At 45.0% G+C, this 130920-nt stretch overlaps 3 protein-coding genes and 1 pseudogene across 6 annotated transcripts; 1 reads left to right on the forward strand and 3 right to left on the reverse strand.

Annotated features, from left to right (window-relative positions):
• Positions 1 to 57246: 57246 nt before the first annotated feature.
• On the forward strand, positions 57247 to 63733 carry LOC136456252 (uncharacterized; annotated as a pseudogene).
• An 8000-nt stretch (positions 63734 to 71733) lies between these two features.
• On the reverse strand, positions 71734 to 81970 carry LOC136456253 (S-type anion channel SLAH2-like). 4 transcript variants are annotated; one of them, XM_066456052.1, is made up of 4 exons: positions 81747 to 81970; positions 73231 to 74045; positions 72388 to 73155; positions 71734 to 72287 (listed from the first exon to the last, which is right to left on the reverse strand). In XM_066456052.1, the coding sequence occupies exons 2-4, from the start codon at positions 74023 to 74025 to the stop codon at positions 71865 to 71867; spliced, it is 1986 nt and encodes a 661-aa protein (XP_066312149.1). In that variant the 5' UTR covers positions 74026 to 74045; positions 81747 to 81970; the 3' UTR covers positions 71734 to 71864. The 4 variants fall into 4 exon arrangements, with proteins under 4 accessions (XP_066312149.1, XP_066312150.1, XP_066312148.1 ...); XM_066456053.1 differs by lacking the exon at positions 81747 to 81970 and adding an exon at positions 74286 to 74708; XM_066456051.1 differs by lacking the exon at positions 81747 to 81970 and adding an exon at positions 74167 to 74708.
• A 20005-nt stretch (positions 81971 to 101975) lies between these two features.
• LOC136460778 (uncharacterized) lies at positions 101976 to 111190 on the reverse strand. The gene is made up of 2 exons (XM_066460353.1): positions 111098 to 111190; positions 101976 to 102539 (listed from the first exon to the last, which is right to left on the reverse strand). The coding sequence occupies exons 1-2, from the start codon at positions 111188 to 111190 to the stop codon at positions 101976 to 101978; spliced, it is 657 nt and encodes a 218-aa protein (XP_066316450.1).
• Positions 111191 to 111355: 165 nt separating this feature from the next.
• On the reverse strand, positions 111356 to 112066 carry LOC136460779 (uncharacterized). The gene has a single exon (XM_066460354.1). The coding sequence runs from the start codon at positions 112064 to 112066 to the stop codon at positions 111356 to 111358; it is 711 nt and encodes a 236-aa protein (XP_066316451.1).
• Between the last annotated feature and the right edge of the window lie 18854 nt (positions 112067 to 130920).

Genomic DNA, 130920 nt, shown 5'->3' on the forward strand with positions numbered 1-130920 from the left:
TTGGTCTGGAAGGTAAAATTACTGATTGGGTCAAGAGACAGCAAGTTTGACAAGTGGTCACCTAATTGGGAAGGACCTTATCGGATTAAACGGTGTGCGCTTGGCAATGCTTATATTTTTCAAACACTAGGAGGAGAAGAGGAGTTTGACAGAGCAATCAATGGAAAATACCTAAAGAAATATTACCCTAGCGTTTGGGTTAATACTTAATAGCCGATTTGTTTAATCATTGGCTCTAATAGCTGATACCAAAAGTGTATCACCTCTAGTTCAAAAATAGACCCAAAGAGGTAAAAGCCGATACGATATGTATCGCCTAATGGAACAAAAACAAACACAGACAAATTCATACATGGAACATGAGTACAAGGCAAAAGAGAAGCCATTTAGAACGAAGAGATTATTTGCTAGCTTCTTCTATTGCAAGCTAAAGGACAGGGAACACTTTGTTCACTATGTCTTCAGCCTAGGAAGCAAGGGCTACAGAGTTGGCGGTGTTGAAGAAATCCTTGACTAGGTGCTCATGGTCCTCAGGGTGTTCGGTAGCTGGGAAACCATGGGAAAGAAGTCTGTGGTTTCCCTGATGAGCATTTGATGGAGTAAATAAGGGAAAGGTGTCCATACATTTTAACCCTTGCAAACACTAGAACAGCTCTACGATCATGGTGAGAAAACTCAGGCGATGTCATAAGAATTCTTGTAACCGCAGCAGCTGATTCTCTTGCTCGACAAGGCGCTAAAATGAGCGACATAATCACCCTATGCACAAGAATTCTTATAACCGCTCAGGACCCTCATAGCAAAGAATTAGACCATGGAGGGTCTAGCAGAGCCAAGGGCACTTGAGAAAGCGAGCAGAAGAGAAACATAACTAAGTTGTTGGGTTGCTCTCGCTAGAATCGGCCAGATATTTATGGTCAATCTGGAAGAATGAATCCAAGCGCCCATGAAGCAATAATGCTCTCATGAAACATTTGAGGTATGGGCTCATGAGCAGGCAAGGACATTGATGAAGATGAATGATAGTTGGCTCCAGATCAAGATTCTCTACCTATGACTATGGACCCATCGGAGGAACATACATGGTAATTTTGGAATAAAATTATTTTTATCCCAAAATTGGGGGGGCATGTGTTTACACCAAAATTTGAGAAGAAGAATATGAGAACTTGAAACTTTCAAGATTGAGTCATCAAGAAACCGATTGCATAAGGACTGATATCAGCTGATATAGGTGCGGCACTAGGATCGGCTCTCTTCGGATGATGTTAGCGGCGAAGGCGACACAGAGAGAGGGTGAGAGTGAGTGAGCACGGCGGTATTGCCTCTCTTATATCCCCTTTCTAGCCCAACCAGCCGGGCTGAATGCCAGCGTGCTGCCGCCAGACGGCAGCCATGACACGCGCTGCCCCGGCGTCGATTCAGTGCTGACGAAGCTGACTAATAGTGCAAGTTCATGAACTGAAGTTGGGGCCTTCCAATCCATGACTTCTTATATCTCTCATGGGCTTACCTATCTTGGAGAAATGTAGAATGAAACGACGATAGTAACCTGCTATCCCTAGAAAACTTCAAACTTCATGAACCGAAGTCGGGGCCTTCCAATCCAATGACTTCTTGTACTTTGGACGGGTCTATAGAAATTCCATCTTTAGATAACATGTGACCCAAGAAATGTACTTTGCTCAACCAGAATTCACACTTGCTGAATTTGACATATAACTTATGCTCCCTCAATCTATACAAAACAACTCTAAGATGTTCTGCATGGTCTGCCTCATTCTTTGAGTAAACCAAGATATCATTGATAAACACAACCATGAACTTATCAAGCTCAGGCATGAATACCGAATTCATCAAATACATGAAGTAGGTAGGAGCATTTGTCAGTCCAAAAGACATGACTAAATACTCATACAAGCCGTACCTAGTGGATAAAGCTATTTTAGGTATATCCTCTATCCTAATCTTAATCTGATGATAGCCTAACCTCAAGTCAATCTTAGAGAATACCTTTGCTTTTGCCAACTGATCGAACAAGATATCGATATGAGGCAAAGGATACTTGTTCTTAATGGTTACAACATTAAGCGGCCTATAATCCACACACATCCTCAGGGATTTGTCCTTCTTCTTTACAAATAAAGCTTGACATCCCCATGGAGATGAACTAGGTTGAATGAGACATTTGTCCAACAGTTCTTGTAACTGAATTTTAAGTTTAGCTAACTCATTTAGTGGCATTCTATAGGGTCTTCTTGAGATAGGTGTCGTACCTGGCACTAACTCAATCTTAAATTCCACATCCCTATCAGGCAGGTAAACCTGACAACTCATCTAGAAATACATTAGGAAACTCACAAACCACTGGAATATCACAAAGGGTAGTGGCTTGGATAGCACAAGACAAGTTTTGGAGATCAAAACTTTGGGGAAATGGTACTAGAAAAACATTACCCCCTTTGGTTCTCTCAACATAATTGTCCTAGTGCTAGTGTGAATGAGAACCCCATGATCGCTCATCCATTTCATGCCTAAGATTACATCTATGGCGAATCTAGGCAATACTATCAGATCCACTGTTTACTCCCTCTCTTGTATAGAGATGAGTACATCCCTGACTATCTAATTTGTAGAGATAGTAGCCCTAGCCAAACTTATACTATAGCCACCCTTGTTTACCTTAGTTATTTTCTGATCATACTTAGATGCAAATGGTTGGCTCATAAATGAATGAGAAGCTCCTGAATCAAACAAAACATTGGCGGGATTTACCTGTTTCTCCCATAAGAACTTCTTCAATGACTGTGTAATGCACGTATCCAGGTCGTGCTTTAGGATTTGCCTATTTCTTATTACCCTAGTTTTGATTGTTGTTCTTCTTGGGATGGGGACACTCCTTGGCCTAATGGCCCAATTGATTACAGTTGAAGCATGGCAGATTGCTCCTTAGTCCAGCTGAGCTTCCTTGTCCTCTATTTCCCTTGGGTAGGGCAATGGTGAACACCCTAAAAAATGTTTTCTAGGGGCGGTTGGCTTGAGCTTTTGGTAGAGGGGGCCTAAACTTAGGCACTGGTGGGCAAAACTGTGGCCTAGCCACCACTGGAGCTCTAGATTGGGAAGATCCTGAGGCGCCTGCCTTAGCTGCTCTTTTGTGGCCCTTCACTGCTATGGGCAAATTGTTCTGGTTCTCCTAGGTCAAGGCATCGCTGATGAACTCATTGTATGTGGTGCACCTCGAGTTGGCCATAGTCTTCATTAGCTTAGTTCCAAGGCCTCTCTTGAAGCTTTCTATCTTTTTGTCGGTGTAGAAAGTGACCAACACATAAATATTTATAGTTTTGTCATACGTTGTGATCGGATGTGGCGTAGTACTCAATGACACAGGGTTTATACTGGTTCAGGCAACGTGCCATACGTCTAGTTTGAATCGGTCGGTGACTTTATTTCTGAGCCCAGGTGCTCGAAGTTTGCTGTGGGGTTACAAATGGAAGGGAGTAAGATGGGGGGGTGCAAGAGGTCTGGTCGGACCCTAGTCTAAAGGGACGAGAGTGACAGGAGCTCTGCTATATGCTAAGTGTTTGAACGTCTGTTGTTCATTGGAATCCTTGGTCATTCATATCATTGGAGCATGTTTCAGTCGTTGTCTGATTGATCCCCCTATTGGGAGAGAGCTCATCCCCTTTTATAGATGAAGGGGATGGCTTTACAAGAGAGAGTGTGTGAGAGGAAGAGAGTGTGTGTGTGTGTGTTTCCTAGTCTTGTTGTCCACGCCATCTGATGAGGACATCACTCCTTTGGATATACCATCTGATCCTCCAACTATAATGCAAGGTCCAATGACCCGGGCTCGAATGCGTCAACTCAATTTACAGGTGAGCTCGTTCTTAAGCGATCCTTTTCATACTTTTGAGAATAGATTACTACCTAATGATGTTATCTTGCTTAGGAACAATGGAGAGGGTCAAGAGGGACTAAGAGGATGTGGAGGAGGTGATGATGACCAGCAAGGACGTCCAACACAAGCCGGAGGCCCAGTCCAACACGAATTCGAGTCTGCCTCGGCCTCCAGGACCAGTCTACCTTAAACTGGTCGTCCAGGATGCATCCGGACTCCGTTTTCGATGATCCACATATGGATGGAAAGCTAATTTGATAAGGAAGCCAATCCAAGTGGTTTCACGTCAAAAGCTGTTCGGAATCAACAGGAATCGTCGAAACAAATCAGCATCTAGAATCTACAAGGGGGCTACGACACCGTCTTTTGGTCCGTTGGACCGTGTATCGAGTTTGGGCCCATTAGGGGCGCGTCCAGGGGTCTTGCACGACCCTAGAGTCTTTATAAACAGCCACCGCCCCTCCATTAGGGTTTGGGTTTTGCTTAGATTATTATGTCAAGAATAGTTTCGCCGTTCATCGGTTTGTGAGACCCCAACTCGTGAGATTAATCATACATCCGCAATTTGGTTGCGATCGTTCTTGTTCTTGCTTGTGTTCTTCATTGCACAGGCAGGGATTAGCCTTCTTGGCGAGGTCAACCTAGTCTGAGACTCGGTTGATAACCAGAGGAGCTATGGTGCTAAGATTGCAGGGTTCGATCTTTCGATCTGAAGCCGGATCGGTGTGTCATTCTCCGCCACAACGATAGTTACCATCACCTGACAGAAGATCGGGATCCCTGTCTACATTAAGTGGTAATCAGAGCTAAGGTATACCGTCAGGTTCACTTTTATTCCCTAGTTTGAGTGTTTCGTATTCGTCCCATAGTCCAGTGCCATACTCGTTTTTCCTATCCTAGAACCTTCCGCGCCATAGCCTTTGCATATTTCAGTTTCAGAGTTTGTCGTGTTGAGTTTGTGTCCTGGTCGAGGTCTTGTTGCTGGTTAGGTCATGTTAGAGTCCAGTTTGTGTGTTTTCCCCCATCGTTTCCATCAAATCTTGGCTGTTGTGACCAATTTTGCACATATTGTTCCCGTTTTGTCCTCTAATTCAGAGCCAATTCTTAAAACTGGTCTAGATTTCGCATATGAACTCCATTTTCGACGTTCCATATATGCAAATCAATCAGAAAAAAATTTTGGATCCATCCATCCCCAGCTTTGTCGAGGTTCGGAATTTTTAGATTGGCCAAAAAGTGGTCACAAGATCCTCATTTCGTGGTCACAAGGTTTTTGTCAATTTTCATCCAGTTTTCTGAAAATTCCACAGGCCACGTCTTACACTTGTTTGAGCTCATATTTTCTGTGGTTACTGCTTTTGTGCTCCTAAGTAACGGAAAAATATCAAAAAAAATAAAATAAAAAAGTCGAAATTTCCCAAAAAAACAATGACAGCCCAAAAAATAAAAAAAAAGAGAGGGACAAAAGAGGAACAATATCTAGAGGAGCACATAGAGAAGCCCAAAGTGAGTTGTGTTTGCGTGTGCTGTCTGGTTCCTTGTTTGTGTTGCTATTTCCATCCACCATACTTGTTTTTCTCATACCTATCACCTTGCTATCCACCATACTTTTGTCACAACCTGGTACTTGCAACACTTTAGACCAGCAACGAGAACAAGTACTTTGGACTATAATTCAGCATTACTTTCTGTTATTGACTTGTGTGCCAGATATACATATTACTCTTTGTTTGCCTTCCAAGCTCCACAAATTCTTCAGATCAGTACAGACAAGGGGCCTTGCAATCTCGGTACCACTACCTCACAGGTATCGTGAACCAGCCGCCGGTTGTACCGCCCACTGCTTGCGTTGGTAAGAACTTGGTAAGAGCTTAGTAAGACGCTTCCACTTGCTGTGAAAAGTGACACCACTCCAACCACGTAGTCATTTGGTAGGGATAACTTTCACCTGTTTGTTTCTATTTTTGTGTTTTCAATGGTAGGAGGTGAACAGACTGGAGATAACAATCCTAAGGGTTTCAATGAGTGTGTCGCCAAGAGCAACTACAAGCTGTTGTAGAGGATGCCCAAAAAAGGATGAATGAGGCCGTCAGGAAGGCCGTCACTGACGCACTCATTGAACTCAACATTGGCAATAGCATGGAGAGATTGGACAAGCGAATTTCTACGCTAACCGACAAGGTTACTGAGTTGGAAACCTTTGTGGCGGGCAACAACGATGTTTCCGGCAGCAACACTGATGGTCAAGACATGGTACATGATGCCGCTGGAAACATAGGTCGAGCAGCTATCCGACAAGAGAGATTACGGCAATGTCTTCGCCGCAACACGACAGGTATGGGTGGTGTCCACCACCACCACCGTCAAGGTAATAATCACCGTGTGCCCGATGATCCTTATGCTAAGATTAAGTTCACAATACCATCTTTTTCGAGTCATTATGATGCTGAGGGATATCTTGATTGGGAGATGACGGTAGAACAAAAGTTTAGTGCCCACCTTGTACCTAAACAGCATAGAGTTAGACAAGCTACTAGTGAGTTTAAGGATTTTGCCATTATTTGGTGGAATGGGCTAGCTGCACAGGATGCTTTACCTGGTACATGGGAAGAACTTAAGGTAGCTATGCATGATCGTTTTGTTCCTCCTTCTTATCATAGAGACTTGCGTAAGAAATTGATGCGTTTAGAACAAGGAGATAAATCTGTACAGGATTACTATGGTGAGCTCCAAAAGGGATTGATGTGCTGTAGTGTTGTAGAGGGAAACGAAGATGCCATTTGTCATTTTTATTCTAGTTTGAGGCGTGACATTCAGGACATTGTTGATTATAAAGAATTTAACACTGTCAACCAGTTGTTTCAGTTTGCTATGCTTGCAGAAAAGGAATTGCAGGGGCACGAACAGCATGGCAAGAGCAAGGTCAGCACCAGCACATACACGCCACGCTCAGCACCATCTTTGGGGCTGACCAAGCCAACCACTTTTCGGGCACCTCCACCAGCGAGCAAGCGACCAACAGCCTCTAGAGTTTCCGCTACACCTAAGACACCTCCCGCACGACCTTCAGATTCAGGTAAAAATTCTTTGCAGGTGCCTACCAAGAGTTCCTCATCCATTGCATCGACAGGACGCACTTTGGATATTCAGTGCCACCGCTGCCATGGCATTGGCCATGTGCAGAAGGACTGCCCAAGTCAGCGGGCATATATTGCTACAGAAGATGGTTACATCAGCACCTCTGACATTAAGGATGAAGAAGACCAAGATGCAGATGAGGAGGACGGCAAAGTCCTTGGTGATGAGGCCACGACATCCTATAGGAGCATTATTGTACAGCGGGTGCTCAGCTCACAAGTCCAGCAACCTGAGAAGCTACAACGCCATAACTTGTTCCAGATTTTCTTCGTCATCAGCGACCGTCGAGCACGTGTCATTATTGATGGAGGTAGCTGCAACAATTTGGTGAGTTCTGATTTGGTCAAGAAGCTTAGCATGACCACACGCCCACACCCACGTCCATATCATATTCAGTGGCTAAATGATTCTGATAAAGCAAAGGTAACACAAACTTGCAGAGTTTCATTTTCTATTGGTTCATATGTTGATTCTATTGATTGTGATGTGGTACCTATGCAAGCTTGTTCACTTTTATTGGGTCATCCTTGGGAACATGATAATGATGCTACACACCATGGTAGAAGTAATAAATACACTTTTGTGCATAAAGGAAAGAAAATTACTTTGGTACCTTTGACTCCTGCTCAAATTGTACAAGCTGATAGAGAACGCGCTGCTAGTTTGAATGATGTTCAATCTGAAAATCAGCAAGTTGCTAATTCTATTTTCCCACCTAAAAAGGATAAGTCTACATCTATTTCTAAGGCTGAGGGGATTAAATTGAAGGGTGGTGTTATGCTTGCAACAAAATGTGACTTTGCTGAAATTTCTGATGATGATATTTACTATGCTTTGGTATGCAAACGAGCTATGTTTTCACTTGATGATATTGTTAGCTCGGTACCTCCTACTTCACTAACCTTTTGCAGGAGTATGAGCACATTTTTCCAGCTGAGATACCCCCGAGGCTGCCACCTATGAGAGGGATAGAGCATCAAATCGATTTGATTCCGGGAGCGACCTTGCCCAACCGAGCTGCATATCGAACCAATCCTGAGGAGACTAAGGAAATTCAGCGACAAGTCCAAGAGCTTTTGGGCCGCGGGTATGTATGTGAAAGCCTTAGTCCTTGTGCCATTCCTGTACTTTTGGTTCCTAAGAAATATGGAAGTTGGCGTATGTGTGTTGATTGTAGAGCCATCAATAATATTACTATTCGGTATTGTCATCCTATTCCTAGGCTAGATGACATGCTTGATGAGTTGTGTGGTTCTATAATTTTCACTAAGATTGACTTGCGAAGTGGCTACCACCAGATTAGAATGAAACTTAGAGATGAATGGAAAACTGCATTTAAAACCAAATTCGGGTTGTATGAGTGGTTAGTTATGCCTTTTGGTCTGACAAATGCACCTAGCACTTTCATGCGCTTAATGAATGAGGTTTTAAGAGTTTTTATTGGTCATTTTGTGGTAGTTTACTTTGATGATATATTGATTTACAGCAAGTCTTTTGATGAACATATGGATCACTTACGTGCTGTTTTTAATGCCTTACGTGATGCACGTTTATTTGGTAACCTTGAGAAGTGCATCTTTTGCACGGATCAAGTTTCTTTTCTTGGCTATGTTGTAACTCCACAGGGAATTGAGGTGGATGAGATGAAAATTGAAGCCATAAAGAGCTGGCCGGTTCCCCAAACTATCACATAGGTGAAGAGTTTTCTTGGTCTTGCAGGATTCTACCGCCGCTTCGTCAAAGATTTCAGCACCATTGCTGCCCCATTGCATGAGTTGACGAAGAAAGGAGTGGTGTTTCATTGGGGAGAGGCACATGAGGAGTCCTTTGACACTTTGAAGGACAAGCTTACACATGCACCATTGCTGCAACTTCCAAATTTTGGTAAGACTTTTGAGCTAGAATGTGATGCTAGTGGAGTTGGCATTGGTGGTGTTTTGATGCAAGATAGTAAACCTGTTGCTTACTTTAGTGAAAAATTACATGGTCCTATTCTTAATTATTCCACTTATGATAAAGAATTGTATGCACTTGTCCGTTCTTTAGAGACGTGGCATCATTATTTGTGGCCTAAAGAATTTGTTATTCATTCTGATCATGAATCGCTTAAGTATCTTAGCTCTCAAAATAATCTGAATCGTAGGCATGCTAAATGGGTTGAATTTATTGAGTCTTTTCCTTACATTATTAAACATAAGAAAGGGAAGGATAATGTGATTGCTGATGCTTTGTCTAGAAGATATACATTGCTGTCTCAACTTGATTGCCGGATTTTTGGTCTTCAATCCATTAAAGAACAATATGCGCTTGATTCTGATTTTAAGGATGTGTTGCTTAATTATAGAGAGAGATGCACATGGAATAAGTTTATGATCAGCTGATGGGTTTTTGTTTAGAGCTAACTGCCTATGCATTCCAGTTGGTTCCGTTCGTCTTTTGTTGTTGCAGGAGGCACATAGAGGCAGATTGATGGGACATTTTGGTGCCAAGAAGACTGAGGAGGTGCTGTCCACACACTTCTTTTGGCCTAGGATGAGGCATGATGTGGAGCGGTACATGGCTCGGTGTGCCACATATCAAAAAGCTAAGTCGCGATAGAACCCACATGGTTTGTATATGCCTCTTCCTGTTCCTTCTACTACTTGGGCAGATATATCTATGGATTTTGTGTTGGGATTGCCAAGGACTAAGAGGGGGAGGGATAGTATTTTTATGGTGGTTGATCAGTTTTTCTAAGATGGCACATTTTATTCCTTGTCATAAGAGCGACTGATGCTGTTCATATTGCTGACCTTTTCTTTCAAGAAATTGTTCGCTTGCATGGTATGCCTTCTACTATTGTTTTAGATCATGATGCAAAATTCTTGAGTCATTTTTGGCGCACGTTGTGGAATAAATTGGGGACCAAGCTGCTGTTTTCTACAACATGTCATCCCCAAACTAATGGGTAAACTGAGGTTGTGAATCGAACATTGTCCACCATGTTGAGAGCCATTTTGAAGCACAATTTGAAGATGTGGGAAGAGTGTTTGCCGCATGTGGAGTTTGCATATAACAGGGCGGAGCATTCCACCACTAAGGTAAGTCCTTTTCAGGTAGTGTATGGTTTTAACCCCCGTGCTCCTATTGATCTTTTGCCTTTACCAACCACTGAGAGAATACATAGTGATGCTAGAGAGCGTGCTGATTTTATTCGTAAGTTGCATGAAACAACTAAAGCAAATATTGAAAGCATGAATGAAAAGTATAAAATTGCTGGTAGTAAAGGTAGAAAAGAGATTAAACTTGAACCGGATGATTTGGTTTGGTTACATTTAAGAAAAGATAGATTTCCTGAGCTACGTAAGTCTAAATTAATGCCAAGAGCAGCTGGTCCTTATAAGATTATTGAGAAAATAAATGATAATGCATACAAACTTGAGTTGCCACCCGAGTTCGGGGTTAGTCCCACATTTAACATTGCAGATTTGAAACCTTATTTGGGAGAAGAAGATGAGCTTGAGTCGAGGACGACTCCAATTCAAGAGGGGGAGGATGATGAGGACATCACTCCTTTGGATATACCAGCTGATCCTCCAACCGTCATGCAAGGTCCAATGACCCGGGCTCGAATGCGTCAACTCAATTTACAGGTGAGCTCGTTCTTAAGCGATCCTTTTCATACTTTTGAGAATAGATTACTACCTAATGATGTTATCTTGCTTAGGAACATTGGAGAGGGTCAAGAGGGACTACGAGGACATGGAGGAGGTGATGATGACCAGCAAGGATGCCCAACACAAGCCGGAGGCCCAGTCCAACACGAATTCGAGTTTGCCTCGGCCTCCAAGACCAGTCTTCCTTAAACTGGTCGTCCAGGACGCATCCGGACTCCGTTTTCGATGATCCACATATGGATGGAAAGCTAATTTGATAAGGAAGCCAATCCAAGTGGTTCCACATCAAAATCTGTTCGGAATCAACGGGAATCGTCAAAACAAGTTAGCATCCAGAATCTGCTAGGGTGCTACGACACCATCTTTTGGTCCGTTGGACCGTGTATCGAGTTTGGGCCCATTAGGGGTGCATCCAGGGGTCTTGCACGACCCTAGAGTCTTCATAAACAGCTGCCGCCCCTCCATTAGGGTTTGGGTTTTGCTTAGATTATTCTGTCAAGAACAGTTTCACCGTTCATCAGTTTGTGAGACCCCAACTCGTGAGATTAATCATACATCCGCAATTTGGTTGCGATCTTTTTTGTTCTTGCTTGTGTTCTTCGTTGCATAGGTAGGGATTAGCCTTCTTGGTGAGGTCAACCTGGTTCGAGACTTGGTTGATAACCAGAGGAGCTGTGGTGCTAAGATTGCAGGGTTTGATCTTTCGATCTGAAGCCGGATCGGTGTGTCATTCTCCGCCACAATGATAGTTACCATCACCTGACGGAAGATCGGGATCCCTGTCTACATTACCAGTTGGGTATAGGATGGTCATCGGCGCCTACAATACTATTTATGTCAGTTGCATGTGCGGGCATTGTCATATTTGCCTGATATGGTGGAGGACGGTTCCCACAACACTGTAGGGCGAAGGACGGTGCCCACAACACTGTTCGAGTCCTGCCATGCCTGGAAGGTTTGCAAAGCACCCTTCTGGCATGGTCTGATAGTACCATCCTATAGGTGCACAGGGTACAATCCCTGATATTGCGGTTGACTAGAGTGCCCTACCTTACTTGCTCTGTTCGTTTCCTGGGTCTTCACTGAGCGGGCGTCCCCAATCGATCATTCCCTAGTCGGCTCTGGCCTTTTGGTTAGAGAAGAGCGGTAAGCAAAGGTTTGGTGTACTCCCGGTTAGAGAAGCGAGTTGGAGTCAAAGGTGGGTGTCGTCCTTTTTTGGCCAAGCCTTCCGATCAGATAGGCGAGCCAGAGTCAGAAGCGAGCGCCGGAGTCAGAGGTGAGCTGGCCAGGCCTTTCGGTCGGAGAGATGGGCTAGAGTTGGAAACGCACGCCATTCCCCCTTTGGCCAGGCCTTCTAGTCAGAGTGGCAGGCTGGAGTCGGAAGCGAGTGAGCCAGGATCACCCTTCGAGCCTTTTATTAGGTTTTCAGGCCGGCCCAGGAGTTGCGCATCATTCGCAACATCATCTGCTAGGCTGAGCCTTTGCTGGGAAGCAGGTCCATGAGGGATCTCGAGTTTATGAACCTGATAGGAGCCCTCGAGCCCTCGGGTGATTCAGGTAGAATCATCTGGGGGATTTTTTGTCTTAAGGGTAGGTATGCATGAGTGCACCCATAGGTGTAGCCCCTAAGCCCCTAGGTGATTTGGGTAGAATCATCTAAGGGGTTTTTTCGTCTTGGCAGCGAGGGAATTCTTTGCTTTGACAATGGGTGCACGTGAGCGCACCTATAGGTGTAGCCCCGAAGCCCTTGGGCGATTTGAGCAGAATCATCTAGGGGTTTTTTCATGTTGCTAGCGGGGGATTTTTTTTGTTTTGATAGTGGGTGCCCACGAAAGCACCCATGGGTGTAGCCCCCAAGCCCTAGGGTGATTCGGGTAGAATTGTCTGGGAGGGTTTTGTCAGCGGGCATGTGTGTGTGCATCTTGGTGGGCGTAGCCTCCTCTTCCTAGTTTCTAAACCATTGTTTCCGGGAGCGTGGTCCTAGGGTGTTGGGTGCGCCAAGGGGCATCTCGGCACTAGGCGTAACAAGGGATTGGACAAGCTAGGGTTGCGAATCTAGGCGCTAGGCATAACAATGGATCGGGCGAGTCAGAGTCACGGATCTAGGCGCTGGGCGCAATGAGGGATCGGGTGAGCTAGGAGTCACGGATCCAGGCATTAGGGTGCAACGAGGGATTAGGCAAGCTAGAGTGGTGGATCCGGACATTGGGTGCATCGAGGAATCGGGTAAGTCAGAGTCACGGATCTAGGTGCCCGGTGCAATGAGGGATCGGGCGAGCTAGAGTCATGGATCTAGCACTAGGCGCGATGAGGGATCGAGCGAGTTAGAGTTGTAGATCCAGGCATCGGTCGCACCGAGGGATTGGGTGAGTTGGAGTCACGGATCCAGGCACAGCCAAGGTCGTGTTGAGGCGTTTGGGCATCCCAAGCCCCTAAGCCCTATTAGGCTCGGTAGTGGTTGGTTGAGTTTCATGCGTTACCCTGTCCACGGTTTCCACAACCGGAGGGGCTAAGCTAACATCGCTTGCCTCGATGGCTCGAGTGACACGCTCAGTGAGCTCGCTAACGGGCATGTTCGAGTGAAATCTAGGTCCATCATTCATGTCGAGGTCAGCATAGCTATCATGTGGCATTCCACTTCTCCTTAACTCACATCCTGGTAGATGCCTTGGTCATTTCGGAGACCGACTCAGGTGGCCCGCTAGCCTCCCCTCGATGGAGATTTTGTGGGCATGGCTCGAGGTTAGGATCGAACGAGAAGGTCAAGATGACCTTATCTACTTTGGAGCAGAGTGGGCGAGGGCCACTTGAGGGCTCATCTGCATTTTCTCCCCTAGCTCTGTTTGATGCGAGGCAGGCCTCGAGCCCTTCGTGGGCCATCCTTCGAACCTCGGTCGGCCGTTGCTCATGTTTGAATGAGGCAACTGCCGCTTCATGACTGCAACACGGAGCATTGTGATGCATTTAACTACATATGCGATGCTTTGGATGTATGGGATGAATGAATGTGTGCATGGATGAATGTGTGAATACATGTATGAATGATAGCAGATGAATGGATGAATCATATAAAAAATAGTGGGGTTTGCTAATGTTACCTTGATGACTCGAGTGACCGGGTTTAAGGAGCTTTTATCAGGATATATCCGACTGGGATCCATGCTCATCGTTCATGATGAAGTTAGCATGGCCCACATGGGGCATCCCTCTGCTCTTTACCTATCTCTTAGCATTTGCCTGAGCCGTCCGATCGACTTAGGAAGCCCGTTGGTCTCTCCTAGGCAGAGATCCCATAGTTGGGCCTTCCCAATTCCTGCCTAGGAAGGTGGAGGGCCACCTATGCATAGTTGCACCTTGTTTGTCATGCCCAGCATGCGGTAGTGGTGGGCCATACCCAGGCCATGTCTTGTTTGACCAAGCATCGTTTCATCGGGCAGGGTGTGCCCCATCGGTCAGGGCGCATCCCATTGTTTCCCATCCGTATTGAATGGGGGAAGGGAGAGGGTTTTTCACTCCAACCCCTCACCTTTCCCTAACTATTGTGCCTCCTCCTAAAATAGGGGAAGGGAGAAGGCTTTCGTCCCATCCCTTTGCTTATTCCCCAACTGCCGCCTCTCCTCCTTGCTTCTCGCTGAGAGCGTTCACATCGCGGTGTTTTTTAAGAAAAAGGGGGGCGAGGGAGAGGAGAGACTCATAGATCCATCATGAATCCATAGTGCAATGTTGAGCTAGAGGTCATCTTGCTTGAGTGAGTTGGTGTTGGCCGCCTTCACCATTAAGGAGATGCTGCCGCTGAAGGAGGTGGCACATTGGAGGGCTCCTGCGGGGGAGGATTTCCCAGTGCCCTCGGGCTGACAAGGTCGTATCCTTCCTCGCCTTCCATGAGTGTGGGTTAGGATACCCTATGCACTGGTTCCCACGTGGGCTCCTCAATGAGTGGGGTCTGGAGCTGTAGTACCTCAATCCGACTAGGGTGCTGCACATCGCCAGATTCATCATGGTGTGCGAGGCTTTCCTCAGGATGGAGCCGCATGTGGACCTCTTTCGGTGAATGTTCACTAGGTGAGCTTTGTCAGAGGGGAAGCTGGCCCAGACCATGCCGGTTGGTGGCTTCACCCTATAGAAGAAGCTGAGCATGTTGGGCTCGTACCCAGCATACACCCCTGTGACTCCAATCGGGGGTGGCATGGGGAATGGTTCTATATCAGGAACCTAGCAGAGGCGCCATCCCCGCCTTTCACTGGTAGGAGGCTAGAGAGGCAAGAGAGCTAGTCATGGGGCCCCGCTAGCCAGTAGATCAAGAAGCTAGAGATCATTAGAGCAGAGCTCCAGAAGCTGATGCGGCAAGGCCTTGATGGGGTGCGAGTGTTCCATACCATCTTCCGATGTCGGATCACCCCACTGGTAGAAAGGGCACGGTTGATGTGGATGTACACTGGCCCAATGGACCCTGACCACATGTCACCAGAGGAGTTGGCGATGGATGAGGTCTAGAGTCAACTTGATCAGGTGTTGCGGCTGAGGGCAAAAGAGACCCTTGATGGAAAGCCCGGACCTCTTCACACCATGAAGGTGTCCAAACTGGTATGCTCCCCTCTCCTTACTCCATGTTCTTTCCCTTTTGCTCTCTGGTATTTTGACTTTGAGTCATCCATTTCATTGGGATTCGATGCTTATAAGTCCCGACTGCATCTTCCGAAGGGGCTAGAGGGCATAGCTCAGTAAGCCACCTTAAAAGAGGCGGTGGTTGAGAAGAAGAAGAAGAGTGCTGAGGAGGCTCGGTGGAAACATGGGAAGGAGATGGAGATCGCTCAGCATGTGCGGGCTGGGGAGAACTAGAGCGATGTTGAGTCAGAGCTTGAGTCGGAGGATCCCACGGAGATGGGTGATGATGTGATCCCCTTTGAGGATGAGGGAGCCCAGGAAGTTGTCATGATCTTGGTGGAGCATCGTGAGCCTATGGCTATGCCCCCTACGGTGGGTGGGAGGTAGAGAGGCATGGCTGATGTTCCTACACCGAGGAAGCAAGCCGCGAGCTCAGATGCCGTTGGCAAGCCGGAGGCGAAGCAAACGTGGTCGCCGCACCAATTAGAGGCATCGCTGGCCTCATCCCCACCTGCTCTAGGCACATGACCCGCAATGGGGGGATGTCCCGCTAGCTGCTCTGGGCGGCACGCCTCAAGCCAGTGGTTGTGGTGACACGCTGGTTGTTTAGGAGCCGGCTGAAATGAATCCCCCCTCGATTAAGGTGAGGGGGCATGGCTCGTGACCTGCGAGCGGCCCTCGTCTAGTGGGCCCATTGCCAGCGGGTTGGGCCTTTAGAGTCCTGCCACTGGCATCCTGGTATGGTTTCTCTGTTTCTTTTTTGATCTCATAGTTGGAGTTTTTAGGAGTGTGACTAACCTGTATTTTTTTTATAGTGGCTAGGTACTGCTGGGATTGAGCATCGCCCTGCCTCTCATGTGGGAGGAGTGGAGTCCCACTTTGCAGCGTGCCATGATGAGTGGTGGTGAGGGGAGGGTGGCGGTGATGCGTCCTTCCCCTCTAGGGGTGGCACCTTCCTGGCTGGTCGCTAGTATGGCAGTAGCAGCGGCGAAGGTGATGGTGGCGATCCCGATCGTGATGGCGGAGGCTAGGTCAGAGGTGATGGTCACTGATCCCTCCTGCACCGGCTATGGTAGAAGAGGGGAGGGAGACTGGGCTCTCCGACCTTGCCGGTTGGAGGGTCGCATAGCTTGCCCTCCTGGTCGGAGCTGGAGGTGTCCGGGGGGAGACATGGCCAAGTCAGAGGCAGAACATCCGCTGGCGGGCCATGACATTGAGAAAGTGGAGGTCCCCTCTAATGGTGAAGTAGGTGACAAGGTGAAACCATCAGCCATTTAGCCGTCGAAGGAGCTGGCGGTCGTTTGGTTAGTGGCTGGGCCTTCCAGTGGGCCAGAGGCGGCCACTGACCTAGTGTGGCCCTGCCCCTGATGACCCATAGAAGGTTCAATTCATCCTTCATGATGAGCAGGAGGACCAACTCTAGGACATTCTTGGGGGGAGAGGACTCACCATGGAGTCCGATCTCACCCAAACTAGGGTGAAACTTGAGGAGGCCCTAGAGCAGGTTAAGTCCATCCAGTAGGCGGTTACCGTCAACTTGCCCCGTGTTGTAGAGGTAGGTTTTCTATGCTCATCCTTGTCTCCTTTGTCCTCATTGATTATCTCAGCGTGTTTGCATCTTATTTTGCTGGGTCAGGAGGAGATGTCGAGCCGCAAGTCTCGTTTCCTCCAGATGGAGCACGCCCTAGAGGTCATGGTGTCATGGTGGGTCACCAAGCTCAAGCACAAGCTGGAGTCCACTCGTTGTGACTCTCAAGGTCGGGTGGCTAAGGCAATGGACGCGCGGGTGGCAGAGCCACTCATGGCAGAGCAGGCGACCACCGCTGAGTGGGGGCTCGAGGCGGCGAAGGACCACTAGGAGGAGGCAGAGGCGGCTCTTCAGAAGTCCTTAGTGGATATCAAGGTGGCACTCCAAAGTACCCTAGAGACCCTAGAGGCGGAGTGGAAGGCCCAGTTGGAGGTTGACTAGGAAGTGCTCGTGCTCTAGGGCTAGGTGCTTGGGATGGAGGAGGCGAATGCTCGGCTACGTGAGCAGGTGACTCGGTAGGAGGAAGGGCTCTCCATCCTAGAGAACACCCACCTCGGTACATACCTTTTCTACTTTTGGTTGATGTCTTGGTTTTTCCTTTAACTTGCTTTTAAGCTCATCATCCTTCTTCTAGAACTAGGCGGAAAGGTTGGGTCACTAGAGCAGGACCTAGAGACGGCCAGGGCAATGATTGGCTGGAATGTGGAGGCGCTAGTCAAGTCCCTCGAAGAGCGACATGCTCTTGAGGGAGAGCTCGACCAGCTTTGCAACATCGCCTAGGTCATCCTCTCGGAGGTCTATGGGTCAGCATCGAGCACTAGCATGCCCGATGTCTAATTGGCGGAGGTCTTGGACAAAGTGTAGGCACTCATCATCGATGCGATGTTCTACATAACGTTAGGGGTGCTGACATTGGTGGCGATGCACCACCCAGAGCTAGACTTTGCCACCATCTGTAGTGGGTATGCCGATGGCTGGAGCCCGAAGGCCATCCATGCCCTCAGGGAGAGCTTGCTGCCACACGCACAGGTGGTGGCCGAGCAAGTCTCCATGCAGTGGGTGATGGATGTCCATCGAGCAAATGTGGCCGAAGGCATGCATCAAGAGGACATTGCCCACACTGTGGATGGCGTGGAGCCTGGGTCAGAGGCAAACATCGACCTACCTCCGTCTGAGCCAAGTGTCGTCCAGCCAGAGAGCGAGCAGCCCCTACCTTCACCGGTCGTGCCGTCAACCGATGCCACCAGGCAGCCATAGTAGGATTTAGAGTAAAAGTAGTTTAGCACATGTAAAAGTTAAGTTTGTGGGGGGAGCCCCGTGTAAACGTTTTTGTGTATACAATCTGTTTTGTTTTTGTGATGGAATTACTTCGTTTGGGGAAGCTTGTCCCATTCGTTCCTTATTTTTTCCTTAGGATAATTTTGTTTTTTTATTCTTTCTTTTTTATGCCTACCCATTCATCCTGTAGGCTGCAACCTTAAGAGCTCAGGCGTGGCCCATGAGGCTTAGCTGCTCATAACCATAGGTAGAGGCAGGGTGCGATCGATCAGAATATTGAAAGCAAAGTTATGCAAGGTAATTAAAGGAACGGACTACCCTTTCAGTTCGGATAGAAAGGTATTTACCATATGATTGTAAACAAAAAGAGAGAGGTGGTACTGCACCTCCATGGAGCCCCTAAGTGACCCAGGCCAAAAGTGTTCGGGCTAGGGTGCTCTATAGGTGCGAATGTTGAAAGAAAAAAATGGTAAGACCAAATTTAGGGGAAGAAACAGCGTAACTATTTGATGTTCCAAGTGTTGGTGAGAATGTCGCCGTTGTCGTCCTTCAGTTGGTAGGCATTCGGTCATATCACTTTGGGCACCGTGTAGGGTCGCTTCCCACTGCCTTGGTTTCCTCAAGTGGGCAGAAGGCAGTCGAAGAGGTTGGCTTGTTGCAGTCAGGGACTGCTAGGGTCGATGACTCCCTGAGCCACTAGGAGCTTGGACGAGTTGATGACCGTAGTGGTGAGCTCAAAATGCTGCATGATCGCACTTGAAGGCCTGCGAGAAGGTGCTACCCAAAGTGATGATGCCACTCGGTCCTGGCATCTCTAACTTCACGTAGGTGTAGCTAGGGACCACCATGAACCTGGCGTAGCATGGCCGCCCCAAGATGGCGTGGTAAGACCCCAGGAAGTCCACCACCTCAAAGGTAATCACATCTGAGCGGAAGTTGGCTCGATTGCCAAACGTGATGGGTAGGTCAATCTACTCGAGCGGGTATGCCTATGCTCCTGAGATCACGCCATGGAAGGGAGAGCTCGCTGGTCGGAGCTCCGATCGGGGGATGCACATGGCGTCGAGGGTGTCGATGTAGAGGATGTTGAGGCCACTACCTACATCCATTAGCACCTTGGTGAGGCCCTTCTTGCGAATGATGGGGTCAACGATGAGTGGGTAGCATCCCAGTCTAGCGATGTGGGATGGATGGTCCCTCTGATCAAAAGTGATCGGAGATTCCGACCAGAGAAGGAAGGAGGGGACAGCTGTTTTGGTGACGCATGCCTCTTGGTAGCACACTTTGTGCTAGCATTTGGAGTAGATGGCATCGGCTCCCTCAAAGATCATGATGCATGTGTCGGGGTTAGAGAAGCTATCCTCATCCTTGCCCACCGTGCCTCCTTTCTTGGCTGCTACCTCCTTGTCCTTTCCTTCTTTTAGCCCACCAGCCTGTCGTAGGAAATGCTTGAGGAGCTCATAGTCCTTGTAGAGGTGCTTGACGGAGTAAGCATGGTTGGTGCATGGGCTATCCATGAGCTTGTTGAAGTGATCAGGCAGGCCCTACTAGGGCTGCTTGCTCACGCGATCAGCTATGGTGACCAACGCGGAGTTGGCCATCCGACGCTGATCCTTCTTGTTCTTCTTGCCCCTCTACATGGAAGGGCCCTTATCTTGGTCCTCACGCTTGGCCATGCCCATGTCCTAGCCTCGCCCATGTCCTGGCCTCCATTAAAGACTACCCCAACCACCTCCTCACTAGAGGCGTGGTTTGTGGTGACATTGAGTAGGTCACAGGTGGTATGGGGCTTTAGGCAGACAAGCTTGTGGATCAGGGACTCATAGGTTGTCCTAGAGAGGAATGCGCTGATGACGTCAGCGTCGACGACATCAGGTAGGGAGTTGCACTGCTTGGAGAACCTGTGGATGTAATCCCGCAAGGACTTATTGGGCTCTTGCTGGTAGCTCTTGAAGTCCTAGGGGTTTCTAGGGCAAACATACATCCCGTGGAAGTTCCCGATGAAGACCCTCTTGAGGTCCACCCAACCACGGATGCTGTTGTGCGAGAGGAATTTGAGCCATGCTCGAACATATTCCCCTATGTAGATGGGGAGGTACTGAATGATGAAGTGGTCATCATCCACTCCTTCGGCTCGGTAGGTGAGCCGAAAGTCTTCGAGCCATATACCAGGGTTCGTCTCCCCAATATACTTGGTGATGTTGGTAGGCGGTCGGAACTGCTATGGGAATGGTGCTCTCTAGATGCGCTGGCCAAAGGCCCATGGTCCTAGGCCATTTGGGCTAGGACTCCGGTCGTTGGGTCAGTGACCAATCCTAGGGTGTGTTTCTCTGGTCCCATCAATGGTCCGACCAGAGCTCATGTCATCCACTCTCACCACCGCCTGATGGACGTTGTCATCATGTCGGGCACAATGCTGGTTGTTGATGATGCTGCGAGCATCTTGGTTTGGACCAAAACATTCACGCATAGGCGGCTAGTGTGGAGAGAGCGCCGGGTTAGGCTATGGTGCAGCTGTGCCCTCCTATTCTACACCTGTGGCTGTAGTGGTGAGCGGATGGAGCGATGCGTCTGGTGCGTCCCTACCCCCTCGTGGGGAGAGAGGCTATGATACGGAGCTCTCTGCCTACTAAATGGCAGCGGTCTCCACCAGTGCTCGGAGGTTTCGGTGGACCGCCCATTCCTGTGGGTCAATGGGCTCAGAAGCCCACACAGAAGCATCACCGCCACGGCGATGTTCTGAGCAGCCCGAGCGAACTGTGGGGGATCATTCCCCCATCGATGATGTTGCGCTGAACCTACCGGGCACTGCTCGCTAGGTCCTGAGCATAGGATGTAGTGTGCTGTGCTGAGCACTCTGGTATGGGTGGTAGTTGGTTTTGCCACCTTTGTCATAGCACCTCGCCGTGCTCTTGCACACATGCGAGGGCCTCCGCGTGAGGGTCTAGAGGGGTGTGAGTCTATAGAGACTCTGCTACTATTGGCGGCTGTCCTAGAGCATCCGCCATAGCACACTCCTAGGACAGAGGGTGGCTAGGTGCCACCACGTTGCTGATGCTGGAGCCATCGCTCTCAACATCATCATATATGAGGTCATGAAAAGAGGTGGGAGTGTAGCTCGCCATCCCCATGAATTTGGATGTGAGAGGGCGTGACGCCAGCATCCTTCGGAGCCCCTGGGTGTACACGTCCATAGGGGACGCGAGGCCATAGGGGAACCGGTCACATGGCGGTCGTGGCAGGGACAATGGGTCCCCTTCGGAGAATTGGTAGAAAATAGTAAAAAGCGAGTAAAGAATAGTACGTACATTACTCACAGTGGTGCTTGAGCAGAGCGTATGCTCAGAATAAAGCATAGGTGCCTCGCCATTGAAGTCATTGGGTGTCCTAGAGCTGATGGAGGACGTGCCTCCTTCGACGGGTGCCAGAACAACTGCCTCCTTGTGGAGGTGTAGTACGCCGAGTCGGTCAGCGACAAAGTCCAGGCTTCCAAAGAGGAAGGCCTGGGTCAGCTCGAAGATGGGTGGAGCCCACATCCCAATAGGTGGGAGTGTGGGAAATTCTAGTGAGCCAAAGCGAGTCATATCGCTTGAGCCTGCCATGGCGAAGATGGTGGAAAGGTGGGCCATCCGATGACCAAAAACGTGAACATACGGCGTCTTCCCCATGGACGATGCCAACTATAGGTGCAGAAAGTGACTGGTTGTAGTTTGTCATACATTTTGATTGGATGTGGCCTAGCACTCAATGACATAGGGTTTATACTAGTTCAGGCAACGTGCCCTACATCCAGTTTTAGTTGGTCGGTGATTTTATTCCTGAGCCCAGGTGCTCGAAGTTTGCTGTGGGGTTACAAACGGAAGGGAATAAGATGGGGGTGCAAGAGATCCAGTCAGACCTTGGTCTAAAGGGCTGAGAGTGATAGGAGCTCTGCTATGTGCTAAGTGTTGAAACATTTGTTGTTCATTGGAATCCTTGGTCGTTCGGATCATTGGAGCGTGTTTCAGTCGTCGTCTAATTGATCCCCCTGTTGGGAGAGAGTGCATCCCCTTTTATAGATGAAGAGGATGGCTTTACAAGAGAGAGTGTGTGAGAGGAAGAGAGTGTGAGTGTGTCTTTCCAAGTCTTGTTGTCTACGCCATCGGGTACAAGACGGTCATCGGCACCTACAATATTGTTTATGTCATACACATGTGCGGGCATTGTCATATTTGCTTGATATCATGGAGGACGGTGCCCACAACACTATAGGGCGAAGGACGATGCCCATAACACTATTCGAGTCCTACCATGCCTAGAAGGTTTGTGAAGCACCCTTCTGGCTTGGTGTCTTGGAAATCCTTAAAAGAGCTATATTGATTTGGCTCAGGCCCTTGATGTTGTTGATGGGTGTGAGCAGTGTTCTACGCAATGAGTCATAGTGTATTCTCCATTGCTCTCTGATTACCTAGGAATTGTGCAAAGAATTCATTCATAGACAATGACAATGGTTGTGTTAAGTCATCATCATTGCCACCTTGGTTGGTGCCTGCTCTAGCATGAGTGCGAGTCATCTACAAAGTTGCAACAATAAGTGATTATTGGATAATGTTAGCACTACATCACCAATTTGATCACTTATTGTGCTCATAGCATGTTAACATGCATGTCATAATCGACCAGTAAAACAAAACTAGAATTTCATTAAAGTTCAACCCATAGTGAAACAACATGCAAAGTGTCAATATTACACTAAAGTCAAATCATGAATACCGAACTTCAAGCTACAAGTCCATTACATGAATAACAGGGATACATCTAGTGCTTTAACTAGTCACTAGGAGACTCTAATCTTCTACATGTTCGCTGTCGAGGTCGGAGATAGCCTCGTCCTCATCCTCTAGCTCTACTTCTTCTTCCTCCCAACTATCATCTTCGACCATCATTTCAGGATCTTCTTCTTCCTCATCATGGATTGGGTGTAGTTGGTTGTTTAGAAAATGCACCTCATGCTGAAGATCAACTACCATGTTCTGGGTCTGTGCAAGTTGCTGGCGCAAGTCCCTCTTGACATGGTCTTGCTATATGCTCAAGGCTTGCATCCTATCTCATTCTACTTCTGCCATAGCTACATGGTTATTTGCTAGGATCCACTGGTGCGTAGCTGTGAGTGCCTCGGCATGGGTGACCTCTAGCTACTCCTGCAGTCCTGCTAGCACTACCTAATCATCTGCTCTTGCCTCTTGGGCAGTAGCTCTCTGTTGATCAACTTGCTCCATTTGGGTGTGGAGATTTCCCAAAGCTACATAAGCTTGATCAGTTTCCCATCGAACCCCACTTGTTGCCTTTTTATGCTTGTGCACACACTTCTTTAGCTTATGCCATGTAGCTTTGGCTCTCATGAGCTTATCCACGCAAGTGGTATAGAACTCCTGCTAGAAGTCCCTGGTGTCCTGATGAGTATAGAACATCTTCATCACTGCAAACATTGCACTCATAGCGGGACTCGAACTTCTGCTCGCTCATCCCGGTCTTGGATCAACGCATTGCTGTTGCGCTATGCCTATATAGCTATGGATGGATCCACCTGAGGAAAAATGCTAGCGGCACTCTTGGTAAGCTCATCCCCATGCTGCTGACATATCTGACTCAGCACCTCAAAAGCCCTACTTGGCCAGCTTCCCAAGGAGTTCTTCCTTTAGATTCTGCCCTCCATTCCTGCCAGAAGGGTGCTTGGTTACAAGCTGGTATGGTCAGTTGTACTTCAAACCATGGTTGTTCCTCTAGGTATACTTCATTCCAGTAATAGAGGGGCGGTTCGTAATACCCCGCATAATGCAAGACTCTCCAAAGTAGGGCAGGGGTACCAAACATCAATAGGAAATTCTCACTTCCAACCGGTGCTGCCATCTGTACCAATAGTGTGGGGGTATGGCCCCTGGTACCCACAAGACAAGACATGGGCCGCACCATTAGAGGTGGCCCAACCTAGAAGATCAAGGCATGCGGCGCACCCACTGGTCGACGTGCATCGCAAGGCTATAATAAGATAATACCAAATAGGATATTTTCCTTATAACCCTACCCCTCTAGAGTATATAAGGAGAGGCAGGGGTCCCCTAGATGATATATCGAATCTGATACACAATCAATACAATACACCAAATACATAGGCCACAGGGTATTACGTCAATTAGATGGTCCAAACCTATCTAGATCACTATCTCTACGCCTTGTGTCACCATCCAGTTGCTGATTACGCGCACCTCCACTGATCAATCTATCTTCGTGGGATACCCCTCGGAGGACTACCGAGCATCTTTTGTTGATAGTTGGCGCGCTAGGTAAGGGTGTGCGCTTGATCCCATGGCGAGCCAGATGGCAGACCTTGATTCCACCATACGGTGGCAACATGGTGATAGAATCAATCTACTATGACTCCACTCTCCCGCTAGAGCCACTAAGCAAGCCACCTAGACTACTCGCTTCGACCACATGCCGCGTCGCAATGATGATCGCCACGAAAAACAGTGCCATAACGATAGTCTGAAAAGCATGAGGGCAGAGCAATTTCATCAACGCCGACCAGATAACGCCATACGCCACCAACTATATGTTCTGTCTAAAGCTAAGTCACACTTTAATATTCTTCTAAATATTCTCCAATCTTCATATATCGCCATGTTGTTCCTCCGAGCTGTTTTCTCCATGTATACCATCTTAAAGATGACATACAGCTAAGTCTAAGGCAAATCCCTGAACAGTCATGTTCACGCTTGGATGTTCCTAGAGACGGCCATGTCTCTAGCTTCTCCCTACACATGCACGAGCGTTTGCCCTCTGCATTACGGGTGGTCGGTAGCAGCTCCTTGGCGACGCTTTATTCTTCCTACACGCACACGGGCCCCCGCACTCTGCGTTATGGTTAACAGGCTAGTTAGGGCTAGAGACTCAGCTACACACTAACTGGTCAGATGATTTATATTAAATATAAACACATCTTCAGAATAACACTAAGTGTTCACACCAACTGATCGCTGAGCTGCATATGCTATTTCGTCACCATTGTTGATTCTTCTCAAGAGTTCATATATTTTATTTTACATCATGTACTACCCATTCTACATATTTGTATTGTAGGATCATCGTTCAGGTGGTTGGACCACCTGGTGCTCGGACTTCTCCGTCGATCAACTGGTCAGATCGCTAGGTTTATGGACTTCATCGTCGACCAGTTGATTGAACTATTCGCCACTCATTTCTACTCAATGCTCACTTTGCCGCCGACTAGTTGGTTGGACTGCTCATCGTATGGGCTTCATCGCCAGCGACACCGGGGACTCCTTAGTGCTCGGATTCAAAGTGCATGCGTCGCCAGCTATGCTGGGGGCTCCTCGATGCTTCAATTCAATGTGCATGCATCGCTAGGTATGCCGGGGACTCCTCGTTGCTCGGATTCTACATGCACGCATCGCTAGCTACGTCGAGGACTCCTTAGTGCTTGGATTCAATGTGCATGTGTCACTAGCTATGCCGGAGACTCCTCGGTGCTCGGATTCTTCAAGCAAGCGTTGCTAGCTATGCTAGGGACTCCTCGGTGCTTGGATTCTTCGTGCAAGAGTCGCCAGCTATGCTGGGAACTCCCTTGGTGGTCGGATCTTGCTATGTCTCATCGGTGTGCTATCAAGTTGCTCCATGCTATTTGGATCAGGGTGCTAATCTTAGGCAACACATCTAGGGTCTTGATACACACATGTCAGATGACGTCGGCAAGCTTTCAGGCTTCTTTTCTTTGACCCTGCTACAAGATTCATTCTTCATCTTCTAGCAGGCTCAGGGACTAAGTGGCTACACTTCACCTAGCGGTGAATGTAGTGCTTACTTCTTTATTTACCCTTCTTATTGACAGAGTCTAAGTGGCTACACTTCTCCTAAGTGGAAGAATTTTCAAATTTTATCTTGAGCCCCTTACATCCTTTTAGCAAGCCTTACTTGGCTAAGTCTGACGTCTCCTAACAAGTTAAACTGGTCGGCAGTGACTTTCACCACCTAGGTCACCAGTTAAACTGGTTGACTTTAATTTTCACCGCTCAGGTCACCAGTTAAACTAGTCGATTTCGACTTTCACTACTTGGATCACTAGTTAAACTGGTTAGCTTCACGTCAAATTGCTCGAACTTGTTCAAGATAGCGTTGCTTAAAGGATACGGGACGCTCGGGGACTAGCTGTGGGGGTATGGCCCTCGGTACCCATAAGATAAGACATGGGCTGCACCATCAGAGGTGGCATAGACCACAAGATCAAGGCATGCGGTGCACGCCACTGGTCGACGTGCATCACAAGGCTACAATAAGATAATACCAAATAGGATATTTTTCTTGTAAACCTACCCCTCCAGAGTATACAAGGAGAGGTAGGGGTCCCCTAGATGATATATCGAATCTGATACACAATCAATACAATACACCAAAGACACAGGCCATAGGATATTATGTCGATCATACAGCCTAAACCTGTCTAGATCACTGTCTCTGCGCCTTGTGTCACCATCCAGTTTTTGATTACGTGCACCTCCACCGATCAATCTATCTTCGTGGAATACCCCTCGGAGGACTGCTGAGCATCTTTTGTCGACAAACAGCATGGTGCAACTCACGTGAGATAATGTCATAATGGATAAGAGTTACATAACTGAGTAAGAGACTTATAAGGGGAGGAACAATGCAAGTATGTAATAATGATTTATCAAGATGCATATACGTTCCGTACGTCCTCACAAACTTAGGAAAAATTTAAACTCCTAACAGCATACACGGTTGCATACATATGTTCTCTCATATATAACGTAGCTAGTCGAGCTACACATTTCGCTGTTAGTGTACCTGCACAATAATTTCATTTTAGCCCAACCCCACAATTATATATGCAGAATGTAAATATGTGCTCTAGGTTGCAATCTAAATACTTCCATATATATGTACCATATATATACTTCCGTATCAAAGCTACCCGACATTAAATACATCCTATATATACATATAAATATGCATATATAGTCATACCAAAGCTAACCCACAATTAAATACTTCCGTATATATATGAGGCATATATACACTTCAGTATCAAAGCTAACTCTCCCCATTAGACTGCACGCTCACATCTTGTGGTCATGCCACTGTGATGATGAGTGGCATCTTACCTTGGGTGATGCATACATTACCACTCAAGGGAATGACATCCATACAATCGCACGTTGTATGGATGACAAAATTGAAAACCCCAAGTTAGTACTTAATTAGCCACCTAAAGTCTTTAACTGGGCATAAAGGAAAGTGATCACTGGCACACTTTAGATTAAAACATTAGGTTTAAACACCTATATACATATCTATATGTTGCTAAAAATTGGTTGTTGAAAAACAAAAACCTTTGTTTTAAATACACATGTGGCAATTAATGTTGAATCTTGCTCTGATGCCAGCTGTAGCAGAATCGACCAATTTATAAGAGCACAAGTACAATGGCAGCCCGCAAGCGGTCGCACTGTCATACTTGAGCCCATATAAATCGGTAGTCCATTGAGTACCACCAAGGGTCTCGATTAACCATCAACATAGAACCAAGATCGTACGTGATTCAACATACAAGTCACACGTTATATAAAGTTCACAAATACAGTTCATCCATCAGAGTACGAATTTAGGTTATTACAAACCAAGTTTAAGTAAAATAGTAGCAGAAGCAAATTAAAAGTTTAAAATCAATATCTACAACATTGTTTAAATATAGTGCCAGCCCACGATCACACTTCCACAAAAGCATATAATTAGGATTAATAAGAGATGCCTACCCAGGGCTCACTCCTCGTCCACGGTGGGACAGAAGCAGTTCTTGTAATAGCCATGATAAACTATACCATCTGCAACAATGGGAATAAAATCCTGAGTAAGAGAAGGTACTCAGCTAGACTTACCCATCATAAACCAAAAACAAAGTGACTCCAAGGATTATGCAAGGCTTTATAAGTGGAGCTAGCTTGACAACATTTTTACATAAAAAACTCACCAATTCAAGTGTACAGTTACAATTCGGACATCAAGTTAATTATAGTTATTCATCTCTAGATTAACAACTAGCCTATGCCAAACAAGTGGTATATCCTATAGTAGCATACAGTAGTAACCATAGCCGGTATAATAATTCCATGTTCATCATAACCATCATTTCATAATACAGTTACTACAATGTTGTGGCTAGCCAAGTTTCTCACTGTTCGGGAGAGACGGCGATTCGAATCGATTTCAACCAACTAGGAATTTATTCCTAACACAAACCCAAGCAGACCAGATCAACGGTCACCTTTTGTACAACTCTGGTCCATATTTCACGGGTTCGCCCAATGCCGCACAATCAGGGATAACTAGCTCCCTGCACATTCTTACTACCATATAGAGTGTGCACTTTTATAGAATGGGGCTCAGCCTGAGTTGAGCTACTTGGCTTCGTGGTAGGAATGAGTTATCCGGCAGCTAAGTGAGAGGCATGTGTTCAATCTTGTCAGAAGTGCCAACAACAGTACGGTCCTTAATCGACACAGACGGAATCACATGAGTTAACCTACACATAGACTCTGCCTGGCCTCCATTTACATTACCCCATGGTTCTTTTCTACGATAGCAAATATAGTCAACCATGCTTCGGTATCCACCTATACCTCGCAGGTGATAGGAAATCACCCGACTTCTACTGGTCTAAGCATGGCTAAGCATATATTCGATCCTGGACCTACACAGGGTTAAAGGTATATGTAACTAGATAAGGTAGTTCTATGCATAAAGTGTTTCCAATCAACTCTTATATCCTAATGCATCAAACATAGAGGACTCAAGTGATATTTTGTAAAATATGAGAGACTTAGAATGCTCTGGGGCTTGTCTTTGAGGAAAGAGGTTGGCCAGTGATCTAGACACTTAGGGAGGTCCTCGAGAGTTTGCTCCTCTTCTCCTAGAGCTACATCCTGAGGCGTATCCTGCTGATCCTCCTCTTCTTCTTCGTTGAACTCCAAAAGAGTTATCCCTTCGGACGATCCTATATGCATGAGTATGAAATAAGATATCACGAATGCATATATAATGACATGTATAATATGATATGATGTGATGATTGCATCTGCATAAGTGTTTTCAACAGTATTGCATTAAGATGATAACAAGTTATACTTTCTTTTACTGAGTAGGTGCATTTCTCTCCTCTAGTAACTAAAACAAACACTTATGTGAATCATTCTCTGGACTATGAGACATCAGTCATTTGTTTTTACCACAACTAGAGTTGTACACATCAAAATACTATGGTTGTGGACATTATGGAAAGCTTATGAAATTGCCTACAACTTTCTTTTAATCATCTCAAAGTGATTCATTAGTTATCTAGGTCAAACAATTTAATTATTCAGATCTGTTCAGAGAACAAGCATTTCTGACAGCAGAATTCTAACAGCTATAATTCTTAAATCATAAGGCCTATGACTATAAAAATTTAACACATGGTAGATAAGTAAGTTATCTATAACTTTATTATTAACCATCTTTATAGAAAAGATAATTATCATCATAAAATCATCACCACAACCGAAACTATATATGCAGCCATCTAGTTGAATTATAAGGCCATAATTAATTAGTTACATACAACCAATTACTTCTAAGCGTAACTAAGAACATCAATATATCATATGCATCTCAAGCACCACAGAAAACATCATCGTTAAACATAACTAATTTATTTATATTTATTTACTAATTTCCTTAGATAATAAGGTGATTTAAACGATAAATATTTCTAGTGCTTAATAAATTCTAAAAAAAATTACAATAGTCTACAAATGGCCTTAATAGTATATTGTAAAAATTTCATGTCATTTGGATAAGTATAGCTACCTTTACAAAACAACAAGTTACATAGGCTTATTTTAGGAAAAAATAGTTTTGCATAGTAAAAAGTGTCAAACAATAGATTTAAAAATTTTCTTACTTTCCTCCTATCATAAGAATACTGTATAAAAATTTGTATAATCATATGTTTTGTATTTTTACTCTAATTAATTTCACTAGAAACTAGCTATTCATTGGGATTAAATATAAAGACCATATTACAATTATGCTTACTATAGGTTTAATATTTTTTTCTAGCTAGAGCATGTCAATAGAAGACCAGCAAAATTGGAATCATAATTTTATCACCTTTCTAGCTCAAGTTATGCATTTTACAAGATAGAAACTATTTTAAAAGCACTTATATTGCTCAATTTAATTCTCTAAGAAAAATATCCTAAATAGTAGATTTTGTATTTTTATCAAATAGTACACTTTAATATGAAACCAACAAAATTTGGTTCACCCCATTTGGAAACTCCTAGCTCTAGATATGAATTTTTGAAGTTTGTATTCAAATCTGTGAAAATAAATCTAGAAAACAATTCAAAAACCGATTGACAGCTGGGGCCTGCATGTCAGCGACACAGAATGGAGGCGTGGCTTGACCGGTGAGAACTCGCCGACAGTGAGGTCACCGACAACGAGGTCGGCACCAACATGTTCCCCATCTCATCCCGCACCTACTAGTACCCTCGATTCGCTCAGAGGATCAACGGAGCTAGCTCACCGATGAGCATGGCGGCTCGGCGGTGGCACACGGTGGTGCTCCGGCCATCCCCAGCGATGGCATGGCTAGGCGAGCATGGCTACGGTATCTACAGACCTTAGCGAAGCTCCACGGTGTGGATTAGGTTAGGGTGGAGCGGCAGCGAAGCTTGGCCGTGTGCAGGGTAGCACGACGGCGCAAGCACAATGGTGGCACGACGGTGTTCTGCTCCGATGAGGCTGGCATTGGCCTGAGGATCTTGCCTCGAGATAGACCTAGCTCTAACCTAACTCTAACGTCTTGAAGCGCACAATGAAGAGAACCGGGCATGCACAGCCACGGCGGCAGGAATGGCGATGGCGCTCTCAGCACATGGCGGTGCGGCCCGCATTTTGGCACCGGTGACACTGTAGTGGCTCAATGAACTTTGGCTATAGCTTCTAGGACCTATGATGATGATGTAGCAAGAGAGGGAGAGATGGGAGGAGCGGTGGATAGGACTAGCCACGGCGAGCGTAGACCTCGACAACACTCTGTGGCCATGGCGGCGATGGCGACACGTAATGTGGCCTTACCCTTGCTCTAATGGTGGTGCTAGAGGGTCGACAAGGTGGAGGAGGTGGTGGCGGAGCTGTGAGTGAGATGGATTGGACGGTGGTGCAGTGGCAACTACGTGCGAGCTCAGCGAAGGTGCGGTGGCAATGGCAGCGCTGTGTTTTAGCTCGGGCGCGGTGAAGGCGAGGTAGAGAGAGGGCGAGAGAGCAAGAGTGAGTGAGCGTGGTGGTTTCGCCTCTCTTATCTCCCCTTGCTAGCCTGACCAGCTAGGCCGACGCCAGCGTGTTCCCACCATGCGGCGGCCATGGCCTATGGCCGGTCAGCCACGACACGCGCTGCCCCGGCACCGATTCAGTGCCGGTGAAGCCGACCGACAGTGCAAGTTTAGGTACATGTAACTCCTAATCCATGGCGATTTAGCAAAAACTTCCTTAATAACAACTATAGATCTACGTGAGATCTCCAACTTTGCTTTAGGAATCATCATCTAATTCTCACTGGTTTACAAACTACATTGCTCTAAAGTGAGGTACTTTGAAACTAAAAATAGTTTCAACACTTGTGAGCTCTATTTGACCTTGTTAGAAACTGTATTAGCTCATGACCTTTAAATAAAGTTTGTTACCCATGACAAGGACTACACCTTTTATTTATGTCACATAGCCATGCACACAATCTAAGTTATTGTTCAACTTTGGTCAAACTCGTATCATGAAAATGGCATTTCAAATGAAACCAACACTTAGAAGCAAAATTGGCCCATGTCATGAATACAAACATTGTTCCATTTACCATCCTAGATGTGTCTAAGGTGTTTTCATGACCTTACAACCATCTCATACATTGGTCATACATGATTGCAAGCATAAATGTATATAAAAATCAACATTTCATGTGATAATGTATAAGAATGGGATGAAATTTCATATGCTCATGTTCATGAATGCTTAGATGATGCTTGTGCTCATGAAATGCAAGTGCCAAATGCAAATCTTAACACTGGGGTGTTATAGTGATATTGCGATGGAAGCACATGTTGCAAGCGTATGTTTCAAGTGTTTCAGATGTTTCAGAGGTGTGTTGCGAGTGTTTCACATCAATGTTGTAAAAGTAGATCAGGATGTTACACATGTTGCAATGGCTATATATGTATGTTTCAAGTATAGATTTGAAATATTTTATCTATTTCAGACGTATGTTGCAAGTGTTTAATCTGGATGTTGAAAAAGTAGATCTGGATGTTGCAAATACATATATACAAGTGTTTCAAATGTTTTCATACGTATGTTGCAAGTGGTTTCATCTAAATGTTTGCAATGGCTACACACGTGGTTTTCAAGTTTTCTCTGGTATTTCGCAAGTGTTTCAGACGCATGTTGCAAGTGTTTTAACTGTTTCGGACATATGTTGCAAATGTAGATCTGGTGTTGCACATGTTGTAGTGAGACCCATCTGCTGGGCATGCCTGCATTCGCGTGGGTGTGGAGGGAGCGCAAGAGGGATACCAAGCGAGCGCAGATCGAGATGAAGCAACGCGGGATACAGAGCGGCATGTGCCCCCACGTGAAGCAACATAGGCGTACGGTGTGGGCGTACGGACGCTAGCCCCCATCCGGATCTCCGGGCACTGGCCTCGGGAGTTATTTACTATTATGATATCGTACGAAAACATTTGATTAGTTATACGATACATACACCCATACATGTGCATGCCTCACTGTGAATGGGTTCGTTACATCGTATACCACTAAAAATGTCGCATACAACTAAAAAATGGAATTAAATCTTAGAATAATTTTAGGAAAAATTCAAAGATCCGCGACAATTCGAGGATTTAAATCCAAGTCGACAGGTTTCACCATGATAAACTCAACCAGCTGAATTACCTCTTTGCGTGCGGTCAACACATTTAAGATCTTATCATTAATGTCCTTTTGAATAAACTAGGGTTGTTTGGTTACAAACCATAATTTGCCATGACTAACCTTAGGTAAGTGTGGCAAGTCATAAAAAGCGTGATTGGAAAATTTTGATCCATATTTTGTCACGTCTAAGGAAATCTTGTGTTACTTTTGTTTTATTCTATGACATGTGGAGCTTAGGAGAATCTTGTCTAAGTTTATTTACCAACAAAACAATTGTCAACACTTGGTCAAACTTACCTATGCTAAAGTGTGGTTAGCAACCAAACACCTCGCCAATGTTTGAATATAGTAATATAAGATTTGACATATTTTAAAAGGAGCAAACTTACAACAACTTGACAGATGGGTGTAAATCGGTCCAATAATTTGTCGACTGCTCAAACAAGTGCAACAACTTAGCAAATTGACGCATTTCAACGTGGCAAAATATGTAGTACTCACTGGTTATTAGATGATAGGATTAAGAATGATCCAACCAGCATGAGCATCCCAAATCAAACCAAAAACATACCAGATAGTCAGGGTGGATGTTCGGTTCTCGGTTCGGTTTCGGTTCGGTTCCCTCAGTTATTGATGAAATTCGGTTCTTAGAAAATAGGAACCGATCGGTTCCAAAAAAATTTAGGAACCGAGCATTTCGGTTCTTGGTTATTTCGATTCGGTTCCGGTTCTAACCGAAATTTTTCAGCAAAGGTTAATACAAAAAAAAATATGCAGGTTTTAAAGAAAATTTAGGCAACACTACCTCTAATTTTGATAATAATAATTGATAAGGGACCAATAGCAATATAGTAACACAAATACATAGCAATTCATTATGAGATATCACACAAAATCAAACATAGTCTTGCAAAATACAAGTAAGTGAAGTATAATTTATGAATTTAAGTTCGTTCGGTTAATTTGGTTATCCGAGAGTAGGAACCGAAAATTTTTCGGTTATTTCAGTTCCTCCAAATTTGGAACCGAATAAGGAACCGATTTTTTCGGTTCCAGTTCTTTCGGTTCGGTTTCTCGGTTTCAGTTAATTATGCCCACCCTGACCAGATAGGTTGCATGTTACTGGAGATGATCCCATTTATATTGACAACATAATAATACTATATATTGTTCAAACATCAACGATATTCATATGAACACTATTATCATAATGGTGCACAACGGCATATTATATCTGCAAATAAAGGATTAATAGTGTAATTAATGTTGGCTCATGCTATTGCCGAAAACGTAGAGGGATTAGTACATGGATCCCAATATCCCATCTACCTCTCATTTGCGAGTGACTAGGTTGATTAGTACATGGTCCCTGCCTGGATCAGCAGTGCCCACTTTCTACGGGCATCTTTAACTAATCATCAAAGCTTAGGCGCCTTTAATCTGCAAAATGCGTAATGTGATCACATATGTGGCCACATGCGTAATTTAATCTGCAAAATGCATGCATATCGTATCCTGCCATGGGTCGATCCATAGCGATCGGAAGAGCCACCGTAGGGCCGGGCGAGGTTGGTGATCGATATGATGATGTTAGCTAGAAGCCTCTTTTCGATCGAGCTGCTGGTAATGCGAATGTTCGGTACCATGCATAAGCGGGTGACCATTGACGCATGCATGCATATACTACTATGTCTGTACCGAACGTTCTGACCGGCCTATCTGATACGGTACCTGACCTTATCAGGTAAGTAGCTGGATGCATCTAGCGCTTTTCAGCCTGATCCCGGCCGGCCTGAATCTGGTGCACTACGGAGACGACACGGATATGCCGTTCTGCGTTTTGGCCTACCACGCTGCATGACGCCGGCCGGGAAAGTACGTGCACGTGTAGGCGCGTCCTTGGCCGCATGCATGAAACGTTTTCCATGGACCAATGTGTAGTTCTATATATTTGAGTTATATATATACTAGTAGGAGTACACACATTACAGCATGTACTACGCGCGCTTTGTTGGCAAAAAAAAGTGCACGCGACGGATGGCTTTATATATTGTACTTTTATGTAGGTAACACAAGCTAACGCAGGCGATCGCGGACCGGCCAATGGCCGGTTGTGTAGCGCGATCCACGTTATTGCAGATTAATAATTAATCGTGTCAGTTTGATCTCTACCATGGCCAATTGGACCTCTTGACCGCGTCCTGATCAGGGACGCTTAACCGACCACTGGTCGGCGGGCCCCTGTCGCACAGCGCTATAAGAGAGAGGTAGGGGCCGGGGCGATAGACACGAGGCTCGACGTCGTCACTAGACCCTACCGAAGAACCCTAGAAGCCCCACCGATCGCGGGCACACTGCAAGTGATGGGAAGCTCTGCCGGACTCGCCGCCGTCCTCTGGACACTACCGGACCGCACTCCGTTCTTCCTCCTCTGCCTCCTCTGTCAACCCCGAAGGTATGGATCTCTCTCTCTACTCTGTCTCCCTCTCCCGAGTCATGTTTCTAGATCGATTTGAACCAAATAGAGATGAATCCACTCACTAATCAACACCTAGATGATCATAAGGATCCATCAATGGTATCAGAGACAAGTTCTAGTGTGTAGATCGAGTGTGGGGTAGAAGATTGAACAGAAATTGAAGAGACAAATAAGTAGAGGGTTTGATCCGGTTCGGATCGAAAACCTAACCCAAGTCGGGGTGAAGAAAAGGAGAAAGAAGGATCGAAAACGAACCCTAACCCTAGCCCGCGAAGATCTAGTCAGGGAAGAAAAGCAATAGCAGTGGGTTTTGACCAAACCCTAACCGGCCAAACCCGAACCCTAACCCTAAGACCAAACCCTAGCAGAGAGGAAAGAAGGGGCAGGAGCCTACCTGGGTTTTCCTCGCCGCTGTCACCACCGCCGTCGCGCAGGAAGATGATCGCACTGTCACCTCGCCGGAGCACGAGAATAGAGACGAGCTCCATGGCTCAGACTCAAAGCACCGCCGCAAGGCCGCTCGACGGTGGCACACTCACCCTCTAGCGAACGCGCGCGCTGGTGACAGGGCCTGCGGCGATGCCGTCACCCTCCTCTGATGAACTCAGGCGGCCACCACTACTCTCTGCTCTCCATCGCGGGGTTGAAAGAGGAAGGGGAGGGAGACAGAATGACCTTGGGTTCGGGGGAGACGACGCCGTCGACGGGTTTTGTTCATCCAAAACGCGTGGACAGCCGTCGATCACCATCCAACGGCACAGAGCAACATGGCCAAGATAGAGCCCAGGCAGGAGCGCGCAGCAGGTGGCTTTGCCGGCCCAGGCCCAGGTTGCGGCCTGGGAGGCGCCGCGGGCGCGCGCGCAGTTGGGCCAGGCCGTATCGTCTGGAAGCACCAAATGAATAGTAAACACAAAAATTTGTTTTTATTATTTTTAGAAGTAGTTTTGATGAATTTTATCAAGTTTTTGAATCTCTATCAAAATTTAAACCAACGGGATAATTTTTTCAGAGAGTAGATGAGTAAAGTAAAATGCTTGTGAAAAATAGATAAAGATTTTTTTTATGTTTCCGCTGCAAAGTTTAATGTTTATAATCTTCTAATTAAATTCGAACTAATGGGAGAATTTAATTTGAAAAACAGTTATATTTAGTAAATTATGATTATGTTGATTCTCTAATTAAATTGGAACCAATGGAAAAACTTAACTAGAGGAGTAGTCTATTTTTGTTTATGTAAGATTATGTTATTGTCATTTTCTGACCAACGTTAATGATGACAATATTATAACGAATTTAAGTTTACAGTTTAAATCTCTGATAAATTTTACACCAACATGGTCAATATTTCAGAGATTAGATAAGGACCAAGAAATGTTCTTGAACTAAATGAATGTATTTCATTATCAAGTTTCCGCTAAAATGATGTTGATTATCTTCTAATTAAATTCGAACCAACCCGAGAATTTAATTTTGAAGAGTAGTTATATGGATTCCAAGTTAATTTATTAGTTTTGTGCATTAATTCTATTTTCTGTCCAACGGTGATGTGGAATTGATGCAGAAGCATATTGTATGCTTTATTTTTTAACCGACGAGATCACTCGGCTGTATGTCAACGGGCTGCAATGCTGGGTATGTGAATAAAAAGGCTTGAGTCAAGCCAGTTCAAGATAGTTTTTATTTGTTAGTTTATTAATTTTCTAATTAAATTAGAACCAACAGAAAGATTTAATTGAAAAATAAAGTATAAGTGAATGTTTTTATGATAAGAGTTATAATAAGTAACATGCATGTCTAATTTGACCAACATTGGATTAAGCATGCATGTTTGTATATAGATTTATCCCGCATGGGGAGAAGTTTTGGTATAGTACTTATGCTGGTTAATGCTGCATGGCAGGAGAAGTTTTGTGACGATTCACATGTTTTGTATCTCGTATAGCGAGAGAATTTTGGGTAGCTCTTATGTTGTCCTAGTATTGACCGTGGCACAATAGAAATGCATTGTCATGGTCAATACTAACCAAAGGATAAGAAAAAATATAAGCGTGACTTGCAAATATACTGCTAATGAAAGACCTCGTTCAGTTCTTGAAGTGAAATAAGGAAAGTGTACTCCTAAATGGATCAAGAAATAACTTTGTTTACATGACATAATCATGTGAATAAAGTAAGTTATAAGTGTCTCCACACTCATTGGTTTTCTGACTAGTTCTCAAAATTATGGCAGTAAAGTTTATGCCATATTTCGAGGGGGAGAATATTAAGATCAATTAAGAAAAATACTCTTCATTAAGAGTGAGATAAAGATCGATTAAGAAAAATACTCTTCATTAAGACTGAAATAAAGATCAATTAAGAAAGATAATATTCATTAAGAGTGAGATAAAGATTAATTAAAATAAAACCGTTAGGGGAGTACAACGTCACAACAATGATACCTTTAGTAGAGAAATAGCTAAATTCCTGAACCTTTTAAAGTTCTGACAGGAAGATAGCGTAGTCAGCCTCAAAGATGTTAAGGTGGTGCTTCAAGCACCATATGAGGTTTTAACAGATTAAACCCAAAATAAAATATTTAAAGATACACTATCTTTAGAAAAGATGGGAAGATCTGGGGGAGCATGGTATGTAGAGACCTAAGACTTGAAGAGAAGCGGGACTGCGTGCCCACTTCAGTGATTCAAAACAACGAATTTCTCAATACCTGCTAATGTTGTATGACTTATACAACACCTGTTGTTGGCTCTTCGAAGAAGATGAATAATATAAACAAGGATCTTTTAATATAAGAGCCTGTAGAATCAATTGTCTCTTGGCAATGAAGAGCAACAATAGCTCCATATGAAAGTGGCAGTAGATGAGGCCTAAGAAGGTTTCATAGAATTAGTAAACCCATTTTTCTAATAACTATGAAGTCTATGTTAGTAAAGAAATACAAATGGAGGGTAATCCCACCTTATTTGAAGAAGCCATAAAAAGCGTTTACTTGTTTAAATGGCAAGAAGCTATGGAAGCTAAAGTGAATTCGATGAATACCAACGATGTTGGGACTTAGAAGTAATTTCTAATGGAGCCAAAATAGTAGGTTGTTAATGAGTCTACAAGGAAAAATATGACTTCAAAGGAAATATAGAAAGATATAAAGCATGACTTATAGCAAAAGGCTTCACGCAAAGAGAATGAATAGAGTACGATGAGAGTTTTCTCTTTAGACTCATGCAAGGATTCTTTAGAATCAAAATGGTGTTATTGGCACATTATGATTTAGAGTTATATCAGATGGATGTAAAGACGGTATTCCTCAATGGGGATTTGTATGAAAGTATTTACATGGCACAACCCAAAGGTTTTGTGGTGGAAGAAAAAGAACTTATGGGATGTCACCTGTAGAAATTCATTTATGGGTTAAAACAAGTCTCTAGACAGTAGTATTTTAAGTTGATGGAACGATAAGAAAGTTTAGGTTTAAAGAAAATAAAAAGGACAATAGTGTTTATGCGAAGTTCAAGAATGGAAAATTCTTTTTCCACATCTTGTGTATAGATGACATCCTACTCACTAGTAGTAATGTTAATCTGCCATTGGAGAAGAAGTCTTTGTCATCAAGCTTTAATGTGAATATCTTGGTGAAGCCTCATTAGTTCTAGAAATTGAAATTCATCGAGATAGATGAAAAGGGGTATTAGGACAATCGCAAAGGCATACTTAGAAAAGATTCTAAAAAAGTAAAGTATGCATGCGAGTAAACCTACGCCTGCTCCTATAGTCAAGGATAATAGATTTGAGAACTTTCTGTGTTTTAGGAACTAATATGAGATCGATCAAATAAATATGGTTTCATATGCTTCAGTTGTTGGAAGCTTAATGAATGTACAAGTAAGAACTTACCTTAACGTAGCTTACGTGTCCGGAATATTTTGGCAGAAGTCCAATCCAGATATAGATCACTGGAATAGAGTTAAGAATGTTTTGTAATTTTTGCAAAGTATCATAGGCCTCATGCTGAATAAGAAAGAACAAGTACTCTCAAATAGTTGTGGGTACAAATGTTAAGTTTTGGCGAGATGTGTAGTGAAATTCATAGTAGTTGCTAACACTCGCAGTTGGAGTATTATTGTGGAAAAGCTTAAAAAAACAATTGTGGTGTCATCAGTGATGCACACCATAGTATAGCTTGACATGAGACTTAAGGAACAGACAAAAGAGGTTAAGAGAATTTGTACCTGAATTTAACAATAGTAAACAATAAAAATAACCATTTGAAGTAAGTTAACTCCTAAGATAACAGGTCAAGTGTGCTGCTAAACACATTGACACTAAGTTATATGTTGTAAAGGAGAAAATCCTGAATCATTTTGAAAGCATTGAGCACATAAGTACCGAGTAAGTACTTACGGATCCGCTTACCAAAGGCTTATCACCCAGTGCGTTCAAAGAATACACAGTCGACATGGGTTTACGCGAAAGCCTATGATTTTTGGATACTAAGGGCCTAGTTGAGTATCTGTTTCAAAACAGAGACATGCATTGTAGCTATTAAATCTAATGACAACTGACCGTGACGATGAGGCGGGCTCTATGCACTGATCTGTGATAAAATAAGAACAAGATAAAGTAAGTAAGTTAAATTTAAGTCATAAGATGAGATCACGGGGGGAAATGTTAGTTCGATCTCTACCAATTGGCCCAACAGCCAGTTGGACTCCTTGACCGCATCCTGATCGGGGACACATAACCGACCATTGGTCGGCAGGCCCCTGTCGCACAACGCTATAAGAGAGAGGTAGGGGCCGGGGCGCTAGACACGAGGTTCGACGCCGTCACTAGACCCTACCGAAGAACCCTAGAAGCCCCTCCGATCGCGGACGCGCTACAACTGACGGGAAGCTCCGCCGGGCTCACTGCCGTCCTCTAGACACTACCGGACCGTACTCCGTTCTTCCTCCTCTACCTCCTCTGTCAGCCCCAAAGGTATGGATCTCTCTCTACTCTGTCTCCCTCTCCGTGAGTCTATCTTCGAGTCTATCTTCCTCTCTCAAATCATGTTTGTAGATCGATTTAAATCAAATAGAGATGAATCCACCCACTGAAAACACCTAGATGATCCTAAGCATCCATCAGATCGATCTGGCCCGTGCGTGCCGACAGTGAAGCAGGCCAAGTATACTCCAGAGTTGAAGACCGATGTCAGGCACAATTGCAGCATGTTCGCTTGCTCGTAAACGATCGTAAATTTCTAGTCGGGAACAGTGTTTTTCTCCCACACTAAACCAGCCAGCAGTAAATAATCCACGATATGATACGGCCTCCCGAACAGGCTGGCCTCTGCACAGCACGAGGCAGCGCGCCCGGCCCGGCGGCGCCGACGCCGCGAGCCCGCGTGCATCTGCGGGCACAAGGCAGCTCTCGATCACGTCGCACTACGTACGCTTAGCTTCTTCCCACTCGGCGAGCGCGTCGGATTCTTGGCGCGTTGCTCGATCATGTTGCCCTCATATCGATCGTGCGATGCCCGGCGATACGAAAAGTGCATGCGCTCCCTTCCCTTGCACGGCGGAAAAGAAGTGACCTTTTCTCGATGGCAAGCACACTGTCACTGATGATGAGACGCGCAACCACACAGGTCGATCGGGTCGACACGCGCTATCGACCATACTTGGCAAAACGTGTACGAATTGAAAGCGATGGACGGAGTCCTCACAGCACCACCGCGGTTTATAGTACAAAGTACCGGTACGAACTAATAAGAGTTCTAGAGCAAGAGCAGCCACGGTCATGCCAGTAGTCCCTCTATCCGATCGAGCTACTGTCCCACTCAACTCAATCAATGGATACCGTTGGTCCGGCCCTGATCTTTGCCCGTCTGCTTGACTCGTAAGCCATAGTTGAAAGCATTGTTGACTGATTTATTATGAAAGAAAAATAATATTTGTTGATCGAAAAAACATAACTCTAAGAAAGTAGACTTATAAGTCAAACAAACAGAGCTCTTGCCGGTGCAGTCCTCGAGGCCTGCAGAGGCCCGCCCGGCGCGATCCTCCTCCTCCCCTGTTTCATGCCGTACTCGTCGACAGAAGAATAAGCCAGTTCATCGCTATCAAACGAGGTTTTGATAGATGGGCGCGCGGACGGTCATGCATGCATCAGTGATCCGTCAGATAGGAACGCAGTACAACAAGTTCGTCTTCGTACGGGCGACATGCATGGGACATTGGGACGTCGACGACCGATGCGCGCTGATATATGCCAGCCCCAGCGCCGATGGAAAAAAAAAATGGTACATGCGACGGTGCCGCACCATGCCGGTCGTGCGACACCATCGAATGACCGCAACATGACCGGCTGACTCTACCCTCGCACGTTCCCACAACTGCAACAACCAGGGTTCACTCTCGAATTTTTTACAATTTAGCCCTTTTTTTTTAAAGTTTCTCACAAATAGACTTCTAACCGAAAGAATTCAGAAAATAGACCCTTAGCTCGGCGCCATTGACCAGAGTCTATGGCGCCGAGCTCCTAGACACGGTGGATGCCCTGGCAGAGAGCTCGGCGCCGTAGATCTAGCTCGGCGGCAACGTGAATGGCGCTGAGCCTTTAATACTTATTGGGTCCACGCCTTTCCTCTCTTCTTCTCCCGCTCTCGCCCTAGGATACCCGAGCCGCGCCGCGCCGCCGCCCTCGCCCGCGCCGTGCCGCACCACCGCGCCCGCGCCGAGCCTGAGTGAAGAACACATCGTCATCCTCCACTGCCTGTAAGCCCGCCTCTACTAGAGCGATGAGCCCGCTCAGTCTGCCAATGTCGTTCTCAGCCTCTTTCGCCTGTATGTCCGTCTCTGCTAGAGCGATGAGCTCGCTTAGTCTGTCAGTGTCGTCCTCAGCCTCTCGCGTCTGCATGTCCACCTCTGCTAGAGCAATGAGCTCACTCAGTCTGCTAGTGTCATCCTCATCCCCCTCATCAGACAACACAATCGATGATTGAACGGTGCGACCAGCTCGCGATCTATGCTCATCTAACTTCTTCTCCTCATACCTTGCACGAGCCACCTCTGCGGCATGTTCCTCGCTGCAACCAATCCCTTCATGTATAAAATACAATCAGTTAGCAACGCGATTATATTACATTTAAAATCAGACAATGAAAAAAGGCTTTCAAGTACTCACTAGCACATAATGTAGCAACATGCTCGTTCAAAACCTGCATCTGTACTCTTGTCTCCTCCCTTACCTCATTCATTGTCCTCTCCTCCTCTAACGTCATCTGTCTCTCCAATCCTCATTTGTTAAGCCCAACATTGATCGGGTTGCAAATACCGCGCTGTCTAGCAAACTCACGCATCTTTTCTTTGTGATGTTTAACGAATAGGTTGACGTAGTCAGGTCCATATCCACTCTTCCGTGCAATTAGTTGCATCTTCTTCAGTTCATCCAAGAACTTAGCTTGACTATCATAACATTCCCACCTGATTTTTCTAGTGCTCTGTTCAAAAGAAATATTATATCATATATGTCTTAGCAAAAGAAACAAAATACGATTCCATGTTTACCACAAAAATAACGAACCTCATCATACTCAATCATATGGCCGCAATAATAGCCTATTCCAAGCTCCGAAGGGACTAGGCCATAGTTGGATTGAACACCACATTCGCACATGACAGGAGGTGCTTTGTAGATTACCTTTTCTTCTTTTCCTTAACCCTCCGAGGTTCTTCCGGCCATTGGTTCTTAGGACCATACAACCATTCCTTGAAACGACACTTCGCCATTGAAAACACCTAAATAATGAGACATTAGTACATGAACACATATAGCTCAAGATTTGAATACATACACTTTGCACTTACTTCATGCTTGTTTGGACATACAAACTCCAACGTATTCTCAGGGTTTATCATAACTCGATCTCTGCAATCGCACAGAGGAGGTTACTCAAGTCGTCTAACTGCGGCTAGGTGCTTCTCCTTAGCCGTCATTGGCGGAGGGTTAGGGGGGTGGAACCCACCGCTTGAAGTGCTCACGTGGATGTCTCTCTCTAAACCAATCATCAAAAATAAGGTACCTAGGATCAAACTTGTCTGCACCATCGATCTACTGAAAGAAAAAGCACCTCTCATGATCCTACACAACGAGATTCCAATAAAATATTAGTAGCATACTTACACAAATAAAGAAAAAGGATAGTGGAAACAATTTCTTACATTAAAATGACTACATGTGTAGAAGCAACGCGCCGCTGTGTCCGGATGTTTCGATTGAAAAACATGGGTCGGGAAACCACAGTCACAGTTAGGGACAGAGAGTTCAGGAGGGACGGAGGCATCTTTGCTAGACGTGTCAGGGTATAATTCTCGAGGACGACCCCGTTTTCGCCAAAACTTCTCTCAAAACATTTCTTGCATCTAACAAAATAGATGTAATTTAACAAACATAAATCAAAACATCACAAATAAATATCAATGAGAACTATAACTACAATACAACTAATTTCGTTCTATGAAACGAAAGCAGTTAACATTAAACCCTAAACCTAGGGTTTCCCATTTGATGCACAACAATGAATCCATAACATAACTACATGCACAACAATGAACCCATAACATAACTATACGCACCCATAATATATATATTGAGGGATACAATGAAACCCTAAGTGATGACGATTCTTAGGTTGAAAAATCCGACTAATATATACCGAATCGATGCGAAAAAAAACTAGGAGGGGAGCGAGGATACCTTACTCTCAAAGATCTATGGATCAAATCAAGGTTTTCAAGGTCCAATATGTCGATTCGTGAGGTAGGGTGAAGTGGGGAGAGAAAAAACCCGAGAGGGGGGAGAAAGAAGAGGAAGAACACTCGAGTATAAATGTTGGGCCAGGGTTAAATGCTGGGATCTCGGCGCTAGTCACTATGACGCCGAGCTTGGCGCCAAGATCTACAGCGCCGAGCTCGGCGCCAGAGTGATCGACGCCGAGCTCCCTGCTAGGGTGTCCACCGTGCCCAGGAGCTTGGCGCCAGAGACGCTGGCGTCTATCTCGTTGCCAGAGACGCTGGCGTCTAGCATCAATGGCGCCGAGCTAAGGGTCCATTTTTGAAATTATTTTCGCCAGGGGTCTATTTGTGAGAAACTTTCAAAAAAGGGCTAAATTGTAAAAAATTCGGGCTTCACTCTTCTCGCTCAGGTGCGATATGCTATTGGGACGAATTTGCATTTGCAACTAGTCCATCTCGCACGGGTTAGATTTTTGAGATATATATTGTTTAATACATCTAACTAATAAAGAATTGTTACATTAAATTGAATGTTTTTATCTTTGTTTATTTTTACAAAACAGACATAATAGATATTTCATACAGCCTATATATATCCAAATATATTTTTTTTTTGCAAGGGACTTATTTATATGATTTTCATTCATATTCGTATTTTTACATTTCATGGCATCTTTTTATATTTTAAGTATGTAATTAGTTTGAAATCTTGCCATTAACTATGGCGGTCCTTGTTGTTGCATCACATATCTTATGAAGTCATTAATCTCATTTTATTTTTTCAAATTTTATTCTTGTTGACTGCTATAGATTTTTTGCCGTCAAGTTGAAACTCTTGTGATTATTGTATTTTTTATTAACTCCACCTTTTGCACTTTTTAACAATATAAGGATTTTAGGTCTTAGAGTACTTTCTTAAATACTACAATAGCAAAAGTAATCATTCGAAACCAGCACCATATCATTTAAGTGATAGAGCTTGAAGTAAGATCTCGGATTGGGGTAGTAGTGCTAACCTCAAGAGAATTTGAACACTTAAGCTATATAATGATCGACTTTTTGCTCTAAACTAATCTTAAAGGGTTGGGAAAATATACCCATTAGTAGTCTCTCATACTTCTCACAATGATTGAACTTTCTAATATCAATATAGACATGTCCAATATTTAGTAAAAATACATCAATATATGCAAAGGAACAACCTATATAAATTATATGTCATGATTACTAATATGGTTTTAAACAATTTATTTGTATCATTAGATATGAATTGTTAAGAAAATATTTTTTGTGATGAAACATAACATATATATTTATCGCTCATGCATGCTTGCATAACATGCATGCTTACTTTGATCAAATCTTAATATATTAATATTAATAGAAATAGGTAATGCATAAATATATACAAGCTCTATATTATTTTAACATTTTTAATAAAAGATGTTGGTAATTTTAAATTTAGATTTTAGAGAATATTTATTTTCAAATAATAAGATAAAGATTGGGTTACGCAAATTATCTATCATAATAAGAGTACATGGGTAATTACGTGTAAATTTAGATACGCTTTAGATCATATTTCTTAATGGCATATGTGGGTAGTTTGAATATAGGGTCATTTATTGCCTTATGCTGTTTTACACAGTAGCAGAGGTGGGTAATTTTTACACAATAGATCCATTAGCTACTATTATCAATTGTAACTAGGTTATACCGAATTGATAGTCAAATGTTTCGGATTTTTGTGAGAATTTCTAGGGTCTATTTTTTTCTATCGTGTCTCGTGAGAATTAACATGTCTCATAAGAATTAACATGGAGGCTCCATTAGAGACCTCTAGTTAGAATTTCTAGTATTTATGTTTTTTCTAGCATGATATGTATTTAGTTGAAACATAATATTAACATATATATACTCTAGTTGCATCCTTTTCCATGACTTCATAAATCATAGTTTAGCTTTGGATTTTCAATCGAGTTAGTGCAATTTTTTCACATGTTAGGTAGAAACTCTAGTGTTTTCCATCTTTTATTCAAAATTATTTTTTATTAAAAAGAGTTTAACTCCTAGTAGTATTTTTTCCACATATTAATTAAAACTCATTATACCCTAGTATTGTTTATGATCAAAAAAATTGATTCTGTAAGCACACATAATTATGTTGTAGTATTTCATCAAGGAGTATTATTTATTGAGTATCATATTTGGTGAGCGTAGAATTTGAATTTAACATGTGGGTGTAAAAAAATACAACAACTAATAAGATCAGAGTTGAAAGCCAAAATGTATATTCATGATGTTACAAAAAGACGCAACAAGAGTAGATGTAATTTAAGACGAGGTTTAAACTAAATATATATTAAAATTCCTTAAACAAACTAAATATACATTTAAAATACACGGAGACAATGCAATGTAATGGGTAACACATATAGAGTAACTAGAAGCATACCCTGCGTGTTGCTGCAGGAATTACGGATTAGTGGATTGCATGGTATGATGAGTAGACAATAAGATGCTTATGTGTCTTACTGATGTGGACAATACAGTTGCATGTGCTAAAGGATTTTAATTATATGTGGTAGTGCATTGTCCAGTTGGACAGCTTGCATGTTGAGATAAATATCTAGTGAATTTTTGCTTACTAGATTCTAATTGTATGTGATAGTGCATTGTCCAGTTGGACAACTTGCATGTTGATTCTAATTGTATGTGATAGTGCATTGTCCAGTTGAACAACTTGCATGTTGAAATAAATAGCTAGTGGAATTTTGCTTTATAAGAGTATAAGATATAAGATAAGATTGGTAATTTATTAGAAGCGGATAGATATTATTGAATATTTAAATGGATAAATGAAGAGGGAGCAAAGATAGTAATTAACTTTGTCTTAGGTACGAAATTTCATGTAATTCGGACACCTCTTGGAGCCCAACTTGTACAAGCCAAGGCCATCATTGCCTGTTGGACGCCATATAACATCAAGCAGGTGACAAAGGTTAAACCGTTCCAATCAATTTCACGTCATTCAAAGAATTCAATGGAGCTTGGAGCATTATGTTGCTTAATTTATTCTCAGGAAAAAATGCCATGAAGATTGGAGATAATATTCTTTTTAGCGGAAAAGATTGCAGGAAATAGGAGTATATATTAACAGCTCGCTTTATACCTAAACCCAATCGGTACATTTTCTTTTATATAAAGGGCCTGATTAATACACATCTCCACTTTGGATGTGGCAAGCGTCTGTTGGATGCAAATTTGCGCGATCGAGTGACGAGCCTAACTGTGATCTACAGGAGCGTGTAGCTGTAGCTGTGCTCCCATATATGTGCGGTTAATACACATCTCCAGTCCGCTGTACTTCCCGCGTCGGATGCGTCTCGCCCACTTTTCGTCGAGATGCCGCGCGACTAGCACCCCCACTTTCCACCGCGATCGCACGGGTATTCCGAATTTCCGATGCCGTGGCTTAATGCACCTCCCGCTCTGTGGAAAGATCAGTTGCTTAGCCAGTGGAAGCCGTGTTTATCGATGACTAAAAATTGTTGCTGAAGTGACGGCAACACACGCGAGAAGAAAGCAGGGTGGATCGACGGACTTTTGGTTGGTGGAGGGTGAGGGCCCCAGGATTTGACCTAAAACTGTCCAAGTCGGATCGCCGGTACGGAGCACGGTAGGAGTATGTTATGTTGCAGTCCACATCAGACGGCACGTTCCGAGGTTTAGGATTTTGTTTCGTGCTCCTTTTCGTTGTTTATTTTCTTTTTACCTTTGCCCTTTTGGCCTTTTTCATCGTGCGTGCTTGTTCTTGGGGGCGGGCCTGATTTTCCATTCTCGAAAAGATCGAGGAAGGAGGCATCATGTACTGCCTCAAGAAAAAGAAAAAAAGGTAATGCCTATCTATTCTTCTGGGACGCCAAGAGATTTACCGTGATTTTTAGACTATATATAGGAAAAATGTCCCAGCGTTGCCACGAAAAAGAGATTTTACTAACTTAACCTGTGATTAAAAAGTCTCCACTATCGTATTGTTTGTGTCGAATACATCACATAACTTGAATAATTTGTCAAAAAAATAATTATCGCACAAAGTTTACATTTGACAAACAAGTAAACTTATTTGTAGAGCATGGTGCTGCTACGTATCGTCGGACCATCATTTTTTTCGCGAGCGGGTTAGCACCCGTTTTCCATTAAGAGGAGAAAGAGTCTGTAACAACCACGAGCAAGATGCGGGGACGAGAAGCCCCCATCAACTGCTCAAGAGCCACCTAGCTACTGGACCCTCTTTATTGAACGTTACATAACAACATTGTTCTGTGACCAGATAGTAGAAAGGGCCACCATGGGTGCGAAACCAGCCATCGCCCAATCCTCGCCTTCCGTGAACGCCGCTCGGACTACAGCAAGCACGGACGCCGGCGTTCTCCAGAAGACCCTGGCGTTCCTCTCCTTCCAAATTGACCAGGCAACAAGTAACAGCAAGGAATCAAACAGCGGCCGCGAAGCGAGGTCTACCCGCCGGCGCTGGAGCAGCCACCAGTCGGCAATGTCAACGTCTTCCATTGGCACCTGGGACTGCAATTGCAGCGGTTGTAGCATCGCGAACCAGACCTGCCTCGAGAATACACAGCCAAGGAACAGGTGCCCGCACGCCTCGGCTTCCTGGTTGCAAAGGGCGCACTCATCACTCTCCTGTAGACCATGCCACTTCCTTCCGGGCGGAGGTCCAGAGCCTGCGGTGTAGCGCAAGCCAGAAGAACAGCTTAACGCGGGGTGGTGCCTTGACGCGCCAGAGCTCCTTGGCTCCGAGCAGCAAATTAGAGCCGGCGAAGAAGGCTCCATACGTCGATGACACAGAGAAGTTCCCATCGGGTGACCACTTCCAAACGAACTTGTCAGGCTGCGTAGGCTGCAGCGTGACCGAGCGCATGATCGAGCTCCTAGACGCGTAGTAGTCGCATAAGACCTGGGTCTTTGGCGCTCCGGTAATGTCCCTCACCTATCGGTTGTCGGACCATCATTGTCTAGTATGTTGGAGCCAGCATTGATTATACTTTGTTGTCATGTCGTAAACCTAGGAACTGGACAGTGATTGGGGATCATATTCACACGATGATGAAGATCTCTTTCACTATCGGCTAGACACACGGCCCGGTAGTGATATATCACTATCGGTTAGAACCTACAGTGATAGTTGAATTATCACTGTCAGTTGATAACACCATCCCGTAGTGATATTCCAATATCTGGCCATGGCTTCGCCCGAAAGTGGTATGACGACATGACTGTCAGTTTATTGGTTGACCCAGTAGTGTTCGGTGCCATTGGATCCACCTAACCACCGATCACTTGCTCCTCTATCATCGGACCTAGCTGCCACCATTGTTTTTGGTTATAAAACATCCATCAGACGCACACAGATCACTCCTAGAGGTGGTTGAGCCTGTTTGGCAAAAATGCTAGGCTGACCAACCATAGGTGGGGTCGTTGACTAGGCACCATCATGTACACGTTGTTCAATCGACCGCTATTGTGAACGAAGTAGATGTCCAAGGTATTCTCCTCCGGATGGATCTGGTAGGAAATTATATTGTTAAGCTCAAATGGTGAGTCCTGAGTCCAAGTGCTATCAATTTGGTCCCTCGGATCAACACGACTTCAACCCTTCACCCCGGCAGCAAGTTGGCCATGTTTGATGGGACAAACTTTGCCAAGTAGAAGCACTTGATGAAGATTCACCTTGTTGGTCTCTACGTAGAACTTTAGAATGTTGTGAATATGGGTAGTTTAGTAATCAGTCATGGACTTATATATACTAGATGTGGCTAGTGTTAGAGGTAGTCTTTGGAACCCTAATCTTATTTGCTCTAGGTTAGCTAAGTGCTTTAGATAGGGAGAAGCTAGAGTAGAGAGATTTGACCTGGCCTCTTGCTCTAGTTTTTCGATTCTAGTGGGGGGATAAAGGGAGGAGTCTTGACCTAGATTGTATTGGTGAATTCATGGTTGGTTAATCAAAGAATTTCTGAAATTCTCGAGTTCATCTTATTTCCTCATTCGTTTTCCCTTTTTCGTGATCTTACGGAGCCTTTTTTTTGTGATATTTGATCTGCTACTTTGGTTGATTTCTAGGGTTTTGGAGTGTTTTGGGACCCTTGGAAGTTATTATTCATATCATGGCTTGAAGCTCAGCTCTTATCTCCGAAGCTGCAATTTCCAAAAGTCCTCATTTCTAGTTTTTTTTTGTGAATTTCTTGAAAATATTTGTGATAGGGTTTTTAGGACGTCCTTGTTTGATCTTTAGGTGCCACGAGACATTAGAAATGTACATAGGCACTGCCTTCAGCAGATTTCCACAAGTACCTAGCAGTGGCGGATCTAGAAATCGATCACGAGGGGGGCTAAACTATATTACACAGAGATGAATATCAAAATTCTATATCAGTGTCATACTAACATTTAACAAAGCATAAACACTACACAAGTGCAAACATGTAACAAATATATTATAGTATGAACGCAAAAATAAATAACACTTTTTTTTCTTAATTATTAATGACCTAGAAAAACCATTTGGTATTCATGAAGCATGAAGATATTGACAGTGAGTCAAGTGCAGCAGACAACAAAAATAGTGGAGAGCTCAGGCTTCCAAGCTTGAGAGGAGCCAATCGATGCTCGATGTCCAGTGCCTGCTAGTTATAGAGGGCTGCTACCTGTACGGTGCATGTCTGAGCTGTTGTTGGGCTATATCTAAAGAGGCGTATTCAGTGTTTTTCTGAGCTCGCCCCGGGCTGCAGCCCACCCAGCCCGAGGTGCACATCCGCCTCTATACCTAGAAATCACAATTTTTAGGTTTCTTGCAATAAAACCTCATTTTGAGAGAGGGATTTGAAATTCCCGTCCAAAATTCTAATTTTTTCGGGATGATCTCTTGGGGATAGTTTCAAAATCGGTTAGTCAAGGTGCGTGCAAAATTTCGTAATATTTGGAGTCGGTTTGAATTGATTTCTATTTTTTTCTTGGAGAAGACTGCAGTCAGTGTGGAACTGCAGAACCTCAAATTTCTGCTGAACTTCGTATTTTTGCTTATTGTTGGTGAGTATCTCAGTCCTACTCTTTTCTATTTTGCGTTCGCAGTGTTTTAAGCTTTCTCTAATCAATCCTACGGTCATCTTGTCACATATTGCCAAGTGTGATCTTTCTGGTTTTGATGTTGGGAATTGGGATATATGACAAGTTTTATCAAAGACTTTTGATTGTCTCTCATTTAACCTTCCTCTGGTCGCCGTTTGAATAGGCTATTCCTATCTAGAGGTAATACTGCAAAGTCGATACATAGACGCTGAGGAGTTGGGTTTTTCTATCCAAAGTTCACAGAAAGTCTGTCCTTCCACCTTAGTAGTCTGCCAATCTTGTCAACGAGTGGTTGTACGCCAATTTTCTTCGTGGTGATTTTCTTGTGTGGATTGGCAGACCGGGATATTCACCAGGGAATTTTTGAGATCTTGACCGGAAATCTTACGAGGGTTACATGTCAGTGTCACGTCTGATGGTGCTACGCTACAGGCCTATAGTGATATACAATACCAGGTGCTTTGATGCTGCTGAGCTCACATTGTTTGGGATGCTTTCAGGTCACTAGATTGGATTTGAGTGTATGTCCACAGTGCGATTGGTTTACCCCGTACTCGACTGCACAGGAAGCGCGCGCGTTGCCCTGCATGACTGCATCCCTGAAGCAAAACCGCATATATTGAGTAGGCTTTTATGTTCCACTTGTTCAATATGTCCATATTTCACGTTTGAAATTATCAACTTGATCGTTCGAATTTATCAAATTGCTTCCGCGTTCATTTGTTTTGTTTGCTGTCCGTCAATTCTATGGAGAGAGTTCTAGAATTTGGACCTCGTGTGGACAGTGCAGGCCACCACCATTCCATTCGTCAAATAATCCGGTCGTGCTCTGAAGTCTGGACGGCACGTACTGCTCCGTGCACGATCGATCGTTTCCAAGATTCCAACTGACCATCGATGCATGCATGCGAAGGGTTGCTAGTGCCGTCGAGGATAATGCCCGTGGACTCACCGGAAGGAGTTCCAACTGTACGCACCTACATGCTGCCAGCCATTTTTTTTGCAAACTCATGAGGGCTCTGACCCGACCCGACGAGCGCTAATTAGTCAGGGACCCGGCCGAGAACGTGTTGCCCGTCGTTGTAGCCGCGGACATCACTTGCCGGTGACGGTGAGCCGTCGGCGCTCGGAGCCCATGCAGCCGCTCGGCGCCGGCCGCTCCAGGCTCGCCGTCGTTTCACCAGCAGCAGCAGGCTGTGGCTGAAGCTGAATGCGACACTACCACCGTACCGTACCTCTGCGGGCGTGCACTTGTCCGCTGTACGTACCGAGTTTTGATATTCATCTCTCACGGCAGAAATTCTGGACGCAGAACTTGCATGGAGTCATTGGAGCGCCAGTAGTATTAGGCCCTGTGTGACATTATTGATTATTGCATTGTTTGCTCGGATGATATATGGTCAGAAACTGCCGTTTCTACGTAGTATATGTTGTACTATACGATGCAAGTTATGTTCACGTTGCCGTTTTCTTCTCCTGTTTTGCTCCCTCGTACATGCACATGCTTCAGTGGGTCAACAGAAAGTACATTCATAGTTTCAAATACCACGTGCATTCTTAACTTCAAACAACAGGCACATTTTGTTTGTAAGAGAGAGGACGGACACTGTTCGTACGGCTTTCCATCAGTATTAGTTAGGTTTGGTATTTTGAAACCAAAACATGGAGAAAAATGTGCGAATTGGCGTCATGGTGTGTACCAACGGTTAGCACCGACCGTCACATTTGGATACACTATACAAGGAGTTCCCACTACGCATGCATGCAGTCAGCTCTTACGAACGCTAGCATGCAAGCTCTATCCATATATGGACGCCGCCTACGCCTACCTCTACGTGAGATTGAGCTAATACATCTTTTTTTAAGATCAATGAGGTAACTTTAGGCACATTGCATGCCATCGACGGACACTGCTTATTACCACTGAAATAACAGCTAGAGTCTGTTTGGATTCAAGGAATCTCAAATGAATCTAATTTCTATATTTTGCTTACATCACACGGTCTTAGTGTAGACTAAAGAGAGAGTGAACTAGAGTTTTGGCGAGAGTGCCAGGTGTTGGCGGAACACCCTCGCAATGACGCCCCCCCTCCTTTGTACCTTCGGGCCTAAGCCCTGACGGGGACCTAGCATCACCAAAGCTCCCTTCACTGGGTCACTAGCACTCCTGCCAATGGTTCCACTTCAGCGAGGGTGACCCAACCCGAGCACCGTCACGGGTGCCGTCCCTGGTGCTCTGCTCGGTTTTCCTAAAATAAGGTTTTGCAAAGCTTGTTTCGTAATACCGAAGACTGTCGGTGAAGGTGCCAGGACAGACAAGACTTGTGTGCCATCCTTGCTCATCCTTGGAGTTGGGCCAACATATCTCATAAATAACACTTAGAGCATAGGGCTAGTCCACTTAGTTGTCTTAATTAACCAAAACCAAACATAGGGCTTTCACCCTCTCTTGTAATCAAGTGCCAAATTTTTTCTTGTTGAATAATGCCAAATCAAATAAAAAATATCCAAAAATCCAAAAGTCAAAAGGAAACCCGCTCGTATATTCGACCACGTCCATCTATCGGGCTAGAAGCCACAGTGAAGGAGGCCCACGAAGGTCGAGTGATTCCACCAATTTAGAGATCAAGGCGTATCGAGGTTATCTGGAGCCATCGTATCTGGACGATAGTACAAAATCAATTTACTACGCATTCCATGTAACAAACTAGGAACCTATCTATTAGTCTATCGCTCTCATTGTTACCCTAAGTCCCCTAAGCTATATAAAGGGTGTAGGGGCCTCGTGGTTAGGATCCCATCTACTTTATTCTAGTGCATAGTTAGAAGGAGCGGCAGTCCCTGTAGCCAAGCATATGAATACAAGAGAAGCAACATCACCCCCAACTAGACTAGGGCACCTCACGTGACTGAATCACTATAAATCTTGTGTCTCATGTGCTACCATCTTATTCATCTTACATGAGTAGCTGCTAGGTATTGCCGGAGCTAAATCTTCCAACAAATACCTCACCGCTTCGCAGCCTAAATCCATGTGAGCCCTGCGCAAAAGAAAATAGGGGTGTCGCTTCACAACCCAAACTTTTGTGAGCCTCGTACAAAAGGAAACAGGGGCGTCACTTCACAACCCAAATTTATGCAAGCCTCGCACAAAAGTAAACGGGGACCTCACACAAAAGTCATGTGAGCCTCACCCAAAAGAAATTGACGGCGTCTCTCTACAATTTAAACTTGCACAGGCCTCACACAAAACGAAATGAGGGCATCGCTCTACAATCAAAATCCAACAAAGCCTCACAAAAGTGAAAAGCAAGGGTGTCGATTTGCAACCAAACTACTAACAACATACACTTACAACTTGTACTCACATCACAACCACCAACACAATGTTATAGTAGACAACCCAATAGAACATCTACACCCTCTCTCTTAAAGCTGAACACATCATACACCAAAAACACACACAAGTCTTCGCTCAGAACTTCTCCTATACTCCAAAATGGAGGGGGATCCTCCTCAAAACAAACTTCAAAAGCAACTTCCTCCAAAACCTTCACCATAACCCGGTGATCAATGCCTCCAACCACCTAGACAATAGAGTCCTCCAGAGATGCTAGCCCTCCTTCAACAACCCCCATGGAAGCCACATCTTGGTCTTTCTGATAGTCACTAGATATATCCTCGCCCCGAGTATCAACAACAGCCAAGGGACCCCAAATCAAGGGCCCTCATAGTACAATAGATGGGCACACCCTTGGACCGCATCTTGTGAAGCATCCTACTTGCTCCTTCTATGAGTTGCATTACTTCTTCATCAACGGACAAGGAGGTGGTAGAAGTTTCATCATCTTTTTCTTCACTTGAGTTTGTTTCAACTTGCTTCTTTCCCTTCCATTTGTTATGCTAGAATTCACCCATGATGCAACGGCCTAAAAGTGTTGCAATAGACCCTAAATGGTTGCAATAGGTGGAATTACAACATAAAAAATTGGTTGACGGTGGTGCAAAATGTGGTCGTGGTACAAAGTTTGGGCCACCATGTTTTTTTGTGTATTGCAATAGTTTTACCTTTTACAACACAATGAAGCATTGCAAGTCATAGTTTAGGGAGGAACCGTGTTGGTGGTAATAGTACCAGAGATATTAGTCGCAACAGGTGTACTAGCAACGAAATGGTGTTGTAATAGACTATATTACCACAAAAATGCAAGTGGTTTAGTGGTAGTGGAGGTGTTGTCCTCTTTGGAGTAAAATGCATGTTCGAATCTTGGTGGTTGCATCATTTTTATTTTTCTTATCTTTTTTTCACGCCATGCTAAAGTTTAATATAGCAAATAAAATAAAACATTAGATTTTACACATACATGCCTCTCACATGTCTACACTCTTCACTACACCATGCCACTTATTTTTCCTCTTGAGCCATCATGATGTGTCCACACCCCCATACATCATTTTGACAATGTCTCTATGTTAACTTTTTGTCATGACATTCATGTTGTTTATAACATTCTCCATTAACTTTTCATAGTGGCATCCATCTTATCTGGTAACTCCATTAACTTTACATCACGGCATCTATCTTGTTTGATAACCACTCTATGTTAACTTTCTACACACTCAAAGCTCCCCAATAACCCTACTTATAGCTTTTACCATAAAGAAATACTTACGGTTTTACATGAGTACCATAACCCAATCTATGGCAACCAATCATTTGGAATGTGACTAGTATTTCTGTGTGCTAGCCCAATATATATTGAGATAATATGATTCATGGATACAATAAATATCCACCATGTAAGTTTTGCAAAGTATGGTGGCAAGCAAGCAAGCTACTAGAAATCGATTGTTGTAACCAATAGTATAGATTGGCAATGGCTATTACTTCATTCCCATGTGTCCCAAAGTTCTTGAAAAGCAACGACAATGTCTTCTAATTATTTGCAATTCTAGTATTTGAGAAACTTTGCTAATGGAACAATGTGTGAAGTGGTATGGGCATGGTAGGTACAATAGTGGTCCCCTATACCCAGACCCATGCACATCACACTTGTTCACACTCTACACTTTGCTACTACCATTTGTTCTTGCTCCTATAGGTTGTAGTGACGTGTTTGTTCCCTATAGGTTGTAGTGACATGATTGTTCTCGCTGTCATCATGCTTTATAACTGCTCTATATTCCTCACGGTACGCATAATACTTGATAACGGCTCTCCGTTAACTTTCTATTGTGGCATCCAGCTTGTTTGATAACTGATCCCTACCCACTTTCCCTTAACTCTGCCATTTGAAATTTGTGCAGCATCAGGACGTATTAGTCGTGATGTGTGTGAGCCTAATATGTTGAAGGAATATGATTTATGGAACCTATTTGTTGATTTCTACATAATCATCAATATTGAAAGAAATTAGTGGTCATAACTCCTCATTTCTACAACTATGTGGATCATAACACCTACTGACCTACTTGACCTGGACCCTCAGAGACTTGACAGAGTTGATCCCCACCACAACCCTTGTCTCCTTCTATAAATACCAAACCTCTCCTCAGTCATAGAGCACCAACAACAGCAACCCCACTCAGTGTTGAGTGTTCTATCACCTAAGAGTCCATCCCTGTCCCACCACCAAGTTGCATGCCCTTGTGCAAACCAAGAACTTCTATTGTTTGAGGTTGAGGTGTCCTAGTGTTTAGCGCCCATGGAGAATAGTAGTAGCAACGGTAGCTTGTTCATGTCTACGGTAGGCATAGGCGTAGGATTGGGTGTCGGCCTTGGCCTGGCATCGACACAACTCATGGCATCTTTGCCAAGAGGGGATGGGACCTTGGGTGGCAGCGCAACAGCTACAGATATCAAATTAGAGCTTCGACGCCTCCTTGTCGACGAGCAAGAGACCAAAATTTCCTTTTCTGACTTCCCGTATTATCTCAGGTGCGTGTGTGGTTTTTACATCCTTTTTACCCACCTTGTTTTGATTGGGAAAATAACTAGCGATCTGATTAGTCTATAGTTATGTTGGATTGATTGGTAGGATTAGGGTGGCTACTTTAGGGATCGTAACAATTTGGGTCAAAAGAAATTAGAATCATGTTTGATGAACCATAAATGATTAGGATTTTGTCCCCTCTGTTTCTTAGCGAGGAAATGAGGCTAGTGCTCATGTGAAAGCTCTAGTTTGGTTTTGGTTAATTGATGAAACCCTAAGTGCTAACCTAGTTTATCAAAGTGATTATGAGATAGGTAGCACTACTCCAAGTGATGAAGCAATGACGAAGATCATGACAATGGTGATAGCATGGTGATGATCAAATGCTTGAACTTGGAAAAGAAGAAAGAGAAAAACAAAAGGCTCAAGGCAAAGGTATAAAATGTAGGAGCCATTTTGTTTTAGTGATCAAGACACTTAGTGAGTGTGATCACATTTAGGATAGATAGCCGTACTATTAAGAGGAGTGAAACTCGTATCGGAATGCGGTTATCAAAGTGCCACTAGATGCTCTAACTCATTGCATATGCATTTAGGATCTAGTGGAGTGCTAACACCCTTGAAAATATTTGTGAAAATATGCTAACACATGTGCACAAGGTGTTTGCAGGGTTGAGATTCGGCGCTTTCGAGAAAATGAAATGTCTATTTTCTATTGCGCCGGATGCAAAATTCTTGGTGGTTGGCACACTTGAGCAAGGGTGAAGAAGTTAGAGTTGAAATGGAGTTGGTCGAAATGATGCTGGCGTCAGTCTACTGACCGGACGCTGGGTCACTCAGCGATCGGACGCTGAAGGGCTGCGTCCGGTCGAGCTGTCAGATGGCACAGTCGCTAGGGTTGAGCACTGGACGCTGGTCTGCGTCCGGTCAAGGTGGACCGGACGTGTCCGGTCAGAAAAATATGCCTCGGGGAGCTTACTGGAAACGACCGGACGCTGGGGCTTCAGCGTCCGGTCAGTTTTACCGGAGCGTCCGGTCAGCTTCGTAGCCGTTGAAATCTGACGAACAGCGTTTGAAGCCGGTGACGCGTGGCGTCCATCGGGCGACCGGACGCTGAGGGCCAGCGTCCGGTCAGTATGACCGGAGCGTCCGGTCAGAGCGCGTTTTGCCCAGTGAAGGGGTATAACGGCTCTATTTGATGGGGGCTCTATTTATAGCCCCATGGCTGGCTCAAAGGATAACTCTTGCTCATTTTCATTGACATAACAACCTTGTGAGCTTAGCCAAAGCCCTCCCACTCATCTCCATCATTGATTCATCATCTTTGTGAGATTGGGAGAGAATCCAAGTGCATTGCTTGAGTGATTTCATCTAGTGGCACTTGGTATTCGTGTTGCGCTGTGGATTTCGCTTGTTTCTCTTGGTGGTTGCCACCACCTAGACGGTTGGAGCAGCGGTGAAGGATCGGCACGAGTTGGTGATTGTTCGTGGCCGCCTTCGGTGATTGTGAGGGGAGTTGTACCTTCCTCGGCGGAGCGCCGAAAGGTAACTCTAGTAAATTGCTCGTGTCATTGAGTTACCTCAGTTGTGGGTCGGTTCTTGCGGTGTCCAATCGTGTGGACGAGGTTTGTGAAACACCTCTTAGCTGCCGAACCACCAAGTGTTGGTCGACACAACGGGGACGTAGCGTGTTGGCAAGCACGTGAACCTCGGGAGAAAATCGATTGTCTCTTGTCTTTGGCATTCTCCCGGTGATTGGCTATATATTCATCTTGTGATTGGTTCATCCCCTACACGTCGGTACAATCACTCTACTCACTTATTTACATTCTTGCAAACTAGTTGACACAAGCTCTTTAGTGTAATTAGAATTGAGAGCTTGCTTTATTATTTATATTCATCTAGTTGAGCTCTTTAGAGTAGCAAGGTTGAGAGCTCTTAGTGAGTAATTACATAGCAAGTTTGTGTGCCTAAGTAATCATTGCAACTAGAATTGTTGGATAGGTGACTTGCAACCCTTATAGAGCTAGAGCAAGTTTGCATTACGCTATTTGTCATACTAATCAAATTGCTCTAGTTGATTTGTAGATTTTTAAATAGGCTATTCACCCCCCCCCCCCCTCTAGCCATATTAGGACCTTTCATCATGAGAGCAACATTCCCCTACCTGAGTCAAACTATTATGCCAAAGCACATCAAAGTATTCAAGGACTCAAGCCGCACCATACTACTTTGTGGTCAATCAGGTTTGCTTACGCATACATGCATGCTCTTTTCAGCTAGATCATGTTTTGACAACATGATGTCTTGCTATAGAGACATGCCTACAGTCACTTGCCAAGGCCATTGCCAACCAATTCAATGCACATCTGTTAGCACTGGATATCTTTGAGTTCTTGCATCGGGTTAGCTTGATACTATTTGGATGGTAGTTTCGCTTTCCCCTTTCCCTAATATTACCATAAACCTCTTCTTGTCACTGAACAAATCCAACACAAATATGGTGGCTCAAGCAATGCACATGTTGAAGTTGGTTCTTGTTTCACCTTTTTATTGATTTACATAGATAATACCTTAAGTTTGTATGGTACATTTTATTGATGATTTTGAGTATAGTGTTTTAGTTGATTGGGTGGTCCAACATTCTCTTTTCATATAATTGATTGATGGGTGCTAATACACCACTCTTTGTAGTCAGATTGTTGGACATTTTCCCTATTACAAAACATAATCAGAAGTAAGTTGGCTTCAAGCTTCACATGAGCCATGGGGTCCTTGGAAAAGGACAATAATAGTTTGTCCACATCTAACACTTGGAGACATTTATGTATATATTTTTTAATTCTGGCAATGCACCAAACTTTTGATGATTTAACTAACCGACTCTTGTCCATTCTTGATCTAGGTTCCTATAAGATCCAAAACTATGTCAGCTTTGGAAAAAGTGTATGATTTTGTTGGATCTTTAAGCATATTTTGCAAGAAGGATGAGTCAATAGGTATCAAATTATTATTCTTTTTGTCTAATACTAGTTAATTTCTGGCTTCTTCTTGTAGACCAATATTTATGATGTGATGTATGCAACCTTTGTTTTTCACACAACTTTTCCTATAAACTTCTTTGCTTGTTACATGCGTCTTGTAAGTCATAACCAATCATGGTATTATGATTGTGTTGTCATGAAATATTGTTGTAGGATCAGTGGATCATGTAAAGGGTAATCGTGATTTAAACACAAGGTAACACATCTGTGGTTCAATGAAACTTGTCCTTTGATAATAGTTTGTCCCTCTTTACCATTTTTTGGTCTTTGTCAATAGATGTGTTTGTTGTAAGAACATGAAGTCAGTTGGGGAATACACGTCCTTATTATCTAATGAAAAGAACAAAGACTCAGAATCCAGTGATGATGATGATGATGGTGGTGGTGGTGGTGGTGGTAGTGGTGGTGAGTCAAAGTTCTTATTTACTACCTCATCTATGCCACAACTATTTTCATGCATGAGACAAATTAATAAAAACATGACTGCTAGCTTCCATCAATTTCTAAGAAACTATGACTATGTAAACTAAAATGGTCTATTTGTATCAATTCGTCCAACTTAAATTTTAAGCTTAAGGCTTTTCTACATTATCCATAAATTGTGTTTCTTATTTTGGATGTAGTATACTATTGATAGCAAGGAACAATTTGCGTGCATGAGTTACTTATGGTTCCTTTTTCTAATGAAGGTTTTAGTGCTCCAGTCTGGAGCTTGGATGTAAAAATTCTCTTACAGTGCCTTTACAAGGTAAATCAAGATCCACATGCATAATTGACGATGGAATGTAGTACTTGTATTATGAATTGATATATTAAACCAATTTTGCAGATCATTGTTTTAGCTTCTACATGTAGCCCAGTTATTCTTTATATCAGGGATGTTGATATTATCCTTCGTAGTTCACCGAGAGCATTTTGTATGTTTTAGAAGATGTTGAACAAACAATTTGGAAGAGTTTTGATAATCGATTTGCACTTCCTTGATGATAATCAAGATAGTGATGACATTAACAAGGATCTAACTGATCTATTCCCATACATCCTAGAGACTAGGCCTCCCAATGAAGAGGCTCATCTTTAGAGATGGACAAGACAAATGTGAAATGATATGATAAAAGCTCGTGATGAAATCCTTAAGCACAGAATTGTAGGGGGTTTGTCATCATACAATTTGGAGTGTGATGATTTGAGTTCTATCTCCATAGATGATTATGTAGAAATTGCAAGTTACCTAGAGGATATTTTAGCCCCAGCAGTCTCATACCATTTGATGAATAAATAGGACCCTAAGTACAGAAACGGGAGGCTTATTCTATCTTCAATGAGGTTAGTTAATTTATCCTGAATTCATGATGAACCATTTGTTAGTCTTTTTAACATACTTTTGCTAACAACATCATTCTTGAGCAGTTTATGTTATGGATTAAGAATTTTTCAAGAAAGTAACCTTGAAAAAGATTCAATTGAAACAAAAGACGACTCAAAGGTATCCCATATTTTTCATTAAGCAACAATTTTTTCCTTTTCTCATTTCCTAATGTAAAGGAAACAATATAATATTCTATTCATAGAAATAGTAGAAGATGATGTATTTACCATTTACATATTTGTCTATTGCCTTATAGGTCACTAAATACAACGAATATGAAAAGCGGATAAGAGAATTAGTGATCCCTGCTAGTGAAACAGGAGTGACATTTGATGACATTAGAGCACTAGCTGATATCAAAGAATCAATTCGGGAGCTTGTCATGCTTCCACTTCAATGGCCCGATCTCTTCAATGGTGGTCTATTAAAACCATGTAGGGGAATTCTATTATTTGGACAACCTGGAACGGGTAAAACTATGCTTGCTAAAGCTATAGCCAATGAAGCTGGTGCTAGCTTCATGAACATCTCAATGTCTACCATCATGTCCAAATGGTGTGGAGAGGTCGAGAAGAGCATCCAAGCGTTGTTTAGTTTAGCTGCCAAAATTGCACTAGCCATCATTTTCATGGACGAGGTAGACGGCATGCTAGGGACACACGAATGTTCAAATGAAAATGAGGTATCAAGGAGGATCAAGAATGAATTCATGATGCATTGGGATAGAGTCTTGTCCAGACCAAGTGAAAAGATTTTAGTCCTCACTACAACAAACTGGCCTTTTGACCTTGATGATGCAATCATCAGGCGGTTTGAGCATAGGTGTGTTTAAAACTTTGTTGTTTCTAAAATTTATGATCTTGATCAAATTACATCATCTCTAGACTATTCACTGATGTATCATGTGGCTTCAAATAGGATAATGACTGGTCTCCCTACTCTTGAGAGTAGAGAGCTAATTTTGAATAAGTTGTTGTCCAAGGAAAACATTGAAGGTATCGACTTCAAGGAACTTGGCAAAATGACTGAGGGATACAGCGGTAGTGATCTAAAGGTTCGCATGCTAATCTTAATGTTCATTATTAGAAGGTCATTCTTTGTTTTACTAAAGCTCTATTTTCCTAGAATCTTTGTGTGTCGGCCGCTTATCGTCCTGTTCGAGAGCTACTTCAGAAAGAAAAACAAATGAAGAAGGTAAGACAAAGGATAAACAAAACCCCTTCTTAAATTTTAATGAATTGTACCAAGGATTATTATTTTTCATAGTTAAGAGGCATAGACTTTGTTGATTGAAACATGTAGGAATATAACATGTCACTAAAAAAGGGTAATAAAGATATCAATATAGATATTGTCAACATTTGATGCCAGAGTCACATCATGTTACATGATATGATTATGTTTATTTCTTAGGACAAGAAGGAAAAGGAAGTGAAAGGGAAGAATGTGCATGTTGAGAACCCACAAAATGAAGAAAGCAAGAAGGAAAAGTCAAAAGACAGCAAAGACATGGAAGCCATTTCAGAGGAGGGCGACAATGATGAAATCGATGAGGTAATCACCCTTAGGCCATTAACCATGGAGGACCTGAAGCAGGCCAAAGATGAAGTAAGTGTTGTGAACCAATTTGCATGTTTTATAGCCTACAACTTATGATTTTATATTATTATTTGGTAGACCTTATTACCAAAGGGACAAACTAATAAACTATTGTGAATCTAACACTACATAGGTCTCTGCAAGCTTTGCTAGTGATGGTGTAGTCATGAATGAGATCAAGCAATGGAATGAGCTATATGGCAAAAGTGGGTCAAGGAATAGGCAAAACCTAACATACTTCCTGTAGTAAATGGTTCTCAGTTATGTTGTCACCCTTATTATGCCTTTGATTTGTATGGAAATAACGCAATGTTTGCGGTTGCCATTCAAGTTGGCCTATGTATCCATTTAAGATTTGTTTTCTACAAGAGAAGATATTATGTGTAACTGCTTTATTGTCGACTAAATTCCAAATGTTATGTATTCTAGTGTTCCAATCAAAAAGGATCATTTTCACTTTGTTGTTGGAACTATATTGATTCTAGGCACTTAGGTTAGCCTAAAGTTGTGTAGGTCGATGGATCTTCTACTAGGAAGTGCTCAAGCTTCAACATATCAGCATACAGTTAAATTCTTATAGCTCATTAGGACACTTCCTTAGAAACACCAATAAGCTTTATGCCTAGACCCGCACCTCATGCAGATAGTTGTCGTCAATGCAATAGTTTTGGTTCATGATGATGATGGAGCTATTGCACATTGTGCAGGATGGCATTATCTAAGACAATGATGCATGAGCACAAGACTGCCTTTGTCACCATCACATTCTATTCTACAAAACCTTTCCATGTCTCCATGGCTCTCCAAGCTATGATGTGACACAAACAATCATCACACACATGAGTGCAACTCTAAATAGAGTTGTCAAACTACAAAAGAAGATAAAAAAAAGACCTCGTATGCCATGGTCTAAGTCGTAAGAGTTGTGTTTGACCAACATATTAGATTGACTGCAATGAACCATGATTTTCCACAAAGGAAAATCCATAGTATCACAATAAAGTGATAGTCTAAGGAGTAGCGCTGCCATATGTATTACCACCATAATTGGCTCCACAATCATACATAGTTTTCAAATACCTCTATTAAGGGTACAAATAGGGGTCTTTACCATTATTACAAGTCCATGTGGACTATCAAAAAGAGAATAAATAAAAGCAAAGCAAAGCGAGTGCTATGAAGCTGGTGCCATCATCCACAACCATAGGATGTAGACTGTCATGTGTCCCAACCATTGTGGTCTAAGTCATACTCACGCTCATCTCTTTAAACCAAGATATTTTAGTATGATTTTGTACTGGCCAATGCCCAACCCAATGATGTTGTTGCTTTGGGGGTAAGCAGTATGCAAGGGCTCTTTCATAGTATTTGGCTCTAGGGTAACCCTAGAAAATGAGTAAAACATAAGTGTGCATGTGTGGCAGAACCGCCTAATCTAATACCCTCCCGAGAGTACTTGTCTTCCATTAGACACTAAGTACCCAAGAGAGTGCACTAAATCATGTTGTTCCGTCGAGCACACCCCAAGGAAGAACTCAAAAATCCACATTTTGCATCAGGATCATAAATGAGAGAATAAAGCTTACAACATTTTTAAGTCATTTCTTACATTACTTTATTACAGTACCAGAATATTACCTCCATTTTATTTTAACAACGGAATATAACAATGTTATTAGAGTTACAGAGGAAGTAAGATTAATTTAATGACATGGTGGAGCATTAACATCGTGGACATTTTTATACAAGAGATGCTAGCAAATTTTACATCTTTTCTTATAAAAACCTTTAGTGAGAGTTATAAATAAACACTACGGTCGTAGCGTGAAAGGAATCCTCTCTGAGCCCACCAGGAGGTTTCGACACACAAGAGTCAGCTCTAAGTATCCTCCGATCACCTAAAACAGGGGAAATAAAACCATGAGTACTCGATTGTACTCAGCAAGACTTACCCGACAGAAGAAAAATAAAAGACTCCAAGGATATGCAAGGCTCATTTGGCTAGTGGGTTATTGCATTTGTGAAAGCATTACTAAACGTGTGTCATTATATTCAATTTTATTAGCAGTCATCATTAGTTCATTAACTAACCATTCTATGTAAGAACCTATGCTACTTTCAAGTAGGTGGTAAGTAATCAGAACCATTTTACCCTTTTTTATATTCCAGTTCTTACTACAGTGCTAGACCATAGACAAGTCGGTACCGTCTCACAGAAATGACGATTCATGAATCAATGTATCCCAGATGGGTACCTCGAAACACATGCCCTATTTGTATCCCAGGCACAAATAAGACCAACCCATTCCACTCCTGTCAAGGGGTCCAAATCCCCGTCCAAACTTAGACTCCAAGCCCCCACACTTAAGACCCGATCTCAGTATGGTGCTTAGACCTACACCTTTCCCTACCTACAATCAGTCGGTCCAAAAAGAGCCAGAACCCATGACAAGAGCGTAACGAGCCTTTTCGCTCCCATAAGCAAGTAAGTGCTCAGGATAATAAGTCTGTCACCTAACTACCATCCACAACAACGGATGGTCCTTAATCGACATAGGCGGAACACGTGCAATCCGAGCCTCGCTCGAATGCCTAACCAAGTCCCGATCCAAAATACAATTCCGTCTGGCCTCCAATTATCATCCATATATATATTCCATGTGATAGGAATATAATAACAACAATAATATCTTTCTTATCTCTCGCGAGTGACAGGTAATCACTCGACTTCTATCGAATCCTATAGCATAGCAATCTACACGACCCTGACATACTATTAGGACTCATAGGATAAGGATATATATATGCAAGTGGTTTTCATTCAACTCCTTAAAACTTAAATGCATAAGCATAAGATAAAGTGTAGAATAATAGGGGTTATACACCGGGGCTTGCCTGGGTAAGATATAACCAAAAGTTAGCTTTCCATCATGGTGACATGATCATCAAGGCACCGTCTTTTCCGCTACCTCGGTCGACTCCATGATCCATCGTTGTTCCTATTATGATATATGTGGATGCAATGTAGAGATGCAATTAATCAATGGTAACTGCAACTCTAAAATACGATTACACTCCACAAGCTAACGGGCTAGTTTTAATGACTGACGTACTAGTCTTCGTATCCACGTCGTCAAGTAAGGCTTCGCCTCTGGAAAAATATTTTAGTTCTAAAATCCAAAGGTGTTTCGGCATTTTATTGACTAAACTTATATTTTCGAACAAGGGCTCATTTAGCTACCTAGCAACTAATTATTATGGAGCTACAAAAATTATAGTGAGCACCCAATAATGTTAGGATTTTACTGTTAAAGTTTCAGAGCCAACACTATCACCAATTTATCACAAAAATTCCTATAAGTTTATATCTTACAATATTAAGCATCTTAAATTAATTAGATAACTCCTAAAAATATTATAAAACTATATGAACAAAACATACTAGCTGATAGATCATGATTTTAGGAACTTAACAAAATTGGTTTCACAATTTTTGGTTAACTACACAATTTTATATTGAATTTATAAGTTTACCTTAGAAACTAAATTAGAAAAGGCTTAGAAAAGGAAAAGGGTCGGTGGCAACCATTTGGCCCAGTAGCCCAGCCTGGCCCAACGTGGGACGCCGACGCGCGCAGCAGGCCGGCCCAACGGCCCAGCACGGAGCGCGGCCCACGTGCGAGACGGCCCATGGCGGGGAGCCCGCGCTGGCCCTTTAGCAAATGAGCCCTCAGACTTTTTCCGAACCACAACTAGGTCTTAATACTATTTCTTCCTTTCTCTGACGAATTCACTTAACACTCTGGATTTTTTTCCAAATTTCCCCACACGCACCCCCGGTAATCCCGTGCATAGCGGCGCGGCGAGCGGCGGCACTAGGTGTCCACGCCGACCACCAGAGGCCTGCACGGACCCACTTAAACGTGCTACGATGGGCGACTGTTAGGGACTCAGAGACGCACTAGCGTGAGCTACAGCGGTGAGCGGCGAGCGGCTTTCTACGGCAGTGGCGCGACTGTTCCGGAGAGCCTATGCCCTCACAGTAAGGTAGATATGGCGGAGAAGCATCCGTAGCTCATCGTGGTGTACGCCCTACTAACGGTTGAAGATGGGAAGCGTTGTGGCGGTTTGGCCACGTGCGAGCCACCGGGACGGTAGTGCTCTAGGATAGACACCGACATGTCACCCCACCATCGTCGAGAACCCTAGCCAAAATAGCACAAGCATCGGATAGAGGGAGTCAAAGCGAGCTCAGGGTTACAAGCAATCAAACTGACACCACTCCTACATGCCTTACCTCCCAACCTACCGATTCGGCGGCACCTATGACTGGCGACAAGCAAAAGGCCAAATTGTCGGTCGGTAGTGATCGATCGGGCTTGAGGTGAACAGGGTGCGTAGCTGACTACCTATGCCACCCACTGATGTGGGGAATTACGCTGCGATGTTTTGGCTTGCCCGAGTGAAGTGTGGGAGGTCTTCGCCATCCTCGATGATCCTTCGGTTCATGTCGCGAGCCACGACATGCACACGCCCACCATCTCCATGGTGCTCGATCCCTCACTCGAGCTCCGCATGTTCCTACACGAGCTGGAGTCATGCTTCTTCGAGCTCTTGGTGTTGTGCCTTCAGCAGCTCTACCTACAGGCGAGGTGGGTCCCCTATATCCCCCTCGACCTCATCATCGAGGTCGTCTGTTGGGGTAGCCCATCCCTCGTGGATGCTTTCAATGTATCCCTCGGGGGTACCTACCATGAAACATTCTCGTGAGGGGTGATGGCTCCCCCTGCTGGAGTCAGAGTCGGGGGGCGACTCTGATTCTCCCACGACATATTTGGTCATCCCCACGAACTGATCATTTGTAGGGGATGGGGGCATGCGCTGCGCCACAAGGTGGCCAATGGTCTCTGCGGCATTGCGCAGACTGAACGGGAGCGCTGTTGGGGGCTCCGGATGAGGTATTTCGAGGAGAGAGGCTCTCCTTCAGCAAGTTGTGTCATGACATTAGCGAACAAAAAGGTGAGGCAGCGCAGGTCCTCCTAGGATGATCAGGGTTCTAGGAAGGCGCCGAGCTAGCGCTCTAGCCTCACGTAATCAAAGCCAAGGAGCTGGTCGCTCCTAGGGGCATGGGCCTCCGATGCGTGTAGCTGTAACTCCTCAAGTGCCTCGATGATCACGTCGAGGCCAGTGGAGTAGAGAGGCTAGATGGCGGTGGGAACCTGCGCCAGCTCTTCCTCTATCGTAACGATGAAGTTCAGGTCCCAAAGTGCACGTGCACGCTCGGGACCTAGCTAATGCCGTGACTAGCCATCCGAGGCCTGATGTGGATGTCGAGACGCGCAAAAAGCCCCTACCTGACGCGCCAACTGTTAGTGTTTTCAGACCACTGATGAGTAAATTTGTATTTGCGCGTCTAGCTCGGATGGTGTGCTCGAAGGACACAAGAGTTTATACTGGTTCGGGCGAAACGTCCCTACGTCTAGTTCACTGCTGCTCGTGTTACTGACACTTGGTTTGCAGTAGGGGTTACAAACAGGCGAGAAAGAGAGGATCCTAAGTCTCTAGTGGAAGGAGTGAACGGGTGCTGAGAGCCCACTTGCCACTCAGCCATGTGCTCGTGTCATGCTCTTATGTTTGGATCCCCCTTTTATGGGGCGCCCTACTTCCTCTTTTATAGGCGAAGGAAAAGTGCAGGTTACAGAGGAGGAAAAGAAGAAGAACGAGAGAGAAGAAGGCTTCAGGGTTGTCGAGTCCTTCTGCTCCTTCATGCAGGTCCCATTGATCCTATAGATGTCAACAGGGATAGCTCCATGTCACGGCCCTGTTCGTCACTGGCGCCATGCGCAGGCGTCATCTGTCAGTCATGGCGTTCCACTCTGTCCTGGTGGACGTCGTGGTGAACTAATGCGCCTGTCAGCGTCCGTACGAGGATTAGGTAGAACAGCACCGGCACGCTTGACACTGTTCTTGATGTGAATACCCAGGTATGGCCCGTCATGGCCACGGGTTGTATCGAGACGTGCCAACCTCTTCCCTGGTGTTAGAGTTTTGACCCAGGCACATATGCTTGGACCTGGAGTGGTTGGCGGTGGTATGGGTCCTCGTCGGACAAGACAGAACCCGTGTCCTCGAGGTCGGGTGAGACAGAGCCCGCGACCTTAGGCGAGATGGAACCCGCGTCCTTGGGGTCGGACGAGATAGAGCCCGTAACCTTGGGCAAGACGGAACCCACGTCCTTTGGGTCGGACGAGATGGAGCCCGAGGCCATAAGGTCGACTAAGACGGAGCCCGTGACCTTGGGCGAGACGAAACCCGTGTCTTTGGGGTTGGGCGAGACGGAGCCTGCACCCAAGGGGTCGGGCGAGACGGAGCCCGTGGCCTTGGGCGAGACAGAACTCGCGTCCTTGGGATCAGGCGAGACGGAGGCCGCGGCATCGAGGTCGGGCGAGATGGAGCCAACAGCCTTCTGGCCGGGCGAGACCTTTTAATATGTCTCGAGCCATCCGGGGAAGTCAGCGTGGGTGCTAACTTCCTTGCTTTGGGTATCCCATATCGATACCCAACACTTCCGTTGTTCTCTGTCTCTCCCTTGCCTCTTCCTATTAGGTGGAGCGGAGGCAGCGGAGCCGTTCAAGTCAGACTTGCAAGTGCTTGCACGCTAGCATAGTTGCGTTCATCTTTCTCCTTTTTTTATTTTCTACTTTTTCCTTTATCTTTTTTTTTATATACACTAACCTATCTATTTTACATGATCATAAATGTATTCAGATAGTAGTTGTAGACGTAATATAAAACAGTGCACCATGTTTTTTTTTCTTTTTCACCATTTTTCTCTCTTCTTTCACTTTTTCTCTTCTTCCGATCTAATCGAATCTTATGTTCACAAATCTAACAAATCTACAAAAGTTATGATGAGAAGTTGTGGTGATAATTTGTCACGTAAAAAGTTATGTACATGAGTTGAGAGCGTAACTTTATAAATTTCTAAAAATGAAAAGTTATGAAATTATTTTTTCAAAAAAAAAAAGAAAAGTCAATGAAAATTATGATGACGGAAAAAGTCTACTTAAACCCCCCATCTTTCATACTTGGTCTACTTCACCTCCAACTATGAAACCGTCTGTTTTACCCCCCTGAACTTTCTAAAACCGTCTATTTTACCCCCCTGGGCGGTTTTCAGCGGCGGTTGCTACAGTAATGGTGGCTTTGAATTTCTTTTTTTTATTTTCGGTGAATCTTTGAAAAATCACAGTAAATCATAGAAAAATCATAAAATAAAAAATCTAATTTTGTTGGACTCCACATGAGTAGATCTATATAGTGAATATATAATACGGTATACTTTAGTATAAAATTTTTACTGTAACCTTAGATTAATTGAAAAATCTATTCCCTGACCCTGTACTGTACCGCGCCGACCGTAGGTCACCATCTCGGAGCCGTCCGCCGCAACGCTACCACTACCAGCCGCAAACAATCAGAACGCTACCTGAACCGGGCGAGGTTTTCACAGGAATTCGGCTGTTTCAACGCACTGGGCGGGAGGCGTCGCGGCGCATGAAAGCCAGTGGACAGTCCAGTCACGGCCATCCCTCTCGCGTCTCGGTGGTGGCGTACTTGCCGCTAGTGACGTCTCGAAAGGCATGGCAGAACAGAAGAAAGAAACCCGCCAAAGTCAGTGAACACGTGGCCCTGTTCGCTGGTACGAAACTTAGTTAAAATTGACTAAACATACTATTTTTGTTAAATTATTGTGAGAGAAAAATACTATTACAATTAAAAAAAATTGAACAAGCATAATATGGGATAAACCTAACAGGGTCATGATCTCCGGTGATCCACTCATGGGCCAAGCTAGCCTCGCAGAACGGCAAAAGGCAGTGCGCGGAGTGCCCCCACAGGTGAAGGTCCAGATCTTTAAAAGCCAGAACATGTTCATGGTTTATTCTTACTTAAGTTCACACCACTTTTATATATATATATATATATATATATATATATATATATATATATATATATATATATATATATATATATAGTGTGTGTGTGTGTGTGTGTCGATAGATATACAAACTAATTAATCAATCTACTAGTAGTAGGAGTACTGTTTTTTCCTCATGCTATATCCTCATCATCACTAAAATGGTCCAAGGATACCCGTCTGCGCCTTCGTGTGTCCGATCATTCATTCCAGCCACGCCGACCAACTGCTGCAACAACAGCTTTAGGCCGATCGATGCATGCGTGCCTGCACACTTGCTCATCGGCGACCTCTCCTTCGTAATGCAGTAGAACCCAAAAAAGATTCGCTATGTACAAATAGCTAAGGGATGTAGCAGCTATACATGAGAATGAGACCGCGACCGGGCGGCTCCTAGTCACGGCTCGGCTCGGGATTTGGCGGTCGTCACGGACGGGTCGGTCTCGGTGTCGCCGGAATCGGACTGCGCCACCGTCTTGGAGTTGGAGAGGGAGAAGACGAGCTCCTTCATGTCGGAGCTGGACGAGCGAAAGTGCGCCAGGATCTTGCTGAACTTGGGCTTCTTCCGTGTGATGGCGATGGACACGTCGTTGGGGAAGAGGTCCCTGAGCACGAAGGCGTGGAACACCGTGGTCACCAGCAGCCCGGCGACGGTGACGGTGGAGATGCCCGAGAGCCCGATGGAGAGCGCCCGGGTCAGCACGTTGGTCACCTCCGTCGCGTACGCGATGGTCGCCACGGACGCGCCGGTCATCGGGAACGTGTACGCCCACCACGCCAGCGAGAAGCGGAAACCCCGGAAGAAGTTGATGCGCACCGCCTGCGATGCGAGGGATATCATCATCATCATCATCAACATCGAACGGCAAATGTGCTAGCTACGTGGTGGATGCGTCACGACGAACCGGAGTACGACGTACCAGTGACATGTAGAGGAAGAGCGCGATGAAGTAGGCGATCCGGGCGCCGGCGTCGAACTGGCCGTTGATCTTGGCCCAGGCCATGGACGCCACGCTCGGGGCGGCGACGAAGAGGAAGAACACGGGGTGGAGCTCCTTGGGCAGCGTCACGTTGGTGGGGAGCCGCTGGTAGAGCGTCACGAAGAGCACCATGTAGTGCGCCAGCCCGACGGCGAAGAAGAAGATGGGGCCCTCGCGGAGGCCCATCTTGGCGCCCAGCAGCGCGCCCACGAAGTTGCCGACGATGGAGAGGTGGTTGGACGGGTTGGCCACCTTGGACAGCCGGCGCTGCCCGCCGGACATCCACTGCCCGTAGATCTTGAGCTCCAGGCAGAAGATGGGCGCCATCACCGCGTACCACACGCCGTGGTGCATCTCCGCCACCAGCCGCGGCGCGCCCAGCACCAGGAACAGGCACGCGATCCACGGCGCGAAGAAGAAGTTGGCGCGGACCGGGTGGTAGAACTCGCGCCGCACCGCCTCGAAGTAGAACACCACCTTGAGCAGGTAGATGACGGACACCAGCAGCATCAGCGCCAGCGCCGCGTACCACAGCACGTGGTTCACCACGGGGCTCACGTGCAGGAACGCCGTCGGCGGCGCCGACGCCAGCGTCTTCCACAGGATGGCCTGGCTGCTCACGCCCAGGCACATACCGAACGCACTGATGGGGAACCGCAGCAGGAATGGCCACTTCTCGTCTTTCGGCAGCACCGGCACCTCCGTGGCCTGCAACACACGAAAGCTTGTGTTACTTGTTTATCAAAATGAACGGGAAAAAAGCGCTTGATGATTAGTGCTTACCCTGAGCGTGTCGAGCTCGGGTCCTTCCAAGGCGTCGAAGTAGCGGTCGGCGGCGGGGACCTGGTCGGTCTCCTCCTCGGAGATCTTCGAGTCCGGGGATATGCCGTCGACGGGCTCCTGCGGGCGGCCGCGCAGGTTGGACAGCTGGCGCTCGAGGCGGCCGGAGAAGGTCTTGAACGGGTCGAACCGCTTGTCGCGCGTGCTGCTGCCCTCGCCCCGCCGTGACTCGTCGACGACGTTCTTGGACGACGACGGGTGCAGGTTCAGGATGGGCTGCGAGTGGAACCGCGTCTGCTTGATCAGCCGCGGCGAGTGCACGGCCTCCGGCACCTGCTGCTCCTCTACCGCCACCGGGTGGTGGTGGGCGTCGTCGGCCGGCGCCACGCGCGCGTGATCGTGATCCGCGCACATGAACTGCGACAGGTGGAACCCGGACGGCGACGCCGGCATGCTAAGCGAGACGGAGTACGGGACGCGCGCGTCGTCGTCGTCGTCGTAGGCTCTCGCGGGAGCGACGACGACGCGTGGCGGTGGCGCGCTCGCCGGCGCAGCAGCAGGGATGCGGATGACAATGTCCTTGGTGGTGGTTCCCGCGCCCTGCTGCAGCTCCTCCACCTTGTCATCCAGCTCGTCCAGGGAGGCGGTGGCGTCGTCGGCGCCGACGACGCAGTCGAAGCCCGCGATGGTCTGCGACGGAACCTTGATCAGGAGCGCCGGGAGCGCGTCGTCTTCTCTCGACGACAGCTCCGTGTTCAGCCCGGCCATCTGCACGTCCTTGCTGCCGATGAACTCCATCGTACCGAAACTCAAGGCACCTGCAGCACACAAAGTCACAAACACCATTTATGAGATGCCTGTCCACGACAGGTGCATGTGTCGTCAAATCCAAGAATAGCGGGAGGAAGAAGAAAGAACATCAAGCTAGTATCGCAATACCAGATCCACCAATTTGGCCGAAGCACCGCTCGGCAATCCCGTACGGCGATGCTTGCCATATCTACGGGTCGGATCTAGTCTAGTAGTACGAAACTCACTCCTAGCGGTGCTCACATTACCTTGTTTTTCGCTACGTAAAATTCCAGCGGTTTCTGGACTCTAGTAATGAGCAAGCAACCTGCTGCATCTCGGCGGGGCTCGAGGGCGGCCGATTTTATAGGAGGCAGCAAGGCAAGGCAGGTGGGCACTCTTTTGGGCGTGGAGATGAAGGAGACCGCGCCGACCGGGGGTTTTGTCACGCTTTCCAAATTTCCCGCACGCGAATTCGCGCCCAGTCCATCCATGCATGGCAGCGCCGGACCACGCCGGCGGCCGGCCGGTGACGGCGACGGGGCGGACGCTGGTCGCCAAGGTTCAGCGTGCTGCCAACCAGAGGCGTCGCCATCTGGTGCTGAAAATATATGTTATATCACAAAAAATTCACCACACATTTCTTGTCAAAATTTGACACGACCTCCACGGCGCTTAGATAGACTCAGAGACACAAAAGATCAAATTGGTCTCCGAGGTCACAGTGCAGTGAGCAGTGGCCGTAAAAAGAGGCACTGACATGCTCTGCTTGGCCCAAACAGAGGCAGGCAGAGCAAGAGGGGCGTACGGGCGGCGAGGGAGCCGTTCAGTGAATTCCTTGTGCCGGATGGGACGCGTTCGGGTTTGAATCTAGTGTGGGAGCTTGACATGGCAGTCCTTTCAATCCCGAACGAAAGCTGGACAGACAAGAGAGAAAAAAAGGGCTGGCTCGGAACGGACTCGTGCAGAACCCGAACAAGTACAGTCACGGACAGCTATTTTCCCCTGACCTGACTTGCCCCGCCCTGCCCTGCATCAACCTCTTCTGGTACGCAGACAAGAAGTGAATGTTACGTTCATCTCCACCAGTTGGCCCGATCAATTGAGCCCATGGTCCGTGTCCTGATCGGGGACGTTCAGCCTTTCTACCAGCTGATAGCCCCCGTCACGTAGCGCCATAAAAGGACGGCGGGGCTAGGGCACAAGGCACGAGATTCACCATAGCCGCTAGCCCCACCGTGATGTCCTAACCCCTGTCCGATCTAGAGAGGGGGCGCTGCCAGCGACGGGAAGCGCCATCGCCGCCTCTGCGTCACGCCGAACGTCTACGATACGCCGGACTCCCCTACTTCTACAACGCCGACACCCTCCGGGACGACTACGCCATGGACGTCTCGTTGTCCTCCAAAGCCGACGGGCAGATGCTCCTACATCTCTCTCTGTCTCCCTCTCCTGTAGCAAGTTCTAGGTTTAATTTGATTCAACCAGTAAGAGTTTCACCCTCCTATCTGCACCTAATTGATCCCTAAGATTCACAATGGTATCGGAGCCGATATCTAGGCGTATATTTGGTAGGGGTAGCAGCAACTAGAAGGAGGTGAGAGATCCGATTCGGATCTAAGCAAAGGGTTCGATGCGAACCCTAATCCTAATCGGGGTGAAGAAAAGAACAGCAAAGGGGGTCTCGGTTTCGAGAACAACTCGAACCCTAACCCTAACCCACAAAGACAGACGGGGAAGATGAAAAGTAGGGACAACCCTAACCCTAACCCTAAATTGGACCAGCTCCGAGAAGAAAAGAAAGAAGATCCAAACAGAGAAGATCAAGGGAAAAGGGGAAGGGCTAGGGAGGCGGCTTACCTCGCCAGCCTCCGCTCACCGGATCATCCCAAGAAGGGCCTCCGCGCCGGTGTACTACGGTCGTGCTAGGGCGCCGCGGCTAGGCCGCTCGACGACGGCGTGCTCACCTGCTAGGGAGCGCGCACGCAGTGAGGGGGCCAGCGACGGCACCACCTTCTCTCTCTCAGCTCTGGGGGGCTCTCTACGCTCGCTCGGTCGGTGGCTGCTGCTAAGAGAGAGAAAGGGGAGAGATGGAATGAGGTTAGGGTTAGGGGAGTGGAGCCGCGTAGAGTCAAGGGCACCGTCGTCTAGACCGCTCGACGGCGACCCTCTCAGCCTCGGGCGAGCGAGCTCACCGGCGAAGGGATCGGCGGCGGCGCCACTCTGCAGTCGCCTCTCCGTCTCGGCACCGAAGAGAGAGAGAGGGAAGTGAAGAATGAGTTTAGGGTTTCAGGGGAGCGGCACGACACGCGTTTTGTTCGAGCGAAACATGCGGATAGCCGTCCGATCTGATCCGACGGTCGGCGTTTGCTGGACCAGGATTCAGCCCAGACGGGGTTGGAGATTCCCGGCCCAGGCCCAGGCTGCGGCCTGGGCACAGGGGGAGAGGGCGCGCGCGCTGTTAAGCAGGCCGCTGGGCCACGCGCGCGGACGCGCAGTTTTCATGGGCCGCGGACTGCTTCACAAGGCTGTGCTAAATGAACAGTGGACTCCAAGTTTTTGTTTTATTATTTTCATAAGCAAATTTTTATGAATTTTGTCAAGTTTTGAATCTCTGTCAAAATTTGAACCAACGGGATAATTTTTCAGAGAGTAGATGAGTAAAGTAAAATGCTTCTGTAAAGTAGATAAATAATTTTTTCATGTTTCCGCTACAATGTTTAATGTTGATTATCTTCTAATTAAATTCGAACCAACGGGAGAATTTGATTTAAAGAGCAGTTATATTTAATAAATTATGTTTATGTTTATCCTCTAATTACATTTGGAACCAACGGGATAATTTAATTAGAGGAGTAGTCTATTTTTATTTAAGTAAGATTATGGTATTATCATTTTCTGACCAACGTTGATGATGACAATATTATAATGAATTTAAGTTTAAAGTTTAAATCTCTGATAAATTTTACACCAATGTGGTCAATTTTTTAGAGAGTAGATAAGGACCAAAAAATACTCCTGAACTAAAATAATGTATTTCATTATTAAGTTTCTGCTGCAATGATGCTAATTATCTTCCAATTAAATTTGAACCAACTTGAGAATTTAATTTTGAATAGTAGTTATACGGATTTCAAGTTAATTTATGAGTTTTATGCATTAATTCTATTTTCTGCCCAATGATGATGTAGAATTGATACAGAAGCATATTGTATATTTTATTTTTAACTCACGAGATGACTCAGCTGCATGTCAATGGGTTGCAATGCTGGGGTATGTGGATGAAAAAGGCTTAAGTCAAGCCAGTTCAGAACAGTTTTTTTTGTTAAATTACCAATTTTCTGATTAAATTGGAACCAATGGAAAGATTTAATTGGAAAATGAAAGTATAAGTGAAAGTTCTAGTCGTCATGACTAAGTTTTCGTATAGATGTATCCCACATGGGGAGAAGTTTTGGAATAGTACTTATGCTAGTCAATCCGGTATGGCGGGAGAAGTTTTATGACGATTCACATGTTTTGTATCCCGCATAGCGAGAGAAGTTTGGGTAGCTCTTATGTTGTCCTAGTATTGACCTTGGCATAATAGAAATGCATCGTTATGGTTAATACTAACCAAAGGATAAGAAAAGATGCAAGCGTGTCTTACAAAAGTACAGCTAATGAAAGGCCTCATTGAGTTCTTGAAGTGAAATAAGAAAAGTGTACTCCTAAACGGATCAAGAAATAACTTTGTTTACATGACATAATCATGTGAATGAAGTAAGTTATAAGTGTCTCCTCATTCACAGGCTTTCTGAATAGTTCTCAAAATTATGGCAATAAAGTTCATGCCATATTTCGAGAGAGCAAATATTAAGATCAATTAAGAAAAATACTCTTAATTAAGAGTGAGATAAAGATCAATTAAAAAGATACTCTTCATTAAGAGTGAGATAAAGATTAATTAAGATGAAACCATTGGAGGAGTACAACGGTCATAACAATGATACCCCTAAGCAGAGAAATAGCTAAATTCCTAGACTTTTTAAAGTTCCGACAGGAAGATAACGTAGTCAGCCTCAAAGATGTTAATGTGGTGTTTAAAGCGCCATATGAGGTTTTAACGGATTAAACCTAAAATAACATATTTGAAGATACACTATCTTTAGAAAAGATGGGAAGATCTGGCGGAGCATGGTATGTAGAGGTATGTAAAGACCTCAGACTTGAAGAGAAGCGGGACTGCATGCCCACTTCAGTGATTTAAAACAACGAATTTCTCAATACCTATTGATGTTGTATGACTTATACAACACATGTTGTTGGCCTTTTGAAGAAGATGAATAATGTAAACAAGGATCTTGTGATACAGGAGCCTGTAGAATCAATTGCCTCTTGGCAATGAAAAGCAACAACAGCCTCATATGAAAGTGCCTGTAGCTGAGGCCCTAAGAGGTCTTAAAGAATTAGTAAACCAGTTTTTTGATGACTATGAAGTCTATGTTAGTAAAGAAATTTAAATCAAGGGTGATCCCACCTCATGTGAAGAAGCCATGAGAAGCGTTTACTCGTTTAAATGGTAAGAAGCTATGAAAGTTAAAATGAATTCGATGAATACCAACGATGTTTAGGACTTAGAAGTAATTTCTAATGGAGCCAAAACAGTAGGCTGTTAATGGGTCTATAAGATAAAATATGACTCCAAAGGAAATGTAGAAAGATATAAAGTTGAAATGAATTCGATGAATACCAACGATGTTTGGGACTTAGAAGTAATTCCTAATGGAGCCAAAATAGTAGGCTGTTAATGGGTCTGCAAGATAAAATTTGACTCCAAAGGGAATGTAGAAAGATATAAAGTACGACTTGTGGCAATATGCTTCACGCAAAGAGAATGAATAGATTACAATGAGAGTTTTCTCTTTAGTCTTATGTAAGGATTCTTTTAGAATCATAATGGTGTTAATGGCACATTATGATTTAGAGTTACATTAGATGGATGTAAAGACGACATTCCTCGACAGGGATTTATATGAAAATGATTACATGGCATAACCCAAAAGGTTTTGTCATGGAAGAAAAGAACATATGGGATGCCACCTGTAGAAATCAATTTATGGGTTAAATGTAAGTCTCTAGACAGTAGTATTTGAAGTTGATGAAAACAATAAGAAAGTTTGGGTTTTTTTAAAGAAAATTAGAAGGACAATAGCGTTTATAAGAAGTTCAAGAATGAAAAATCTATTTTCCATATCCTGTGAATAGATAACATTCTACTCACTAGTAGTGATGTTAATCTGATATTGGAGAAGAAGAAGTTTTGTCCTCAAATTTCAATGTGAATGATCTTGGTGAAACGTCATTGGTCCTAGGAATTGAAATTCACCGAGATATAAGAAAATAGGGTATTTGGACTATCGCAAAGGCATACTTAGAAAAGATTCTAAAGAAATAAAGTATGCATGCGAGTAAACCTACGCCTGCTCCTATAGTAAGGGTAATAGATTTGGGAACTTTAAGTGTTTCAGGAACCGATATGAGATCGATCAAACGAATATGGTTCCATATGCTTCAGCTATTAGAAGCTTGATGAGTGTACAAGTACAAGTAAGAACTTACCCTGACGTAGTTTATGTATCCGAGATATTTTGGCAGAAGTCTAGTCTAGATATAGATCACTGAAATGGAGTTGAGAATGTCTTGCAATTATACAAAGTATCATAGGCCTCATGCTGAGTAAGAAAGAACAAGTACTCTCAAATAGTTGATGGTACAAATGTTAAGTCTTGGCGAGATGTGTAGTAAAATTCACAATAGTTGCTAACACTCACAGTTGGAGTATTATTATGGAAAAGCTCCAAAGAAATAGTTATGGTGTCATCAGTGATGCATACCATAGTATAGCTTGATATGAGGCTTAAGGAACAGGCAAAAGATGTTAAGGGAATTTACATCCGGATTTAACAATGGTAGACAACAGCAATAACCATTTAAAGTAAGTTAACTCCTAGGACAACAGGTCAAGTGTGCTGCCAAACATATTGACACTAAGTTATATGTTGTAAAGGAGAAAATCCAGAATTATTTTGAAAGCATTGAGCACATAAGTACCGAGTAAGTACTGTGGATCTGCTTACCGAAGAATAACCACCCAATGCATTCAGAGAACACACAGTCGACATGGATTTACAGAAAAGCCTATGATTTCTGGATACTAAGGGCCTAGTTGAGTATCTGTTTTAAAATAGAGAGGTGCATTATAGCTGTTAAATCTAATGGCAACTGACCGTGATGATGAGGCACGCTCTATGCACTGATTTGTGATGGAATGAGAAAAGAAAAAGGAAGTTAAGTTTAAGTCATAATGTGAGATCAAGGGGAAGAATGTCAGGTTGATCTCCACCAATTGGCCCAACGACCAATTGGGCCCTTGATCCGCGTCCTGATGGGGGGCACTCAACCTTTCTACTGGCTGATGGGTCCCGTCACGCAGCGCCATAAAAAGACGGTGGGGGCTGAGGCACAAGGCATGAGATTCACCGTAGCCGCCAGCCCCACCGTGATGTCTGAACCCCTGTCCGGTCTAGAGAGGGGGCGCTGCCAGCGACGGGAAGCACCATCGCCGCCTCTGCATCATGCCGGACGTCTACGACACGCCGAACTCCCCTACTTTTACTACTCCGACATCCTCCGGGACGACTACGCCATGGACGGCTCGTCATCCTTCAAAGCCGACGGTCAGATACTCCTACATCTCTCTTTGTCTCTCTGTCTCCCTCTCCCGTAGCAAGTTTTAGGTTTAATTTGATTCAACCAGTAAGAGTTTCGTCCTTCTATCTGCACCTAATTGATCCCTAAGATTCATAGTGACGTCCATGGGATCGATGCGTCACGACTGTAGGTGGTTTTGTACGCTTCTCCTGGCCTCCTCTGTTGCAGGAGTCGCAGTCTCCAAGGATTGTTAAACGCTGGGGCTAGCAGTGAGTGTCCTAGTGCACACAAACCAGTAAACATAACTACGTACTGCTACAACAGGCAGGCTACAGGGGGCACGTCGCCGTCCACCGCGGCGTGGCAGCGACTGACGTGTGCCTGTCCAGTGTCCACTGACGGATTGGACCGCCCCCAGGTGTGACCCGCACAAATCTTGCCTGGACTCGATGCCAGCCACAGCCCACAGCCCACAGTCCACAGCCCACAGCCATGAGCCATGGAATGCATGCTAGCTATTCCGTCCGTGTTCATGACGTACGACGCTCCTATACAGCCGAAGCCATGCAACAACGGACATTCGGACACGGAACTCACAAGGACAGCCGTTCAGCTGCTAAGGGCGCGTTTCCCATTTTTTTTTTGTTAGGCTACTGTAGCACTTTCGTTTGTATTTGATAATTAGTGTATAATTATGGACTAATTAGGTTCGAAAGTTTCGTCTCGTGATTTCTCACCCAACTGTGTAATTAGTTTTTTTTTCGTCTATATTTAGTATACCATGCATGTGCCGCAAGATTCGATGTGACACTTTGGTGTGAAAATTTTTGGAATTTAAACAGGGCCTAAGGTTATTTTTCCCTCTAAAAGCTGAAACTTGTCTAAGTTTCTATGGATGGACATGGACTTGTATCTGCATACTGCTCCTTTTCTCTCTAGCGAAAACTCAAACCGATTGAACACATGCATGCCATGTTACCATGCAGAAATTACACACGCAGACGACAGATGCATGCTCATCTCCAAGACCCCAATACCTTGGTGTTTCAGGTCACCAGTTGAGCAGCGTGGCTCCACGGTGGCCTCCGCTCGAGGTTTCAAGCAGCTGGACGGAGTTGGCTGGGGAAGTGGAGTAGACGCGGCGAGAGATATGATGGCTGATCGATGAGAGGATAGCTACCACTAGCAGCAGCAGCGGCCAGCAACCTAGCTTCGCTGCTAGCACCGGCCGAGTGGAAGGAAGCTAGTAGGAACGAGCTGCTTGCTAATGACGACCTTGCCTGGAGAGTAGTAGGAGGTATATATATATAGACGGCGAGCAGGCCAAGGAGTTAGTTGCCGAGTGCTGTATTCCTTTTTTTCTTAAAGGAAAAACGAAAAATGGGATTCGACGGAAATGGCTCCGCTGTCCGCTGCCATGGAGGACAGGGGTGGAACTCGCTGGGAAATACTACTTCTACCGTGCCAGAAAGGTGGCGAGTCAAACAAACCGCGCTCTGGGTCTTCGGACCTATTTGGCGAGGCTCCCACCGGCTCTAGCTTCTCTGACACATCACTGTTTATGTACTGTTTACAGGAGCTCTTTTTCTCTCTGTGAGAGGAGGAGAGAGGAGAGAGAAAAAGAGCTCATGTGAACCGTGCATAAACAGTGAATGCGTCAGAGAATCTAGAGCCGGTGGGAGCCCTGCCAAACGGATCCTTCTACTCTTCTTCCTCCTCGGGCTCCTTGCCAGGGTGTGGCCGACCAAAGGAAGGTTCGCCCCATGCAAAAAGCCACGTGCTTTCAGCTTTGTTTTCCAAAGTTCCTGCGGCGGTGTTGGCAGTGTGGTACAGCATACGGTACGGAGTGCTAGGGCCGGGAGACTCTAGGAGTGCAGAGTTGAAAATACCAGCGCCACGAAATCATAGGAGCCATTTGGTTCATTTACAAGTCCACAGTACACAAAGAGAATTCTTTTCCGTTATAAACTCATGGGGTTTCTTTTTCTTTTTCTAACATGTCCCGTAGTAGCGGGTATCTATCCGGAGGAAAATCGGGGTCTTCGCGAGAGCGATGCGAAACAGAATGAGCACCATTTCTATGGAACTTTTTGAAAATCATGAACATTAGATCTGGTAGGCTGTGTTATTTTCCGGTTTGCGATCGCGGACAAGTAAGCATACATTTTTTTTAAGATCATATATATGTTTTTGAAAAGGTGCTGTGATCAATCAGTAGATACTAATAGGTGAATTGAAATTCCTATTTTTTAAAGAAAAAACATTTTTCTCATACTTGACGATATATAGCACCAACGGAAATTAAATATGTATATGGGTTATGAAGCGAAAAATACCTCGCCTCTGCTAGTCACACAGTATTTTTCTAACGATGTGACGAACAAGTATCTACAAGAAAATTGGAGGTCTTGATCGAGAGAGATATCATGTGAACTTAATTTGACATGTGCAGTTTCTAATTCCTGATGACTGCAGCGTCAACAGAAAACAAATAATGTACTTGTTATCAAGCAAAAACACCTCCTCGTCGTCTTTGATATATGAGCATTTTTTCTAAGGTGTCACGGAACTACGTAACGGTGTGTGGAAGGAAATCGCAATCTTAATTGTCCTGGGATGTTTGAAAATATATACCTCGTGGTGATTATATGCGTACTTTCAAAATTCTGGTGATAGGTGAAGGGGACATAGTTTCAAATTCTCTACACTGTAGTGTCAGCAGAGGACGAAGTAATCCTTTATAGGTACCGGTGACGAAGCGGAAATATTTCGTCTTGGATGTTCACATTTCTTTGGAAATTATTGATAATCATGAACATTAAATTTGGTAGGCTGCGTTATTTCCAGTTTGTGATCACAGTGTCAACAACAAGAACTATTCTCGATGGTTATGTCAACAAAAGCGATATAATGTGCACGGACCTACGCGCCTATGGTGATAGATTCAAAAGTAGTGGCCAGTTAAGCATGCCGTACGTTCCCGTGACACTAGCTAGGGTGTAAAAACGAGAAGATGATAGGTGAAATGAGTGGATTGACCGTGTGACGACCGTGATCAAACTTATCTTTCCTCTTAAGTAGTGTTACGTTATAAGAAACTAAACAGGTTTCGACTTCGAGGCCCGTCGAATCTTTTGGTGCACTTAGATAGAGAAACTCCTGAATCAACTTTTGAGAAAAATAAGCAGGTTTTATCTTTTTTTTTAACAGGGGCTCTAGCTAGAGCTTTCAGTTCTTTTTTTTTTTAAAAAAAATTAGAGCTTTCTAGTTCACGCCACATATTCCTCTTGGATACGGAGCATGGGCCTTAATACGCTATATAAGTACGCTCATACACTTATCACATGTCAAATTGGCAATGAACACCGCCCAAGCAAGGACACTTTCTGAAAAGGCCCGCGCTAGCTACGTATGCACTGCCATGATCACTCAGAAGCATTTCTAATACATTATGTTATTCCAATAATTCCTTAAACCAGGACGACTAGCTTAGTACGTGCTACGTACAACGTACTTGCTGCTACTGCTAGGTAGCTACGTACAGTCGTACACACTGCCATTGCCCATGGTCAGTCAGAACTCAGAAGCATTTTTATATATTATTCCAATAATAGTTCCTTAAAACCACTAGTTAGCATGATGCATGGACAGTTAAATTCACTGTTTCAAGAATCGATCTCGGAATTTCCAGCGCAATCATGCAAGCTTTCTTTTCTACGAGCTGAGCTAGCTAGGAGCTTCCTGGAACGAATTTCCAGCAATTTTCTTTCCCCACCAAATTCGAATCTTGAATATGTGCCGAAGAAGGAATTAAACCATGCATGCATGGTTGTCTGGAAAACCGGCTGCGCCCGCGCGCAGTCGGTTGCTGGCATCTGAACCAATTACTTATGTGTCTAGATAAATTCCGTACTGAGCTCTCGGAATCGATCGATGCTAACATAATGCACTGACAAGGAATAGGGGAATAACTAAACTGAATAAAATCGGCAACACCGCGCGCCAATAGTGATCTAAATATGTATGTAGTAGGAGCGTGCACGTGCATTGCTACGGGATAACTAACAATTTATATTAAAAACACACGGATCGCACGATAAAATAACAATACTGTAAAAATTAAATACAAACGTTAAAATGACATTTAATCCAAAAAGCAAAGTTTATGAATTTAACACAGTCACCGAGTGCGCGGCGTTGTAGGCTCACAAACTCTACTTTATAGACCTTTCCGTGATGCGGCTAAGATAATGTTTTATATTGGTAGGAAGAAATCTCCGATATTCATTTCTTTCATTGTAATCCATTTATCTGGACAATGTTTGAGGTGAGGGCACGGTTATAGTTTTTTAGTAGCTTTGCAATATTGTCCGAAGCTATGATATGATTGATGTCTCGCAATGATCCTTCAAGAGATTGGGTCGAATCCAACCTAGAGCCTCGGTACCTGCATCTTTTCCTGGACGGGCTTCACTTCGGACGCGCCGGTAGCAATATCAACGATCTCCAATCAATGGACCAAGTCGTATGGATCCTCATATAATAGCTCAGACATATAGATTTTATTCTCCTTGTACTTGGATACATTTGTTCCACTGAAGCTTTCACTGAAATATTTAGACACAAACAGTGTCTGATCACCGATGTCCCTCACCCTAGACCACTCCGGCGTACGGTCGTGGAGGTTGCACATGTAGACCGCGCTGCTGTAGGTGAAGCTCTGTGTCTCGTGGAACGTGCTCAACATGGCACAGCGATGACAGCAGCATCGCGGTTGGAGTAGCGCCGGCGGCGTTGCTGCTGCAAACGGAGATTTCTCTAGTGTAGTCGATCGCCAAGAACTTGTCTTGGCAGTGGACGATGGACCCCACGGAGAACTCCAGTTTGGTGTCGAGCAGCGTCCAGGCGCTGTCGACTCTAACCCGACAGAACGCGACCTCCGTGGAGCACCCAGCATGGACATGGCCACGCACTCACGGCCGGCGACGTCAGGCGGCGCCGAGAGCACGATCTCACGGAAGAATACATCCCTCATGTCTTCTAGCTTGATGGCTCTGCCTACGGCATCTGCATCCCCGTAGCCGTTGGTGGGATGGAGGACCCACCGACCGTGGACCCTAGACACGTGTTCTGATGAGGACGCCACCGTGACGTGTTCGCCTAGTGGCGGGAGCTCAACGCGGGGGCACGGGCACCGACGAATGGATTCAGCAGCATCACGGACGCCGCCTCGTCCATGAGCACCAGCCACCCACACGAGGAGCCACATGCCACCTTGCCACGCACGTCGGGCAACATCTTGGACAAGACCTTCTTCTCCGCGACGCAGTAGAAGCCGGCGCGGTCCGACTCAGGGTCGAACGGGAGCAGTAGGAGCGTCCCGAAGGTCGCGAACGGGACGCCGGCGCGCCATGGGGAGCAAGTGGATCGGAAGGACGCCGCGTAGTGGCCTGACGCGAGACGCTGCCCGATGGACTCGAGGAGATCCTCTGGTAGGCCGGATCTCTAGTCAGGGAGAGGTAGGGACCTTCTCTTAGGATTGGGAGGCTGAGCCATGGAAGACAGATGACATCAACTATGGTTCACGCAAGAAATGGTGTCTGGTGTCTACTGTCGCGATGGACCTTGGATTGGGGAACGGGGATATGGGAAAAGGATTCAAAATGAACAGACCCAAGGGTAATTTCAGCAAGAAACAACAAGCGAGGGCGATGGAACACGTGAGCGTGAAACTAAATGAAATGAGAAAAAAGCTGTCCCTTTTGCAAATGCAAAGAGGGGAAGTAATTAAATGTAGTCAGATTTGGTAAGGTTATCAGAAATACAAAGATGTTCCTTTTGTCTTAGTTCTCTTTCCTTCTGTGTTAATTCTCTTTTCTTTTGCTCGTTGCCATGTATGCTGGTGCATGCAAACATGCAATATGTATATGGATAGCATAATAATTTTCTACTTTCTATTTTATCATGATTCCTCTATCACATGGCAGGCAATATTCAACCACTTGGTAGCATGCCCGTGCGTTGCTATAGGATAACTAACAATTTATACTAAAAACACACGGATTGCACGATAAGATAACAATACTGTAAAAATTAAATACCAATGTTAAAGTGACATTTAATCCAAAAAGCAAAGTTTATGAATTTAACACAGTCACGGAGTGCGCGGCGTCGCAGGCTCACAAACTCTACTTTATAGATCTTTCTGTGATGCGGCTATGATAATGTTTTATATTGGTAGGAAGAAATCTCCGATATCCATTTCTTTCATTGTAATCCATTTATCTGGACAATGTTTGAGGTGAGGGCACGGTTATAGTTTTTCGTAGCTTTGTGATATTGTCCGAAGCTATGAGATGATTGATGTCTTGGAATGATCCTTCCAGAGATTGGGTCGAATCTGACCTAGAGCCTCAGAACCCTACATCTTTTCCTAGACAGGCTTCAGTTCAGATGCGCCGATAGCAATATCAACGATCTACAATGATGGACCAAGTCATATGGATCCCCATACAATGGCTCAGACATGTAGATTTTGTTCTCCTTGTACTTGGATACACTTGTTCCACTAAAGATTTTATTGAAATGTTTAGACACGAACAATATCTGATCATCGATGTCCCTCACCTTGGACCACTCCAGCGTACGGTCGTGGAGGTTGCACTTGTAGATCGCGCTGCTGTAGGTGAAGCTCTGTTTCTCATGGAACGAGCTCACCATGGCACCCAAAATGTGTAGCTCACCGTTTGATTCCAGGTAGCTGCAGTGGTAGAGCCCCGCAGGTGGAGACAGCGATGGCAGCAGCGTCGCGGTTGGAGTAGCTCCAGCGGCGTTGCTGCTACAGACGGAGATTTCTGCAGTGTAGTTGATCGCCAAGAACTTATCTTAGAAGTGGACGATGGACCCCATGGAGAACTCCAGTTTGGTGTCAAGCAGCGTTCATGCGCTATCGACTCCAACCCGACAGAATGCGACCTCCGTGGAGCTCCCAAGCATGGCCATAGCCACGTACTCGTGGCCAGCGGCGTCAGACAGTGATGAGAGCACGATCTCATGGAAGAACACGGCCCTCATGTCTTCTAGCTTGATGGCTCTGCCTGCGGCATCCGTGTCCCCATAGCCTTTGGTGGGATGGAGGACCCACCAGCCGTGGACCCTAGACACACGTTTCAATGAGGACGCCGCCGCGACGTGTTCGCCTGCTGGTGGGAGCTCAATGCGGGGGGCACGGGCACCGGCGAATGGATTCAGCAGCGTCACGGACATCGCCTTGTCCATGAGCGCCAGCCACCCACATGAGGAGCCACACACCACCTTGCCACGCACATTGGGCAGCGTCTTGGATAGGACCTTCTTCTCTAGGATGCAGTAGAAGCCGACACGGTCTGAGTCGGGGTTGAACAGGAGCAGTAGGAGCGACCTGAAGGTCATGAATGGGACAGCGGCGTGCCATGGGGAGCAAGCAGATCGGAAGGACGCCGCGTCGTGGCCTGACGTGAGACGCTACTCGATGGACTTGAGGAGATCCTCTAGCAGGCCGGATCTCCAGTCAGGGAGAGGTAGGGACCTTCTCTTGGGATTGGAAGGCTGAGCCAAGGAAGACAGATGACATCAACTATGGTTCACACAAGAAATGGTGTCTGGTGTCTACTGTCGCGATGGACCATGGATTAGGGAATGGGGATATGGGGAAAGGATACAAAATGAACAGACCCAAGGGCAATTTCAGCAAGAAACAACAAGCGAGGGCGATGGAACACATGAGTGTGAAACCAAATGAAAGGAGGAAAAAGCTGTCCCTTTTGCAAATGCAAAGAGGGGAAGTAATTAAGTGTAGGCAGATTAGGCAAGGTTCTCAGAAATACAAAGAGGTTCCTTTTGTCTTAATTCTCTTTCCTTCTGTGTTAATTCTCTTTCCTTTTGCTCGTTGCCATGTATGCTGGTGCATGCAAACATGCAATATGTATATGGATAGCACAATAATTTTCTACTTCCTATTTTGTCGTGATTCCTCTATCACATGGCAGGCAATATTCAATCATTTGGTAGCGTGCCCATACGTTGCTATGGGATAACTAATAATTTATACTAAAAACACACGGATCGCACGATAAGATAACAGTACTGTAAAAATTAAATACCAATGTTAAAGTGTTATTTAATCCAAAAAGCAAAGTTTATGAATTTAACATAGTCACGGAGTGCGCGGCGTCGCAGGCTCACAAACTCTACTTTATAGACCTTTTCGTGATGTGGCTAAGATAATGTTTTATATTGGCAGGAAGAAATCTCCAATATCCATTTCTTTCATTGTAATCCATTTATCTAGACAATGTTTGAGGTGAGCGCACGGTTATAGTTTTTAGTAGCTTTGCGATATTGTCCGAAGCTATGAGATGATTGATGTCTTGCAATGATCCTTCTAGAGATTGGGTCGAATCCAACCTAGAGCCTCGGAACCCTGCATCTTTTCCTGGACAGGCTTCACTTCGGATGCGCCGATAGCAATATCAATGATCTCCAATCGATTGACCAAGTCATATGGATCCTCATACAATGGCTCAGACATGTAGATTTTGTTCTCCTTGTACTTCGATACTGTTGACACAAAATGTGACGCACTGTGCCTCACACACAGCAAGCCGAAAAGCGTGGCTTCAATCGGGTTCCTGGGTGCTTCGCGATCCAGAAGCGTGCCAGTCAGTTTGACCTAAAAACTAACAAGGGATAGAACAATTAAATGTCAAACCGGAACATGTCGGGTAATACCAGACAGTTCCACATATACGGCCCTGAAGCCACTTACAACGATATACAGCTATAGAGAGCTGTCTGCCAACAAACTCATAGATCATTCAGCTAATCGTAAGATGAATGCACGTAAAGACCTAATTGCCGAATGCATGTGCATGGGAAGACATGTTTGAACAAGTGAAATTAATTATGAGTTAATGCATAACCAAGCTCGGCAGTCCAGCCGAATTGGGGTCCATGAGGAAGGAACGTGCAAATAAAAAATGATTAAACTAATCTAAAACCTGCATCTGCCGCACGACACCTAGTTTTGTTAAAGCTTAAACGTGATTAACATGCATGAACCCGCAACACGTGACAATCTAGATTAAAATAATTCAGCCATTGTGAGCGTATTATCTATTTGCAAAGGTAATATGAAAAGCAATGATCATAGAAGCACGAATAAAACCATAAGAGAAAAAAGAGAGCCGAACAATATCAATCTAGATTGGGCAGAAGTATGTTACAAATATATAAAATGTTTAAAACATGCAACACTGGATAACTTAATGAATCTATTTAGATTTGCCATATCTAATAGAGCCGATAACTATCTTGCTTTCACTAAGCATATTGAGCAAACGCCTGCCGCACGGTATTTACTCATAAACAAAGCATAAGCAAAGACTTCTTGATTGTCAAGCAAAGATCCGCCGCACGATCATTGAAAACAAACAAGACTACTTGCATCACGTCTAAATCCACCGCATGATACTAAACATGATAACAAGGTTGTCGAAACTTACGGAGGTCGACGGATCGATGACTCCTCTCGAAGAACTCGACGACACGACAAAAGGACTCGAAAGTTGGCACGGGGCCGGTTGTATTGATTTAGTTGTGAACCCTTATTACAATGGTCGAGGGTCAATATTTATACCCTAGACAAAACACGAGTCCTAGAGGACTACGATTTACAAAGGAACTTCTAAACAAACTTGGAAACTTACGATTCCTTACCCTAAACTTTTAGATTCCTTTATTATTACAACTTTCATCTTTCCGATCGGTCTTGCCTGCCATCTTCTGTTTTCCCAAATGGAGTCACCGCCTTCTGAAGTAACCGACCGCACAAGCATTTAGCCGACCGCCTGTTTTGTTTGCCGAACACCCTTCTTCCCGCATGCGGGTCCACCTGTCATCCTCCAGAATCGACTAAAATCCAGTGTTAACACATGCCCCCTCAATTTCGGGATAAAAGTTGTTTTATTCTGAAATTGACCACAAGCTCTTTCTTCCTCCTAGGTCAGCACCGTTCAATACCGCAGCCGCTGCCCAAAAATCCAAGCTTTCAGCGCAACCTCGGACCTACTTCGAATCTTCAATGGCGACCCAGGATGACATCCCAGAGGTAAACTTTACTTATATTCGGCAACTTTCATTTGATCCTCCCGCTCCTCTTTTGATTTATTCCTCTTTGATTTCAATCACCTTCTAAAGGAATACAAGAACCAGATTTTGATCCCCTATGCTGCCAACCTCGACTCCTATTTCCTCGGCCCAATGGGAAATCCTGACCCTTCTGAAATTATCGAGAAGGAAACCCAAAGAATTCCTTTCAAATCTGGGATCACCTCGCCAAACCGATGGCCAAACACGTTCAAGAATTGGCCATTTCCCCCAATCACCGGATGACGTAATTGGTACAGGAGAATTCTAGAGAAAAGCAGCAGCCACTGGGAAAGTCAAGACATCAGTCATTGTCTAGAATTATCCTTAGCAAAAACACCCAGAAATGATTCCCTTTTGATAGCAGCTTCCCATTTTTGGTCTGACACCATCAATGCCTTCATCTTTGGTCATGGTATGATGACCATTACTCTAGCCGACGTGTTCATGATGACTGGCTTGAACGTGTCATTGCCAGTATATCCCTACAAGTACAAGAGCAAAAGTAATCAAAGAGCCGTCAGCTCTGGATGTGGATGGGTCAAACATATCCAGAACTACATGAATGCATCTGGCACCGTCTCTGACAAAGAGTTGAGAGCCTTCATGAATATGTGGCTATGCAGATTCATCTTCTGTGGAAAATCCAATGAACCAACCCTGAATCACATGGTAATGGCTGAAGACTTAGCTGCAGGCACTCAGATCCCACTAGGCAAATATCTCTTAGGGTCAGTTTATCATATGATGCATCAGATTACTCTTCAGATGCGCCAAGGTGGAGAAATCTCTTGTGTGAATGGTCCCTGGTGGCTAATTCAAATGTGGCTTCAGCTATATATGCATCAGATAACCTCTGTGAGCCTCTTCAATCTAAGTTTTCCTTCAGTTAACTATGCTGAAGGTAGTACAGCAAAGGTTAAGGCTTGTTAGACTTATGGGAAAGCAGCATCATCTATAAGTATTGACATAGACATCAGTCATTTCTTCAAGCTATTTTTCAAAGGATTCGGTAATGTGCTCTGGTTTCCTTATAGAGAAAATGAAAATTTGACTTTGCCCTGCAAGTTTAGTTATGAAATTGGTTGTTCAGGTCAAGAATCCACAGAGATTTTCAACTCCTTTATCAAACCTTGCACTCTGCCAGCCGAATTTCATCATGGGAGGTTAGTGCAGTCCACCTATGAATTCTACTATCCAAATATGGTGGCTAGACAATTAGGATGTGACCAACTGCCTCCAAGATTCCTCTTCTCAACAATCATAAAGTCAAGGGAAGTAATAACAGAAAGAATGGAAGCCAAGAAAATCTTTGAATTAGGATGGGAATTGCCAACATATGAACCATCTCCATTTGGGCTAATAGATGTTGCTCATCCCTTCTTTGTCTCTTGGTGGCAAGAATGGCATGCTCATATCTTCAATATATCAGTTCATTCTCTATGCAAAAACTTGCAACCTGACTTTGCTTCTGATAGTGAGGTAATTTCATTATGCTCATCATTTCTTGCTCCTGAACCCACTTCTTATTTTAACATCTAGTTATGCACAGGATCTTGAGTTTACTCTCCCAGCCAAACCAATCTAGTACTATTCGGCTGGTCCCAAGCTTGCTCTGGGGTTTGATGCTCCAAACTTAAAGGAATTCATGAAAACTCCTATGACTTTGGATTCAGTACCCTTAAAGGCACTCATGAGAACCCCTACTGCTTTAGCCACTACATTTTTAAGAGGAAAAAACAAAAGGAAAACATCTGACAATTTTCTCTTACCCAAGAAACCAAGGACCAAGAAAGCCAGATTATCTCCTAAGGCATGAATCTTTTAATTTTCTTATCAGGTTAACAACCTCACTTAGCAGTAAACCTGACCACCTCTACATTCATTACTTCCATTGCAGCCATAAGTCGAAATTCCCACACTGGGCAATACCTCAGCGCCTGTAGAACCAACCCCTGAAGTTTCTACTGAAGATGAAGAAATCCATGATAGCGAAACTTCAAAGACTCATGAAGCTAAAGGTTTAAAAGCTCACAAACCTAATGAGACCATAGGTAACATCGTTCAGCCAATTCCCTTTTTTCTCTTTTTTCTAAATAACACCTATCTCTTATGCTCATTATCATTTACTTTATTGAGAATAGATGAAATCTTAGATGAACTGGCAAGGGAAACTTCTCCTGATCAAGCTCCAAACCCGTCTCTTCTGAACCTTCAGTCAAGTTCTCCAGCAAGCCAGGGTATAACCCATCCTGATGATCAATCAGCTCAACAGGTAATGCCTTGTCTCACACTATATTTTAGCAAAATTACCCAATCGGCTAACACCTTCTTTCTTCCCCTTTCTTTAGAAGAACATCACTAAACCGACCACCAGTTACTCCTTCTCTATTGAGGACTACATCATTGAGAAAGGCAAAGAGATTACTTCTCATCAAACCTTATCGCTGGAAAATCAGGCTCGGCTAAAAGAGGTGATCATTCTGCTGAACAAGGACACCATTAGTCTGGTTCAGGATGCAGATCAGATAAAAGACCTCCTTGAACTCATTGATCAAGATATCCCCTCTGCTCTTAAGGCCCCCCTAGAATCTGCAGCCCATCTTGATGACCACTTTGCTATGGTGAGAAGGGCAACCAAGAACATATCTTCGAGGGCTGCTCTGCAGAAGGATAGATCTTTGAAAAAGCTGGAGATTAAAGATCTTCACTCTCATATCCAGACTACAAGAAATTCTTTAACAACCTTGGAACCTGAACTGAAAGCCATGGAGGATGAAAAAAGCAGACTAGAAGCTCAACTAGCCGAACTGAATGCCAAAATTCAGTCTCACAGGGCCCAAATAGCTAACTTGCCGAAGAACATAGAAGCAACTTCACTAAAGATAACTTCGATCATCAAAGAAGATCAGCAAATCAAAACTAAGTTATCCAGCATCCAGAGCTCTGAAGATGAGGATCAGAAAGTGCTAGATAATGTTAGCCGAATCAGGACTGAAGCCATAGAGGCAATCAATCAGCTTCTGAACAAGTAGACATTGGGCTTGTAATAAACTCAAGTGTGATACCCTCTGTCCTTTAACTAATCAACTTCGTGTTTACATATTTTTATTTGTTTGAAAAAGCAATCGGCCTTTTCCCCTTAAATTACTCAATTAGAATGTAGCCGATTGTCTCTATTCTTCCGATAGCCGAACGAATCCAATTTAAATATTGTGAGGGTATAGCCGAACAATGTTGGCTCCAACAAATCAGGGAGATATTCGAGCGACGTTCGATTTAACCCATGCCTGGCCCAGCCCAGTAGTGGCCCAGCTGAAAGGGAAAAACCCTACTCCACCATTCGGCATTCTTGCCCCACAACCCCGTGGAATTCGCCATGATCCTTCGCTTCGGCTTATAAATAGACCCTTCCGTTAGCCTTCATCGCTATCTTCGCTTTAGCGTTCTCACATCCGTCTCCTCCACTTCCTTCGCTCGATTCATTCCAGAAGAAAACCCTAACCTCCATCAAAGCAAATGACGAACAGTGGCAACCGTGGCAAGCGTCCTGCCGATGGAGAGGCTGAAGGAAGCAGAGCATCGTGCTGCCGGCGTCGTGGGTACGATTCGGCTTTTTGCCCCCCTTGCAATTTCCTTGTTCATCTCTTAGTTTCGATTTTTCCTTCCTCATTCATTAGGATAAGGGTCATCAGCTCCAGCCAATATCATCTCCTTCCTCCGGCGACAGCAGCTCAACCGGGAACTCCATCATCTGGCTCTTCCGGATCTTCTAGCTCTTCAAGCTCTTACCATTCCAATCCTTGGGGCCCGGCAGAACCGGCAGATGCACACCATCCATACTCTCATGAGGAGGCGCTCAAGTTTCGCCAGGAGAGGGACGAAGCCCGGGAGGAGCTAGGCGACATCTCCAAGAAATTCGGCATCGATCAAGCCGAATGGGAGGACCAGCGGAAGCGACTCTGTGACGCCATCACCGGTTTGATATCCTCATTTAGTTTTATCATTCTAGCTTCCCTTACTTGCTGATCCATTTTTTTCTTTTCTGCCCAGCTCTTTCTGCGGAGAATGACCGCTTGAAGGCGGCGGCGAACAAGATCGCCGACAAGGTGAATGCCCAAGGGGAGACATCCGAGGCACGCCTTGATGCTGCGGACGGCCGCATTGATCAGGCCGTCATCCAAGGTGTGCACCTTGGCGCTTCTCTCGGGCTGGCGGCAATGACCTCCCGAACCAATGAGGACTACTCCTTCCGGCCAGTCGGCTTCGCTGGAGGACGCCCAGACGAGATTGACGACATAGACGAGCGTCTGGAGGCCTACAATGATCATGCCGCCGCCCTTGCCGAATCCACAAACCCTCAGTCCGTCCTCAACAAGTTATTTGAGGAGTAGTTTGTATTAGGATGGACTTCTATGAATAATCTCGTCTTTTGGAAGAATACTTATTTCTTTGATTCTTTTTGATAAAATTCTGCCTGTGACTGTCATAAAAAATGCTGAAAACACCCCAACCTTGCATAAACATTCTTGTGCTAGAGGCGATGCAAACTGCATCGGCTATTTTGTGCTAAAGGCGATATGAACCATATCGGCTATTCTCGGTCTTATTTATTTTTAGGCTAAAGGCGATTTTCCCTTTATCGGCTTTTCTGATCTACATTCATAAACCAACCTCAACACTGGGGTAATATCTCTTAAGAAATCTTCCATTGATAGCTCTGGTAAACTCCTCTCCAAATAAAGTTTTCAATATGTATGCATTGCCAGGTACACATTCTACTATTCAGAAAGGACCTTCCCAATTTGGAGACCATTTGCCGAACGCTCTATCCTTTGTTCCAACTGGCAATATAGTTTTCCAAACCAAGTCTCCTTCTGCGAATTGCTTCAGCCTAACCCTTTTGTTATAATACTTTGCAACGCGTATTTTATTTTTCTCAATATTTTCTAATGCCCTGAGACGAATCAAATGTAGATCTTCCAATTCATCCATCATTAGATTCTTATAATCTTCTTCCACCAATTCTTTCTATAACACAACTCGCCTTGATCCTGACCGTAATTCCCATGGTAACACAGCATGATGCCCATAAACCAGTTCATAGGGAGACGTTTGAGTGGACCCATGATAAGCCATTCGGTAAGCCCACAATGCTTCATTAAGAACCAAGTGCCATTTCCTTGGTTTTTCATCAATCTTCTTCTGGATGATTTTAATCATAATCTTATTTGATGCTTCTGCCTGACCATTAGCTTGTGCATAATAAGGAGAAGAATTATACAACTTAATCCCCATACTTTTGGCAAAGTCACAGAATTCTGAAGAAGTAAACTGAGTTCCTTGATCAGTTGTTATAGTCTGAGGAATCCCGAATCTATGAACTATATGTTCCTTAACAAAACTGATCATATTCTCTGACGTTACCTTCTTCAAAGGGATAGCTTCAACCCACTTGGTGAAATAATCCATGGCCAAGAGTACAAATTTGTGTCCCTTACTAGAAGGAGGATTGATCTGACCAATTAAATCTATACCCCATCCTCTGAACGGCCAAGGCTTGATTATAGGATTCATAGCAGATGCTGGAACTTTTTGAATATTGCCGAATTTTTGACAATTGTGACACCCTTTGTAATATTCAAAACAATCTTCCAACATAGTTGGCCAAAAATAACCAGTTCTCCTAATTATCCACTTCATCCGATAAGCTGACTGATGTGCACCACACAATCCTTCGTGAACCTCATACATCACTTTCTTGGCCTCTTCTTGACTTAAACATTTGAGCAATACCCCATCGATGGACTTATAATATAACTGATCATCAAGAAACACAAATTTGAGAGCTTTGTACCTGAGTTTTCGGGAAACTTTTTGAGATGGATCTTTCAGATAATTGGTAATTTCGTATCTCCAATCACCATCTACTTGATCAGTATTTAAAACACCTTCTTCTATAGCAAAAACTTCCCGACTCTCTCGATATCCAGAAGCAGCTTGAGCTAACTTATTTGCTTCTTCATTGTACTCTCTAGGGATATGATGCAAGGTCACCACCATAAAATTCTTCAAAAGTTCTCTACACTCCTCATAATATTCTCTTAATACATTGTTCTTGCATTCATACTGACCATTCAGTTGATTAATCACCAACTCAGAATCCCCAAAGATTTCAACAGCAACGGCCTTTACTTCTATAAGAAGCTGAAGCCCTCTAAGCAACGCTTCATACTCTGCCTGATTATTAGTAACATGAAAGTCAATAGGAACCGCGTACTCAAAAGTTTTTCCTTGTGGGGAAATCAAGAGAATACCAGCACCACCACCTTTGTTACAAGATGATCCATCGAAGAACAAGGCCCAAGGCACAATGCTTATCGCCTCAATAGAAAGATCCCGATGTTGGGTAATAAAATCGGCAATAATTTGACCCTTTACCGCCTTTGCCGATTCATACCTTAAATTAAATTCTGACAATGCTAAAATCCATTTGCCAATTCTTCCATTCAAAATCGGCATTGATAGCATATGTTTGATTACATCAAAACTAGAAACTACCACGCATTCGGAATTCAACAAATAGTGCCGAGATTTGGTACATGAGTAATACACACATAAGCAAAGTTTTTCTGTAGCCGAATACCTTGTTTCTGGGTCTAGCAGCTTTCGGCTAAGATAAGCTATGACTCTTTCTTTTCCTTCAAACTCTTGCATAAGGGCCGATCCTATCGATAGGCTATCGGCCGCCACATACAACTTAAAAGGCTTGTCAAGTTGTGGAGGTACCAGCACAGGTGGTGCTTTCATATATTGCTTGATCTCATCAAAAGCCTTTTGTTGTATGTCACCCCATACAAATTTTTGATCTTTCTTGAGCTTTAATAAAGGGGAAAAAGGTAAAACTCTCTCTGATAGATTGGATATGAATCTTCTTACAAAGTTGATTTTGCCTAACAATGATTGTAATTCTGTGAGATTGGTTGGCGGCACAACTTTGTCTATTGCTTCCATGCTCTTTTTCCCGACTTCAATTCCTCCTTTATGAACTAAAAATCCCAAAAACTCACCGGCTGAAACTCCAAAGGCACATTTGTTTGGATTCATCTTCAAGCCATGCTTCCTTGTGCACTCCAGAGTCTTTCTTAAATCGGCTAAATGTCCTTTATGATTTCTAGACTTGACCACTACATCATCGATGTAGATCTCTATAATCTTGCCGATCAACTCGTGAAAAATATAATTCATAGCTCTTTGATAAGTTGCACCGGCATTCTTTAACCCAAATGTCATGACTATCCATTCAAACAAACCAATATGACCAGGACATCTGAAAGTTGTTTTCGAAATATCTTCTATTGCCATAAAAATTTGATTATAGCCAGCATTACCATCCATAAAACTAATGACTTCATAACTTGCTGCTGCATCTACCAGTAAATCGGCAACTGGCATTGGGTAACCATCCATGGGAGTAGCCTTATTAAGATTTCTGAAATCTATGCAAACTCTCATTTTTCCATTTTTCTTGTATACCGGTACTATATTTGAAATCCACTCTGCATACTTGCATGGCCGAATGAAGTTTGCTTCTATTAATCTTTCAACCTCGTTCTTCACATCGGCCAATACTTCCTCTTTGTATATCTTCCGTGGAGGTTGTTTATAAGGATGAAATCCAGGTTTAATGGGTAATCGATGCTCAACAATGGAACGATCCAATCCAGGCATTTCCGTGTAATCCCAAGCAAAACAATCTTTAAACTCTTTCAACAGATCTATCAATTTTGATTTATATTCTGGGTCTAACTTTGCACTAATATACATCGGCCTTGGCTTAGAACCATCACCAACATTAATTTCTTCCAACTTATCAGCCGACATAAAACCACGTCCCAACTTTCCTTTGTTGCCATCGACGGGATTTTCCATTAAAAATTGCTATGAGAGCCGACTGCTTGAATCGGCTGTTGGCCCTCGCTGAAAACATTTACAAGACCTTCTTTCCACACTTTTCCAGAGAAACAATCGATGCCCTCATATTCCCAATAGGTAGATTCTATGGCAGCAACACTTACCGAATTATCAGCATGTACAACTTCAACATCATCTCCAATCCATTGAATGAGAATTTGATGCATAGTTGAAGGAATGCAACAATTAGCATGGATCCAATCTCTGCCCATGAGTAGACTATATGCCCCCTTGCCATCAATGACAAAAAAGGTAGTAATTAGAGTTTTCGACCCAATAGTCAACTCAACATGGATGGCACCTCGGGTATCGGAAGGATTGCCAGCAAAGTCCCTAAGCACCATGTCAGTTTTCAACAATTCTTCATTAGTCATCCCAAGCTTTCTGAAGGTAGTATAAGGCATGATATTGATAGCAGCCCCTCCATCGACAAACATCTTAGTTAAAGGCTTGCCATTGACATATCCTTTCAAATAGAGTGGTCTCAAGTGACGATTCTTGATTGGTTTGTCAAAAACAGCTTGCTGTGTTAATACAAGCTGAGCCATCAAATCCTGACATTCACTTTCATCAAAATCAGAGTACACCTCTTCTTGGACATCTTGGCTTTCGGGAGCTATAAACTCTGATGGGAGGAAGAAAGCCATGCAAGCATTAGCCGAAGGACCACATCCATCAGGCTTCTTTTTAGGACACCATATTTGCTTTGTTTCGGTAACTTCCTGTTCCAACTCCCTATTCCTCAACCGTTGAACTCTTCTTTTCTGACTTTTCCTCAGGCCTGGAGGACACCACTGTCCTTTTTGCCATACGTATCTATAGAAGTCAGCTTCTTCATATTGCACTCTATCATGAATCCAACCTTGACCTGCAACTCTTTTTCTTTGCTGATTCTCAAAATCATCTATTTTTAAGCGCCGATCATCTTCAGGAACCTTCGTTCCAAGTCTTTCATAGACGGGATGGCGGTTGACTCGAGATTGCCTATACTCAGAGTACTAAGCACTACACTCCGGACAATTATTTCTTGCAGGCAACCTCAAGCCTTCATTCCAACAATGCCTAAAGAATGAACAACCCCAATGAGACTGCTCCTGTTCTGTCATGTATTCTTCTATAGCTTTATAAACCAGGGCTGCCATCTTCTGAGCATCCTCCTCTTCAGTGTAATCAGTTTGATGCGGAAGAAGAACCCTTGGCATTGACTGCTTTTGAAACACTTTATTGCTCTTGTTTTTGGAAAAAGACATCAAGCACTTTCGTTGGTATTGCTCACATGCTTGTAGCACTAAATCCCTGTAATTATCTGGCAATTCTGTCATGCTCACATCCAGAACATGATCATTGTTGATTTCAGATGCCATCTTGAACTAAAAGGTTGTCCCACCAAGCGTGCCAAAAAGTGTGTTGACACAAAATGTGACGCACTGTGCCTCACACACAGCAAGCCGAAAAGCGTGGCTTCAATCGGGTTCCCGGGTGCTTCGCGATCCGGAAGCGTGCCAGTCAGTTTAACCTGAAAACTAACAAGGGATAGAACAATTAAATGTCAAATCGGAACATGTCGGGTAATACCAGACAGTTCCACATATACGGCCCTGAAGCCACTTACAAAGACATACAGCTATAGAGAGCTGTCTGCCAACAAACTCATAGATCATTCAGCTAATCGTAAGATGAATGCACGTAAAGACCTAATTGCCGAATGCATGTGCATGGGAAGACATGTTTGAACAAGTGAAATTAATTATGAGTTAATGCATAACGAAGCTCGGCAGTCCAGCCGAATTGGGGTCCATGAGGAAGGAACGTGCAAATAAAAAATGATTAAACTAATCTAAAACCTGCATCTGCCGCACGACACCTGGTTTCGTTAAAGCTTAAACGTGATTAACATGCATGAACCCGCAACACGTGACAATCTAGATTAAAATAATTCAGCCATTGTGAGCGTATTATCTATTTGCAAAGGTAATATGAAAAGCAATGATCGTAGAAGCACGAATAAAACCATAAGAGAAAAAAGAGAGCCGAACAATATCAATCTAGATTGGGCAGAAGTATGTTACAAATATATAAAATGTTTAAAACATGCAACACTGGATAACTTAATGAATCTATTTAGATTTGCCATATCTAATAGAGCCGATAACTATCTTGCTTTCACTAAGCATATTGAGCAAACGCCTGCCGCACGGTATTTACTCATAAACAAAGCATAAGCAAAGACTTCTTGATTGTTAAGCAAAGATCCGCCACACGATCATTGAAAACAAACAAGACTACTTGCATCATGTCTAAATCCACCGCATGATACTAAACATGATAACAAGGTTGTCGGAACTTACGGAGGTCGACGGATCGATGACTCCTCTCAAAGAACTCGACGACACGACAAAAGGACTCGAAAGTTGGCACGGGGCCAGTTGTATTGATTTGGTTGTGAACCCTTATTACAATGGTCGAGGGTCAATATTTATACCCTAGACAAAACACGAGTCCTAGAGGACTACGATTTACAAAGGAACTTCTAAACAAACTTGGAAACTTGCGATTCCTTACCCTAAACTTTTAGATTCCTTTATTATTACAACTTTCATCTTTCCGATCGGTCTTGCCTGCCATCTTCTGTTTTCCCGAATGGAGTCACCGCCTTCTGAAGTAACCGACCGCACAAGCATTTAGCCGACCGCCTGTTTTGTTTGCCGAACACCCTTCTTCCCGCATGCGGGTCCACCTGTCATCCTCCAGAATCGACCAAAATCCAGTGTTAACAGATACACTTGTTCCATAGAAGGTTTCATTGAAATGTTTATACACGAACAGTATCTGATCACCGATGTCCCTCACCTTGGACCACTCCGGCGTACGGTCGTGGAGGTTGCACTTGTAGATCGCGCTGCTGTAGGTGAAGCTCTATTTCTCGTGGAACGTGCTCACCATGGCACCCAAAATGTGCAGCTCACCATTTGATTCTAGGTAGCTGCGGTGGTAGAGCCCCGCAGGTGGAGACAGCGATGGCAGCAACGTCGTAGTTGGAGTAGCACCGACGGCGTTGCTGCTGTAGACAGAGATTTCTCTAGTGCAGTTGATTGCTAAAACTTATCTTAGAAGTGGGTAATCAACCCTATGGAGAACTCTAGTTTGGTGTCGAGCAGCGTCCATGTGCTGTCGACTCCAACCCGACAGAACGCGACCTCTGTGGACCACCCAAGCATGGCCATGGCCACGTACTCGCGGCCGGCGGCGTCAGACGGCGACGAGAGCACGATCTCGTGGAAGAACACGTCCCTCATGTCTTCTAGCTTGATGGCTCTGCCTGCAGCATCTGCGTCCCCATAGCCGTTGGTGGGATGGAGGACCCACCGGCAGTGGACCCTAGACATGAGTTCTGATGAGGACGCTGCCATGACGTGTTCGCCTGCTGGCGGGAGCTCAACGCGGGGGGCACGGGCACCGGTGAATGGATTCAACAGCGTCAGGGACACTGCCTCGTCCATGAGCGCCAGCCACCCACACGAGGAGCCACACGCCACCTTGCCGTGGACATTGGGCAGCGTCTTGGACAAGACCTTCTTCTCCGGGACGCAGTAGAAGCCGACACGGTCTGAGTCGGGGTCGAACGGGAGCAGCAGGAGCAACCCGAAGGTCGCGAATGGGACGGCGGCGCGCTATGGGGAGCAAGCGGATCGGAAGGATGCCGCGTCGTGGCCTGACACGAGACGCTGCCCGATGGACTCGAGGAGATCCTCTAGCTAGCCAGATCTCCAGTCACGGAGAGGTAGGGACCTTCTCTTGGGATTGGGAGGCTGAGCCATGGAAGACAGATGACATCAACTATGGTTCACGCAAGAAATGGTGTGTGGTGTCTACTGTCGTGATGGACCATGGATTGGGGAACGGGGATATGGGGAAAGGATTCAAAATGAACAGACCTAGGGGTAATTTCAGCAAGAAAAAGCAAGCGAGGGCGATGGAAAACGTGAGTGTGAAACCAAATGAAAGGAGGAAAAAGCTGTCTCTTTTGCAAATGCAAAGAGGGTAAGTAATTAAGTGTAGGCAGATTTGTCAAGGTTCTCAGAAATACAAAGAGGTTCCTTTTGTCTTAATACTCTTTCCTTCTGTGTTAATTCTCTTTCCTTTTGCTCGTTGCCATGCATGCTGGTGCATGCAAACATGCAATATGTATATGGATAGCACAATAATTTTCTACTTCCTATTTTATCATGATTCCTCTATCACTTGGTAGCGTGCCCGTACGTTGCTATGGGATAACTAATAATTTATACTAAGAACACACGGATCGCACGATAAGATAACAATACTATAAAAATTAAATACCAACGTTAAAGTGACATTTAATCCAAAAAGAAAAGTTTATGAATTTAACACAGTCACGGAGTGCACGGCGTCCTAGGCTCACAAACTCTACTTTATAGACCTTTCCGTGATGCGGCTAAGATAATGTTTTATATTGGCAGGAAGAAATCTCCGATATCCATTTCTTTCATTGTAATCCATTTATCTAGACAATGTTTGAGGTGAGGGCACGGTTATAGTTTTTAGTAGCTTTGCGATATTGTCCGAAGCTATGAGATGATTGATGTCTTGCAATGATCCTTCCAGAGATTGGGTCAAATCCAACCTAGAGCCTCGGAACCCTGCATCTTTTCCTGGACGGGCTTCACTTCGGATGCGCCGATAGCAATATCAACGATCTCCAATCGATGGACCAAGTTGTATGGATCCTCATACAATGGCTCAGACATGTAGATTTTGTTCTCCTTGTACTTGGATACACTTGTTCCACTGAAGCTTTCATTGAAATGTTTATACACGAACAGTATCTGATCACCGATGTCGATGAAATATGGTCGACAGTCTACCTAGGGTTATGCTCAAGGTAGTAGATTATTGGTAGACAGGTGTGCAAGCTACGAACAAGATGGTGACACAAGACAAAGACGAGGTTTTATCTAGGTTTGGCCGCCATGAAGGCGTAATACCTACATCCTACGTCTGATTATATTGCTGTGTGTAAAATGAGATGATTTTTGAGAGAGGTCCCCTGCCCGCCTTATATAGTCTGGGGGGCAGGGTTACAAATCTGGAAACTAATCCCAACCAGTTATAATTGCCATAGGTGGCCGGATAAGGATTCATATTCTAACCGACCAGGATCTTGCTTGATCTCCAAGTCTATCTTGATTCCTTACGCGGGACTCCGAGCAGATCGGCTGGGCCATGCGTCATCATCTAGTGGGCCGAACCCCCTGGTCTGAGCTGGCCCAAACCTAGCCATAAGGGTATAGGGGTTAATACCCCCACAGCTAGTCCCCGAGCACCATGTATTATGTTGCGACACACCGTTTGATCTTCTTCGGCTAATGCGGTCTGTCTTCATATCATCTCCAACTGGTTGAAACATTGACCAAGCAAATATGCTAGTATTCTGGTCAGCACAAAGAGCAGTAGACCACGATTATAGCCGAAGATTCTGGTTGTCCGAAGAATGCATGGTGCTCTAAAGAAAAAAGAAAAAGATTTCCTTCCTGATCAAGTTTGCCCACTTGTATTTCTAAAAAGAAATGTAAGTGACCCTTGTACATTAGTAGTTATGGCCAACAGTCAGAGCGTAGGGGTCGATAAAATAAGCACATTCACCGCAAGGTGAAGTGTGCCCACTTAGTCCCCGAGCTTGGTAGTAGGTAACGTAGACACATGGTGCTAGGGTCTAAAAAGAATTCCCAGTTAAGTTGAGAATCCAATCGTCGTACAAGCGATACGAGCCGCACCAGCAGGTGCATCGTACCGATGTAGTCCCCGAGCTTGCTGGAAGGCAAGGTATCAGCCTTGTAGCAAGGTCTAAGTGAGAAAAAATAAATGCCTCTCAACTGTATGTGAGTACAAATCACATGTAGCCGAGGAGAGCGGTCCCCGAGCAATGGTCGAGAGTGGTCGGGGCAGTCCCCGAGCGCAGCATGGGGAAAATGATGAATCCCCGAGAATAACCATAGTCGGGACAGTCCTCGAGCACAAAGGTATTCAGGATAGTCCCCAAGCACAAGGGCGGTTGAGACAGTCCCGAGCATGAGAGTGGTCGAAACAGTCCCCGAGCACGATGGTGGTCGGGATAGTCCCTAAGCACAAGGATAGTCGCGACAGTCCCCGAGCCAACCGGGGAAGCCTACGGTCTCGACCAGCCAGGCATCGGTGGGGCCATCTTCTTCAGCTCAATCAATGCTAGAGTCCCCGAGACCCGAGCACAATGTCAGGCCTAGGGAGTAGCAGGCGCCACGTGCCCCGACCAGCCAATAGTGTAGGCTATAGCTGTAGAAGAAGATGTAGTTGGGTTATTGTAAACTTGGACCTTTTCAGGCAAGCTTGTAATAACGTACTTGTATATCAACATAAGCTTGTTTGTTTTGTAGAAAACATGTTTAAGCTCGGATATCGTGTTGATGTAACTAAGTTAGAACGTGTTGGCGTTCTATTTAGTTGTACTAGTTTAGTTGACATGTCATCCTGAAAGGTTTGTATGGCCCTGGTTTGTCTTGCGGTTGGAGTGTGAGGTGTGTAGCTTGTGCACATGTAGAAACACACAAGTCAAACCAAAGAGCACCTGCCGATCACCCGTAGCGTTGAGAGCAGATCCCATGCACGCATTGGGAGGAACCGGAGATAGGGCCTGCTCCGAGAACCCGAGAAGGAATGGTGGTTGGTTTTAACTGGTAGAGTTAGAATAACAATAGACTTCGAAGTGACACATTAGAGTGGTCGGAGAAATCATAATAGCCTTATTGAAATAAATCAAAAGTACAAGAGGGGTACATATCTTAGTAGCTAAGCATAGAAACACCTAAGCTTGTCGATGTGCCAGGAATTGGGTACGTCTGTGCCGTCTAGGCGAGCTAACCTGTAAGATGTAGAGCGTGTAACCTCCTTGATCATGAAGGGTCCTTCCCATGGGGTTGCGAGTTTGTGGACACTAGCCTGATTCATCTTCCACTTTAGGACCAGGTCCTCGACCACGAAGAACCGCTCCTTGAAGTTCTTGTTGTAGTACCTGCGTAAAACAGCAAGGTATTTGGCTATACGTACGCAAGAATCGAACCGCTTCTCTTCTACACTATTCTCTTCTAGCTCCCACACTTCATTGGCCTTGTCTTCGTCAAAGTTCTCTACCCATGCTGATCTGAAGGCTATATCTGCTGGGAGCACTGCCTCAGCGCCATAAACCATAAACTATGGTGATACGCCGGTATTGCGACTGGGCTAGGTTCTGAGACCCCAGACCATGGCTGGTAACTCTTTGAGCCATCTTCCAGGAGCTTTGTCATTCTCTCTGTACATCCTCTTCTTAAGTGCATCCAGGATCATACCATTTGCCCGCTCGACCTATCCATTAGCTCTAGGGTGTGCCACCGAGACGTATTTTACTACTATGCTCCTTTCATCGCAGAAGTCCCAAAAAGCGTTCTCGGTGAATTGAGTACCCAGATCAGTGATGATGCTATTGGGTATGCCGAAGTGGTGGATGACCTGGTCGAGGAATGCGACAGCCTTTTCTAAAGATGCCTTGACCAGGGGCATGTACTCTATCCACTTGGAGAATTTGTCGATCAGCACAAAGACGCATGTAAATTTTCTAGGGGCTGGTTTGAAAGACTTGATCATATCCAGTCCCCAGCATGCGAAGGGCCAAGAGGCTGGTATAGTCTGAATCTCATGTGCTGGTACATGGATTCTCTTGGCAAAAAACTGACAACCTTCACAATGGCGGACTAGCTTCTCTACATCGGCTACGGCTGACAGCCAATAGAACCCTGCTCGGAAAGCCTTGCCGACCAGTGTTCTCGAGGCCGTGTGGTTGCCGCAGGAGCCAGAGTGGATTTTGTCTAGGAGATGTTCACCATCCTCCTAGGTTATACACTTCATCAAGATTTCCTCCTTCGTGTTCTTGCGCCACAATTTGCCATCGACGAGCAGATACTACTTACTACGACGCATCAGGCGTTCGTTTTCTGTCTGATCGGTGTAACCGCTACCATCTGTTAGGTACTTGATGAAAGGTACTCTCTAGTTAGGCTTCTTAGTGGTCGGAGGTGGTTTGGTGGTGTTTGACGCCGGAACCGTAGCCACCAATGGCTGGTCTGGGGGCTTGTCGACCGTAGGATCTTCTTCTTTGATGGAGGGCGTGAGTAGGTCTTGAACAAATACGCCATGTGGGACTTTGGCTCAGGATGATCCTAACTTTGACAGTGCATCTACTGTTTGATTTTTGTCCTGGACCACATGTGTGTACTCGATGCCATAGAACTTGCCTTCTAGCTTTCTGATCGCTTTGCAGTATGCGTCCATCTTTTCGCTGGTCGTATCCCAGTCCTTGTTGAGTTGGTTGATGACTAGAGCCGAGTCTCCATAGACATAGAGATGCTTGACACCGAGCTCGATCGCAATGTGCAGACTGTGTAGGCATGCTTCGTACTCGGCGGCGTTATTAGACACTGGGAAATAAATCCTGAGGACATATCAGAGCTGCTCCTTAGATGGTGATACGAAAAGGACTTCTGCTCCTACGCCATCGATGTTGAGAGAGCCGTCGAAGTACATCTTCCAATACTTGGTGGGCCCCTGAGAGGCAGGTGTGCTTAAGTCTGTCCACTCAACGATGAAATCGACAAGTGCCTGAGACTTGATTGTAGTACGGCTTGCAAATTCCAAGGAGAAAGGGCATAGCTCCATCGCCCATTTGACAATGCGCCCGTTTGCATCCTTGTTGCGAATGATGTCTCCCAAAGGGTACTTGGTCATGACCACCACACGATATCTGTCGAAGTAGTGTTTCAACTTTCGAGATGTAATTAGTATGGTGTAGATTAGTTTCTAAATCTATGGGTACCTGGTCTTAGATTCACTGAGCACCTCACTGATGAAATAAATTGGTCGCTGTACCTTGTAGATGTGATCAGGCTCATCGTGCTAGACCACCATGGCAGTGGAGACCACTCGATTAGTTGCCGCAATGTAAAGCAGGAGGGTTTCGTCTTCTCTGGGAGCAGTGAGGACCGGAGGTGATGTAAGGAATTGTTTCAGCTGTGTAAAGGCAGCGTCTGCTTGCTCCGACCACTCAAACTTCTCAGATGCTTTGAGCAGCTGGAAAAATGGTAGTCCTTTTTTGCCTAATCTAGATATGAAATGACTGAGGGCAGCCATGCATCCGGTATGGTTTGACTTGGGATAGAGCTGGCAGGGTCCTTTCAATGCTTTGGCATAGTCTTCTTCGTAGTTGCGACGTCCGCCACCTTTTTTAATGATGTTGACTTCGCCGTCATCTTCTCGAGCACGCTTGCCCCTGTAATCATCACGGCGATTACGCCGCTGATTACGCTGGTCGTGGTGGTCGTGAAAATCGTTGCGCTGGTTACGGCGATCAAAATTGTCGTTCCGACCACGGTTGCCGTGGTAGTCATCGCGGTGTGGGGGGTGGTCGGAGCATGGAACCCTTGCTGCTTCTTCGATGATTATCTTTTTTGCATCATCGGTGTCCGCATATTTTTTAGCAGTAGCTAGGAGCGCTGTGACCGATTCAGGTCTTTTGCGGAGGAGCTTGTCCCTTAGGGCATCGTGGAAGCGGAGACCAGTGATGAAAGCTTCGATTGCCTCATTGTCAGAGATTGATGGAACCTTGATGCGCATCTCCGAGAATCGTCGGACATACTCGCGTAGTGGCTCATCTTTGCGATCTCGAATCCGCTGCAGATCATATTTGTTGCCGAGTTGTTCGCAAGTAGCAATGAAGTTGTCGATGAATGCTTGCTTGAGCTCTTGCCAAGAATCAAAGTAGTTTGCTAGCAAGTTGACCAGCCATTGGTGGCCTGCATGGCCAACAGCGACTGGGAAGTAATTAGACATGACATGCTCGTCAGCCATGGCTGATCTGCACGTGGTTTTGTAGAGCATGACCCATAACTCGGGGTTCTCCTTGCCGTCGTACTTCTAGAGTTTTTTTGAGCTTGAAGTTTTTTGGCCACATGACTTGGCAAAGGTGAGGAGTAAACTGCTTCAAACCCATAGGGCCGTGGGTAGTATCATATTCCATACGGCGATAGCTTTCGTGGGATGCACGATCGTTGGCTCTTTGGTTAATGCGATCACGCAGATCACGTTCTCTGAGGGAATGGTGGAGATTGTTATTGCCATCATGTCGATCCCGATTGCCACCTTGGTTGACCCCGTGACCATGGTTATCATAGCGATTGTTGCGGTTGTCTCGTCGATTATTGTCCTAGTTGTTGCGGCGGTTGTTGCCCCGGTAGTCGTGGCGGTTGTCGTCCCGATAATCGTGGCGGTTATCATCCCGACCACCATCATGACCACCATTTCCACCTTGATGGTTGTCTGGTGGGTCGTTGTTGCGTGAGACCACATTGGTTGGGTGGCTGTGGGTGACTTGAGTACTGGCGACTATGGCTTGATTTGACTGAGACGGACGGAGCCCGGGCTTGGTTTGCAATCTCTGTGGTCTGGGCTATAGCAGCCGTCAGGTAGGCTTGTACATCATCACGAATTGCCTAGATTTCTAGGGTATTGGGTAGTCATTGCATTGTCGCCATAGCAACAACTACGTTGGTGCTTGGAGTCCTGAAGACCTGCTTTTCCCCTACCCTATCAAAGGCATTGTTGAGATCGCGTGGCTGGAACCTTATGCATCGTGCCTCCTCTTCTGCCTTGGCTTTGGCTTGTCTACGATTAAACTAGTTAATATTGTATGCTTCGCGTGCTAGCCTTTCTTGTTCTATTTCGCCAACTGCCGGTGGTTTGTCATTACTGACGACATTGATCAAGTCTCCTCGCCTTGGTGGGAAGGATGGGAATCGTGGGAACCTCGGGGAGTGGTCTGGGATATCTAGATCGTATTCAACTTCTTCATTGTCCCAATGCTAAAGCTCAGTGTGGAGGAGCCAATAGATGCGATGCTGGATGGGGAGCTTGAACCACCCTCTTGAACTATGTGGACCGATCCTTCTTGATGCTCCTCAATCTAACCATGTTGATGAAGTTGCATGGCTTTGGCTGAGGTCGATGTATAAGACATAGATCCGAGCAGCATTGTATATTGTACGCGTAGTTGGAAGCAGTGTTTCGCAGGCCATAGGGCTGAGCCTGGTAATTCTCCATCAAGGCTTCGCACTCGAAGAGCTGGAGACCCATTGCGGGGCTAGTCAGCGACGAACGGAGTGCCCTTTAGGAGTAGACATGACCACGAGATCCGTACCAAGTCGTGCAGAACGACTGGCCTGAGCTAGTCGGGTAGATCTGTTGTGGGTAGTGGTTACCTGCTCGGTAGGTTGATTTTGAATCGAATCTACCAGAGCTAGGGTTTCAGCAAGCTTGGTGACGACTTGATCGATGGAGTCGAGTAGGTCGGTGTTGTCGATCTGCCTCCCTTTGTAGAGAGGAAGCGAATGATGGGTTGTCGACGTGGCTAAAGACGATGCTGGTGTGGCCGGAGCTAGATCCAATGTGGTTGGAGCCATAGATGATGCTGGTGAAGTAGTGGTCGACGCGGATTGGATCTGTGCCTCCTCCGTGGTCATGATGATGAAGTTGTTGGAGCTAGTGGTCTAGGTGATCTGGCCGATGGTGAACGTGAGGCCATTCGGCGTAGCCATGGAACCGAGGATGATGACCATCTTGTTCGTCTAGGGAGCAGTATGCACACCCCTACCTAGCGTGCCACTGTCGATGAAATATGGTCGGCAGTCTACCTAGGGGTATGCTCAAGGTAGTAGATTATCGGCAGACAGGTATGCAAGCTACGAACGAGATGGTGATGCAAGACAGACATGAGGTTTTATCCAGGTTCGGCCGCCATGAAGGCGTAATACCTATGTCCTACGTCTGATTGTATTGCTGTGTGTAAAATGAGATAATTTTTGAGAGGGGTCCCCTGCCCACCTTATATAGTTTGGGGGGCAGGGTTACATATCTAGAAACTAATCCCAACCAGTTACAATTGCCATAGGTGGCTGGATAAGGATTCCTATTCTAACCGACCAAGATCTTGCTTGATCTCCAAGTCTGCCTTGATTCCTTGCGCGGGACTCCGAGCAGATCGGCTAGGCCGCGCGTCGTCTTCTAGTGGGCCGAACCCCCTGATCCGAGCCGGCCCAAACCTAGCTGTAAGGGTATAGGGGTTAATACCCCCACAACCGATGTCCCTCACCTTGGACCACTCCGGCGTACGGTCATGGAGGTTGCACTGGTAGATCGCGCTACTGTAGGTGAAGCTCTGTTTCTCATGGAACGTGCTTACCATGGCACCCAAAATGTGCAGCTCATCGTTTGATTCTAGGTAGCTACGGTGGTAGAGCCCCGTAGGTGGAGACAACGATGGCAGCAGCATCGCAGTTGGAGTAGCGCCGGCAGCGATGCTACTGCAGACGAAGATTTCTCTAGTGCAGTTGATCGCCAAGAACTTATCTTAGGTGTGGGCGATGGACCCCATGGAGAACTCCAGTTTGGTGTCGAGCAGCATCCATGCGCTGTCGACTCCAACCTGACAGAATGCGACCTCCAGGGAGCACCCAAGCATGGCCATGGCCACGCACTCGTGGCCGGCGGCGTTAGACGGCGATGAGAGCACGATCTCAAGGAAGAACACGTCCCTCATGTCTTCTAGCTTGATGGCTCTACCTGCGGCATCTGCATCCCCATAGCCGTTGGTGGGATGGAGGACCCACCGGTCGTGGACCCTAGACATGCGTTCCGATGAGGATGTTGCTGCGATGTGTTCGCCTGGTGGTGGAAGCTCAATGCAGGGGGCACGAGCACCGGTGAATGGATTCAGCAGCGTCAGGGACGCCACCTCATCCATGAGCGCCAGCCACCCACATGAGGAGCCGCACGCCACCTTGCCGCGCACATTGGGCAGCGTCTTGGACAAGACCTTCTTCTCCAGGACGCAGTAGAAGCCGACACGGTCCGAGTCAGGGTTGAACGGGAGCAGTAGGAGCGACCTGAAGGTCACGAACGGGACGGCGGTGCGCCATGGGGAGCAAGCAGATTGGAAGGACGCTGCGTCGTGGCCTGACGTGAGACGCTGCCCGATGGACTCGAGGAGATCCTCTGGCAGGCCGGATCTCCAGTCAGGGAGAGGTAGGGACCTTCTCTTGGGATTGAGAGGCTGAGCCATGGAAGATAGATGACATCAACTATGGTTCACGCAAGAAATGGTGTTTGGTGTCTACTGTCGCAATGGACCATGGATTGGGGAACGGGGATATGGGAAAAGTATTCAAAATGAATAGACCCAAGGTCAATTTTAGCAAGAAACAACAAGCGAGGGCGATGGAACACGTGAGCGTGAAACCAAATAAAAGGAGGAAAAAGTTGTCCCTTTTGCAAATGCAAAGAGGGGAAGTAATTAAGTGTAGGCAGATTTGGCAAGGTTCTTAGAAATACAAAGATGTTCCTTTTGTCTTAATTCTCTTTCCTTCTGTGTTAATTCTCTTTCCTTTTGCTCGTTGCCATGTATGCTGGTGCATGCAAACATGCAATATGTATATGGATAGCACAATAATTTTCTACTTCCTATTTTGTCGTGATTCCTCTATCACATGGCAGGCAATATTCAATCACTTGGTAGCATGCCCGTACGTTGCTATGTGATAACTAATAATTTATACTAAAAACACACGCATCGCACGATAAGATAACAATACTGTAAAAATTAAATACCAACGTTAAAGTGACATTTAATCCAAAAAGCAAAGTTTATGAATTTAACACAGTCATGGAGTGCGCGGCGTCGCAGGCTCACAAACTCTACTTTATAGACCTTTTCGTGATGCGGCTAAGATAATGTTTTATATTGGTAGGAAGAAATCTCCGATATCCATTTCTTTCATTGTAATCCATTTATCTGGACAATATTTGAGGTGAGGGCACGGTTATAGTTTTTAGTAGCTTTGCAATATTATCCGAAGCTTTGAGATGATTGATGTCTTGTAATGATCCTTATAGAGATTGGGTCGAATCCAACCTAGAGCCTCGGAACCCTGCATCTTTTCCTGGATGGGCTTCAGTTCAGATGCGCCGATAGCAATATCAACGATCTCCAATCGATGGACCAAGTCGTATGGATCCTCATACAATGGCTCAGACATGTAGATTTTGTTCTCCTTGTACTTGGATACACTTGTTCCACTGAAGCTTTTATTGAAATGTTTAGACACGAACAGTATCTAATCACCGATGTCCCTCACCTTGGACCACTCCGGCGTACGGTCGTGGAGGTTGCACTTGTAGATCGCGCTGCTGTAGGTGAAGCTCTATTTCTCGTGGAACGTGCTCACCATGGCACCCAAAATGTGTAGCTCACCGTTTGATTCTAGGTAGCTGCGGTGGCAGAGCCCCGCAGGTGGAGACAACGATGGTAGCAGCGTCGCGGTTGGAGTAGCGCCGGCGGCGTTGCTGCTGTAGACGGAGATTTCTATAGTGCAGTTGATCGCAAGAACTTATCTTAGAAGTGGATGATGGACCCCATGGAGAACTCCAGTTTGGTGTCAAGCAGCGTCCATGTGCTGTCGACTCCAACCCGACAGAACGCGACCTCTGTGGAGCACCCAAGCATGGCCATGGCCATGCACTCATGGCCGGCGGCGTCAGACGGCGACGAGAGCACGATCTCACGGAAGAACATGTCCGTCATGTCTTCTAGCTTGATGGCTCTGCCTGCGGCATCCGCGTCCCTGTAGCCGTTGGTGGGATGGAGGACCCACCGGCCGTGGACCCTAGACACGCGTTCCGATGAGGACACCGCCGCGACGTGTTCGCCTGCTGGCGGGAGCTCAATGCGGGGGGCACGTGCACCGGCGAATGGATTCAGCAGCGTCACGGACGCCGCCTCAACCATGAGCGCCAGCCACCCACACGAGGAGCCGCACGCCACCTTGCCGTGCACATTGGGCAGCGTCTTGGACAAGACGTTCTTCTCCAGGATGCAGTAGAAGCCGACACGGTCTGAGTCGGGGTCGAACGGGAGCAGCAGGAGCGACCTGAAGGTCGCGAACGGGACGGCGGCGCGCCATGGGGAGCAAGCTGATCGGAAGGATGCTGCGTCGTGGCTTCACGCGAGACGCTGCCCGATGGACTCGAGGAGAGCCTCTGGCAGGCTGGATCTTCAATCAGGGAGAGGTAGGGACCTTCTCTTGGGATTGGGAGGCTGAGCCATGGAAGACAGATGACATCAACTCTGGTTCACAAGAAATAGTGTCTGGTGTCTACTGTCGCGATGGACCATGGATTGGGGAACGGGGATATGGGGAAAGGATTCAAAATGAACAGACCCAAGGGCAATTTCAGCAAGAAACAACAAGAGAGGGCGATGGAACACGTGAGCGTGAATCTAAATGAAAGGATGAAAAGCTGTCCCTTTTGCAAAGGCAATGAGGGGAAGTAATTAAGTGTAGGCAGATTTGACATGGTTCTCAGAAATACAAAAAAGTTCTTTTTGTCTTAATTCTCTTTTCTTCTGTGTTAATTCTCTTTTCTTTTGCTCGTTGCCATGTATGCTGGTGCATGAAAACATGCAATGTGTATATGGATAGCACAATAATTTTTTACTTTCTATTTTGCTGTGATTCCTCTATCTCATGGCAGGCAATATTCAATCAAGCAGCGTGCGGGAGATATCGTGGGATCGTAGGCATGGGCAGACGGACGAACCAAAACAAATGTCACACCAAAAAATATCCACACTTTGTTCTTTTTAGTTGGAGAAGCAGCATGCGGGAGATGTCGTGTGATCGCAGGCGTGGGCAGACGGACGAACCAAAACAAATGTCCCACTAAAAAATATCCACACTTTATTTTTTTTAGTCGTAGGAGATTGATTATAGATAGATGCCCTGCTAGTCATCCATCTTGAGAAGAAACAGTGGCTCTGTGTACTTGGTGGCTAACCAACATATATGTAAAAAATGCTTTAAACATTTTGGAACATGAAAGCTACTGGTGCGTGTTTGGAAGCTAGTCATGTTAGAATAAGATCTTGCCAGTCACCACTCACCAGGGAAATGTATGAGACCAAAACTAAATCCATCGGAAAGCGATACATAAGCTCTAGAAAAATCTAAATACTATATGAACGGAGGACTACATCCATTTGATTTTCATTTGAATTTGATGGCGAAAGTAGCCCTCCGACCAACCACACGCAAGCAATTTGTTTGGCCACAAGGTTGAAAACAAACAGACCGTATATTATAAAGACAAGAGTGGAACGCTAGGCATCATGATGCTTGAAAGAGTCAGGCCCTAGGAAATTTAAGATAATTCCAGTCTTCGACAATGTGGTGAGCACATGCGTAGGATTTCCCCCCAAAAAAAGCCAAGGAACGAATATGCATGCATGCAATTTTAGAAAAGCTAAATATGTAGATTAAATATTGTTGCCTGGTGGCTATTTTAACAAAAAAAAAAAGAGCACATGGGACCAATTAGCCTCCTATACGCGTAGTACTTACCCTGTCTTTGTCTTTCTAGCTAGCATCTTTAATTTTTCATTCACTTTCGGTTCCAGCGAGCAAGTAAACTACTGCTACATGCAGATTTCTAATTAATTGAAAAACTGTCATCACACACATGAGCAAATAGAGTGACCCAGCAGCACATCTGGCATCACTCTCTCAGTGCTACTGTCATGGAAGTAGACCTGGAATTAAGATCTCCCCCCGACTAAGTAAACCAGGAAGATTTAGCATGCAAATCTCAGCTGGATACCTTCCATCGTTCTATGTTTATTCAGACTCATGTTACACACGCTTGAAGCTACCATTTTGTAAGATCTCCTCCCGACTAAGTAAACCAGGAGGATTTAGCATATGCAAATCTCAGCTGGATACTTGCATCATGTATGTTGACTTATTGAGACTCATGTTACACAATTGAAAGTTATCATTTTGGCTAGAGTATTAGTTGGGCTGCCTTACTTCTGGCCACTCTCCTGTTTTCTTAGTAGCACAGTCTGTTCTAGTAGAGTAGTGAGTTTTTTTTAACTCTTGTAAGTTTGTATCCTTTGTAATCCTTCTATTTTCCATCGTCTAATATATTTTGTGCCAAAGCTCTTGCCGTTCTTTCAAAAAACAAAAGTTACCATTTTGGTGTGCCAAATATCAACGTCGTCATAGATAAACTTAACAGAGTGAATACTAAAAGATAAGCGCACTTCGCTACACTGATTTTATCCTTGCACGTGTTTTCATTGTTGTTTGGGTGGTAGATGTTATCATGCACGCTACTCCCTCTATACAGAAAGATAGTTGCCTAGGGTATTGTATAGGTCAAACGTTTTTAAGTTTGAATAAATTTGTAAAAAAATATTAACAATATTTGTATCTCCAAATGAGCTTATTATGAAAATATATTCAACTATTAATCTTATAATATTTGTTATGCATAATAAATATTAATTGTCTCTTATATGTATTTGGTCAAAGTAAAAAATGTCAGATTCCTCGGAAAATAAGAATGATATTTTTTTTATAGGATGGAAGGAGTAACTAATAGGAAATAATATTTATCTTTAGTGATCGTTTGTTAGAAATTTTAGTTAGCTAAAGTGTTGGAGCAATTTGAGCTAAAGAAATAGTGTATGATATTGCTAGTATCAAAATCTTGTACGCTAAAATTGTCCTTAGCGAAACCAGCTAGAGGCTTTTGCTTTGGCTGCCAGTACAGCGCGAGAGCCACATAATTATTGAAGAAGCCATCGTGCAACACACGCGGGGAGGCCGCGGAATCTCCCGCCGTTATACATTTTATAATATACTCCTATGTGATATACTCCTCCTGCCACAACAACAACGTTACTGGAACCATAAGGGTATTGTTCTGTCTGGGGAAAAAAATCTAATTCTAATATAGTACCAAGTCAAAGTCAAGTCATTTTGGCTAGGATCAACTTTCTCCAAAAATTATTTATGATACTCCTTCATTGCAAATTATATATAAGAAGTTGTGGGTTTGTTAGATACATAGCTTTTGCTATGCATTTAAATATATCTGTAGATGCATAATCAAATAATGTATTTAGAAAAGTCAGAACGTCTTATAATTTGGAACGAAGGGAGAGTGCTTAATGAGTATTATTAGATTTGCCATATGTATACATACTTTCATAATATACCTACGTAGTATTATAAATACTGTTGCTATTTTTTCTATAAATCTCATCAAACTTGAGATCGTTTGACTAAGCTAGAGTATAGCTTCTTTTTTAGAGAGATGTATATATATATATATATATATATATATATATATATATATATATATATATATGCTATTATTAGATTTGCCATATGTATATATACCGATCGATCTGCATCAGCTGGAGCAAACTGGACAACAGACTGGACCCTACCTACCTACACAACAGATACGTACAGCTCGACAAAACTCCTTTGTTTGGACTTCGGAGAACGAAAGAAACGCAATCCTACAAAGGCTACAATGGCACGTCACTTGTTTCTCCTTTATTTGAAGTTTGAACGAACAGACAACACACATCATGGGACGTTCACGTCCACGTCGATCGTCTTATCGCGTATGCATGCATATATCGATATCATCGATCCACCGGCCGGCGGAGGGCCGGAGCATATATATGTATATGTAAACAAACAAAGCAGCACGAATCACGGCAAAATCTGGTGGAAGGAAGAAGGGGTACGGTGTAGTGTAGCATATGACGTGCGTACATACCTGGCCAGTTCAGCCTGCTAGTAGCCGCAGTAGTAGTGCCTGCCTCCAAGCTCGGCCGCCGTATAGCTCCTGCTTCTGTTGGTTCCAAGTCGTCCAAGCTAGCGGCCCAGCCCGCTGCGGTACGTTGCCGCGGCCGCGGGGTGCGGAAACGGCGCCGGAGAACGTGTGTGATCAAATCAAATATATTGTCGACAGCGAGGAACAAGATCGCGGGATAGCCGGACGGCCGGGCCAGCCGCCGGTGCCGGGCTGCGCGAGGGAGCTTTCGCGCGGCTGCCGCTGCCGCCGGCGGTTGGTTGGTGGTGGTGGCCTGCTGGGGCGAGCAACAGGCAATGCAGCAAGTTGCTGGCGCTCTGGCTAGTACTACTCGTAGCTAGCTAGTGCGTCTGGCACTCTCACGCCTCGGCAGCCATGACCCCCAGGCGCTTTTTATAGGGAACGAATAACAGGAGAGCCTCATGTATGCAGGTACATGGGGGCAATGGGCAATGACGACCGAGCGATTTATTAGCTAGCGAGGATTTTTAGGTCACGCAGGATGGATCGATGGGCACGCCGGGCCAGCCGGGCCGGCGATGAGGTGTACGTGCGCGCGCGCGACATGGCCGAGTGCCGAGTGCTCTGCTACGGGGTCACGACGTCAGCGCGGGCGGGCGAGCAGGCGAGTAGTGGCCTCCACATGCGCGCGTGTGTATCTTTGTCAGCGGCCAGTGCCTGGCCTGGCCGCCGGGTCCTCGTTCGTGAGCGCCAAGTGTAGCTAGGACTAGAAGGATCTAGACCCCGCCGGCCCGCTAGCTAGGTCATCGATCGCGCGCCGGGGGATAAAGAGGTCTTGGTTGGTTCTTGTTGGTTTAATTGTCTTTTTCGTAGTACGTTCGGCTAGGACCATGCCAGTAAAAAGTTATTTTGTGAGCGGTCGTTGTGCCTCCGGGCCAGAGAATTTTTCTCCTGACGCTGCCAGCTAGTATGGCGCGGCACCGGCACGGCAGGGCTCGGTGGGTTAGAGCAAGGCTAATGGATGCGCCCGCTCGCCGGCTGCAAGAAGCTCTAGGTCACCCGAGCTGCTGAGCAGTGGTGGCGGATCCCACCGATCTTTAATGCTTCGCTGCGACGTGGAAGAACTAGAGTGGGAGAGCGGCAGCCACAGTGCATTTCGCCCGCTTTTTGCCGGCGTCTCGCGAGTCGCCCGCTTTCTTCTCTCTCCTGCTTTCTCTCTCTCCCACATCGGATTTCGTCAGCTCTTCGCCGCTTATAATATTTGCTCTTATGCATGGTCTGTTGCCATGGATGGCCACTATTTCCGGGACGAGAGGAAGCTAGTACTAGCGTCTAGCGTCTAGCGGCGAGATTCATCTTCCCAAGTGGGCGACCCAATACGTTCTTCAGTCTTCACCGGGCCAGAACCGGACATGTACCGAAACTGACCGAAAGATCAAAGGCCAGCCAGACAGTTACTTAATGCCTATTCTATAGGAACAACATGGCAACTGGATTAGTCAAAAAAAAAACATAGCAACTGGATTAGTATTAATTACTCCTAAGTTACTATGCTAACCCTTTTTAGGAGTTACTAGTAATATTAATTGTGATATTGTACGAATACTGTACATATCCTTTTGCTATCACACAAGAGTACATTGTTTTTTAGTCACACAATACATGACTATTCTATCTGAACAACATGGCATCTGGGTTAATTACTCCTAACCATGCTAACCCTTTCGGAAATGTTCCACCGTGGGCGTCCGCCCCGCGCCCGGACGAACGGACGCTACGTGGCATCACGTGGTCCACGTATTTTCTCACCACACAAATATATCTACTCCCCTCTGGTGGCCAGACTTATCATTTCCGATTCCATCTCCTCTCTCTCTCCTTCATCTCTCCATTGTGTACCCTGTGACTCTCCTCCCCATCTCGAACTCAGGGGTGCTCGCCAACTGCTAGCGTAGTAGGTGGTGCTCGTGTTAGCCAGGTAGGGGGTGCTTGTCGGCTGCTGGCCGCTCACTAGTGGTGCTGCAGGGGGTATTCGCACGAGCAGGACGCCGTGCTCGCCAGTTGCTCCTCACGCAGGTGCTCACCCAGCGCTGCTCTCGTGGCCTCGCGCGGGTGCTCGCCCATCGCAGTGCCTCCACTGGGGCACCGGCGAGCTCCATGCACCGTCGCCGACCTCTACAATGGTGTGGAGCTTCGCAGTGATGAGCCTCCATTCGTCCAAGCAGCAAGGTGATATTGCGATGGAAAGCGCATGCTGCAAGCGTATGTTTCAAGTGTTTCAGAGGTGTGTTGCAAGTGTTTCACATTGATGTTGTAAAAGTAGATCGGGATGTTGCACATGTGTTGCAATGGCTATGTACGTATGTTTCAAGTATAGGTTCGAAATATTTTATCTGTTTTAGACGTATGTTGCAAGTGGTTTCATCTAAATGTTTGCAATGGCTACACATGTGGTTTTCAAGTTTTCTATGGTGTTTCGCAAGAGTTTTCAGACGCATGTTGCAAGTGTTTTAACTGTTTCGGACGTATGTTGCAAATATTTCCTCTAGATGTTGCAAATGTGGATTTGGTGTTGCACATGTTGTGGTGGGACCCATCTGCAGCAGCTGTCTGCTGCAGCTGCTGAGCCCGCCTGCATTCGCGTGGGTATGGAGGGAGCACGAGAGGGATACCATGCGAGTGCAGATCGAGACGAAGCGACGTGTGCTCCCACGTGAAGCAACGTAGGCGTGCGGCGTGGGCGTCCGGACGCGAGCCCCGTCCGGATGTCCGGGCACTGGCCTTAGGAGTTATTAACTATTATGATACCGTACGAAAACATTTGATTAGTTATACGATACATACACCCATACATGTGCATGCCTCACTGTGAATGGGCTCGTTGCATCGTATACCACGAAAAAAGTCGCATACGACTAAAAAACGGAATTAAATCTCAGAATAATTTTAGAAAAATTTCAAAGATCCGTGAGAATTTGAGGATTTAAATCCAAGTAGACAGGTTTCATCATGATAAACTCAACCAGCTGAATTACCTCTTTGCGTGGGGTCAACACATTTAAGATCTTATCATTAATGTCCTTTTGAATAAACTAGGGTTGTTTGGTTACCAACCATAATTTGCCAGGACTAACCTTATGTAAGCATGACAAGCCATAAAAAGCGTGACGGGAAAATTTTGATCCATATTTTGTCACGTGTTTAAGGAAATCTTGCGTTACTTTTTTTTTATTCTATGACATGTGGAGCTTAGGAGAATCTCGTCTAAGTTTATTTACCAACAAAACAATTGTCAACACTTGGTCAAACTTACCTATGCTAAAGTGTGGTTAGCAACCAAATACCTCGCCAATGTTTGAATATAGTAATATAAGATTTGACATATTTTAAAAGGAGTAAACTTATAACAACTTGACAATTGGGTGTAAATCTGTGCAATAATTTGTCGATTGCTCAAACAAGTGCAACAACTTAGCAAATTGACGCATATCAACATGGCAAAATATGTAGTACTCACTAGTAGAGAACAGACCTTTGATCCTCGATTAAAAGGGGCTCTAGTCCCGGCATTTTTTTGCACCCGAGACTAGAGATACCTTTAGTCCCGGTTGGTGGCTCCAACCGAGACTAAATGTCCCTCCCAACGGCTACTGTGTCAGACAGAGGTGGCAGGGACCTTTAGTCCCAGTTGGAACCACCAACCAGGACTAAAGGTAGACTTTTATTTTCGGTTGGTGGCTCCAACCGGGACTAAAGGTCTCTGCCACCTCTGTCTGGCGCAGGAGCCGTTGGGAGGGACCTTTAGTCCCGGTTGGAGCCACCAACTGGGACTAAAGGTCCCCCTTTATATATCGGTCATCTCCTTCTTCCTCCCCGAGCCTGAGCTCAGCACATTTTGAAGCTCACTGCACTAGTGTTCTTCCTCCCTCCATTGTTCCTCCATCCATTCTTCGATTCCTCCGTCGATTTCTTCGATTCATCCGTCGATTCTTCGGTTGTAAAGGTTACCAATCTCATACTCTCATTTTTCACCATTGTCTTATCTCATTTTGTTCACTATATATATATATAGTTCTTTATTGTGGTTTTTTTTCATTTATAAGCAATTTGAGCTCAAAATCACTTCAAGCTTGCATATTTACATGAAGGAAGGTTAAAGTAAAAACTAGTATTCACCGTTCATTTGTAGCATGCATAGCACACTTCATTGTTTAGAGATATAGAGAATTTTAGAGTTTTTTAATTTTATTTATTTATAAAATGAGAAATTTATAGTGTATTAAAAAATGAGTATAGGGACTAGTGCCTCCGACTGGTATGACAGATGCAATGCAAGGCCGTGCAATAGAAAGCAAATCCGTTCTCTTTTGACGATACGCCCGAACAGCCGGGCCTGACAGATTTGGTGGTTGAACGGGTCCGTCGGCCATCGCCGTGCAACTGTACGACAAAGAACGGCATCGATCGACCATAGTATTTTATTGTCCGGAGTCCGGTCCGGGGTGCAATGCAACGCAATGATAATTGACAATACGTTGCTAGGTCAAAATATGGTCATTTCTATGGACTCCGCAACTAAACATTTTATTTTAACTTTTTATGAAATGAAAAACTTAGAAAATAGTTAGAAAATTATAGAAAATTCGTACTAGTTGAACTTGCGGACCGTGTTCAGCTCGGCGAGTATATTCTCTGCCGAGCGGTAACGGACATCAAGGAGGAGCTTTGATTCTACGAGGGAGAGCGGCAACGGTCGTGGAAGACCGTGTTCCCTTCCTCGTAGAATCGGAGCTCTTCCTTGACTAAGTACGGTGCCGTTCGGTGGAGAAATGCTCGCCGAGATGATCACGTAAGCAAGGTCAACTAGTACGGATGGTTATTTATTAAAACATGTTTTTGAGCTGTAAATCCTGCTGGCCGTCTTCTTCCTTCCCGAGCCCGCCCGAGAGCTTAAGTTCAAATTTAAGCAGTGTTCTTGCTCTTTCTCCATCCATTCTTCGATTCCTCCATCGATTTCTTCGATTCCTCCATCGATTCTTCGGTTCTAAAGGTTACCAACTTCATACTCTCATGTTTCATCATTGTCTTATCCCATTTTGTTCACTATATATATATATGGTTCTTTATTGTGATTTTTTTCATTTGTAAGCAATTTGAGCTCAAAATCACTTCAAGCTTGCATATTTACATGAAGGAAAGTTAAAGTAGCTAGTTGAACTAGCGGACTGTGTTCATTTCGGCGAGCATGTTCTCTGCCGAGTGGTAATGGACGTCAAGGAGGAGCTTTGATTCTACGAGGGAGAGCGGCAACAGTCGTGGAAGACCGTGTTCCCTTCCTCATAGAATCGGAGCTCTTCCATGGTCTAAGTACGGTGCCGTCCGGTGGAGAAATGCTCGCCAAGATGATCACGTAAGCAAGGTCAACTAGTATGGATGGTTATTTATTCACACGTCCCGATATCGTCGCAGTAGTCTGTCAATCACCGTACTCAAACGTAGTATATATAAAAATATAAACGATAATCGATTGTTATGTGTGTACACTCCCATTCTTCTGTTAATTTGTGGAAATATCATGTGAATTACTTACCTGCCGCAGTAAAAGACGAGAACACAATGATCATTAAAAATATCATTGTTTAGAGATATAGATAATTTTATAGTTTCTTAATTTTATTTGTTTATAAAATGAGAAATTTATAGTGTATTAAAAAATGAGTATAGAGAGTAGATGGCAACTGCTTCTGGGTCCTCGGCCTCTCATGGGTTTCAAAGCGACTTAGGGCGGGCCTCCCTCTCATTCCATACGGCAAGTGTCGTGATGAGACGAAGATTATGATGGAGTACCGAGTGAAGAAGGAGGGTTCCAACAAGGATCGTATCTTCTACAAGTGTCCGGATCGCAATGTGAGTTATTTTATCGTATTTAATGATTATGGTTAGTTTATACCTATTTCATGATGGTTGTGATTAAAGTTCTAATTTTTTGTTTTAATTTCAGTGGGATGTCAGTGGACGATGTTTAGGCTTCTACTGGGAGGAAGAGTATGTTGAACTCGTGCAAAAATATCTTGCACAACAGGCAGATACGATGGCTAATGAGGCAGTGATCCAGCCGAAGAAGCCCAAAGATGTTGCACAATCAGGGGATCTGTTTGTTTTAGTTGAGATTGGTCGCGAAATCCTTGTGCTCCTGAAATGTATTTTAGCTTTAGTTCTTTTAGTGGTAGTTGGGATTGTCTACATTGTAGCGATGCTTTCATAAATTTGTACCTTTTGTGGTGGCACACATTTTGTATAAATAATTAATTATGATCTAGGTTTTAATATGGTATTTATGTCATGTAATGCAGATGAGCCGGCATTGGATGTACAATGCTGATCGCCACTCCCAAGAGTTCATTGATGGCGTGCATTCTTTGTTACGTGCGGCCGAGGTAAACAAACGCGACGGCTTCATGTGCTGCCCATGTGCCATATGTAAGAATACAGAGGAATATCCTTGCTCAAGGACTCTTCATTCACACTTATTCAAGTCAGGTTTCATGCCAAACTATATTTGTTGGACGAAGCATGGAGAAACCGGCGTTGTAATGGAAGAAGGTGAAGAAGAACAATGGAACGACAATGATATTATTCCCGATGGTGTGTGCTTCAATGATACTACAATGGGAGAAGCTGAAGAAGAGGTAGCCATAGAAGATGAGCCTGCTGATGATCTTTATCAGGTCATTCGTGACGCACGAAGAGAATGTGAAAGTGAAAAGGAGAAGATCAAGTTCGAGCGGATGCTAGAAGATCACAACAAATTGTTGTACCCAACTTGTGATGCAGGGCAGAAAAAGTTGGGAACCACACTAGAATTGCTGCAATGGAAGGAAAAGAATGGTGTATCTGACAAGGGATTTGAAGAGTTACTAAAAATCCAAAAGAAGATGCTTCCGAAGGACAATGAATTGCCCGCCACTATCTACGAAGCAAACCAAGTTGTCTGTCCTATGGGGCTAGAAATCGAGAAGATACATGCATGTCCTAATGACTGCATCCTGTACCATGGCAAAGAGTACAAGAAGTTGGATGCATGCCCGGTATGCCATGCATCGCGGTATAAGATCAGGCAAGATGACCCTGGTGATGTTGAGGGTGAACGTCTATGGAAGAAAATCCCTGCCAAGGTTATGTGGTATGCTCCTATAATACCACGCTTGAAACGTCTGTTCAGAAACAAAGAACATGCAAAATTGTTGCGATGGCACAAAGAAGACCGTAAGGTAGACAATATGTTAAGACACCCTGCTGATGGGTCCCAGTGGTGAGCAATCGACAGATAATTCCCAGAGTTTACAAATGACGCATGAAACTTAAGGTTTGCTTTAAGTACAGATGGTATCAATCCTTTTGGAGAGCAGAATAGTAGTCATAGCACTTGGCCTGTTACTCTAAGTATCTACAACCTTCCTCCTTGGTTATGCATGAAGCGAAAGTTCATTATGATGCCTGTGCTCATCTAAGGCCCGAAGCAACCTGGCAATGACATCAATGTGTACCTGAGACCACTTATTGATGAACTTCTTATTTTGTGGAATAAAGAAGGTATACGTGTGTGGGATGAGTACAAACAGGAATACTTTGATCTGTGAGCATTGTTGTTCATAACAATCAATGATTGACCTGCTCTAAGTAATCTTTCAGGACAGTCAAACAAGGGATATAATGCATGCACACACTGCTTCGGTGATATTAGAGGTGTATTCTTGAAAAAATGTCGAAAGGTTGTGTACCTTGGCCATCGTCGATTTCTTCCTGCAAATCACCCCGTAAGAAAGAAAGGCAAGCATTTTAAAGGGAAGGCAAACCACCAGACCAAGCCTCGCAACCGAACCGGTGAGGATGTACTCGATATGGTCAATGATGTGAAAGTCGTCTTTGGAAAAGGACATGGCATCCAACCTGTTCCGAACGACGCTAACGGTCACGCACCCATGTGGAAGAAGAAGTCCATATTTTGGGACCTACCCTATTGGCAAGTCCTAGAGGTCCGCAGCTCGATCGACATGATGCACCTGACGAAGAATCTTTGTGTGAACCTGCTAGGCTTCATGGGTGTGTATGGAAAGCCTAAGGACACATTTAAAGCACGACAGGACCTGCGTTGTTTGAGAGAAAGAGACAACCTGCATCCAGAGAAGACAGATGATGGACGCCATTACTTATGTCCTGCCAGCTACACTCTAAGCAGAGAGGAGGAGGAAATCATGTTTGAATGCTTAAACAACATCAAGGTACCATCTGGATTCTCTTCGAATATAAAGGGTATTATAAATGTGCCAGAGAAGAAATTCTATAACTTAAAGTCCCATGACTATCACGTTCTCATGACGCAATTACTTCCAGTTGCATTAAGAGGAATTCTACCTCCAAATGTACATCTAGCCACCGTGAAGCTATGTGCATTCCTCAATGCAATTTCTTAGAAGGCAATTGATCCAACTGATCTAGCTAAACTACAGAATGATGTGGTTCAATGTCTCGTCAGCTTTGAGTTGGTGTTCCCTCCTTCCTTCTTTGATATCATGACACACCTCCTAGTTCACCTAGTCAAGGAGATTTTCATTCTCGGTCCTGTGTTCCTACATAACATGTTTCTCTTAGAGAGATTCATGGGAGTCCTGAAGAAATATGTTCACAACCGTGCTCGCCCAGAAGGAAGCATCGCCAAGGGCTATGGAACAGAAGAGGTCATTGAGTTCTATGTTGACTTTATTCCTGACCTTGACTCGATTGGTGTTCCTGAATCGAGACATGAGGGGAGACTAAGCGGAAAGGGGACACTAGGGAGGAAAACATATATTGGTACGGAGGAATGATTATTTCAATAAAGCGCACTACACAGTTCTACAGAACTCCTCTTTGGTAGATCCGTATATTGAAACACACAAGGATCTCTTACGATCCTGAGTTTCTAGGGAAGACTGAAGCTTGGATTACGCGTAAGCACATGGAAACTTTCAGGCGGTTGGTTGCGAAAAAGATGTCAAGGTGATGAGAGCATCCATGAGCAACTAGTATTTATTGGCTATGCAACCATCATGGCATATCGTAACATACAAAGGGTACGAGATAAATGGGAACATATTCTACACGTAGCCCAAGATAAAAGGGAGTACCAACCAAAACAGTGGTGTCCGCATAGATGCCACAGACCCGAATGGGAATAAGCAGACATATTATGGCCGCATAGATGAAATATGGGAACTAGAATATGCACCTACTTTGAAGATCCCATTGTTCAAGTGCCAATGGGTCAAGGTGACCGGAAGGCAGGGGTACAGTAGACAACGAGTATGGAATGACAACAGTAGACCTTAGTAATATTGGGTACAAAGACGAACCATTCAGTCCTTGCCAAGGATGTGAATCAGGTGTTCTATGTCAATGATATGTCTACCAAACCAAAAAGAGGGAAAAACGATAATGACTCAACCAAAGAGCCAAAGCGCCACATAGTTCTTTCAGGGAAAAGAGTCATCATGGGAATTGAGGACAAGTCGGACATGTCAGAAGATTATGAAAAGTATGACCGAATTCCGCCCTTCAAAGTGAACAAAGACCCTAGCATCTTGGTAAATGATGAGGACACTCCATGGTTACGACGTCGATCATAACCAAGGGACATACATAAAGAAGAAGTTCACTGCTGTGCCCACTTGATGATATAGTAATTTAATGTAGTGTGTGTTTGAGATATTATATAATAATTGTGAATTCAGATATTTATTATGTCGTGTTTCAAATTAAATCAATGTTTGATTTGGTGGGATTTCTCTCTCGACAAGTTAAATTAGGATATTGAGTGATTGAAAAATTAAAAATATTAACGTTAAAATAATGTGAAAACAAATTTCCTGTCCAAAACCAATAGTTTTAATAATTTTAATTAAACACTACATTTTGCATTAACGAAATATAAATATTAGTTACATTATGTTTTATAATTATAACAAAAATAAAAAAGTTAGGTTATACATTTTTCCTATGTGCAATAAGAAAAAGAAAATCCATATTTTTAACAAAATAATTTTATGCCTTTTATTTAATTTACTAGTATTTAATAAGAAAATCCGTATTTCTATTAAAAAATTGCTCAAAACAGGCGGAGAAACGAAACTGTAGCCCACCTTTACTCCCGGGTCTCCCGGGTGGGAAGCCCACCCGGAAGTAAAGGTGGGCTGTAGTTTCGTGGCCTGCCAAAAAAACCCTTTACGCCCAGTTGGTAATACGCACCGGGAGTAAAGGACCTTTACTCCTGGCTGGTGGCTGGAACCGGGAGTAAATCTCCCTGGTATATAACCGCCAGTGCCTGGCGCAGATCGATCCCCTTCTCTTCTTCCTCGTCGAACACCGCCGCCCTTTCTCTCTTCTTCCTCGCGCCGCCACCGATTCGTCTTCCGTGACACCGGAGCCCGTGCCTTGCCTCGTGCGGCCCTCCACCGCCGATGACCTCACACCGACGACCTCGTGTGGCCCTCCACCGCGCCCACCCGAGATGAGTTCGTCTCTCGGCTTTCGTGGCAATGTCGCGCGGCTGTCATGGCCACTGGGTTCCAAAAAACCCAGTGAGAAGACAATGCTAGCAACGACGAGAGCAATCTTACCGTACCTTTCAAGCCTTTCAAGTTCAAGCCTTCTGTTGGTAGCTAGGGAGCATGTACTCAACCATGCCAAGGGTCGCTCGCCTAGGAGCCATCACCTACATCCTGGTAACAGTAGGTGGCCTCTCGAAGCTACGGCGCGCAAATCATTTCCTTGAAGCACGCCACGTGCAAGTCAACAGCCTTACCATCCAAGTGGCTGTACGGTACCTATACGCCCAAACCTACTCCGGTGGCCCTTGTTGTCTCCAGAAGTCACACGGTGGCGAATCTCGCGATGCCTTCCGCGGAGCTCTAAGGCTCGGCTCATGGACCAGCGTGGGCTCGCCACACCGTCGCAGACCCTGCCCTGGACAGGGTACGGGGGTTCGAGGAGCAAGTGGAACTCCATCTTGCCATAGCCATAGAGAGGATGCACAAGAGTGTCATCGGTGAGCGCGCAACGCGTGTGGAGAGGATGCACAAGAGAGTCTCGTCGTCATCAGCACACCGGCCCACCTCACGTCATCATCGTCAGCGCACCGGCCACTGCGCCGACACATATATATACATCATTTGTATTCATATGCATGTATATATACGTCACGGAGCACCGCCGCCCTCGTTTGCCTATGCGTTTCTATGTATACAGCGGAGCACCACCGCCCTCGTTCACCCATGTGTACAAACATATATACGGCGGAGTGGAGCACCGCCACTCTCGTCACACCGCCCTCTCTCGTGGCCTAGGCGATCAACATTCGTATTACGTGTCGGCATAAGATATATTGTAGTTAATAAAGTGACTATGTTTAGTTTAAGATATATGATGAATGACTACATGGTTCACATGGTACATAGGATCACAACATCACGCACCGACACTGCCCCAGCCCGCCTCACGTCATCGTCGTCAGCACGCTGGCCCACCTCACGTTGTCGTCATCAGCACACCGGCCATCGCGCCGACACGTATATATATGTCATTTGTATTCATATGCATGTATATATACATCGTGGAGCACCGCCGCCCTCGTTCGCCCATACGTTTCTATGTATACGGCGGAGCACCGCCGCCCTCGTTCACCCATGTGTACAAACATATATACGGCGGAGTGGAGCACCGCCACTCTTGTCACACCGCCCTCTCTCGCGGCCTAGTCGATCAACATTCGTATTATCGTTATCATTAACGCTAAATAATCACACCAGGGCGAATTGCGTCGGTGACTAGGGCGAAACCGCGTTGTTGATGTCACCGACGTGGTTCGCCCTAGTCACCGAACGCAATTCGCCCTCGACCATTTATGTATAGCCCTAATTCGCCCTAGTACCGATGCAGTTCGCCCTAGTGTGGCGAATTACGTCCGTGACCGAGGGGCAAGATTTAATAATGCATATTGTTCGTAGATTTTACGCATGTAAGCAAAGATTTGACGTACTATATATTGGTTTTGTTTTTTGAAGCTAGATGGCCGACCCGAGAAACATGGATGAGGAGGAGTTGATGATGAATTTGATCAACACTGGCACTCAAGTTGCTCGGTCGATGATGGTGCTAAAAAATAACAGTGCAAGAGGATGCAGATGACGGGAGTCAGTACTTAGCTCTTGAACAAAATGAGCAACACATATTGGCCAAGTATATTTTTTATTATTAGCTATATATATTATCATATGTCTTATGTGTGCTCATGACATTAAAAAATAATGTTATGTTTTGTAGCCCTCTGATCGACATCAACAACTACAACGAAGAGTAAAAATGTTCGAGGTCCCAAAAAGCCATTGGAGGGCCGCTTCATCATCTCGGAGTTCAATGTGGATACAGGCGAACCGGGGGGGCAAATAAAACGAAATTCATACACCACTGTGGTTACCTTGTACGGGACCGGCTCCCGATCAGTACCCGCGAATGGAAGAAGACCAATGCTCCTCATATCAGTTTTGTCTCCGATCATGACAAGACGTTAATTTGGAATGATGTCTTGGAACATTTCACGCTCCAAACAGATGGTTATGATGATATAATAGATGGTGATGAATTGAAGGAGCGAGTTAGGGATTGGGAATGAAGAAGATGGCCACCCAGTTTTAGACTTGGAAGAAACACCTATACACGACGTATGTCAAGAAGAACATAGCACCAGATTTTACTGTCCCAGGCCCATCTCAAAGCAGAGGCCCTATTGGGATGAGTTTGTACAGTACAAGACGTCGGAAGAGGGTGTGAGTCGGGTGATAAAGAACCAACGTAATGCCCAACAGAAGACATACCACCATAACTTGGGATCAGGTGGCTACCCGACTGCCATTAAGAAGTGGAACAAAATGGAAGCAGACCTTCTTGCCAAGGGTATCACACCAGAATCACTCGAGTGGGGAGAGCGTGCAAAGAATTGGTTTTTAGCTCATGGGGGAACACTAGACCAGGAGACAGGAAAGTGCGTTTGTGGTGCAAGACTGTAAGAAGCAGCAGAAAGATTGTTTTATGCTCAGAGAGCTACTACTAGTGGTGTGTTCAAGCCCAACAGAGAGAAGGATGAACTGACATATGCCATTGGGACTATTGAACACGGTGGCCGAACTAGAGGCAAAGGAAGTGTCTCATGGGAGCATGGATTCCCTCAGGACAACCTTCCTACAGAAGCCGTCA

Source organism: Miscanthus floridulus, chromosome 6, assembly GCF_019320115.1.
Source record: "Miscanthus floridulus cultivar M001 chromosome 6, ASM1932011v1, whole genome shotgun sequence".
NCBI classification, from domain to species: Eukaryota; Viridiplantae; Streptophyta; class Magnoliopsida; order Poales; family Poaceae; genus Miscanthus; species Miscanthus floridulus.

Excerpts from the sequence above, each read along its gene's own strand:
- LOC136456253 (XM_066456049.1), bottom strand. The coding sequence starts at position 74,073 with ATGGTGTTTGTGACTTTGTGTGCTGCAGGTGCCTTGAGTTTCGGTACG. Across the intron at positions 73,156-73,230 it reads CCGAGCTCGACACGCTCAGG|GCCACGGAGGTGCCGGTGCT; the intron begins GTAAGCACTAAT and ends CGTGTGTTGCAG. Across the intron at positions 72,288-72,387 it reads TCTTCCTCTACATGTCACTG|GCGGTGCGCATCAACTTCTT; the intron begins GTACGTCGTACT and ends CTCGCATCGCAG.
- LOC136460778 (XM_066460353.1), bottom strand. The coding sequence starts at position 111,190 with ATGGTAAGCACGTTCCATGAGAAACAGAGCTTCACCTACAGTAGCGCG. Across the intron at positions 102,540-111,097 it reads GTACGCCGGAGTGGTCCAAG|CGCGCCGCCGTCCCATTCGC; the intron begins GTGAGGGACATC and ends TGCTCCCCATAG.
- LOC136460779 (XM_066460354.1), bottom strand. The coding sequence starts at position 112,066 with ATGGCTCAGCCTCTCAATCCCAAGAGAAGGTCCCTACCTCTCCCTGAC.